At 35.5% G+C, this 140,246-nt stretch overlaps 6 protein-coding genes and 1 long non-coding RNA gene across 15 annotated transcripts in view; 5 read left to right on the forward strand and 2 right to left on the reverse strand.

The window, feature by feature from the left end:
* Positions 1 to 13,827, forward strand: part of LOC126819632 (thyroxine 5-deiodinase-like) — a 23,099-nt gene extending 9,272 nt beyond the window's left edge. Inside the window, exons 6-14 of one of the 3 annotated variants that reach the window (XM_050547767.2) lie at positions 1,092 to 1,233; positions 1,782 to 1,852; positions 2,614 to 2,688; positions 5,394 to 5,461; positions 6,159 to 6,288; positions 7,218 to 7,270; positions 8,368 to 8,465; positions 8,771 to 11,512; positions 12,283 to 13,827. In XM_050547767.2, coding sequence (XP_050403724.1) covers positions 12,297 to 13,031 — 735 coding nt within the window. In that variant the 5' untranslated portion in view covers positions 1,092 to 1,233; positions 1,782 to 1,852; positions 2,614 to 2,688; ... (4 more) ...; positions 8,771 to 11,512; positions 12,283 to 12,296 and the 3' untranslated portion in view covers positions 13,032 to 13,827. Of the gene's footprint in view, positions 1 to 1,091; positions 1,234 to 1,781; positions 1,853 to 2,613; positions 2,689 to 5,393; positions 5,462 to 6,158; positions 6,289 to 7,217; positions 7,271 to 8,367; positions 8,466 to 8,770 lie in introns of all 3 variants that reach the window. The other 2 variants (XM_056100615.1, XM_050547766.2) reach the window with 2 other exon arrangements.
* A 1,583-nt stretch (positions 13,828 to 15,410) lies between these two features.
* LOC126819636 (uncharacterized) lies at positions 15,411 to 56,786 on the forward strand. Of its 5 annotated transcripts, none has more exons than XR_008787848.1 (9): positions 15,411 to 15,641; positions 49,324 to 49,647; positions 50,285 to 50,374; positions 50,943 to 51,047; positions 53,958 to 54,050; positions 54,444 to 54,488; positions 55,227 to 55,289; positions 56,097 to 56,485; positions 56,638 to 56,786. It is a non-coding gene; the product is annotated as an uncharacterized LOC126819636 (long non-coding RNA). The 5 variants fall into 5 exon arrangements; XR_008787846.1 differs by lacking the exon at positions 15,411 to 15,641 and adding an exon at positions 47,414 to 47,996 and having other exon boundaries at positions 50,046 to 50,374; XR_008787845.1 differs by lacking the exon at positions 15,411 to 15,641 and adding an exon at positions 47,414 to 47,996.
* A 3,727-nt stretch (positions 56,787 to 60,513) lies between these two features.
* On the reverse strand, positions 60,514 to 64,396 carry LOC126819635 (uncharacterized). Its single transcript, XM_050547769.2, has 4 exons — positions 63,699 to 64,396; positions 62,855 to 63,103; positions 61,957 to 62,227; positions 60,514 to 61,601 (listed from the first exon to the last, which is right to left on the reverse strand). Exons 1-4 carry the CDS (start codon positions 64,325 to 64,327, stop codon positions 61,407 to 61,409), a joined length of 1,344 nt encoding a protein of 447 aa, XP_050403726.1. The 5' UTR covers positions 64,328 to 64,396; the 3' UTR covers positions 60,514 to 61,406.
* A 4,633-nt stretch (positions 64,397 to 69,029) lies between these two features.
* LOC126819634 (NXPE family member 2) lies at positions 69,030 to 72,216 on the forward strand. The gene is made up of 3 exons (XM_050547768.1): positions 69,030 to 69,942; positions 70,394 to 70,446; positions 71,292 to 72,216. The coding sequence occupies exons 1-3, from the start codon at positions 69,047 to 69,049 to the stop codon at positions 72,056 to 72,058; spliced, it is 1,716 nt and encodes a 571-aa protein (XP_050403725.1). The 5' UTR covers positions 69,030 to 69,046; the 3' UTR covers positions 72,059 to 72,216.
* Positions 72,217 to 75,006: 2,790 nt separating this feature from the next.
* Positions 75,007 to 121,537, reverse strand: LOC126818407 (arrestin domain-containing protein 3). Of its 3 annotated transcripts, none has more exons than XM_050545820.2 (9): positions 120,896 to 121,537; positions 120,031 to 120,091; positions 117,407 to 117,905; positions 89,391 to 89,537; positions 81,493 to 81,719; positions 80,196 to 80,378; positions 79,487 to 79,669; positions 78,368 to 78,548; positions 75,007 to 75,825 (listed from the first exon to the last, which is right to left on the reverse strand). In XM_050545820.2, the coding sequence occupies exons 3-9, from the start codon at positions 117,522 to 117,524 to the stop codon at positions 75,674 to 75,676; spliced, it is 1,191 nt and encodes a 396-aa protein (XP_050401777.1). In that variant the 5' UTR covers positions 117,525 to 117,905; positions 120,031 to 120,091; positions 120,896 to 121,537; the 3' UTR covers positions 75,007 to 75,673. The 3 variants fall into 3 exon arrangements, with proteins under 3 accessions (XP_050401777.1, XP_050401776.1, XP_050401778.1); XM_050545819.2 differs by having other exon boundaries at positions 120,002 to 120,091; XM_050545821.2 differs by lacking the exon at positions 120,031 to 120,091.
* A 3,372-nt stretch (positions 121,538 to 124,909) lies between these two features.
* LOC126818342 (stomatin-like protein stl-1) lies at positions 124,910 to 132,472 on the forward strand. The gene is made up of 12 exons (XM_050545703.2): positions 124,910 to 124,977; positions 125,503 to 125,681; positions 126,171 to 126,305; positions 126,955 to 127,054; positions 127,346 to 127,404; positions 127,607 to 127,739; positions 128,178 to 128,234; positions 129,211 to 129,303; positions 129,758 to 129,856; positions 130,319 to 130,398; positions 130,786 to 130,914; positions 131,401 to 132,472. Exons 2-12 carry the CDS (start codon positions 125,637 to 125,639, stop codon positions 131,575 to 131,577), a joined length of 1,107 nt encoding a protein of 368 aa, XP_050401660.1. The 5' UTR covers positions 124,910 to 124,977; positions 125,503 to 125,636; the 3' UTR covers positions 131,578 to 132,472.
* Positions 132,473 to 133,451: 979 nt separating this feature from the next.
* The window catches only part of LOC126818285 (cyclin-dependent kinase 7), an 11,521-nt gene continuing 4,726 nt past the window's right edge, over positions 133,452 to 140,246 (forward strand). The window contains exons 1-9 of the mRNA XM_050545610.2: positions 133,452 to 133,544; positions 136,183 to 136,242; positions 136,635 to 136,736; positions 137,325 to 137,393; positions 137,675 to 137,785; positions 138,252 to 138,370; positions 138,834 to 138,933; positions 139,626 to 139,712; positions 139,952 to 140,101. Of these exons, the coding sequence (XP_050401567.1) occupies positions 133,488 to 133,544; positions 136,183 to 136,242; positions 136,635 to 136,736; positions 137,325 to 137,393; positions 137,675 to 137,785; positions 138,252 to 138,370; positions 138,834 to 138,933; positions 139,626 to 139,712; positions 139,952 to 140,101 (855 nt within the window). The 5' untranslated portion in view covers positions 133,452 to 133,487. The remainder of the gene's footprint in view (positions 133,545 to 136,182; positions 136,243 to 136,634; positions 136,737 to 137,324; positions 137,394 to 137,674; positions 137,786 to 138,251; positions 138,371 to 138,833; positions 138,934 to 139,625; positions 139,713 to 139,951; positions 140,102 to 140,246) is intronic.

Genomic DNA, 140,246 nt, shown 5'->3' on the forward strand with positions numbered 1-140,246 from the left:
AGTGATCATCAAGAGTCTGAAGTTCCACCTGGTTCCCAACCGGCCTTTTTCAACCGCCAAGTTGACAGGCGTATCGTATCAATCCATTATTGCACAGAGATGTACCAAATGTAAAGGGTTGCCGTCCAGATAATCGGAGCACTTTCATGTCTCATATTATATGACTTAACGGAGCTAAATCACTAATTTTTGGGACATATAAAATGGATCCCAACGCATATAACAATGTAATATGAATGTATATAAACTGATTTACATTCAATCGTTTCTGTTTTTACTATAATTTCTAATCAGTTATGTCCGGCGAAATACACCAGTTGTCTCAATCGAATGGCAATCACCGTTTGACATGACTTTTGGAATATGTCTAGCATTGTCTTTCGAGTCACTTGTTACAAACGACGCTGAAACGCATTATGGTACACGATGCGTGTACCAATGGTAAAATGTGTATTTTGTCTTAAATATTGGATATTAAAAGCCCATCTTTTCCCGCCGGTAAGATCACAACATCAATGTTGATTTAAATTGACAAATAATTCTTGTTTTAAATGTCGAAGACTTTAGATGATATTGAGTTAGAGACTTAGCTACCATAACATGATGCACACCTGATCACGGCTGTTGCTTGCACTACGCTTTCCAGAACTATGATGGAACATGAACGTCATTGTTTGCACCATTTACAGTTTAATGACCCCTCGGCTTGTGATGCCTTATCATTTGAGAAATTCAAAAAGTGCTTATTCTACTTTTGTGTTTAAAATGTATGAAGCACCGTGCCCTTTTAAGCGTATTCTGTCTAGCTCATTTGGAGCCCAACAGACGTTATTTACAAAACACAGAGTACACTCAGATAACATTAATGGGCTTGAAATGGGCTTCTGTGTCACTCATCCGCAACTTGTTGAACCAGTAAACAATATTTATTTCACATTTTGATAAATTCTTCTGATCATTTGAAAGATCCTAGTCACTTTTTCGAAACGAAGTCAAAACTTCACCACCAACAGAACAGTTCTCCTCCCAAATTATGTTGAAAGCATAATATAATAACTGGTCTAAATTTCGACGATTCCTTTTATTTTCAGATGTTCAACGATGAAAAGCCGTTTTATGAAAAGAATTGTGGATATATCAGAACATTGATGCGCCATATTAAACACAAAATAACTCGTAGAATGTTCAACGAAGAACTGAAATGTCTTACCAGAATATTTTGGAATGTAACGGGTATCTAATTTCTTTGTTTATCTTAGCATTTAATCTTTTATATTCTGCTGTATTTCGGTTCGGATGCTATTGTTGACAAACAGGTCGAAAATGTAGCATCATTTGGTTTTTTTAAGTAATGTAACGGGTGTTGTGCACTTTTCCGGATTATATCCTGATACGGCTTGATTCGAAGAATTCACATAAGTAACATATTGTATTGTTACCAATGTAGGTTATTTAATGTGGTTCCTGGATAACCACGAAAAATTTGATTATCTCATGGAACAATATGTTGACCGTTTTAACCAGTGTCGAGAGATATTGTCTTTCTCCTGATTAAAATTTAATTCCTTATATCCGCAACCTACAGTCCCCAGCATTGCTCTATTCGTGTCGATGTATGTACACCATTATTCAAAACTTCAATATCGCCTCAAATGTTGGATTTATTTCGGAACACCAAAACAATTGAAACCTGGCGATCAATTAAACGATACACCGTCTTTCAATAAAATGGCCGTAAAACTATTTCGAAAACTACTCTAATTTCTTTTTTACGTCTTTAGATGAAGCTCCTGGAAACTGTAAAATTATTGTTCGTGAAAATGGTATGGAAGTATTGATGGATTTGTTACAGGTGAAATTATATTTTATACTCGTTCCACGTGTGTCAATCTGTGTATATTAAAGGAGAAAGGTGATATATGCACGAAACGACCATATACAATTTCTGGATCAATAGTTCATGCATTAGTGATTTTAATTTCACTAGTAATTTTCCACTGGGGTCAGTAAATACATGGATTTCACTAAGCACCAAGTGTAAATTGTGACTATTTAATTAAAAGCCAATTTCAATGGTTTGCGATTAAACCGGGTCGCTGAGAATATCGAAAGGTTTTTGCATAACGTTGCCATTACCCTATGAACCCCTTTATGGTTAGACTAGAGAGTCGAGGAGAACGTCGTAAATTTTTTTAGTTCGTGATCAGTTGTCCAAAGCTGACAAGATAAGTGTGTCTAATCGTTTGTACGTATAGCTGAGGTTCATCCGTGTATACGTTGGTGTACATGTAAAATAACAGCAGGAACAGGGAAAACATACCTCTTCCACCATATTGGAAGGAAACCATAGAAATAAACATCAGCATGTGTTATTCTTTAAAAACCCAAACTATTGTGTTGATGAGACCTCAAAACATGTATTATAAAATATTCACGTTTTCATTTTTCATTTTTTTTATTTACAAGGAGCCAAAACATCTAGTAACCGAGTGGTAGAAAACAGACACATTTGTAATAATTGTGGTCTCTAATCCTTTAGAACCTAAATAGATATTTGAAAAACTTTGTCATGCCTAATATATTTTAATATTCTCCATCTCTGATATCCAATAGGTACTTTCGGGACATCCTCCCTATGAACTGCACGAAATCCACAGTTCTATAATAAATGCGGCATTAGGAACACTTGTAAGTATATATGTGATTTTATTTACGGCAAAATATCCCATTATTTGATTGGCTAAAAAAACATAATAAATACAAACTATATGTATGTGCATTAAGAGTACAACTATACTATTCAAAAAAAGTAGGGGATATTTGATTTTTAAGTGTTATTAAAGTCACCTAATGAAACTGACGAAGAAACAAATGACAAAATGAAATGAAGTTCACATTCATCGATTTATTCCAAATGATCGTTAGACTAAGTAAGGCACAGACTGACCATTATAACGGTAAAATGATACCCGGGGTCAAACAGCAAAGTTACCACAGCATCACAACCAAGTCAGTAACGGGTAAATCCTCCTCTGTTTGCCAAACAAGCATTGATCCGACGTGGCATACTCCTAATGAGACGTCTAAGGTCATTTTGGTCCAGATTGTCCCATTCCTGTTGCAACGCAGCAGCAAGTTCTTGGACATTGGCAGGACGTTGTTGACGTTGACGTAACCTCTGTCCAAGCATGTCCCAGACATGCTCGATGGGGGAGAGGTCGGGACTCAGTGCTGGCCAAGGTAATGTGGTGATGTTCTGTTGTTGGAGGTAACCTGTAACGATCCTGGCCCTGTGACATCTTGCGTTGTCATCCTGGAAGATGAAACGGCGGCCATGACGTCGTGCGAACGGCACAACATGGACTGCCAAGATGTTGTCCCGGTAGTACTGGCCTGTAACACGCCCTGCAACAACATGTAAAGCCGTTCTTCCAGCAACAGTGATGCCTCCCCACACCATAACAGAACCACCCCCAAATCGATCATGTCTGATGACGTTAACGTCTTGGAAGCGCTCGTTTCGACGACGCCACACCCTCCTACGTCTGTCCAAAAAATCAACAGTGAACCTTGACTCATCTGAAAACATCACATTGCTCCAGCGTCGATTATCCCAGTGTTGACGATCCCTACACCAACGACGTCTTGCCTGAATGTGATGATCTCTCAAACAAGGGATCACGCGAGGACGTCGGGCGCGAAGGTGACCCCTATGCAGTCGATTCAGAATCGTCTGGCCACTCACTCTCACACCAGTGTCTGTTTGAAGACGAGCGCTGATCTGATTTGCTGTGATGACACGATTTCTCAAGGCCAAGGTACGGATAAATCGATCCTGGGCTTGAGTTGTCGCCCTTGGTCGACCTGAGCGTGGTCTGTCCTGTACAGATTGTGTATCACGGTATCTGGACCATAGCCTGCTTATGACAGACTGAGAAACATTCATCGTCCGCGCCACAACCGCCTGTGTTGTGCCGATCTGTAGCATGCCAAGGGCACGTAACCTTTCATTTTGGGTAAGCCGACGCATATCAAAATTTGTTTTCTGGTCACTAAAACAATTAAACTGATGTTTCCACCCTGGAATTCAATGCCACAATGACTGTAACATTCAAAGTCAGAGTCGTGCAAATCTTGGGTTGGACCCCCATGATGATCCCAAGCATCACCTGCATTCCATGCGGTAGCTATTGGTGCGTTTGGGCGTCACATGTAACTGGACATGTTTCTTCTGTTAGGTTCTATAGTGACTTTTTTCGTAGTCATTTGCATATTTTAGTATTATGCCCCCAAAATCAAATATCCCCTACTTTTTTTGAATAGTATATATAGTCCAAACAAAAGCCTATCCTAAAATATCACCAATATTGTCAGTGAAAATCACTAGGATATAACTATTTCGTATTTTGTGTGTGTGTGAGTTAGTTGTATTTTACGTCCGCTTCCACCGAGGTGATATCGCAGACAAATTTCTTATTTTGATAAAACAAAAACCGTGTGTATTATGCACCAGACGGGGCTTTGATGTATTAGTAATATTACTGCTGGACTGTCCAAAGCTCACTGACAGTTATGATTACTGTCCAGGTTTCATGATTCAAGTTTAGCCCGTTTAAATATATCTAGACTGTTCATTTGATCAAAAGAAAGAACCGAAGCTATCACAATTCAATTTCAATTGCATATTCAAATGTATTCTGTAGTGTTATTTTTCCGGTCATATTTTAACGTTAGTGAATGCGAAACGAGACTAAGTTCTCGATGGAACGTCTGAGTGTTTTTCAATTGTAAATGTAGCACAATACACAATTTGTGGATGATAAATTTCGAACGCCGTTTATATGTTCGATACAGGAAAAGACTCTCATGGGAGTTTTGAAAATATTTGTTGATTATAGCTCAAGAAGGAACCATAACAAAATTCACAAAATCAGTTGTATATTTTGGAATTATTATACTATACATCTTCAAATATTTCGATGGTATATATTGAAATTATTTCCGATTAGCGTTTAAATTAACTCTTGTGAACGTACTGTTGGACAAATTAGTGGATTTGTAAAAGTATGACTAGAATGTTCACTAGGCATAATAAAGAACTCTACCAAATTTCGAATGCATTCCGTGGTTTCTTTCGGTAGATATGTGTACTTTTAAAGTTTGTGTTAGAGTTTATAATTTACGGAATTTGTTGATATTGATTTTAGAGTTGGTGCTGTTTGATATGTCATCATTTTAACTATTATTGTGTAAATATACACATTTCTCCTACCGAAGTATTTTAGGTATATACAAACCACGATCCCGCATTCTGCAGTATTCTCATAGCCCTGAATTAGATATTGATAACATTTTATTGGAATAAATCACATTAGTCGTGTCTTGTCTTTCAGAATAATATCGCGGAGGTTAAAGAGTTAAGGAAGGAATTTATGAAAGACAATTTTATTGAACTGGTTACGTAAGTATATCAAAACATTTGTGGAGACCAGATCCGACAAACTGTCATACTATAATGCAAAAAGTAGTAGATATGCCAGACTCCGTACAGCTAAAAGCTTTAGCTAGAAAGTGGATAATGAGACTCGGGGACTTCGCGCGTCATTTATGGGGGTACCAAATGAATTTAAATCCACAGAAGCTAATGATCTTTTAGAGGAATTTAGTAACTGGATAGAGCAATAAACTATAACACATACTTGTGGAAGAACAATTACTGATTTATTTAGGTGACGTTTCGAAGAGTATTCTCACAACGTTTTCAAGCAAGTACAGTAACAAATTTGTAGGGCAATCATTTATAGACAAGTAATAACAAAAAATCAGAAACCATGCCTTTGATCATGTTGTTTTCATGCCTTTGATCTTGTTGTTGTCATGCATGGTTTCTGATTTGTTGTTATTACTTGTCTATAAATGATTGCCCTACAAATTTGTTACTGTACTTGTTTGAAAACGTTGAGAGAATACTCTTCGAAAAGTCGCCTAAATAAATCAGTAATTATTCTTCCATAAGTATGTGCTATACTTTATTCCACAGAAGCTAGTGTTTGAATTAAATATTTTACACGTCATGCATTTTGATTTTTCTTTATGCCAAATGATGTGCTCTGAAATGTATTATTTTATTAATTGATTTATTTGCATGCTTTGTGTAGACATCTACTGGATTCAGACCAACCACTGACCGGTTATTCCTCGGCTGGCATTTTAGCAAATTTAATAAGCGGTGGTGATGAACTTTGGACAACAAACGAAACTCTACAAAAAAGTTGTTCAGATAAACTTGTAAGTTGTTTATTTTGTATAATCTTCATATATTTTTTAATATTTGGCGAATGTTTGAAGATCATGTCGTGTTTTACACTACACCCGAAATGGTGTAGGAAATACCGCTGCTTCTTAAAACTAATGTATTATTCCTTGAAAGGAAGGAAAGACAAATTCTTAGGCTGAGAACTATCTCATAGGTCGCGTTCAGAAGCTTAAAGCGAGAATTTCATATTTTTAAGTTATATTTTTACAATTTATTAAAATAAAGCCTTAAAATAGATGGTATCTATAAACAGTACTACTTTGTTAAAGAATAATCCTATTAATCCTATAATTCAATATTGCCAGTTGAGAAATTGGCAAAAATATCATTTTCAACTTCAAATTCAAACGTTTGAAGATAGCTATTCCATGGGGGCGGGGGATAGAAAAACAAGGGAGGTAATTGTGTTATTATTTCAGGTGTGAATGATTTTATAAGTGTGATAATGATACCTATGATCGTATAATAGTGACTTGACAACCTATTGAGCAAAAGACATAGAAATAAATTATGTTTTGACTTTCTTAGAAAATATGAAATTCTCGCTTTAATATATCCAAATATATTCCCAGAAGACAACTTTGACATGTGTTTGAAGGACGGAAAACTTGGGGTCCAGGGTTCGATACCGGTATTGACCGAGACAAATCCCATGTATTTTTTTTTTAAAGAATCCAAATCTGATTGATGTCATCACATTATTTCTGAAGGCCCTCCTCTGTAGCGCTTCTGTGTTTTTTGGGGGGACTATAAAAATGGGTCTGTCTGCCTTGTATAGAGTTTTGAAATCTAAGTTTGGCAGATCAGCATAATTTTTATATCCAAAGACGCAAGGGATTATCTGTGATTTGTTAAAATGTATTGCTTGGTGCCCTGATTTTCCATTATTCCATGTTTTCAGATGACCACAGTTTTGAACTGGGAAAAGCACAGAGGTGGATTGGTGAAATATGAGTAAGGTTTTATTCGTACATGTGTTCATTTTTCTACATGGTTATATCCAACACCCCTTTTTAGAATTCGGAAACCTGAGCAAAGGCCTAGTTGTTAGGATTGCTTCACATGCGAATTTCATCCCTATTTTCCAACTCATTTAATGTCCTGAAACACAGACGCAGGTACCGATTATGGCTTTGCTTAAAAGAGCTATAATTAGTGACTATCAAAATTTTCGGAACTGAAGACCTGAACATCTGCAGTCCACAATTTCCTCGAAATCTCTCAAAGATTCTGATTTTTCGGAATTTGTATGTCATGAAACAAGAATTTGTTGTAGATAGTGGTATATAGCCATTTAGCTGTTTGAAAATATTCTATTTGCCTGATAGTTTCCAATCCAGTTTCAGTAAAAATTCCAGTTTATAAAAAAATAATCCAGTTTATAAAAATAATCCAGTTTATAAAAAATAAACCTCAATAAATTCCGGTAATTTCCAGTGTATTTGAAATTATTCTAGAACAATGCTAGGGCGATGGTTAATCCAGGAGAGGTTATTTCCCTTAAGATTTAACACCTCTGTAGTCGTCGCGTGGCGAGGCCTACTCCTGTGCATATAGCTAAATACCCCCATTCTCCATCATCCCGGTTGGTGTAGAAAAGTAGGACTTTAAACCCTAGCCATTTCATTTCATTTCTAAATACCCTATATGACTAATATGGGGGTAGAATAATTCAACTAAATGTCGTTTGTATTATTTGAAGATTTGCTTGACGCAAGTTACAAATGGACCACCTATTGAATGAAAACGAAATCTAAATGAATTTATGGATCAAAGCTTTAATATTAATAACTCATTTATATAGACCGGTAGCCAGTCATGTTGATTAAATATGGTCTTTATATTTATTGTGCAGCGTTATAAATGCTACAGTTACCGACCACTCCTTTTAAATGTATATCATAATAGAAACCCCTATGTCTTTGTTATTTACTTTTCCGTTGGCTACGGTCGTGTAAATATTTATCTCTTTAGTCCTAGTATTATCTTTACACCCATGCCTGTGGCTACATTTTAAAGTTCATGGGTTTTTTTTTAATGTTATATTTCAGATCATTTTGTCCCCTCTTTCAATTATTAAAATGTTACCATATTCCTGCTGTACAATTGTGGGCTGCATGGGCCATTGAACATGTTTGTGGTTACTATGGTTAGTTAATTAATAACATTCATTAAGTTTAATATATTCAGAATAATCTGCTAAAAATGTTTCGTAATTTATGTACGCCCACAAACATCGCCATTTGAATTGGCTTTAGGGTAGAAACGAGATGGAAGTACCTTAGCTAAGATTCTTTACTTTTTCTAATTATAATTTGAAGTAAATATTTTAGCTGTAGTGAAATTTAAAATGGGTAAGCCCAGAAAAACTTGTCTTGTGAAGGGTACCGTGGATCTCCTGGAACCCCGCCTTCTTTTTACCAACTTTTGATCTGTTCTCTCTTTTTTTCACAGCAAATAGGTACTGTCCTTTGTTGGTAAAAGAGGGCGGAAAAGAAATACTGGAACGGACGTTGAAGAACAGTACCTCAATAGAAGTAAAAAAACTAGTATTGGATATTCGACAACACCTGAACAATTTTGTTTTGTAATAAACATACATGAGACAATCAATGTACAATACTGTTGGTATGCAAATAATTAAAGTCGGAGTCAAAGTTTTACAAGACCTGCAAATCAAACGTTTTAAACTATTAGACAGTTTGCTGTCCCAATAGAATTGAACAAAAATAGGTTGTTTTGATGACCATTTTGGAATTCTAGATGTCATCCACCAGGGCCCGTCATTTTGTGGAGCCATATTTTTATGATCATTATATATCATAGTACTATTGTGCAAAGTTGCATGCATTACCCAAGAAGTCAATGATACTTGTGGAAATCAGGCCTTAGCCACTCAAATCATTAGGATATGTAGCAGTCAACCTGTTTTGTCGAATGAGTGTGAACATTTCATACAACTCTATATATAAATATAAAAAGCGGCCTTCGGGTAATGAATGAAAGAAAGAATACCAGAGGAGAAAACCGTCAAACCCTTTTTGTAAATGGAAGCGGAAGTCGCTTGAGCCCCTGCCAGTCTCCCATGCTGGAGTTAATCGATCAGAATGGGGTGCGATCGCCCGGGCCTTCCTCGTACTGCCGTGCTGTATCGTTGTGATCAACAGTAGCTGATCTATCACACGTACAAATTTCATTGCTGTATCTCAATTCGGTAAAGAGATATACAGTGTCGACTTTGGCAGTAAATGTAAATTGCCCTGGTATAACCAAGGAGGAGAGCAGTAAATGTAGATACTATCGTTCTCCTTGATACATCTATGATAACCCAAAGCGAGATTTTGGCAGTAAATATAAATTGCCGAGGATAAAAGCAGTAGGTGAAGAGACTGTCGTTCTCCTTGGTACTTGTCTGACAACCTAAGACAAAATGAAATGAAATGGGGTTTAACGTCTTACTGTTCTGTCCCGATCTTGGCTAATGAAGACGGGCATACTCCATACAGTGTGCTATGAGGGAAATTTTGCCGGACAGCGGCACTACGGCCTACTCTTACATCGAATTCCAACTGTCAAGAGATCTTGACGCCAATGTGTACACGGGACCTCGGTTTTTCGTCCAATCCGAATGACTAGACAGCTGTACGTGTCAGGCCCTGCATCACTGACAAGGGGGAATCACGCCGGAAAATCTGGATGAACTTTTTCGGCCAATGCAGGGATCGCACACCCGACCTCCAGGCTAGCAAGCCAGCGTCTGATCCACTTAGCCACCGTGACCCCCAGCTTAAGACGAGGTGTTGGCATTAAATGTAAATTCCCCTGGTATAACGATGGAGAAAAACAGTAACTATGCTTAGAAGAATATTTATGCTTAAATATGCAGTTTGTAAACCGTCCGTTCATCATAGAAACAATTAGAGAACATATATTGCTTTTCGCCTGGGTTATACTATGGGCACCAGCAATGGCCCAGAGTCCTAAAATGGGCAGTATCTGCATTATCTCAGTCCCACAGAGAAATATATGAAAATCGGGCATCATTTTGTTTAAAAACTATTAGTGCGGGAAAGTGACAAACTTTAAAGTCTATTTTCTCAAAATGGCTATTTTGCAGATATATACTGCCTTTCTCTTTTGTAGGGCAGCATAGTGTACAGTAGGTTACATTACAACCGAGTGACTTCCGTGATTTCTGAGACAACAAAGTAAATAAGTAGCCATGTTAAGTTTAAAAAGGTCATCAAGGTCTTCATTGGAAGGACAGTGTTCTTAATTAGTTGTATGGATTACCATATCTGCCAGAAGTGTAATATTCTTATACAAATATATAAGTTTATTAGTCTCTCAGACCAATTTATTGTCACGGAGAGTTGAACATACTGAGAAACATTCCGATCCAGTTTCATCAACTTTCAACGTATTTAAAGTAATCTTTTTTAACGATGACTGTACGTTTGAAATCAATTCACGAAGGTCTCGATCAACATTAAAAAATCCACCGATTCTCGAATAATTTCAACAAACAATATTTAAATAATGTACTTGTGAAATATCCAGGCTATCAGAAGCACATCCGAGGAGTTTTTAGAATTTTAAACCACTCCAATCTCTTAATTATTGATGTCTTGCGATATCATTATTATTTCTAGAGAGAGGATTTGTAAGGGGTTCATTTTCACCTTTGATGCACGCATTGCCACAAAAGACCCATTGGAAGTTGGAATTCGATATAAGAGTGGGCCATAGCGCCGCTGTCCGGGAAAAATTTCCTTCATTGCACACTGTATGGTGTATACCCGTCTTAGCCATTTAATTTCCAATTTTGAACATGAAATTAATTAATTTTGACGGGCGTGGACATAAATCAAATTTTGATGTTACCAATCTGGGCATGGGACTTGAGAAATCGTGATTTAAAATATACGGTACGATAAGCAGTTAAATATATTGTCCGTGACACCAACATTGTCCTACTTTTTCGAGTATTAATAAATAAGTGTGTTTTATCTATAATAAAGCTATCTACTTTGGCTATTATCCCATTTTATCTGTAACATAATATTTATATGACTGGGATTATTTACACACGACCGTTAGTAGGTCAAAAAATCTAGTACTTCACTGATAGCATTCAGTAGCCTCATTATTGATTTAAGCGTTAATAAAGCAGGATATCGTCGTAGGTGAATACAGGTATAGCTTTCTCATTATAATCTGATTTTATAGATAAAAATATTACATTAAGCTGAAAATTGAACAGGTATGAATGGACATAAAGGCTAGAAGGGCAATAATAAAATGTCTTTAATATTCACAGCAAAAAATAAAGATTACAATGTGGTTCTTTAGTCATAGAGTAAACATGAATTTATTTATTTTATGAATCACTTCCGTTTAGACGGTTATGCACAAATGGGTGTAATGGGGCTGTCACACATTGGCGTATAGCCGACGTATGAGAAATTTAGCAAACACGCTGGTGTGGAAATGGAATGGGGTTTAACGTCCAACTGTTCTGCTCCGAGCTGGAGTGCGTTGAATACGTTATGGGTACGTTTTTAACAAGTTACGAGCACGCTGAAATACCATGGTATAAGTTGTTGTACGCCGAACGCGGCCGACGTAATGCTAACACGTTAGGCGTAGGTTAGAGGTACGCGACAGCGTGTTAGATATTTCATACGTCGGAATAAGTTCTCTATAAAACGCTATAGTGTGACAGGCCCATAACATGTTTAGTATGTTTCAAGTGAATGGGTATGGACATGGCTTGTAAAACATTCTATCTCCTGGTATTTGTCATCCTGTATCTAAGGGGCTATACATTATAATTATTCACGTGGTCCTGCATCGGGGTGTCGATTTCAAACGTGACCGTAAAGAAACTAAATTGAAGATATTGCATGATCAGATAACATGATGCCAATTATTGAAAACAGTCCAACATTTCCTTTCGCTTTCAGAATAGATGTAAATAATGGCGTTGAGACAATACTGGAATATTTTACTATTGATGTATGAGCTATTACGTCACAGCTTTATGTTGTTCTTGTCATTGTTATTTCCTTCAATTAAACGGAATATGATCAGTCATGTTGGAAGTGTAATGGACGATACGGGTTTTAAAGAAGAAGACTGGACAGGAAGTTTATACACATGGGCTTGCATTAAACAGATGTTTCGATCTCGCTATTTGGACATATGGAAAATAGCCGATCCAGGAGGGAAGGCGCCAAATCCTAAGGTATTCTCAGCAGACGGGTCTCAAACACACTTATTGCTAGATTTCATGAAAAAGGGCAGACCACTCGTCTTAAATTTTGGAAGCTGTACCTGACCACCGTTTATGGCAAAGTTACGGAAATTTAACGAAATAGTACGAGACTTTGCTAATGAATGTGACTTTTTAACGGTTTATATAGAAGAAGCTCATCCCGCCGATGGATGGTGTTTCAGTAATAATTATGATGTATCACAACATGTAAAACTAGCTGACCGAATTAAAGCGGCTAGTTATCTACTGAAAGCTGGGATCGACTGTCCCGTGGTATTGGATAACATGCAAAATGATGCATGCGCTTGGTATGGTGGTTTATATGAACGACTCTATATCGTTCTAGATGGCGCTATTGTGTACCAAGGAGAGCGGGGGCCGATGGGATACCACGTTGAAGAAGTTGAAAGCTGGTTGATTAAATATTTTGCTAAATAATATGTATGCCCAATAACGCTACTTAAATTTCATTGCATATTAAAGATGCATTATGTAAGAGCTAAATCTATCTTTTGCAGATCTTTCTTTTAGTCTCACATGTTATATAAATTATTAATTATACATTTATTCACCTGACAAGCCATAATGAAATCTCTAGAATATCAGGTGGTTGTGATTTTGAACGGATTGAAACACGATCGGCATTTAATAATTTAAAAATGGACAATCGAGACTTTGTTTATTATCGTAACAACGGTAGTAATGCAAATCGAGACTACACTGTTTTTTAAACTTCACTCAGAATAAAGTAATTCGACTGAAATTTTCAATATATTCCTTTTCGCCATCTATTTTTAAACTATTATACTGGGAACTTTCAGCTCTTTATGTAAAGTAGACGAACTATATATCGAAATTAGATCGTTGAAAGGGTTCTATTTTATGTAATTTGCTTGTGATAGATTTTACTACCCACAATAAAGGTTCGAGTATATACCCTATTTGTAACATTTTGATGATAATTTTAACAAATTCGACATATTAATTATGTTAGTAAGTGCTGATTATAACAATTAACTCTTACTCTAAAGGACAAATACTCTAAAACAGCATTAAATTTTATGAGTAGAGTTTCGTTTCATCTTATGAAAATGACGTTTTATGATAACATATTAACAAAGAAGTGAAATTAATATGTCTGATGGCATCACGCCATATTACTGAGATATTACGAAACAACTCCTTTAAATTTGTATTATAAATAAAAATTGTAAAATAAATCTTCATGCTAATATTGCATGTACACTATACCTGGGAGTTTTTGTTATAAATTGTCGTAAAACAATAGCTGCCTTCCTTTTATCAATCTGAATAAGATCAAATGAAAATCGTGTCAGCAGACAGTGGACGAATTGTCACAATTTTCACTAGTTAATTAAAGTAAGACACTTTTAACGGTAATCCCATATTTTACAGGGGGTGCTATAATCTAAGCCTTTATATACATGATATCACGACACACATAGTCTAAACCTAAATGTAAATATTATCATGGCACACAGTCTAAACCTATATGTAAATATTATCACGGCACACAGTCTAAACCTAAATGTAAATATTATCACGACACACATAGTCTTAACCTATATGTAAATCATGACACAGGGGGTGTTATAATCTAAGCCTTTATATACATAATATCACGGCACACATAGTCTAAACCTAAATGTAAATATTATCATGGCACACAGTCTAAACCTATAAACATTATCATGTCACACACTCTAAACCTGTATGTAAATATTATCATGTCACACAGTCTAAACTGTATGTAAATAATATCATGACACACACTCTAAACCTGTATGTAAATATTATCATGGCACACAGTCTAAACCTGTATGTAAATATTATCATGGCACACAGTCTAAATTAGAATGTACAGTATTGTTACTACATTTAGCTGTAAACCTCTAGTAAAGTTATGATTTCTTTAATTGGCTGTGGTACAGGGTGGGGGTGGAAAGGGCAGCGCCCAAACTTTCGGATGGGACGTAAAAATAGTTGAAACGATATTTGATTCAACATACTAAATCGGATTGAATAACCAACAAGGGGCTGTATAAGTTCTCCCGTTACAGCATTTCTACTAGTATCTGTAAACCTTTAGTTCAAATAAGTTTTGAGGCTAAATTCCTAACAAATATTTGAACTGAAACAAATCATCGATAAATATGTAATTTTCTAACTAAAATAGACATATTATGGCAAACACTAAATAATTCTGTAAGGGAGTGGCAAGAGAAAAAAATCAAGCGGAGTTTAATGTCTCTTACTGTTCAGTATCAACCGAGATAATGAAGATGTGCATTATGATGTATTAAATGTTTATAGAAATTATTATTTGTCATTGATTTCAGACAAATTGCACTTATATTTCGCTACAAAAGCAACAAGTTCACATTTTCCCCTATCAGTATTACGCCACTTTGTCAAATTGAAGCTAGGTAACTACAACTATAGGCCTAGGTACGTTTCACGTTTTTATAGATTCAGAATTTTAATTTTAATGTACATGTACCCTGTTATTCTGTTATACAACCAGCGGCTGCCAGGCAAGGTAAGGTTTTCGTCGTTTACTCGCGTCACTCGAGTCGACTCCATTGCCGAGTTTACCCGGGTGAAACATCCCGAACGGTCCGAGTAGTCACATGACATCAAAACAGCTACGACGTCAGTATGTAATCGAGAGACAGGCCTTTTTGCGTATAGGACGCCATTTTGTCACGTGACAAACCCTTTAACTCTCCGCTCAACGGGAGTAAACGGGTTAGTCACGTGATGCGACTCGAGTCAGTCATGTGACCAACTCGATTCAAAACGCGAACGGTCTGGTGTCGACTCGAGAGGCAGTGTCAATTGTTTATTAGGACCAATATATATAGTTTACTGACTAGGTTAAGTTCAATGGGAAAATAGTAGGATTTCACAGGCTCGTTTATAAAAGAATTTCCTGAATAGACTATACAGCTTTTCGTCTTAAAACACTCGTGACTACGGTTCAGCTTATGACATTAACACAGTTGAGACCCGGAACAAGATGTACAGGTAGATAATGTTTTATTTAGTGTAAAACACACGGGCTAACATAGGACATCCAATAATTGTATTTTAGTTTGTTACTTTCAAAGTTTCCACCTCGGTGAAAACTGAACTACTGTCTTTAGCCATCTTAAAAGAAAAGGACTTGGCCGTAAGAACAAACTACTTACTTATGGTTATTAAGAACTTACCGTTGTGTTTGAAATCACCCCCAATTAAGCACAATTGTAAAATTAAATATTCCAACGAATAAGTTGGACCTTCCACATAAACATCTATCTGCATAACAAGTTTATGAAAATACGCATTTAAAGATACATTGTGAGATTAGATAAAGAGCTGACAGTTCTCTATATAATAGTTAAAAACTAGATAATGTAAAGGGAATTTGCTGAAAATTTCAGTCAAATTGATCCACTCTGGACCGAGATTTTAGCGATGAATTTTTGGCCTAGCCTCGATCATCATTACTAAAGTCGGTACGATAAAAAAAAACATAGTCTCGATTGGCCATTTTTAAATTAAATTTACGTCATTTTTGATGAATAGGTAAGATTGACACACAATAAATTTGTTCATAAGCTAGAAATATACTCAGGATATACGCTAGAAAGCGCCATTTACAGTCCTAACCATGATCTATTACGGAACAAGGCTATATGCGGGAAAGTGTGACAGAGAGCCGCGAAACTGCCTTACCGGTACTCTTATTATGAAGTAAAACTATGAAATACTATAGTATTCCATAGATTTTTTTTTATTGCACTTTCTGTAGGAAATTCTACACTTGCATGTATGTATAGGAAAGAATACTGTAGTATTCTGTAGTTTGGAAATTGGGTCAGTACAGTTTTCTGTAGGAATGTGTACACTGAAAATAAACTTGTGTTGGATCTCAACACAAGAACTTGTGTGAAAATTATTCTACACAAGTTATGTGTTGTTTTGCATTGCATTAACACAAACTTGTGTTCTTTTTAATGCATTAACACAAATCTTGTGTTTTTTCCATATAATTAACACAAGTAATGTGTACCGTCAACAAATATTTTTTTTTTTAAATTTGAACTCCATACAAAGTCTTAATCCGGGGGTCCACAAGTAAGAGAAAGGTATTTTTTACTCAGACAATATAGCCAGACAGACTTGAATGCTAATTGGCGTTAAGATGTCTGTAGTTAAAATAAAGTTGGGCCCACTAAACTGGTAGATCAAAGGCCTGTTGAGCGCTCATGCCCGGTGTGATTTTAACAATTGACTCCAAATGCGTTGACAAGAGTAGTAGTAGTTTGTTGTATTTTACGTCCGCTTCCACCGAGGTGATATCGCAGACAATCGTTGACAAGAAAATAAGTAAAACTGTTATTGAATGTGATTGGTTGATAAAATCAACGTACTATAGGCTACATTTTGTCTGCGATATCATCTCGGTGGAAGCGGACATTAAATGAAGTGATTTCACACAATTAATTTAACATTTAACAACGTGCTGAAATGATTTTGGAGCAGTGATATGTTTGACAAATGTAAGCTAATGGTCACATAGAATACAAGACCGCAGGTTTGTGAATATTTATATAAAAAAAATAATACCATGTATGTAATTTAGCATCGATATTGTTTCTCTGTATAATATTAGTATTTCGTTTCCTTAAAAAAAACTCCAACAATTTAAACCGGAAGTTCATGTTTATAATATGGCGCGGTCAGGAAAAAAATTTCGGCATGTTATTATCAAATCTGTTCAATTTTTCTGAAATCATGCTTAATTAACATTAGTTGTTCGGCGCTACGATGTTGTTCAAATACTTACATTACAGAATCAGAAACGGTTCGACTTGAACCAGCAGGTAAGAATCTGTTTTGAAATTATATCTTGGGAGGTTGGATTGGCGTTGGAGACCCGATTGGCGGCCATTTTGATTCTTGTTTCATGATTTTTTTTATATTATAACGATTTTGCCAAGAGTAGACATAAACGCGGGCACAGACTAGAAAAAAATCTTTTTACACTTTTGTGTTAGTTGAATTGTAATCTAATTTATGTTTAAAAAAACAACCTTAAATCTAATAAGCAGACGGAAGATATGGACGAACAACAAGAAGTTATGGAGGTCCCAACAACTGAACCTATGGAAGTAAAGGAATCGTTTACAGCCGAAACCCGATACGATGTGCCAGTTCCGGTTATGGAGTCCTCCATCTCAGACGATGCCGACGTTATTGTCTTCTGCGACGAAGAACCCGTAGTGGTGTATCACTATAAACCTCAGAATGCCTCGTTCGGCATTTCTGTCCAAACGAGGCAAAAACGTGTCAAAATTTTTGCCCCGATTTTGCCTCGTTATAACGAGGTAAAAAAAAATACCTCGTTTCTCTGGAGTTCCAAAACGTGTTTTTTTTTAAAATTGCCCTGTTTTTGGAACGAGGTATTTTGTTCAGAACGAGGCTGGGTAAAATTGCCTCGTTTACTAAACGAGGTATTTTATCCAAGATAATTATTAGCGGTATTTGCTGTCAACAAATAGAGCCATACAAATAATGTTCGGACCATCATGTGACCAATTGCAGATCTACAAATTAGATTATTTATTTGGGACATGATATTGTTCATAGTTATGGCTTACTACACTGGAGTTCTATTATGTATAATAAACGCTTCCCGAGCGAAACAAAACATAACAATGTCACGTGACAATATTACATATGGCGGATACAAGCGTTCTTTGATTACATGCTGTTTGGTTTGATTATTAAATAATACGGCAATCTGTATATATGGGAAAAGGAGAATGAATTTCCCCAAATCCAAAACTAGATGACTGGAATATTTATTGAATGGAAAGTAAATATTTTATAAACAAAAATATTCGGATTTGCAGTATCCTAGCTTGGATGGATTTGTGATTTGAATCTCGAACTCAGTGTTTTATACATTTTATTATAAAATTGTAATAAATGTTTTACATGAATGAATAAAATCTACAATTTAAAACAGTACAATAACATTGTGATTTGACGCTCTACAAATCACTAAGAGTATAACAATTGCTTGTTGAAAAAGCGTTAATAATATGTTTTTTTCCATTTATTAATTTTTTAAAAATATATTCAAAAAGAATGCGTCTTTTACAGATTTCAATATAACCACAAATGGTTGATTGTTTTAATGCTAAGATAAGTATTAATGGTTTGTATTTGAAAATCAAATTATATAAGCGAAAAATAGTAAGATACATTATGTATATCTTAAAACACGCCCTTCTCAGTTACTACTTCGGCGAATATCATTTGATAATTTAGATGATCAGAATTAAACACCGTGGGAACTATGCCGGAAAATCCAGTTGAAATTTCTCGGCTAACACCTTATACTCACTGAACCACTGTGGCTTATGACTTGTGATTGTATATAAATTTTTTGAACATATGATATTTTTTTATTTCAATCCTGTAATCTTGATGCTTTGCTTCTTTTATTTACAAAATATTCATTTTGTTTGGGGTTTTTTTTAATGAGGAAAAGGTTTTACATCATTTTATTACTCCTGCAAAATAGTGCATTTTTCTTTTGTTAGTTTTCTGTGTATATTAGTTATTTCTATATGTCTCACAAATCACTTGTAGTGTGATTTTGTAGCACTTTTCAGTTTTTGAAATTGTTTCAATTTAGTGCATAATTTATCTTAGTGCTTGGTTTGGATGTTATTAAATTTAGATATTATTTGAATTATATATTTTGGAGTATGGGGTAGGGATACTGTGTACATATCTTTATATTCTCAGTTCTTGTTTTGGGGTAAAGAACAATTTATATAGCTATTTTATATTTTGTGATAGGTAAAGTGTGTGGGGTTAAGAACAATTTAAATAGCTATGTTATATTTTGTGATGGGGTAAAGAACAATTTATATAGCTATTTTATATTTTGTGATAGGTAAAGTGTGTGGGGTTAAGAACAATTTAAATAGCTATGTTATATTTTGTGATGGGTAAAGTGGGGTGTGTGTGTGGGGGGGGGGGGACATTATATATAACACAATATAATTAGTATTAGAATTCTCTGTTTTTCTGTTAACATTTCAAATATCTATTTAGTTTTGATGTATTAATTTACTTTTTCCTATGATTTTATGAATAAATAATAATCTTACAAAAACAAAAACAAATTTTGTTTCCTTCTTTTATCAAACTTTACAGGTCTATCAGAGCAAAGAGATGGGTCCTGCATAAAAAGGTTGCTATACTGTATATAAATTGGGGAAAAACACAACACAAGTTTTTGTGGATGGTTATACACAAGTTCGTATGAAACCACACAAGTTTCAGAAATTTCAACACAAGTTTCAGAAATTTTAACACAAGTTTCAGAAATTTCAACACAAGTTTCAAAAATTTCAACACAAGTATTGTGTAGATTTTCACACAAGTTTCAACACATGTTTGTGTTGTTTGATAAATTTTAACACAAGTTTTGTGTTGTTTCAACATTTAACACAAGTTTGTGTTGTTAAATAGAGACACCTTACTTGTGTTGAAAACAAGTTTGTGTTGTTTCAACACAAGTTTTTTTTCAGTGTAGTATAGAAATTCCATAGATTTTTTTTATTAATTCTTATTCTGGGAATATAGTTGGCTCATTTCAATTCTGTTGATTTACTAGTCTTGACCATGACAAGTTTTCTTCTTGGTATAACTGAAATATAGGGAAAGGATAGTTAAATAAAGTGAAGTAAGTAACGAAATCACATAAATCTTATCTAATTTAATATTATTGTTGAGAAAGTAATAAAGTTTACCTATTATTCTGACTTTAATCGAATCTGTGAAAAAAAACCCATTCTCTTTAGTTTCTTGTTTTAACACTAACATATTAAGTTGTTATACACTGAATTTTAGTATTTAAAATTCAGCCAATGACAAAACTGATTTCAAGAGAGTAAATTGACCGTTAATTATAGTTTGTCCACAGATATGCAGGGTTGACCTGCTGGCTTCAACAAATTATGTAATTTGAGTGCAGAATCTGCTCTAGTCAATAATATCTAACTAACAGGATCACCCAAGAGCCAGACTGTGTTCAAATAAAATTTGTCTTTATTGCATTGATTTATGTTAAAAATAATTTGTTATCTGTTATTTTGGCTGTGAAGATGTACATTTACTGGCATTCTTAGAGTGTCGACATGTATCACTATTCTATTCATAGTATATACACTATATTAAAAAAATATCATTTTACGACTTTTTTAGTTTTTTCGTGGTAAGCCTTTTTTTAGTTTGTCATCACAGTAAATTAAGGAAAACTGCATCCAGCGAAGTTCTGTTGGAAACTTTTACATAATTCACACAAGTGCATCACTAAATTCTATAGTCTATAGTATGAATAAAAGACATCGCCAAATTATGAAATCTGTAGAATAGAACATTGTTATCACATTATTATGTAGAAAACTATAGAATGTGTTAAAATGGTTTAAGTACCATATAAATTCAACAGAAAACTATAGAAGACTAATCTGTTATATTTTTCTCCAAAAAATCTATAAAATATTTTTTTCCATAGTTTTCTATAAAATGTCATTGAAAACTAGGATTACACAACTGACTTGAGACTATACGTTAGTTCTATAGATAACTATAGTTTTTACCCCCAAATCTATTGGGACCACAACTGACTTGAGAACACAAGTTAGTTCTATAGTAAACTATAGTTTTTCCCACATAGGCTATATAAAACTATAGGATTTATCAACTGACTCGAGGATACAAGTTAGTTCTATAAAACTGTAGTTTTTACCACCAATTCTATAGCAGCGCCAATGAATCTATAGGTTTATTTTTTTTTAATACTTTCTTACAGTATTCTATAGGAAATTACACTTGGATAAAACTCATCTACCGATCCTACACAAACTTTTAGTAAATGTTTTTGAATATATAGTCAAGTGAAAAAAATTACAGAATGACTTCGTTTTCCTGTAGCATTCTATATCATTCTATAGAATCCCACAAACTGCTATAGGAACTTATACTTTTTTCTATAGGAACCTATAATTTTTTTCTATAGGACTTTTTCATAACGGGCTTTGTTATCGATTATTGAGACTAGTTACCTATACTATCGGAATCTTATGTTTATGTCCCCGCCTTTCCGAGGCAGCGGGGGTGAATAATAAAATGGGTTCGCGCGTCATTTTTTAGGACACAAAAACTCTGCTTCTAATTGAACTAGAGTGTCTGAATGTGATTGGGGAACAGGCTTAGCCTATGTAAAACCCTGTAAAACCCCTCTCCCTAGATAATATATTCATATTAATACGAAAGAACAAATGGGTGTATATACAAAGTTGAAATGGCAAACACTATAATATACATAAATTATGCATAAATAAATAAAGAGTGCGTCCAGGGCCCGATTCCTAGAAAATTCTTAAGCACGTTCTTGTGTTTAGATTTTAAGTAGACTTTGCATTTAAGTAAACTTACCTTATTTTGTGTTCCCAGAAAATTGTGCTTAGATTTTAAGTAGACTTCAGGTTAAGCACAAGCACGTTATTATGTGTTCCAAGGAAACACTTAAGCACAACTTCCTTCTTAAACATTGTCAATCTAAGCACAAGTCCCAAGCAAGGTATAGGGCTTGCTTACCTACCTTAAGCCTGTTTCTGCTTCAAACAAGATGGCTGGCCGTAGAGTTATTCGACAGCATTTCCTACAGACAACTGAAAGAGAGGGATAAAATGGGGTTTAACGCCCACTCGACACAAACTAGGTCATTTCGGGACTAACATATGGTTTTTAATTTTATTTCCATAATTCGCTTGCACGTAGGGGTCTTTAGCAGTGGGAGGAAACCAGAGGACCCGGAGAAAATGGGGTTTAACGTCCACTCGACACAAACTAGGTCATTTCGGGACTAACATATGGTTTTTAATTTTATTTCCATAATTCGCTTGCACGTAGGGGTCTTTAGCAGTGGGAGGAAACCGGAGGACCCAGAGAAAGCCCACGAGGATGGACAGGCGACCCTACTCCTTGTCACGTACAACCGGGGATTCGAAATCACGCAAGTTGACTCAATAACAGGCCTTATGATACAGCGCGCACGTGCTTGTAAGAACGGTCTTGAGAATTTGTGCTTACTTCTATGAATTTTCTAGGAACCGGGCCCTGGTAAAAAATAAATCACCACTTTACTTCATTCTGACATACATTAAATCATACAAGCTATATAGCTGTCTGACCTCTAGGCCTCTTCATAGATTAATAATGTATAATAAAATGGATGAAAGGCACAGTATATATTATTTTGGTAACAATTATACATACGCTAAAATGGATATGCAAAGTTTTACATACTATTGAAAATACTAAATGATCTAGATTAAAATCTGTTGGCATATCAATAAACTTATGGACTTGGTTAAAATATTATTGTTTACATCTGGACCGGGGGTTGTTTTTAGAATCATATTGTAGTTTGTCTAGGGTTTCCTTTTGTGCATTTGCATGTAAAGAGCATTGCAGGAGCGATCGCGATCTTCAAATATATGACCGTAGAGGCATGCGTATGGTGTTCTATTTCGGCCATTCGCGCGTCACCCTTGAAAAAAGGCGACGCACGCGCGACGCAAAATCCGCGTCGCACGTCGTGCGTCGCCCTTTTTCAATGTTAAGCTTTAGAGAAAAAAAAAGCGACGCCGGCTTTTTAACAAAACGTCGCCATTTAAAAAGCGACGCGTCGCGTCGCACTTCCCGTCGCGTTGCGCGTCGCCTTTTCTGAACAGATATTGTTTACATTTTTGGTGATGAAATGCGCATGTACCAGGAGAATTCATTTGCAGTTTATTTGCCGTTTGGTATTTTATCTTCAATACATTGATTTATGCTGGACACAAGGAACCGCCAATAATATCCCCTATATAACAAGGGAGCCACGGTGGCTGGTTGGTTAAGACGCTGGCTCGCTAGCCTGGAGGTCGGGTGTTCGATCCCTGCATTGGCCGAGAAAGTTCATCAAGATTTTCCGACGTGGTTTCCCCTTGTCAGTGGTGTAGAACGGAGGGCCTGACAAGGACAGCTGTCTAGTCCTTCGGATGAGACTAAAAACCGAGGTCCCGTGTATATATTGGAATGCACGTAAAAGATCCCCTGGTAGTTGGAATTCGATATAAGAGTAGGCGATAGTGCCGCTGTCCGGGCCAAATTTCCCTCATAGCACACTGTATGGCGTATGCCCGTCTTCATTAGCCCAGTATAGGAGCAGAACAGTAGGGTGTTAAACCCCATTTCATTTCATTTCATTTCTTATATAATATATAGAGATTAATATATATAGACTATAATATAGAGATTATATTTTAAATCTCTGTTCTAAATTTAAAATTTTAAACACTTATGTGAAAGAGTGACCTAGTGCTCTCTATAGGTACGGTAATATACTATAGTTATATGAAAGCGTACTGATTAACGATGTGGGTGTGGTTTCTGTTATTTTAGTCAGTTGTTGTATAGGTTCTCAAGATAGAATTAATACGAGAATATTTTTATTGTGGATACCCTACGACGAATATATTAGAAACCCTAAAGAAATCAGATTAAGATCGATGTTGAAAGAATCCAAGATTAGGTTCACTTCTGCACTAGTTAACCTAGTCACACAGTCTATAATCATTGAAAGAGATATGGGAACGAAAGGCAGCTACTAGCAGTGCCCTCACAGCCTATGTGGCGCCCCCCCCCCCCCGCAATTGCATACTGCAATTGCTTTGTTCAGTGTCTTCGCTAAGTTGAATTTTGATGATCAAATAAATTTTACAATATCATCTTTTATACTTTTAACACCTTGTTTAAATAACTATTTATTAAATTTATTAAAATTTTTATATTTATTTCCCCATCAACTCTCCGTTTGATCGAAAAACCCTATGATATATCTTGGAAAAATCATAATTCTACCCCTCAATTTACTGAAATATGTCCTGGTTTACACATGCTTAGGAGAAGCAAAAGCCGGTGATTTGTTATCTCAGCTTCCAAGGTAATAGCTTTACTTAACCCCCCTCCTCCATCCCCAAGAAGAGCCGTCCCCGGGCGTATGCCCCACTCAGTACCCCACCCAACCCACCCCATCCCTGGCTAAGACATTCGTCTTCGTATATAAAAAATATATTCTCGTAGTAATTCTGTGTGTAAAAATGTCAAGGAATGTGTCATACTATAAGTAATACAACACTTGAAAACCTATAAAACAACTGAAACCATACCCACAACGTTATCAGTTCCCTGTCATCGTGTGTTTAACTATAAATGACTGTATCTGCGGAGAGCGCGAGGTCACTCATTCACACCAGAGTTTACGATTTTAAGTTTAGAATAGAGATTTAAAACATAACACATAATCTGGGTATTATAGGAATGTATTGTTATATAAAGGATATTAATGACATTTCCTTGTGTCAAATATGTATTGAACATTACATACCAAACGGCAAATAAACAGCAAATGAATTCTCCTGGTACATGCGCATTTCATCACCAAAACTGTTAACAATATCCGTTTAGAAAAGGCGACGCGACGCAAAGGGCGACGTTTTGTTAAAAAGCCGGCGTCGCTATTTTTTCTCTATAGCTTAACATTAAAAAAGGGCGACGCACGACGCGGGAAGTGGCCGAAATAGAACACCATACATGCGGGACTGTCGGCAACATGCCTTTGGTATTTGCGACCCTGCAATCTGACCCACTCCTTTTGCAGTGCCACGGCCAATTCTTGCAGTGTTGTCGGTTAACGTTGACATCGACGAACACGTCTCCCGATCACGTCCCAGAGATGCTCTATAGGGGAAAGGTCAGAATTCATGGCTTGCCAAGGCATATGGTCAATATGGTGATGCTGGAGGTAGTCATTCACGACACGAGCGCGGTGGGCACGGGCATTATCATTTAGGAAGATGAAACGTCGACTTGCACGTTGAGCAAAGAGAAGAACTATAGGTGATTCCTCCCCACACCATAACAGACCCACGCCCGAATCTGCCATGCTGTCTGACGTTAACGTTAGCACGAGGCCGCTTTACACGCATCCAAACGCGAGCACGCCTATCATTCACGACACGAGCGCGGTGGGCACGGGCATTATCATTTAGGAAGATGAAACGTCGACTTGCACGTTGAGCAAAGAGAAGAACTATAGGTGATTCCTCCCCACACCATAACAGACCCACGCCCGAATCTGCCATGCTGTCTGACGTTAACGTTAGCACGAGGCCGCTTTACACGCATCCAAACGAGAGCACGCCTATCGGCGAAATCCAGAGTAAATCTGGACTCATCTGAGAACATTATACACGCGTCCATCGACGATTACCCCAATTTCTACGCTGCCTACACCATTGACGCCTGTTTGCCATGTGTTGGCGAGTTAATGGAGGCACATCACGCGGTCGTCGCGCATGAAAATGGGCTGCATATAGCCGATTTCTAATCGTTTGGGGTGTAACTCGAATTCCTGTAACTTGGTACAAGTTTACAGAAAACTGATTGGCCGTTTGTCCTCGATTTCGCAGGACCCGTGTACGAATGTGTCAATCCTGGGCTTGTGTAGTGGCTCTAGGACGACCTGAACGAGGTCTATCATCAACATTGTGTGTTTGTTGGTACCGGCTCCACAGTCTGCTGATCAAAGACTGTGACACATTAAGCATGTTGGCTACTGCTCGCTGCGCAGAACCCATTTGAAGCATGCCGATAGCACGTAGACGTTCATCATGTTGAAGAAGTCTCATTGCAAATAAAACGTAAAACACTAAAGCAAAGATACGCTAAACAGTAAATATTATGCACGAACCGATAGGAAAGCAAACATTGGACAATGAACCCCCACCCACCCCCACGTGTATGGCGCTATTGTGTGTCGCACGTGCAGCTCAGTGGTGCTGTTGGAGCGATAAATTCTTCATCTGTAAAATGAAATGAAATGGGGTTTAACATCCTACTGTTTTGCTCCTAAACTGGGCTAAATGAGGGAAATTTTGCCCGGGCTGCGTCACTATGGCCTACTCTTATATCGAATTCCATCTGCCAAGGGATCTTTTACGTGCACGCCAATGTGTACACGGGACCTCGTTTTTTCGTCCCATCCGAACGACTAGACAGCTGTCCTTGTCAGGCCCTCCATCCTGCATCACTGACAAGGGGAAAACCACGCCGAAAAATCTGAATGAACTTTCTCTGCCAATGCAGGGATCGAACACCCGACCTCCAGGCTAGCGAGCCAGCGTCTTAGCCACGTGATCCCCTCTTCATCTGTGAACATACTCTCAAAGCATGTCAAGTGTCCATGACTATTTATCATATCACAACCTGCATAGGTATTTGCATTTCAATATCCCCTCCTTTTTTGAAGAGCATATATGCTAATTCAATTTAAAAGTCTTGTAACCATTGTATAAAGAGTAGTATTAGTTGAAACATTTAACCTTTTTATTGCCATTCATTGTATTTATATTATATACTATTATAATAAACATAGAAATCTACTACACTATTTTTACCACAGTGGTCTCTTAAGTGTTATACTGTCTTCGTTATAGGTAAAACAAAGTTGTCATTCTTTCTAAATCAACTAACACACTATTTATGGATAACAATTACTATGGTTTATTTCACTGCGACGTTTCAACAAGATTTCACAAGTCGTTATCAAGCATATAACACATGCTTGATATGCTTGATAACGACTTGTGAAATCTTGTTGAAACGTCGCATTGAAATAGACCATAGTAATTGTTATCCATAAATAGTGTGTTAGTTGATTATGTTCCAATTACTAAATGCCACTTAAAGAATATTCTTTCTAAATATTTGAATAAAAACACTCACAGAATGTGTTTTAAAATATTTAAGCTGATACTTTACTAAGGATTTAAGTATGTTTTCAGCATTTATGATATTTCCAGAGTCTAGAAGGACATGTCTCCTTTCGTATATAGATAATTTTGCCAAGGATAGAATATCATTCATAAAATGTATACATTTGATTCTAATTGAAAGTTATTGATGAAATTTGGTCGAGACTTTGGTTGGAAAACGATAACTTTGAGTGAGCCGGTTGTACGTGCCAACCTTGTGGGTCTTCTCCGGGTCCTCCCACTGCTAAAGACCCCTATTGAAAATTATATAAACCATAGTTTGTGTTGAGTAGACGTTACCCCCCCCCCTCCTCTCTCTAGTGATAACAGCGCATGTTTTAAGGTGCCTTGATTTATCTAGGTTATTTAAGGTGTTACCTTCTGTGACAACAAAAAGTGCCCCTCACTGCCATGTTCTTGAATATCAAGGCCTCATAAATTAATTCTCCTACCCCAACCTTTTAATATTCTAATATTAAATGTAAATAGAATATTGTTATCATATATTGTTAATAATGTTATTTACTGTTTTGATTTGATAATAAAAGAAAAAAACATTCAACTGATGTTGTTCTCTCATTTAAGGTTGGTTTAAACATATTTTATTAACACAAAGTAAATGGATCGGGCAAAAGTTACACAAACTTACAAAAAAATCCTTTCCTTCATAAGTACATGAAATTATTCAAGATAACAAAATAAAGAAGAGAATTAAGACGGTGCTGGGGAATAAGTCCCAAGATTGACGAAGATGATCATAAGCAAACTATCTGAGAATTATTCCAGTGAGTGCAAGGATCTTAAAATTTCAACCCCATTTGCAATTATCTTACTGAAGATAATATCGAAAGGTTGCAAGAGCTGTTGGTCCGAGTTTATTTCAAGCTTAAAGGTGTATTTCCAAATAGTAACTTAGGATAAGGACCATTCTTAAACCATAGTCCTGTATCTGCCTATGGTTGTGTAGGAGAATTTGAGTAGGGAGAATTTCTTTGAAGAAATGTTTAGTAGGTAGCTTAATATAGTCAGTATTTTGAACTTGGGTGGACACTCACCACCTAATAGGTTATTCCACAATGACGTCATCAAAATGGCCGCCGAAGTTATTTCAATTTTATCCTACCTGCTATAGTTTTCTTTCAATATCTATGAAATAAAGATCAGAATGTAGCTGGCTGTGTGAACTAAAGTGAAAAATATATTTATTAAACTTATATTAATTTTTCATGAAAACTCAATACCCAATTTTTAAGTGACAACACGAAAAAAGCTCTAAAATGTAAAAGAAAATAACACTTCAAAATTAATTACAATGGTATAACAATAAAAAATTCGCTGACAGCATTCAAAGGGGATTTTTACAAGTTCCATCCGTCTTTGACAATCATACATTTACAAAATGAACAGCAGGATATACTCATTGGCTCTGCAAATACAGAACGACTTTGCATATATTAGCCTACACAGACACACGCACCAATAAAGTCATTGGGATACTTTTGAACATTGAATTGCGGAGCCAGACCATTTTTGTATATTTCAAAGCCAAATTGACATGGTTCTAAATGAATTATTACATTATCAAGAAAATGATGTACATGTAGATAGTTAGTATAAAAATATGATCTTAACAACCGAGCAGTATCTCTCACCCATATTCCAGCACCCGGATTCGAAATGAAGTTAGCAAACATATTCCTAGCGGCAATAAAAACCTATCTACATGTATTATATTTATCTGATAATAATTGTTACCTTTATATTAGAATATAACATTTTAAGACACATTAAAGATACCTTCGACGATACAAACTTGGTGATCTGATGATATATTTGGACTAAAAGCACAACCAAACTAAATTTTTCTTCAAATCCTTCCCAAAACATTGTATTCGCGAGGAAATACCCACGCAATAAAAAAAATGTATTAAAAGAAGTCATGTTTGTCAGTTTGTGTCACGTGACTTAGCTGACGCGGCACCATCGCGTGCAACCTATGACGTCGCGTATGCGTAGAATGGGGGGGGGGGGATAGCTTTTTACCCCAAAACGAATTGCTAAAGAAACCAATAAAGTTTGGTTCAATGATACATATATCAGACAACACCATACTCAAATTCGGTCATGGCAAAATGACGCAATTAACATAATTCAATATGGCGGTCTTCAACAAGGTTCAGTGTGTTTTAGTGGTGGGAGAATAACTCTTTTTTTAAATTCTTCAAACACAAATGGTGATAAGAGGCGAAATGTGCTGAAATAACGAATTGGACCAAAAGAAGCCCCCTCAAAAAATGTATTTTCATGATAGCTATTTCGTAAGATGGCTTTTAACTATAAGGTTTTCGATGTCTCTGAATTTAAAGATAAATTTTGTCCCATTGGATATGTCATTTATATGGTTTTCGGTGTCGCTGGGTTCAATTCTGATCTCAAAAATAAAATTCAAAAATCCATGATGGCAGAAATGAAATCCCAAACGTCGGAATTTTAATCAATCGTCATTAAATATTTTACTTCCGTTAGATATGACATGTACACTATGTCTTATAGCCTATAGGCTAAGGGTTTTAAGGGTGCAGAGTTCAATTTCTATCCACAAAACTAATTATAAATAGCCCAGATGAGTTAAATTTAAAACTATGAAAATTGAATCTAATATGGCGATTTTTGTTCTTTTGGATATCCCTTGAAAAATAAAGTTGTCAAAGTTATTGGGTTCAATACGGGGTTCAAAAATTAATTCCCGATGAGATTGTCAGACATAAAATTTGTGCATAGGCTGAAAACATCACGACATATCATAGAAAGCATCATTTTCATTCAGTTTTTCAAACGAAATTTTGCGCCTGTGAGAAGAGAATCCCATCTAGACCAATAGTAACCACAGGTTCATTTATGTCTGTTATTCATTTCACAAGTTCTTGTGATTGCCATAACCATACTGGAAGCTAGACAAAAAAACCCATGATGAACCTGTAGTTAATGTCGGTCCTAATGATACCCCTGGGGATGGGGGTCCGGTGGTGTTCTCTTCGAATAGTCGCAAATTTTTTTTAGAAAAACTCACTGTAAATTGTGCTTTATAGAGTATATCCTGGTGTTTCTAGCTTCTGCACATCTAACTTGCGGCAACCTTAGCAATTCATCAAAAACGACATAAATTCATGATTAAAAGGCCACACCAAATTACGCAAGAACATTAACTAGTTTTGAGACCCCTGAAACTACCATACTCCTGTTCAGCAAATCCCTAAAAAGGAAGGGGAAAATGTGATGTTAAAACGTGTTGCAAATTTCTGAAGTACTTGATTACTTCAATCATCAGTAGAAATACGCTATACATTTTCACGTGGACGTATATTGTCCACAATTTTTATCCGATTTTGACGAAACTTGAAATATGGGTCTATCTCCCAAAGATATTGGCATGTATCGGACCATAACTGTCGGACAAAATGGCCGCCCCTTGTACGCAAATAGTGTAAACATCTGGTATATCGAGGTTGTGGACCCCCTAGAGGTCATAATTTTGATCCGATTTTGATGAAACTTCTAATCCATGTTTATAACCAAAAGATCTTGGCTCCTTTTAATATTCGCGCATATCGGATCGTTAACTCCTGAATTATGGCCCTTGATTGTACGACAAATCGCGTTTTGAGCTTGTGGTCCCTATAGAGGTCACAATTTTTATCCGATTTATATCACAGTTTCGTGAAAATCGGACCAAAACTGAAGGACATAATGGCCGCCCCCTGCACGCAAATAGTGTAAAAATATGGCATATCAAGGTTGTAGACCTCTAGAGGCCACAGTTTTTAGCCGATTTGGAAGAAACTTTAAATATTTGCTTTTATCATAAAGATCTTGGTTCCTTTTCATAACCACACATATCCGAACTTAACTTCCTGGCTTATGGCCGCAGATTGGTCGAAAAATCGAATTTTTACCTTGTGGATTCTCTAGCGGTCACAATTTTTTTTCCGATTTTAAAAACCGTTTAGATATATCACCATTCAAAGATAATGAAGGTTGAAATGGAGTTTCGGGAAATCGAAATGAAAGTGCCCGGCAAAATGGCCGCTCTTTGTACGCAAATTGTGTATAAGTATGTAATACAAAGGTTATTGACCCTCTAGAGGTCACAATTTTTCACCGATTTTGATGAAACTTAAAAACATATCTTTATATTCCAAAAATCTCAGTGCCTTTTGATATTTGCGCATTTCAGACCATAACCTTCTGGATTATGACCCCTGATTGTAGAAAAAAATCGTTTTTGTTTTTAGCTTGTTCTCTATCCATCTCTCGCAAAATATGATCGTATCCTGCCTGGCAGCCGCTGATTCTAGTTTGGCGCAGTCGGAGTCATTACACTCATCCCAAACTTGGCAAGAGTATTTCAGGTTAGGTCTTATTTTATAGATTATGTTCAGTGAGTTTTTATTTAATGAATATTTCAGTTTTCGTAGAATACCATGTTGGTTGGATACCGAAGAACATATAGTATCAATGTGTTTTGACCACCTGAAGTCACTTGATAGTTACGTACCACCGAGGTGTTTATGTGTGGGGACTAACTAACTTATGTGTCTGAACTAATGTTTTTGGGGTCAGTATTTTATTTGAAGATATGCTCAGTGGTGTTAATTGGCCCCTTATACCATTTTCGGGGTACTTTATCGCGTACTGGCATATTTGGTATGTACATGTTTTGAGTGGTTACCCATGCCCCCATAAAATGCTGGAAAATAGGTAAAGCAAGACAAGCAAAAAGGTACGTAAGGAATCATTTACCAATTTGCTCTACAAAGAATGAAGAGCGCTGTCATCTAAATGATTTCTAATAAACATGGAGTTGTTTTTCATTAAATGTGCAACGTTTGCTAAAATACGCCATAATATCCGATTGCTGGGCTATACAACATTATAGTTCGCATCGGATAAACTGTTATACATCCGCAGAAACTATATGAAAGGCGAAAGTTCAATACATGTGGCTGCTGCTTTATGTGATGAATTTAAGTTAAGAGGGGGTTGAAATGTTGTACAGGCGTCTGTAGATGTTTATGTTGACGTGATAAAGGTAGCTATTGAAGTTGTAGATTTGCAGTCCATGAAATTGATTGGGGAGGAGGCATATCTTCTGATACTGCAGGAGCAAATACTAACATCCATGCAAAAAGATTATATTTTCGTTCAGATAAAAAGAGCGAAAAATCTGTCTATGGTATAGTCTGTCTCAAGAAACTTCTCACATCAAGAGTATGTTTCCAAGCCCTGTTTTTTCCATGCAGGATCCATGGCATTGGCCAAAAATTGTTGTTCCAAAGTAACAATAACAGAATGTGCAATATAGACCGTTTATTTCGCACTATTACGTCAAGTAATTCTGTGGTCGCCATCTTATAGATGGAAGTGATAATGCTGCGCTACAAGCACCTTCCTTTCGTCCCCAAAGAAACTGTGTTCATGAACTATCATGATAATATTTCCAGGACAGTTTACAATAGCTATAAGATGACAACCACAGAAATACATGGCATAACAGTACACCATAAACTGTCCATGTTGCGTCATTGTAATGCCAGGTGTAATTTTTATGGTCTAAAGACACTTCGGTGTCATGTTCTGGTAACCTCTATATAGATTTATAGGGAATAAAACCAAAAGTTTAAATGTTTTAGTACGTAGATGTGCCGGTCGTCATAGTATGTCATTATATGGCTATATGACGTCATATTACTTTTACTGGAGTCATTTGACATTTTGATATCATATTCCTATATGTTCATTATACATATAGGGTCTTAAACGTAGGATTTTCTGGAACATTGAGTAGTCGAATGTCGGCCATCTTGGATTTTACCAATTTTTACCCCTTTCCGGTGCGCAAAATTTGTTAAACTTTTGGGATGTTATAAAGTAGCTCTAAATAAACGCAAAAATGCATTAAAACCTTTTCTTGCAATTGTTTTGGGGTAAAATCATAAATTGACTGGACTATAGATCTTATTCTAGTCTCGAGGGATATCAGTGTTGTTTTTACCGAAACTTTTGATTTTGAGTCATATATCTCAGATCATAAAGGAATAGACTGTGAAATAGATATTAAAATCCAACAATACAAAGTCTTCAAGAGAGAAATATTTTCTTACAAGCATGGTAATTTTAATGAGCGCAATAGACTTATACAAAACGTTGACTGGAAAGTCGAACTTGAATATTTAAGCATTGAAGATGCGTGCACATTATTTTATGGCAAAATAAGTGAATTTATCGGCACCAATTGGGTAGTTATCAAAAGGGCAAACAACCGTGGTTTAATTCAGATATCCGAATCCGTGAAAGATTACGGAAAAAAGCCAAACAATCCCAGCATCCAAATGACATTGAAAAATATAAAAAAACATTTAAGGTTAATTTAATGTATCCAGAAAGTTAGGTATAAAGAAGCCATCACAATATGAATAAATGAAACTGATCCTACTGGATTTATTGGTCAATTCTGCGTCCATTTTATAACATGTGTACAGTGCTCATGTGGAAATCTGTTTAACCGTTTCATTGGTACGAGAAGTGACGTTTATTCAAGGGTAAAGTGACAATTTTTGTAACTTTTAATCGGTTATGTTCGGTGAAATACCTAAACAGTCTAGTGATGGTCCGATATGGCACCTGTCGGTTTTACTGATATCAGATATTGACTGCGAAATATATCGGCCGATACAGATACAATTACCGATATTGGTGGATATAAAACTATTACACATTAAAATGCCTTGAATGGCATGATAGATATATGTCATTGTTTGTCGGGAAACGCATGGTACTATTTTACCTTGGGAATCAAAACGAACGCTGTGTTTTTGAAGTAATAAAATTGAGTCACCCTTCCTACACAATCACAAATACTGTCCATCTATTACGAAGCTAATTATTTGCTGTATCATTAATGAATAAAGTTGATTACGATATAATTCCCTAGAGTTATCGGCACCTGTATGTGAATAAAAGATGTCAGAATTGTTCATGCGGTAATGAATGAAACATCAAAGCGATAGTTACCTGACCTGTCTGTCAACAGTGGCAATCAAGTGACATTCTCCCGCCATTTCTAGAACTATAGTTAAAAATAAAACCATCTAATGGAAACTCATTTGTTGGTAGTGTGATCTATATTAAAAGTTATTATTTATTGATACAAATTATGTCTAATAATTTTTAAAGTAGCCCAGCATAACAATACAAATCACTAAATTATTTCTAAATTTTTATCGGAATCCACTCTAGAAGTCGGAATGTCGGGACATCAAAGGGATATACCCCGCCTTTTCCAAAACTTTTACTCATTATGATAGTGTCCAGACAATACCAGTAGTGAACTAGATAAAACGCAAGAAAAAAATGCATGCCAGAAGTAGTAAGATTTGGAACTATTTCACAATAACCGGTATAACAGCACAAGACGCTTCATACCACCCCTGTATCCAATCTTCTTTGGTTTTATTATCGAGAATCGTGATAGACAAATAACTATTGTGAGGTCCATTGTTATACGTCCACATGTAAATATTGTCGTCGTCCCTGTCCGTCCGTCCACAGTTTGTTTGTGGACACTCTACAAGTGACAATTCTTATCCGATTTTGACGAAACTTGAAATATAGGTTTATCTCCAAACGATCTCGGTTGCTTTCGATATTGGCATGTATCGGATCGAAACTCCATGGATTATGGTGCCTGTTTGTACGAAAAATCACGTTTTTAGCTTTTGGACCCTACAGAGGTCACAATTTTTATCCGATTTTATTGAAACTTGAAATGTAAGTTTATAACCCAAAGATCACGGTTCCTTTCGATATTCGCGCATATCGGACCGTCACTTCCTGAATTATGGCTCTTGATTGTACGAAAAATCGCGTTTTTTGGCTTGTGGACCCTATAGAGGTCATAATTTTTATCCGATTTAAAAAAACGTATTATTATATCACCGTTACACCTAAGGACGGCTGAGTTCGAATTTCGTGAAAATCGGCCCAAAACTGACAGACAAAATGTTAATATTATCAGGACCACAGGCTTTTATGCTTTTCAAAGATGCGAGATGATCAATTTGGGTTGAGGTAGTACTTAAATTTTGAATTAGCGTGTCCCAAAAGGGTATTTCTGGTAGATATGAGGAATTATTACTAGATGAACATTGAGAAACAAAAAAAAAATGTTCAAGGCGTCTGCCTTTTCCCTTTTCCTGGTTCTCACAATGAATTTTGTCGTCAAACAATAAGGGGGAGGGGGGGCGGGTATTATTTAAGAAGAGTTCCCACGTTTCATGGAAATGTTGGGTTTTTTTATTAAAGACCACCATTCAGTAGATTCACTGAAAGTATTTGAGTTCACCTCAAGGTCAATTTTATCAAGGTATTCCTTTTTGCATTTTCTAATTTCGGTTGTTACTATGTTTCTGTATTTCCTAAATACTTGCCAATGGTTCGGGTGTTTGTTCGTTTTGCCCTTTTATGAATTCTATTTTTGTGTCGCAATAATGTGGCCATTTATCCATTTTGGTTGACTTGGACGGATTGTTACAGTTTTATGAGGAACAAATTTGTTTATACCTTCAATAATAATGTTTGAAAAATCATTTGCAATTGATTGGGGATCAGTGTAAGCATTAAATAAAAAATATCGAAAGAATAAAATGAAATATATGTGTTTATGCCATCTACATCCAAATCTTGATATTTCCAGGTGGTCCTTTGGTACGAATTTAATTTAGGCTTCGATGTATTGAAAAAGAGAACAATAGGACTGTGGTCGCTAATACTACAATCAAGAATATTAACATCTTTAATAAAATCGGGACAACTGACAATCGCTAAACCAATGAGACTTTTGGAATCCGGTTTAATTCTAGTTGGGTCTTTAATTAATTGTCTGTAATCTAATGAGGTTATAAGATCGTGAAGCCGAGATTTTCTATATTTCAAAAAAACAATGTTAAAATCACCCAATATAACAATATTAAAATCAGTAAAGTCCGTAGTGGAATTAAAACTTTCTTCAACAAGCCAACAGTGAGGCTGATGTCCCCCGCCGAAATAGGAAAATAATTAGAGGACACATATAAAAATCAAATTGCGTATCGCTCTGCTTACCCTGAGCAGAAAATGCTCATTATCAAACTTAGTCAAGGTATTACTGTAATGAAACTATACACCAAGTTTCATCAATCTCACTTAATTAGAACTAAAGTTATCGTGTCCCAAAGCATCAACCAATCAAATTGCTTATCTTCGAACTCCATCAAGGCATTGACCTAATCAACACATTCACCAAGTTTGAACATTCTAGCTCAATTAGGAAGAGAGTTATCGTGCCCCAAAGTATCAACCAATCAAATTGCTTATCTCTGCTTACCCTAAGCGGAAAATGCTCATCTTCGAACTCCATCAAGGCATTGACCTAATAAACACATACACCAAGTTTGAATATTCTAGCTCAATTAGGAAGATAGTTATTGTGTCCCAAAAAGTGTGACGGACAGACAGACAGACGGACAGACAGACAGACAGACGGACGAACCCATTTTAATAGTCCCCTGCTTTCTTCGAAAGGCGGGGGACAATTAAGTCCCAGTAGGAGGCGTTTGCAGAAGGTTGACGATAAAAAGTACCAATCAAAAACAAATCTTTTCTATATCTAACTTCAATCCAAATAGCTTCTAAGTTTTCAATTGTCAGATCATGTCTTGGTTTGAAGAAAATGTTATTTTTAACATACACAGCTACACCACCATCTCTACCATCTTCGCGGTTAAGGGTAATCGGACTATGATATCCATGAAGATATATACTATTCAAAAAAAGTAGGGGATATTTGATTTTGGGGGCATAATACTAAAATATGCAAATGACTACGAAAAACGTCACTATAGAACCTAACAGAAGAAACATTTCCAGTTACATGTGACGCCCAAACGCACCAATAGCTACCGCATGGAATGCAGGTGATGCTTGGGATCATCATGGGGGTCCAACCCAAGATTTGCACGACTCTGACTTTGAATGTTACAGTCATTGTGGCATTGAATTCCAGGGTGGAAACATCAGTTTAATTGTTTAAGTGACCAGAAAACAAATTTTGATATGCGTCGGCTTACCCAAAATGAAAGGTTACGTGCCCTTGGCATGCTACAGATCGGCACAACACAGGCGGTTGTGGCGCGGACGATGTCATAAGCAGGCTATGGTCCAGATACCGTGATACACAATCTGTACAGGACAGACCACGCTCAGGTCGACCAAGGGCGACAACTCAAGCCCAGGATCGATTTATCCGTACCTTGGCCTTGAGAAATCGTGTCATCACAGCAAATCAGATCAGCGCTCGTCTTCAAACAGACACTGGTGTGAGAGTAAGTGGCCAGACGATTCGGAATCGACTGCATAGGGGTCACCTTCGCGCCCGACGTCCTCGCGTGATCCCTTGTTTGAGAGATCATCACATTCAGGTAAGACGTCGTTGGTGTAGGGATCGTCAACACTGGGATAATCGACGCTGGAGCAATGTGATGTTTTCAGATGAGTCAAGGTTCACTGTTGATTTATTTTTTGGACAGACGTAGGAGGGTGTGGCGTCGTCGAAACGAGCGCTTCCAAGACGTTAACGTCATCAGACATGATCGATTTGGGGGTGGTTCTGTTATGGTGTGGGGAGGCATCACTGTTGCTGGAAGAACGGCTTTACATGTTGTTGCAGGGCGTGTTACAGGCCAGTACTACCGGGACAACGCAAGATGTCACAGGGCCAGGATCGTTACAGGTTACCTCCAACAACAGAACATCACCACATTACCTTGGCCAGCACTGAGTCCCGACCTCTACCCCAACATGCTTGGACAGAGGTTACGTCAACGTCAACAACGTCCTGCCAATGTCCAAGAACTTGCTGCTGCGTTGCAACAGGAATGGGACAATCTGGACCAAAATGACCTTAGACGTCTCATTAGGAGTATGCCACGTCGGATCCATGCTTGTTTGGCAAACAGAGGAGGATTTACCCGTTATTGACTTGGTTGTGATGCTGTGGTAACTTTGCTGTTTGACCCCGGGTATCATTTTACACTTATAATGGTCAGTCTGTGCCTTACTTAGTCTAACGATCATTTGGAATAAATCGATGAATGTGAACTTCATTTCATTTTGTCATTTGTTTCTTCGTCAGTTTCATTAGGTGACTTTAATAACACTTAAAAATCAAATATCCCCTACTTTTTTTGAATAGTATATATCGTTAAACCATGTTTCAGAAAAAGTTAGAATATCATATTTACTTAGCTCAAGTGAGACTTCGTCAAGCGTTAAAGTGTAAAATTGAGAGGTTTGATGGCCCAGGATTTGGATGAACCTAATAATAATCTTGAATAATGGATAAAAACAGAAATGAGGATTAGAATCACTGGTTGAACGTTTCTATGGTATGATCCTACAAAACCTAGGGAACACTTTAGCGGTGCAACATTTGGGTGTGGTGACTGAGTCATGAAGAGCATTGGACTAAAAAAACAAATATGGACGTTGCACTGCAGCAATTTCGAGATGGACTGCCAAGTATCATAATTAATAATGTGTTCAATAAGGTAAGATCCACGGTGTTGATGACTGACTGACGATTTAAAGGAGCATTGGTAACATGAATAAGAACATTCATACACACTGAAAAAAAAACTTGTGTTGAAACAACACAAACTTGTGTTATTTTCAACACAAGTTAGGTGTCTCTATTTAACAACACAATCTTGTGTTAAATGTTGAAACAACACAAAACTTGTGTTAAATGTTGAAACAACACAAAACTTGTGTGAAAATCTACACATTATTTGTGTTGAAATTTCTGAAACTTGTTTGTGTTGAAATTTCTGAAACTTGTGTTGTTTCGTACAAACTTGTGTATAACAAAAACTTGTGTTGTATTTTACCAATTTATATCCAGTATAGCAACCTTTCGAATGCAACCCCTTCCATTCGTTCTGTTTAAACTGTAATTATTGATAAATGACATAATAATTTTGTTTGTTAAATTATTATTTATTCAATAAATGATATGAAAAAATAAATTAATGCCTAATTAATACCAATACAGACATCTCGAAGGTTAATAAACAAAGTTAATTCCAATACTAATAAAATTGTGTTATACAATGAAAAAATACCCCCACCCCCCATTCCCAATTATTAAATAAAAAGTAGCTATTTAAATTGAAAAATAAAGCACCGAGACTTTTGGAATATTAATCAACAAAGTTAATTTCAATACTAATAAAATTGTGTTCAATAGTAACAATATCCCCCCCACCCCTCAAAAAAAGCTATTTAATTTTTTTTTTACAATTAACCTTAAAAAGAACTGAGAATATAATATATATGTTCACAATATCCCTACCCCATGGTCCCAAAACATACATTTTAAATATATCTAAATTTAATATCAACCAAACCAAGCAATAAAGACATTAATAATGCACTAAATTAAAATACTTTTAAGAAAAAATAGTCCCTTTAACAGATTAGGAATTCAAAATTTTCTACAGTATATAAATGGGAACTAATAGATAAAGCACAGGCAAATAATTATATATAGATAAAATAAATATAGCATAAAAATCAAACAAAATGGAGAAAATTAAAAATTTGTAAAACAAAAATTGATTAATTAATAAAACCATTTTATATAAAAGAGGCATTAACATCCGAAATGTTCACTAAATGTTTAAAAATAAAGGTTGATTTCATCCTACAATTATTGATGATCCCTCTATATTATTTCAAGTTTTCAGGCCAAATCTTTAGTGTTTAGGATTACACTGCATTCTATATAATGAAACAATATTAGACATGGTTTGGTATTTGACATTAAAAACAAAAATGTGATTAAAAAGGCAATATAACTTTTGGGTTTCCACAATAAGATCTGTAAAAGAATTTGATGACTTTATATTCAGAATTTAGAGTTGTTTTCTTTCTTTGGTATTAATATTCACTAAATAGATATAATTCTCCAAGGATGTTCAAGTGATTATTATAAATACACTTATCGACAAATGGGGTTTTGATGTGGATTTAACTTGGTACACCAGTCATGGGTATAGAGTTATTTAGATGGCAGAATAAAAGTAAAATAATTCATTGAGCAGGGGGCGGCGGCGGGGGCGGGGGAGTTGAAAAGAGCATAATTTAACAATATATTATATTATTTTGAGACTCATATGTATGACTACATGCGAATGCAAAAGGCGGGGGGGGGGGGGGTATTTAGTCAGGTAGCATTATTGCTTACTCATGTACACCAAAAACACGGCATCTCGCCCAAACAGATGTTTTACGCCAAAACGCTTCAACTTGATTGATTGCCATGTTTTTGGTGTATATTTATATCTTTTCTTGGGCGCCGAATAGAACTACGGCTTTTAAAATGTTCAAAAATCGACGTAAATTGATTTTTTCAACGTTACTTGGTATACAACGATGAGCACATGAGTGAGTAGACTGTGGGAAAGTTACGACAACTCATTTCCAGGCGCCATTTTGGGTCCCAATTATGACGCCATAAAAGCTATGACGTCATGGCTTCATACAGGTTTACATACCAAAATTTGTTTTTTTCTTGCAGTATTAGACGTTGAGGGATAATATAACGTTTTACCCTAAAAAAAAATGCAAAAGAAACCAATGCAGTTTGGTTCAGTGATAAATATATCAAACAAAATCATACCCAAAATCGGGGAATTTTCTGAGAGCGATATCTCGTAATCAGTGTGTTTTACTATTTACTCGTTGGATTGTAAATGATTTCTTTTTAAATTCCTCATACACAGAGTGGTTATGAAAGCGAAATGTGCCGAAAAATCGAATTTGACAAACGTCAAATTAAAAAAAAGAAGTATTTGTTATATGGTGCCGGGCGTTTCTTTCATAATGGCCGCCAAATTTGGTAATATTATTATTATTATTATTATTACAGCATATTTATAGCGCGCCCTTTCATAAAACATGTTCAGGGGCACTTTACAAAGTGACAATGTAATCATAAATAAACAACAAGATTATGGACATGTTAACAATTGTATACAGAGTCAGTTAAAAGCCTCATTAAATAAATGTGATTTAAGTTGTTTTTTAAAAGAATATAGAGATGTACAACATCTTAAACTAAATGGTAGATTATCCCATAAAACAGGTGCTTGATAACTAAAAGAGACTAGTTGAACAGTTTTGGGCTTTAAAAATAGTTTATCTGATGTACGTAATGTTCGACCATTATATCGTGGTTATGTACGCGAAATGTGCGGAAATCGAATTTGACAAACATCAATTAAAGAAATGTATTTTCCATGTGGTGCCGGGCATTTCTTTTAAAAGGGCTACCGAATTTGGTAATACATGTATAAGGCAATTTAACAAAAAAAAACATAAATTTGGTAGACTAAAAGGGCATCTCTTAAGATACGTAAGATATGACTTTTGCAATGTCCTTTATATGGTTTTCGATGTCTCTGAATTTGAAGATAAATTTTGAAAATACAAAATAGCAGCAACACCAATTGGCGGATATTAAATTAATCGTCATTTTTCCTGTTGGATATTAGATAGTGTCTCTTAAGCATGATGTACACTGTAGTTCGATGTACCCTGTACTTCAGATACAGTCTCCAAACCGTGTTTACACTGACTGTAGTTTGGGTGTAGTTCGTCAAATGAAGATGAATTTTACGATACAAAAAAATGAATATATTGTAAACGTGCTTTAAATATCTGGATGCGATAGACTTCGTGATAAAAAATTCAAGGTACATTATATCATTGGCAATAATAAGATCCAATTTTAGTTTTTAGTTACACACTGTTAACCACCAATAGATGTTTTAATGACAATAAATCCTAAAATGTATTCAGCTCGACGTAAGACATAAATAGATACAGTTGGTTTAACTTGAATAGAAGTTTTAATTATCTATGCTGCATATATGCATATATCACCTTGATGTTCATATCGTCTTACGTATTTGTCAACATCAAGGTTAGTGCGACCATTTGTGACAATTTCTAGTTCCCAAATATTAGCGATTTAGCTCCTTTAAAAGCGAATGCAAGTTAAATATGTTTAATCAGAGGCGGATTCAATGGGGACGCGAGGGGCGCCCCCCCCCCCTAATTTTCAACAGTGCCCTTTTTTACGGCTGAAAGGGCCGTTTCTCAGACTCAAATATGTCCGTTCCCAACCCGTTGTAGGGATCACAAATGACTCGAACCATCGACTCAAACACACCAGTCTGGGAAATAGCTCTTGGAATGGCTACAGATGCAAGGAAATGACGGATAATTTTCTTGGGGACCCCCCCCCCCCCCCTCAGCGGCAAGCCCCGTCTCCGCGGTCAATGCCTTCATTTTGCAGCGCCCCCCCTTTTCAAAATTCCTAGATCCGCCCCTGGTTTAATAGTACTTTTATCTAGTGTATCTTTTATTTTGATTTTTCTTATAGAATAAGGCTATATAACAATAATGTGCGCTTCTTGTTGTATAATACTAATAATAGTATGTTCAGCTATACTTTTCGTTTAAAAAATGTATGTTTTATGTCCTATATACACTTATTCGCTGAAATCTATGACATCCAACAATATAATAGGTCATATAAATAGATAATAAGTTTGCATGACGTCATATGAAATTCCTGGCTTCACAGTTGTCGCAACTTTATCTATACACGGCGTTGCGTCGACCAACCATGCAATGTGAAGTAGATGTCAATATGGTTATGTGCATAGGCGTACGAGCTGGGGGGGGGGGCTGGGAACCAAATGCTGGGAAAATTTGGGCACACAATTGTACTTTGTAAAAGTTGTATAAAAAAATATTGTGTTCTTGAATGTGTCCAATTCAACAGCGAATTTATTATTATTATGTAACATACTAAGAACCTAACTACATTTTTGGGGCACCAACCACCACCGCCCCCCAGTCAAAAATTTCCCCGTACGCCTATGGTTATGTGTAAGAATATTCAGTTCAATATATTCACGGTGTATGATTTTATTCATACTTCAATTTTAGTGAGTTACTTCTGCAACGTTTTTAGAAAAAATTGCTATTAATTTGGCCAGTACTGTAATAGCAAGTGTATAAATATTTTCTGTTCAGTCTGTACACAGTAACATATCTGAGAACCATATTATCATTTCTGCCCAAGGCTCCCTGTGATTTATAGTTAGCAGTGATACAAGGCAATTACCAATTTTCCATGCTCTTGGCCTGAAGAAATAAAATAATAAAAGTCAAGTTTTTATTATTATGCAAGTGGAAAAATACAATTCTTCATGGTTATGGTATGATTTGAATAAATACAACTGATTTGAAGTTGGAATTATTATTTGTCTAAGATGACTGGGCATTTACAAATTGAAATAGCTACTCTTCATCAAGAAAATACATGAATATTTTTCCCAATTCACCTGGATTTTATTGTAGGTCTTTGTACGTGAAATAGCTTTATTTAACGTCCGCTTCCACCGAAGTGGTATTGCAGAAAATTAACAAATTCGGATTCCCTTTTAAAGGAATTAGACTACACTATCGCTGGATTGTATTATATTCAAAATGGCGCCCAGAACACAAAACAAACATTGCAATTCAGGGCGGACTGGTGTCGAGGTTGTATCCTAAGAATGATTTTTTGAATATTTAATCAAACAGAAACACAATTATGCACATGCAGTTATGATATAATATTAAATTAGCTTACCTCAAATACCTCGAAATATACTGTTTGGTCAGTTTGTCCGCCCGCCATATTTCTATTAGTCACACATCCTTCGGCCAATTAAAATGGAGGTATATTTTGTTTTAACCGAAACGAAAGATTTGCGTTATAAATACATTGTATTAAAAAATACCAAAATCACAAACCTTATATTCTTATTTTCTGAACAAACTTTTTTCACAACAATATCACTTTTTTCGATACTAATGCTTAATAATACAGTTAACATTTGCAGTACCAAAGGGTTTAATACCGCAAAATTACTTCAATAAATATTTCTTTCTTTGTTTTAAGAGTAATTCATTTTAATTGGTCATTTACAGGTAAGAATAAATTTCCAATTTCGATTAATGAACCAATTAAATTAAATAAAAAGATTAACTCGACTATTTCCACGCCCATTCAAACATTTTTTTAAAACGTAGATATAACACAATTGTTATTGTCTTTGATGTGTCAAGTTTATTGGGGCGATATCAATCAGACACTGCCAAATGCAGACATTGTAATAACCTGTCTCTGTATATTGTCTGAGACAAGATGTGAAAATATACAAAGAGTAGAATCAGAATAATCTTTTATTATATCTAATTAAATAAATAGTTTATATTTAGATAATAATTGACTAAAACTTTGATCTCTTATATCAGTATACTGTTATAAAATACGTTGTTTTAAAAGAGTTATTAAATGCATCGCACGATACATACATTGCGATTTCTACTTAATGTTTGTAATAATTAATATATCCTTTTAGATAATTAGAAATATTAAAAAATAAATCAAGTGAATTACTCGACATTCAAATTCAGGAAGAGTGGTTTTACATATAGGCTAGTGATAAAGGAACATAATAAGATTCCCAAAGACAACTCATCCCAGACAACTCATCCCAATAAAAGACAACTCATCCCACTTTTAAAGACAACTCATCCCAAGTCAAAAGACAACTCATCCCAAGTCAAAAGACAATTCATCCCAACTTTTAAAACACCCGACTCATTCCAAGTTACAAATAAATACCACAAATAATCACTAATATATGAATTTATTACATCAACAATTTATTAAATTATACATTTATGTATGAATTTATTACATCGACAATTTATTAAATTATACATTTATGTATGAATTTATCACATCAACAATTTATTAAATAATACATTTATGTATGAATTTATTACATAAACAATTTATTAAATAATACATTTTATTATAACCTCAACAATATCATCAACTAATACATTTTATTAGGCCAGTCATTTAGTAATTTAGTCTGTCAGTTTGTCGTTCAGTCAGTCATTTATTACGTAAGTCTGTCCTTCAGTTCGGTCCATATATCCCCCACATCTTTTTAGTAGCTGGTTGGTGCTTATTTCCTGACTGGTATATAAATTCCAAAGTTGAAATAACTTGCTTTGTGTAGTTCGTGATTGTTTTTTCTGGTGTCTTCTTAATTTTCCTTCTGAGACCATTTTCATTTGTGTCGGTAGCTGCGCTGCTTCTTTATACAACAAAGATATCAGTAGATAAAACTGTAAATTCCCTTTTCTGGCCTTTTGGTTGATTCGATTATGCCATCCCTCGACATCATTATTGGTTCGGATTGTCCTGCCAAACACGCTCCATGTTGGGATGGTCCATATATTACTGGTCAGCCAATTATCCATTATGTATTTCATAACCACTTTAATTTGATCGGTTGTGGCCTTTTCTTCTAATTTATTGAATGTTGGCAATATATGTTCAGCGGGTAGGAATGGCAAGGCAAGGACTTTTCTAAAAAAACTTATATACAGCATCTTTCTGGCTGTAAGCAGTCTACAAAAATATAAAAAACTAATTGTGAATAAAACATGTGATAAATCGTCGCCTATGGACTCATCCGTCAATGAACTGTTCATAATAAAAATACAATAAAAACTGAATGTTAACAATATAAAAAAACTTGTATAGATTATGATATAGGATAAGGATAATACTAAAACTTGTTCTGGATGTGATAAACTATGCTTGTACTTACTTTTCCTGGATATTTTCTGGCATATCGACATCAGGGCAAACGGATAAATGGAATGTAGTCTGATCAACAGGTAAAGACAGTCTTGTACTCTCCGCCCTCGGTGAAGTAAAACTCGTGGTTTCATCAGGTGCTGAACATTCAATACATTTGAAGGCCACCATTGTCAATTCTTTAACCATCCTGCGGTACTGAGCTCTAGATATATCTGAAAGATACAATATTTTTAGTACAATAGTGTTGAGTTTTGAATTGAGTATACAATAGTGTTGAGTTTTTAATTTAGTACAATAGTGTTGAATTTAATACAATAGCTTTGAATTTAAAAAACAACATTAAAGTCTTACCAGTATTACATGTCCTATGCTGCCATCGTTCACACCCGACGTAATTAATTATATGGAAAAAAAACACATAAGATTTTATAAATGTACACAAGTTTGTGTTAAGACATTGAAAAAAACACAAACTTGTGTCATTGCAATGCAATACAACACAAACATGTGTTAAATATTTTTAACACAAGTTCTTGTGTTGAGATCCAACACAAGGGTTTTTTCAGTGCATATATATAAGTAAATAAGAATATATATGAAAGAAAATGACATAACTAAGGACAATATTATCCTCGCATGAAGATATAACAGTGTCACCACATGGGTCACGTCCATCGTGATAGTCAATGAAGACTAATAATACTCGAACAGGATAATTAAGATCATATTAACTTGCCATATGGCTGACGGATTAGGAAATCTTGCCATAAAGTGAACAATAATTGATGTAGTTTAAGCAGTCAGTTTACAGAGTAAGTCGTTTATGTATAAGCTAACTGATAACCATATCTTCAATTAAAATGAGCATTTAATATAAGTAGTACAGTATGGCGGTATATTAGTGCCAAAATTCTAACATGCTATCGTCTAACTTCTAACGTGCTATCGTCTAACTTCTAACGTCTATTCGTGTAACTTCTTATCTAAGACAATGTATATTCTAATTTCTTCAGTTGTTCCTCGTAAATGGGGCCTTCTAATCTTGCAATTTTTATTCTATTTCATGTTATTTCTATTATTGTAAGGACAAATTTTCATTTCAACAACGCTTAACATGTTTAGAATGAACATTGAACAAATTAAGAATTTGATACGTCCACCTAGCAACCGTCATTATGACATCGTTTGGTGTCGCCACTGTATGCGCAGCTATCCACGCAATTACTGCTCACGGCCGGAAGTTTATACTGTTTTACGACAACAATTACGAATAACGGCATTGGCACAACCGGCTAAAAGATGTCAGATTCAATTGCCAAATCGAAAGCTCTGAATCTTTTAAAGCAGGCCGCACAGGCACTTACCGAAGTATCAGAATCCCAACAAACAGATAATATTAAGAATAATAAACCCGAAATACATGTACCAACCTCACATGCTCCACCCATGGCATCAGAAATCAAGAAGCTTTTTTCCCCGTACAGTAGTTACAGCAGGCCTGGCACTAGGCCTAGTACTAAGAAACATTTCCCTGCCACTGTCACTTCAGTCAGTGGGCCTGTGAGTTTTTGGACGCACAGGTTCTCTGTAATAATTGACAAAGACCAGGTAGGTACTGACGCTTAGGCCTAGTTAAAGCGATAATTTCAATTTTCATATTTTCAAAGAACCGGAAATTCAAAACATAGATATAAATAATTATTTCTATGTCTTTTGCTCAATAATAAATAGGCGGTCAACTCACTATTATACGACCATAGTCATTATTCTCCACACTTTAAAATCATTGACACAGGAAATAATAACACAATTACCTCCCTTGTTTTTACATTCCCCGAATGGTATAGCTATCTTCAAACGTTTGAATTTAAAGTTGAAAATGATATATTTGCCAATTTCTCAACTGGCAATGGTGAATTATTGGATAAATAGGATTATTCTTTAACTAGGTAGGACTGTTTATAGGTACAATCTTTAAGGCTTTACTTTAATACATTTTAAAAATATAACTTAAAAATATGAAATTGCAACTTTGAGGTGCGAAATTTATATGTATTAATACTTGGTAGCATTTTACAATATTTTACATTTTACTTTGTTTTACGTTTAACACTAAAAGTAACGTTAACAACAGTATACAGAGTCTTCGACATCATGATATACACACAAATTATTGGTATGGTCCATTCTCGTCAATAGTGATGGTATCTTAGTACTGTGAAAATATGAGCCCTTGAATCACATAAACATAAGACAGTCAGTCACAGTGAATAATTTTAGAGAATGAGTTGTTGGTTGTATATGGCTAGCGATTGTGAGAACAGAGGAGGAAGACTTGGAGATACTGCAGACTGTGTGATGTAGCATGATTTACCCATATCCACCATTAAATTTCAACTCATAACTTATATATCGATATTTGAAATTGCATACACACCACGTTCTTTATTCCAAACCTGATCTACCATTATTTTGACTAATATCACAATAATCTATATCAATATTTGATAATATTCATTTCCTAAAGTTGAATTTTTATTTTCATTAAAATTCATAAAATTTTTAAGTTAAAATTCCCTCCTCAAAATGCGATCTCTAAGCAAGTATGGAATTTGTAACTAAGGGACATAACCCATGTATTGCTTCAAATCACTTGCTTAGAAATCACATTTTGAGAAACGTTTTTTTTAACAAAAACAATTGCCAATTTCAATTTAAAATACCAATTTTGACACAAAAACAGTGAATATATTAATTATCAAATATAGATATAAATTATTATTACCGTATATGAGTTGGAATAATGGTGGATCATGTAAATCGGGCTACTGAACTCTGAGATTAGACAGTGGAAAAAGAAGCAAGCAAAGGATAATCCTTTTACTGATTAGATTCCTGTTTAGTAATTTAATTGAATTTTGACTTTTTTTTTCAGAATTTTGTACCTACTAGAGAACAAAAGAAAGAATCATTTGAAAATGGACTGGGTGAGAAAAAAGTAACATTTGAAAAAAATGACAACCCTCTGTACTTTAAAGAAAAATTGGAAAGTGTATTTCCGGCACTCAAGCCCTGCGGTGGATATGAACTTCTGCGAACAGAATTTGGCAGCAGATGGTCTTTGGAACTAATGATTCAGCCATCTACGGGCTTCCACACAAACTATTTAGCAAATGAGAGCTGTTTGGGCCAAGCAATGTGCTATGCAAGGCCAATCCAAAGGAATTTGGCCTTTGCCAGTGTATCTGTAGAAGGTGATGTAAGTTTTTTCTTTCATATTAAATTTAGTACATAATTTTTTGGAGAAGGAATTGTGTCCTTACTGTGTTTAATATATTCATTCCTACATTGTACTATATATTGACCCTATCAATTGCATCCCCTGTTTTGGATTTTGCATTATGGTTTGCCCCATTTCTACAAATTAATAAGATCTTAATCATTTTTTTTTTTTTAATGTACTGACATTGATATATTTTATAACAGACAATCATGATGTAAGGTGTTTTGGGTTCGCAAATGAACCCATAAAAGTTTGAATTTAGTGGAGAGTAGGTAGGCAGATATGCAAATTTTCCCTCACAATATTATGTTTGATTTTATGTATTTGATACAGAAAAGTAGGACGTTAAAACCAATTTCATTTATCGTTTTCAGGATTTTAGCTGCCTCTCTTCTTGTTGTATTTCGTTATGATTGACGTCTGTATCTCTGCTGCTTTGGGAATATGGGCTGCAGTTGCAATGGATGCTTAAGGACAGACTTGGGAACATTCACTTGATTGCAATGTTTTGTGTGTACTGATGTGTCTTATGTATTGGTTTGTCTTTTTGGACTTTATTCAGCTATGTGTGGTGTTGTTCTTCTGTACTTTAAATTACCCATTGTAATTCTAGGACTTGTCTCAGGGACCAACTGAAGTATGTATAATATGCAATGATGAAATACCCTTAAAGAATTTGAGGAGGCATGTAGAGGATTGTGATGTAAGTATTTAACATTCAATTTTAATTAAGTTGACATTTTCGCCTGTTGTGTTGTTCTTCAGGGATTATTTTAAACAATGACTCTTGTTATGATTACAGTGAAACTTACCTTACTACAAATTTACCTACATCAATACCATAACTAAGCTTGTTCCCTAGTGTGATAACGAAGACAAGTTGTCTTATTATTAATTTTTTTTTCAGTATATTGAGTGTATGCGCAATACTCTTTCCCGGGAGGGAAAGGTGCCTCTATCCCTAAGCCACATGTGCTCGCACCAGGAATCAAAACCATGATTGCAAGCCACTACCAGCTGGAGCTCAATGCGAGACACACTAGGCCATCCCAACCCCCAAATCAGTAATATGTGTCATCTTTTTATTTTGAGATTTAATGCGCAGGCATCAGCCTCACTATTGGCATGTTACATTTTATAATAGAGCAACTAGTATTATAATGACCAATTCATCTTTAATCTTGCAAGACCTTTCATTTTTCTTTACTTTATGTATTTTACTTGCGTTCTTATATTTAATGTAAGTTGAAATGTCTTTCATTTACTTTCAGAAAAATTGTAACAATGATGATAATGACCTAGATATTTTACCAGAGATCAATTTTAAGCCAATGAAGAAGTCGCAACAACCAATATGCAAGTATACTTGTGTACCGGTATGTATTTCACTTATAAACTATTTATGACACTTGTAAAAAAAAAGATTGTTTTCATACTAAAATGCAAAAGGATATCTTTGATTGGTGCATTATTATTTAAACAATCTGGGCCGGTTCAGAAAAATAGGATGTTAATCCCCATTTCAATTCACCGTTATCCCAATCTAAATCCAGGGAAATGTTTGATGCAACTAATAAGGGTGTTAATTTAATTTATTTTTCATGACTAGAGAATTGCAATGAATTTAAACAGACTTAATACTTTGGTAAATTTTGATCAACTTTCATAAAATCTACCCAGTTGTATATTTTACTAAAATGGTTGTCACAGTTGAGGTTTATGATATAAGCTTCAAATTGCTGTACAAAAATAACTCTTCATGTCTGATTATGGTGGAAGTGTTTACTGAACTTGTTATTTCAGGCAGTGAAATGTACAGAAAATTTAGATGAAACTCCGGCAAAGTAATTTGAATGTGTTATTAATAGTCTGGTATAGGGTGCCCCACCATCAAAAAATATCTCCAAACATATTGATAATAATGCCAAAATATTCATATATTAATTTGAAAGATGTATATATTTACACTACCATACTGCTGATTATCTCTGTTGTGTAATCACTTGAGAGCTCATCATTTGAGGGTAAACAGCAGTTATTAGAGCAAATTTTCGCTGCGTGGGGCACCTTATCTATGTTTTATTTTACGCATTGTTGAGATTCACTATTCCCATTCATACTGGCACTTGTTATGTTTAATATCACGATATGTTCACATTTTATTGTCCCCCGCCTTTCGAATAAAGTTGGGACTATTAAAATGGGTTCGTCCGTCTGTCTGTCTGTCCTTCACACTTTTTGGGACACAATAACTCTCTTCCTAATTGAGCTAGAATGTTCAAACTTGGTGTATGTGTTTATTAGGTCAATGCCTTGATGGATTTCGAAGATGAGCATTCTCCGCTTAGGGTAAGCCGAGATAAGCAATTTGATTGGTTGATGCTTTGGGACAAGATAACTTTAGTTCTAATTAAGTGAGAGTGATGAAACTTAGTGTATAGTTTCGTTACAGTAATACCTTGACTAAATTCGATAATGAGCATTTTCTGCTCAGGGTAAGCAGAGCGATACGCAATTTGATTGGTTGAGACTTTGGAACACAATAAATCTCCTTCTAATTGAGTTGGGGGTTGGGATGGCCTAGTGGTCTAAAGTGCCACGCTTTGACCTCTAGCTGGCCGTCACCTCTGGCTTGCGGCTGTGGTTTCGAGCCCTGGTGTGAGCGTATGTGGCATGGAGATAGGGGCGCCTTCTTAACCTCGTGGGTTTCCTCCAGGCACTCCGGTTTCCTCCCACTGCTAAAGATTCCTACGCGCAAGCGGATTGTTGAAATAAAATTAAACCATATGTTAGTCCTGAAATGACCTAGTTGTGTTGAGTGGATGTTAAACCCCATTTCTCTCTCTCGCTCTCTAATTGAGTTAAAATGTTCAAACTTGGTGTATATGCTTATTAGGTCAATGCCTTGATGGAGTTCGAAGATGAGCATTTTCCGCTTAGGGTAAGCAGAGATAAGCAATTTGATTGGTTGATGCTTTGGGACACGATAACTTTAGTTCTAATTAAGTGAGAGTGATGAAACTTGGTGTATAGTTTCATTACAGTAATGCCTTGACTAAGATCGATAATGAGCATTTTCTGCTCAGGGTAAGCAGAGCGATAAGCAATTTGATTTGCCGAGACTTTGGAACACAATAACTCTCCTTCTAATTGAGTTAAAATGTTCAAAATTGGTGTGTATGCTTATTAGGTCAATGCCTTGATGGAGTTTGAAGATGAGCATTTTCTGCTTAGGGTAGGCAGAGATAAGCAATTTGATTGGTTGATACTTTGGGATAAGATAACTTGGGTTCATCTTGATTGATGATTTTTATGCCAATACAATGACTGCATTCTCATTCAGTAATGGATTCGACAGTAACAGTGTATAGAAACGAATGATTCGGACACGAGGGCCCTTTCCCTTGGATAGAGGGGCGCCTTTGTCTGCCTTTAGGGTCCCCCTAACTAGGGTACATTTTCATTTTTCTCGTCGGTTTTAGCATTTTTCTTTATAAAACACTTTTGGATGACACTTCATGTACAGTTTGATTGCTCTATACGTTTGAAAAAAATAAATGGGCGAATAATTAATATGTTTCATCTATTTATTTTGGGATTTCGGCGGGGGACATCAGCCTCACTGTTGGCTTGTTTATTCTTAATATTGTTTTTAATGACATTAACTAGAAGATAGTTGAGAAAAAGTACAAAGAATAACTCTTCTTCCAATTGAGGTAGAATTAATGTTCATACTTGGTGTGGATGTCCTTACTAAGTTTGATGATGTGAATTTTAGCCTAAGGAACATAATAACTCGGTTTTAAGATGTTGATCAGTTAAATGCCTTGACAGAGTTTGATGATTATAATTTTCCGCAAGGACTGAGCAGAGATATGCAATTGGGTTGGTTGATGCTCTGGGACATGATTACTTTGATTCTAACTGAGAGAGTGATGAAACTTGGTGTATAGTTTCCCTAAATCAAAACCAAGACAAGTCTGGGTCATCTTTTCATTTGGGAATAAAACAGCCATAGTGTTAGATTGTTGAGAAAGAGTAATGAAACTTATGTATGTTCTTTTGTGAATATTTTCTGCTCTGGTTTAACAGAGTGATAACTAATTTGATTGCTCGATACTTTATTACGAGACGAATGTGCAACTTATTAATGTTTATTTTGGGATTAAGATGGGAAGATCAGCCTCTCTATTGGTTTGTTTTATTTTCAGATGTTCGTTTTGTATATTATATGTTGGTATTTATAAGTTATATCTTTATTGGATTATGATTTAAATATTTTTCAGAATCAACTATGTTCAGTGTCCGCTGTGTCAAGACAGTTTTAATAAAGATGTCATAGAAATTCATTCTTCAACCTGCAATGGTCTGAGTGAAAGGTATATCTGACCTCAATCTGTTGAACATTTGCATTAATAGTATTATATGATGCCTTGTATTTAACTGTGAAATTGAACTGAGAAGATCTATGGGTCTGTACCGAAAACTTTATTCTTATTTGTATTGTTTATTTTTGCATTTTCTTTTCTGAGAAACTTGTGTTTTCTCTATGTTTTCCCCATCGCAAACCCCTAAGCGTAAGCAAATTACTGAAATATTATTATACCACAGGTAAGCCGGATAAGCCTAGAAATTACCAGGTTTTTCTTGAGTAGACTTTAAACCTTCTGTCTCCTCTCCAAGAAAGTCAACTAAATCAAAGTATTAAATTGAAGCCTTGAATGAAAGTTTTGCAAGTAAGAGTTGAAATAAATTTTCTATTTTTTTTTTAGTGCTGGGGAGAATGACAAACAATCAGAAGTTGTGACTGCCTTAAGGTAAATGACTGGAAAATTTTAGTGTAACATATTTAAAGATGCAATATTTAAGTGCTAAATCTGTATGCATTATTTAAGTGCCAAATCTGTCTATTGCAGATGTTTTGTCTGGCTTCAAATTAACTATAAATTATTATTTAGACATTTATTCACATGACTTCATAGATTGTTGTAGCATTGGCACTTGATTATCAAGACGATTTAGGCTAAATCTTGTCAAACTTCATACATTCGTAACTTCATTTGGCTGTGCTAATGAAGATGGTTATACTACATACAGTGTGTGCTATGAGGGAAATTTAGCCTGAGCAGGCACTATGGCCTTTTCTTATATTGAATTCCAACTGTCAATGGATCTTTTACATGCACACTGAGATATACAGGTGATGTCAGATTTTTGTCCCATCCCAAAAACTAGACAGTTGCCTCTGACAAGCCCTCCATCTTGCACAATTGACAAGGGGAAACCATGCTGGGAAATCCCAATGAACTTTCTCAGGCAATGCAGGGATCGAACAAGTTAAGAAAAAAAGTAATTATGATTAAATTTTTAAACTATTAACGTTGAAACGTCCGGGTCTTCAGCTAAATCTTACATAAAGTAACAGAAAAGCGATAAAACTGTTAGTTTAGCTTGATACAGAAAAAAAATGGAGGACAAATTTGAAACATTGATAGCATATTGCTATATATTCAAGCTGGGTCACACTAATTTCTAAATTATTTTTGTATTTGTAGTATAAGAAGCGAAGATGAAAATGTACATCGTGAACGGTGCCTAAAAGAAACACTATTGGAAATGTAGGTATTAAAATAGAAATACTTTATCCCATAGTTTATTCTTGAGGTTTTATATGCAAGAATTTCAAGAAAGTAGGTCTTATTGATTGCCTGCTGTTTAAATTATTAATTATTGTATAGCCTTTTTCACATGGTTGTAATATTTTGGTCAAACTTGCATTGATTGAAATTTCCCATTACTGTATTCATACCAAATGCTTATCTTTGTCTTTCATTCAAATTTCATTCCGGTAATATTCAGTGTGTATTTTGATATGGGTTGTGTATCTCAATGAAATGAAGAAGCCTGTAGATTTTCAACACTTATCGATAATTGTCGATCCCTGAAATTTATATTAGTTGTCTATCATCGTAGGAGGAAATAATATAACTTTCAGTGTTGTTTGCCTTTGCTACAAAATATTGTTAGATCCTAAAATGCTTGAAAACAATTTTTTTGCTTTTGAGCTCTCATTTAATTATGATCTGCTCTTTTTATCCTGCACCAGACGAAGATAGGGATGGATATTGAAAAGGGCACCTCTGTCCCGATTTTGTTTCCGGAGCATATATATATAAATTGTTCCAGATATTTTTTTAAACTGTGTGTGTACACACTTCAACCTATTATAGTAGTTGTGCCTTTTCCTACTTAGGAATTTTTTTGGATTTATATTTTTTTGTTTCCATGGAATGTTGATGACCTAAGTCATCTTGTTGAAATTTTTTATGCGTTGTTTAACCCATATCTGTTTGGACGACTAGGGCAGTGGTGGGTGTATTTTTGTTGCCAACAGTCATTGTTTGAAACTTTTGTTTACCTCACAGGTGTGATATAAAAAGTCCGGATCTCATTATAAGTACATATAGCAAGAAATTTATTAGAGGGAAGAAAATGGATGTACTTGAAGAAGATTATGACAGCAAGGAGAATACAGCTTTTGAAATATTCATATCACGTGATGATATTTTTAATGACATGTTATCAGAGTTTTCCAGAAATGTAGATATATCCTATTTGCTAGACGTCACTTTCATTGGTGAAGAGGCATCTGACATGGGAGGACCCAGACGAGAATTTCTTACATTAGCTCTGCAAGCCATTAAAGAAAGATTGATAAAAGATGGCTATTTAGTATCTGAGAAGGATATTGGACATGAAGCATACTTGACATTGCTTCACAAAAAGGCTTTTGAAATTGCTGGAATTGTTGTTGGTAGGTATATAAGCAAAATTATGACTTAAAAATATATTATGGTTAGATCATTTTATTCTCATAGCATTAATTGGCCTTTAGTTTTTAGTAACTTCCATAACTTTGCATATTCGCTAAAAACTTAAAATTGGACTTTCCATCTTTACTTTCAGGATTGTCTTTATTAGAAGGTGGACCAGTGCCTTATTTGTTAAATGATCCAAGGGGAGTTCTTCTGACCCCAGACACACAAGAAATGAAACAATTTAGTATTGGATTGAAAAGAATTGGCATTTTGCAGGTATTAAAGTTTAATGTGTTATAACAGTGTTTAAATTATAATTATTACAAAATTGACATAGCGCAAAGATGTATTCAAGGGCACTTTACAGTGCAACAAAATAATAGTTGTTATAAGCCTTTAAAAATAAGAAAGTTTAAATGTCTCTGGATTACGATCAATTCACATTGTGTACATATGTGTACAGCACTACCCTGTGTTACACTATTCCAGTGTGACACTGTCAAGTGTTTCATGGCAGCCAACAGGAACTAATCAAGGAAGACTGAACCCCGTCCACCAGGATGGCAGGGCACTCTTACTAGATTGGTCACTTTGCAAACACAGTTTACTAATATGGATACTGCTTGCCCCAATTTCTCAAAATTAGCTGTGAGGGGTGGGCACCAAAGGCTATGACTAAATCCTCCTACATGATGGTTGATGTTGCTGACCTAGTTTATTTCCATGAGACCTAATTTACCCAAAATATCATCCGCAATCCAGATAGACCACCCATTTTAAGCAATTACAAGGTTAACAAATAACCTAAATACACCTAGCAGAATAGTGTATTTTTATATCTGATAACCAGATAAAATATGTATTACCAATATATATATTGTTCAAAAAAAGTAGGGGATATTTGATTTGTAAGTGTTATTAAAGTCACCTAATGAAACTGACGAAGAAACAAATGACAAATTGAAATGAAGTTCACATTCATCGATTTATTCCAAATGATCGTTAGACTAAGTAAGGCACAGACTGACCATTATAAGGGTAAAATGATACCCGGGGTCAAACAGCAAAGTTACCACAGCATCACAACCAAGTCAGTAACGGGTAAATCCTCCTCTGTTTGCCAAACAAGCATTGATCCGACGTGGCATACTTCTAATGAGACGTCTAAGGTCATTTTGGTCCAGATTGTCCCATTCCTGTTACAACGCAGCAGCAAGTTCTTGGACATTGGCAGGACGTTGTTGACGTTGACGTAACCTCTGTCCAAGCATGTCCCAGACATGCTCGATGGGGGAGAGGTCGGGACTCAGTGCTGGCCAAGGTAATGTGGTGATGTTCTGTTGTTGGAGGTAACCTGTAACGATCCTGGCCCTGTGACATCTTGCGTTGTCATCCTGGAAGATGAAACGGCGGCCATGACGTCGTGCGAACGGAAAACCATGGACTGCCAAGATGTTGTCCCGGTAGTACTGGCCTGTAACACGCCCTGCAACAACATGTAAAGCCGTTCTTCCAGCAACAGTGATGCCTCCCCACACCATAACAGAACCACCCCCAAATCGATCATGTCTGATGACGTTAACGTCTTGGAAGCGCTCGTTTCGACGACGCCACACCCTCCTACGTCTGTCCAAAAAATCAACAGTGAACCTTGACTCATCTGAAAACATCACATTGCTCCAGCGTCGATTATCCCAGTGTTGACGATCCCTACACCAACGACGTCTTGCCTGAATGTGATGATCTCTCAAACAAGGGATCACGCGAGGACGTCGGGCGCGAAGGTGACACCTATGCAGTCGATTCCGAATCGTCTGGCCACTCACTCTCACACCAGTGTCTGTTTGAAGACGAGCGCTGATCTGAATTGCTGTGATGACACGATTTCTCAAGGCCAAGGTACGGATAAATCGATCCTGGGCTTGAGTTGTCGCCCTTGGTCGACCTGAGCGTGGTCTGTCCTGTACAGATTGTGTATTACGGTATCTGGACCATAGCCTGCTTATGACAGACTGAGAAACATTCATCGTCCGCGCCACAACCGCCTGTGTTGTGCCGATCTGTAGCATGCCAAGGGCACGTAACCTTTCATTTTGGGTAAGCCGACGCATATCAAAATTTGTTTTCTGGTCACTAAAACAATTAAACTGATGTTTCCACCCTGGAATTCAATGCCACAATGACTGTAACATTCAAAGTCAGAGTCGTGCAAATCTTGAGTTGGACCCCCATGATGATCCCAAGCATCACCTGCATTCCATGCGGTAGCTATTGGTGCGTTTGGGCGTCACATGTAACTAGAAATGTTTCTTCTGTTAGGTTCTATAGTGACTTTTTTCGTAGTCATTTGCATATTTTAGTATTATGCCCCCAAAATCAAATATCCCCTACTTTTTTTGAATAGTATATTTCAGTTGTGCCAAATTAAGAAAGATCTAATGTCTTTGTTCGACATGAATAATGGGAAAACTTTGCTGCTGACCTACCCAACATTAGTTAAGTTGTTAAAAGTAAAATTTTCTGAGGAAGGTTCGAATGGGTATATCCAAGAAAAGAGTATGTACAGATTCTTCCTCGACTACATGAAGGAGGTGGCAGGTATATTTATTTCTTGTATTTTAAATAGTTGTTTCAAATCTGAATGGATACTAGTATGGACCCCTTGTCAGTGATCAGATCATTGGGAGGAAACCCCAGAACCCTGAGAAAACCCCAAGAGGTTGGACAGGCGACCCAACAACAGGTAATTGGAACCACACCAGTCGTCGCAAAGACAGATCTTATTATACAATGTGCATGCGCTAACCATTCAGCCATCCAACCCCCAGGCTGAAAAGGAAAAGAGTGACTAGTCCCTCAAATGATACAATGAACCCTGGTTCTGTCATATCTAAATATTAAGGCCACCTCCAGATTTTGTCTAGGGCTAGGGCTTGTCCTGTTTACATCTTGTGACCATGATGAAATATGGAGGTAGCCATGATATTTAGATCTAACCCCAAAGTCCTGCTTACAAATTGACAGCACAATTTAAACATCTGGGGGCAACATTTCCCACATTGCTCATCTAACCATGGAAAGAACATATGCAATGTGTTGGACCTTTTATTACCCAGGCATTGATTGAACAATAAACCTTAGTTCATTTCTTTGCACAGTAAGACTGTTTGAATGAATAGATCGTGTTACTTTCAAGAATATTTTTCTTTTTCAGCACACAGACGAGGAAGTATACAACTATCAGACATACTTAAATTTATTACAGGTATAGATCAAGTACCAATTCTGGGCTTTACAAACACTCCGACAATTGAATTTACCGCCAGTGATACTCTATTGCCAACAAGCAGTACATGCACGTGTACTCTTAATCTATCTAGGAAGTGCGATGTTACAAAAGACATAGTGTTTAATATGTTTGATTATGCATTTGCTAATAGTTATTTTGGTCTAGTTTAATCAGTGTACTGGAAAACAAAATGACTGTCTGATTATGTGTACATTTGGTTTATTTTAAGTTTTACTATTTTAAATTCTTCCCATAATTTGGCTTATTATTGAATTTGAAAAGTACCAATGTTTTGATTTTTTGTGCCTATATGTCGCGTATTGTTATCACCCTGTTTTTATGGTCATGAGTAACGAAGCCTTTTAATTTTCACAAGTATCTTATACAAGTAAATTTTTTGGAAAATTACTTCATGGGGTTGTTACTCTTGATCAGTTTTTAATGTTTGTAAATCATCCATGGGAATATTTTTCGTTACTTGCCAACCTGCACATATCTTTATTAATTTTTGTACATTTGTCTTGTGGTGTTTGTCATTCATTTCATCAATCTATTGAAATTCATTTAATCAATCTATTGAAATTCATTTAATCAATCTATTGAAATTCTCATATTATTCTTTAGAAACATTTCTGAGTGTCCTGACAGCATGAAAATAAATGGTTTTTAGTCAATTTTACTGTTATTGCAAATATTAAATTTTGCTACTTTAAAAATAAAATATGTAACAAAAAGTTTGTTTTAAAGTTTTTAATTGTGCTTTAAACATACACTATGCAAGAGCTAAATCTGATTATTGCAAGTCTTTATTTAGGTTTCAGATGTCATACATGTAGAAATTATAAATTAGATCTTTATTTACACAAGCACAAAATCATCTCTGTAGACCCACGATTGGCTTGGATTCGTTGTCTACTTTAATTTTTAAATGGCGTGGTGGGCAGGGTTTAACCGTTGACATCATACTCCCGGGTCGAGGCTAAATGATAGAGTGTATGAGGCCGCTGTTTAGCGAGGCCTCAACAAATGACATCTAAACTATTTAAAGTGCAATAAACTAAACACAGATAATGACAAATAATACAATTCCTGGAGACCATGTGATGACTAATACAGACGAACAGGTCTTCTATCTTAATGATATCAATAAAAAAAAAATTATTTCCCCAACAGGCACGACGCCCCTGGTGTCTACCTATAGATTTATCATAATTGTATTATAATATTATGTCCTATATTCACTTGATTTAACGCATGCCCAAATTACAGGTAAGAATGGAAATTTACTATCTCATTCATTTTATCCAATAGTTATAAAAATCCAAAAAGGTAAAACACAAACTCGGATATGATGACACTGACAAAAGACAACAAGATTATGTAGGTGGAGTTAACACATGTCAATCAAATGATCGGCCATGCTAAAAATCGGTGAAGATGGAATTCAATCCCATTTCTAGTCAAACATGACACTGGTAGTAACTATGTTCAGAATAGAGTAATTTGACTGAAATTTTCAATATATTCTTTCATCATCTATTTTTGAACTGTTATAGCAAGAATAGTTAACTCCTTATAAAAAATCTCCCATAATGTATCTTTAAGTACATAAACATACATATTATGTTCTACACATTATTGGCAATTAAAATATCTCTGCATCTGATGAAAATGTCTATACCATGCGATTCGGATTCAGCTAACGGGTTTACCATCATCAACTGTTCAGTTGGAAATTCTGTTGAAGGAACCTCCACTGGATCAAAAGTATGGCCTGACATTGAAACACCTTCTTGACTCCTCCCATAATCTTGCAATTCATTCTGTTGAAAAATAAAGTTTGTCTTATACTTCCCAATATTCAAAGGAACTATCATCAGCATGAGTAATTATAATTTGTATGCTCTAGTTACGACTCTACATTTTAAATTAGCAATAGATGGAAATAAGCCCAAATTTACTGTAATGAGGATCCTTCATATCTTTGAGAAATAAAGGGAAGGGAGGAACAAAAGGTTGCGAAATGCTAAATATTGATGTCGTTCGTCCTCTCATGACCCCTATGATTCTCATCAAAATTAACAAAAATCAGGTTGTTGGGTGGCAACATTATATGCCCATACTGAGATGTGGGTGTAAAAAAAAATAACAGATGTTTAAGGTAGCAATAAGGTGTACCTCTTGTAAATCTATAGTTGAGTGGATAATCTGCCCTGCAATAAACAGTTGAAGAGGAGATTTATTATGTTCTGTCCTCAATGGTCTTCTCTTGAAAGCTTCACAAAATTGGTCAAGACTACGTTGAATTCTGGGTAAAAATACATAGTGCAAGACTTGAAGATGAAGTTCGTCTGTAGGTACAAGAATGTTGTTGGTTTCCATATAGCAGAATAGATTGTAAAATACATTAACACAACCACACCACAGATCCCTCCAAAATCTCTCAATTCTACAATAAAAACAATTCGCATTATTTTTCTGGGGATCAACGAATCACAATCTCTGTTTCAATGAAATAATACACTTGTATATTCAGACATTGAGACCAAGAGTCAATCTGGTTCTCTTCCTCCCCTGGTTCATATTAAAAACCAGATATACACATATAGAGAGAAACTATTTCCCCATCTAAGTCGGTTCCCTCAACTGCAGGAAAATATCCACTGTCTAGCAACACCTGAATCAAACATCAACACACATGTGAATTCAAACTGGACAGGGATATGCTACCCATAGTAAACACACTGCATCCTTTTTTTGTAAAAACTTTCGTTTACAAAATTCTTCAAGTCACTCTCTTAATTAATGAAAATTGTTAAAGACATACACTATTACTGATATGTGAAGAGACAGTGGGGTAATATACTACCACATTTCAAGTTGGTGTATAAAAATAGGTCCCAGCTCAGACCTCAGTTTCAAATACCATTGAATGAAACATGGGTCATGCATGAAGTAGCTGAAATTTGTGAATCCTTTATAGAGACGGTAATTTAAAACTACAGGCTTTGGACAAATGTTGTAGGCTGTGTTCTCCCATTTCAAATAATACATGTTTTTAGAAAATATACCATACCTCTGATTATGAACACTCCTTCCTGTTATATGACTACCTCTTCCACATCCTTGAGCTCTCAGCATATACTCTGCAATACCAATATTTTCCCCACCTTTATCCGATCTCACCCTTTTGGGAACTCCATATTCATGGACAGCATGTTTAAAACAATCAAGGACGGTTTGAGACCTATTGTTATTATTAACTTTAAGATACACCGGAAGCCTAGAATATCCATCAATACCGCCATGAATAACAAAGCGCCAACTGAAACATAGAGCAAAACATATCTAACTTGTACTGTGAACATGTATGAATTTGCAATTAAAAATATTAAAATGCCTTTAAAATATAGACTTTCTGGACTACAAATAATTGTCTAATATCATTTTATATAATTATTAAGAAATCTGATTAATCAATCTTGTACATAGTAATGTGGTGGGGGAGCCACAGTGGCTAAGTGAGTAAAATCTTTGGCTTGCTAACCTGGAAATGAAATGAAGTAGGGTTTAACGTCCTACTCTTCTGCACCTAACCTAGGCTAATGGAAGACGGGCATATGCCATACAATGTGCTATGAGGGAAATTTTCCGGCTTCGGCCTACTCTTATATCGAATTCCAACTCCCAAGGGATCTTTTACGTGCACGCCCTTTTGTTAACAGGACCTCAGTTTTTTGTCCCATCCAAACGACTAGGCAGCTGTCCTTATCAAGCCCTCTGTTCTGCATCACTGACAAGCAGAAACCATTGCTAACCTGGAAGTCCCCGAGTTCAATCCCTGCATCAATGGCTGAGAAAGCTCATCTGGATTTTTCTGGACCTGTTCCAACATTAACTTCTAGTATTAATATACCTACCTGATCAATTTGTGATATCCATCTACATGCCACAAATAGTTTGGCCCAGGTACAGAATAAATTCTTCTTTGAATTGGACTTGAAGTCAGTTTTCGGAATACCACTCCATCTAGGTCAACTCTGCGAGAACTGTCACGCACTTTACTGACTGGAACTCTTAACCCAGAGGCTCTTAAATGGCTGCAGATGCTGCGATACCCAATATTTGGATATTGATGTAAAACTTTAATTACTTGTGTGTCAATTTCCTCATCTGTTATATCACTGTATAAGTTTCTAACAGATAAATCATATTCTGACATCCTTCTAAAAATAGTTCTCTTGCTCAATGAAAGTAAGTGCGCTATTTGTGGGACTGAAAAGTCGTTATCCAAAAGGTATTCCAATGTCTCTACTGGAATGCAAAATTTTGGTCTACCTCGTTGGCCAGTACTTGTCCCCACAATAGGGTGTCGTGTCTGTGTTACTACTTGATCCGTATTTAATCGATCCAGCTGATCCACTGCGCCACATAAAAAGTGCAAACACTGTAAAATTGCATGTGGCATCTCCTCGTCAAGATCATTGGAATTCGATGGACTGTTTATAACATCAGCAAATGTACCCATCAATATTTCCAAATTGTTCATAATGTCTGCTAACGAGTTATAGCTGTTACTTTCAAGTATATAAATAATACGTTGAAGTCGGCCACTTAAAAAGTTAATACATTCATGGTGTTCCATCTTGAAGTTGATATCTTGTCATTTGTACATGCATGGACCGTATATCTATACGGACAATGCAAAAAGATGTTTACTTTTCTCTCACGAACTGCCGTAAAACGGTCTTAACTTCCGGCCGTGAGCAGTAATTGCGTGGATAGTTGCGCATACAGTGGCGACACCAAACGACGTCATAATGACGGTTGCTAGGTAGACGTATCAAATTCTAAATTTGTTCAATGTTCATTCTAAATTTGTTCAATGGTCATTCTAAACATGTTAAGCGTTGTCGAAATGAAAATTTGTCCTTACAATAATAGAAATAACATGAAATAGAATAAAAATTGCAAGATTAGAAGGCCCCATTTACGAGGAACAAATGAAGAAATTAGAATATACATTGTCTTAGATAAGAAGTTACACGAATAGACGTTAGAAGTTAGACGATAGCACGTTAGAAGTTAGACGATAGCATGTTAGAATTTTGGCACTAATATACCGCCATACTTAATTTCCTAATTAACTGGTTATCTAATTCTGGAACTAACTCCACTCTACAAACTTTTTGTGTCCTTGTACTTTAACCTTTCTATTTGAGAACCGTGATGATTTTACGAGTGGGTGTTTTTGAAGTTTATCTAAGAGTCTAATGTTCTCCACTGTCATATCTTCGACGAAAGAAATACCTGATTTGGTCAATTTTCGTCTGTTTGAAACAACTAATTGCCTCTCGTCCCTTCTCAAAAATCGGACGATAATTCCCCTGGGTTTTTCAGTTTTTGGAGTAGTGTCATCATTTGAAACATGGGGAAAAGGACCAAGACGATGAGCCGCCTCAATAGAGATTGGTTTATCAATTTTCAGCTTATCTTTGATTAACATGGAGACAATTTTGACACAATCTTCATTTGGTGTTTCTTTTATCCCAAATACTCGCAGATGGGCTTTTCGTGTATATTGTTCTAAGTTGTTTAATCTGTTTGCTAATAATTTACACTCGCTTTCTTGCTTCAAGAAGCAATTTTCCACAAGCAATTGTGGAAGCCGGACGGACGAATGGGAACGACGGCAATATACGACCACATTACAATATGGGCGTATAAAAATTGTTTGCGTTAATTTGGGGGTAATCAGCCCGGGTCAGTAGTGTCGGGTATGTCGCCCAGGTATAGGCGCTATGCCCCGACCAGTAGTGGGCTATTTGCCCCACTTCCACCACTCGCGCAAGTTTTAAAATGGCCGATATTAAATACTGGTGTTATTATCGATATAAATTTGATTTCTGTATCTTTCATAGCTACTCCACATTACCCTATACTCCATCTTGTGCTAACTATATATTGTGACTATCTTGTGGTAACTATGCTTGTCATCATAAATTAGTATGCACAGATAGTTCTTTATATAAAAAGACCAAACTTCTTTTTTGAGGGTTATTAAAGAATTTCTTATTGTTATAGCATTGTAAATGTGTAAAACATTTTTATATTTTTGAACTTTTTCTATGTTTTTACTTCAAAATGTGGTATAATGTGTTTTCTTGAAAATAAATAAAAATTTACCAAAAAATATGTTCTTCAAATAAGTTCACATAAACAGCTTCGTTCTGGCCTTTATTTCTGGCGACGTTTCGACGAGGGTTCTCCCGTCTTTATCAAGCAAAGATACGTCGCCAGAAATATTTAAGTTCACACATATTGGTTTTAGATAGGTGTGAATTTTAATCCCCTTTTTCAGAAGTAGAATTTCGATGTCAGTAAAACTATTTAACTAAATATAAAGTTTTGTAGGACGAGGACAATGACAGATGACACATTATTGTCGCTGATAAATCATGGCTTGTAACAACTTATAACATTGTCGTCTGTCTGTATATATCTTTTAGTCAGTATAACACCAAGTTGCACGAGAGACAAGGTGGTTTGGTGATTACTTTATTTATTGCTATATTCTACATGGAAGACTGTTGATTCTGTAACCCAGTCATTCGAGATGAATAGGTGTTAACAGGTTCATATTGTGTAGGATTTGAGTTCGCATTCAAAAGAGCAAAACTTTGAAATCATGTCAAAATGACAAACGATTAAAGGCTCAATACCACTCTTGTTGTAACTGAATAATATGTCCCAATCTTTATTCTGGTCAACAAATTGTACTATTTTACAATATTCCAATTAATTAGTGATACAAATTTCATCTTAACATACCTAATTTAAAAGCCTATAACCTAAACCTTTTCAAATGTGACTTGGATTTAAAAATATTTTCGAACCCTCTGGACAAGTAAAGTAGGATGTAACGGATAATTTACACAACAGGTAGGACACTTAAACATCTAGTACTTAGAATAAGGCTATTATTTATTTTCTGGAGCTGTCAAGCCAGCAAGAGTGTTATTCTCCCTTTAAGTAGGTCATTTGGTGCTTTTTTAAAATTTGTATTAAAATTGGTTTGTAATCAAAGTTTCTGTGCAACTTTTAAAATGGCTAAATTTTGCCCAGTTGAAATGATTACTATTACTATAATTAGTTAATAATTTTTTTTTCTTTAAGATTCTTGACAAAATCGGTAACATCTAAAGGGAAGTGATGCCTGGTTGTGACGTTTCTTTTTTCTTTTTTTTGAAGTGATGTCATATATTTTTTTTTTTAAGTGCAAAACTTTGAAATCGGGTCAAATGTTGATGGCAAAAGACTAAGTAGGTCATTTGGAGCTTATTGTGGAGAATGAGAATTGCTATAATAACTATTAGAAGTGAAATATTAATAATAATTTTGATATAACAATTTTCTGCTGTCTGCATCATTGAAGACACATGAAATCATTCACCCCTCTAGAAACAAAAACCATATATTAGATTTTGTTATGTAACAGTCTTATGCAATGTACGGTCATTTTTCTGACGTATATAAAACAGACATTCACTACGGTGAGCCATGTGGGAAATAGTAATTTGATTGTATCTTTTTCCCTTGTTTATTATGTTCCTTTAAAGATTTCAACTTTTTTCTGTATTTAAATTTTTAATGTAATTCACTTGTTTTTAAATAGCGTTACAAATGTTTTCGTTTCAGTTATGATTAAATTTTCATTTTATGGAATTCCACGTGGCCACTCGCGTACTTTATGTTATGTTCATACTAACTATAGATTTATTAGTACTTTCTCTGTTCAAACCTCCGTACGTATATCAGTATAGAAACTATTCTGAGATGTAACAATATTACGGCCTTTCCAATTATTGGTTCCAAATTCATCAACAAGAAATATAGCACGTAATGTGTGGTATTTTGATACATTAAATGGTATATAGACATGGCGACCCAAAACCTTGCCATAAATGAAAGGGTAATAAACAGTGTGGTCAGTTAGCTTTTTGATTGTTATAAACATCATTTGGCCGCTTGTTTTTGAAACCCCACCGACAGTGATGGAATATATTTTGTTGGCCAAATTAGGTAATAGTCCCTGCCGGTATGCAAGGTAGGGTGCATGTCTATTAAATATTTAGAATTTAGGGTTTTAGTCCATGAGGACTGTTGGCACCTATAAAAGAGAGAGCGGGGAACTCACGCAGACTGTCTTGACATCTATAAAAAAAGCATATTATTTTTGAGAACGGAGGGGGGGGGGGTTGTGACGATCAATTGCCCCACATTTTCAAAAATAAAACTTAGTCTGCAGTTTTGGTCACGAAAGGAAAAACACAGCGTTGAAGACAGTGAACCAGTTGTACTACACAGATCTTTCTTATATATTAGAGGTGTTAATACACAGATTAAATTATCATTTCTTTTACAGATATATTAAGATGAGGCGCTTTAAAATATTCGGTTATTTAGTCTGTGGATTGTTTTCACTTTTCCTGACAATTAAATGGCGGTAGGTTCATTCTTCATTAATTGAAACACAATAATCAGATCGATCTATATTTTAGGACTTCCGAAACAAATGTGGTGTATGACACAAACAATATGTAATTTCGGAGCTAACACATGATGAAGGATTGAAACCACGTCATTTGACTCAATGAAAGACCTTATGATCTAAAGCCCACACGTTAGACCACTGGATCCCACCCTTTCCCCAATCATCAGACATATATAGGCGAAGTATTTCGAAATGTAGTTATTTATCAACTAAAGAAATGCTACTCCTTCATTAAGAATCATTAAACATACATTCTGTAAAATTTACATAAAGAGCTGACCATTCTGGCTATAATATAGCTTAAAAAATAGATAATTTAAAATGAAGATATTGAAAATTTCTTTCAAATTACTCCATTCTGAGCCAAGTTATCACTGTTTGTAGTTTTGACAAGATGTGTGCATTGTCTTAACCAGGGCACTGGTATATTAGAGACTTAGTCTCGCTTTCCTATTTTTAAATTAAAAGGTGAACCGTTCTAATCTAGTTAAAATCTCGAGTATCCGATGCCATCGAGAGTTGATTATAGTCTCGTTTTGTTAATAAATGTCTAATTTATAATTTATATAACTTTTCAGTCCTAAAGAGATACCTGCAATAGGCAGATTTAGCTCTTGCATAATATATGTTTAGCTATTGTGAATTTTATTTTACAGAAACACAATTGGTGTGTCGCCTGGTTTGGATTTTTCAAACGATAGGTTCATAATAAATATGAATCACTTTAAAATGAATTATCCACAATATGTAGACAGATACAAGCAACTTATAAATACGTCTTTGGATCTGTCCGATTTTATTTATCAACTACCTAAAGATATAAAGGTATCCAGTCTAAATCACGGGTGTAGGAAATGTTCAGATGCGTGTATAAATGTTACTTTAACGCCTTCACCTAAGTGCCGAGGGTCGCAGTGTATGTGTTACTCTCAGAATCAAATTTATAACCATTTACTTATCTCGGATAACCAATTTCTGTTTACAAAACAGATGATAACGGCAGAAAAAATGACGATACGTGACAAGAGAATTACAAATGAAACGCAAGTGCCCGATCTTTCAAAATCTGTAATCATAGTCTTAACCGGTCGTTTAGCTCTTAAAACTAAACACGAATTGCAGATACAGTTAATCCTAAAAGACAAACACGGAAACATTTTAAAACGGGGCGGAGACGATGTCCGTGCCTGGATAACGAGGTCTAAGAACAAAAGGGCGATGTCGGGTCGGGTGTTTGATTTCAATAACGGGACGTATTTAGTGAGATTTCCTACACTTTGGAATGGTACTAACACTGTTTCGATTGTTATACCCTATTACAGAGAAGAAAGTGCCACATTATTCAGATGGTACAGAACACTGAATTCTATGTATTATCACATTGGTTTGTTTATCAAAGGCACATTGAATCAAAACACTCTATGTTTACCATTGCCTAAAATAATTGGATATCAGGAAATCTGCAATTTCACCACACTCAATGATGGACGTCCTTGGTATTGTGGCCGTCCGCCATCAGCTACTCTAACTTGTGACGATTTTTCGGGGCTCAGAGACTACAGATTTTCCGATGTTGGAGCTACGCATGCCGAAAGTAAACTGCTATCAAGGTATTTCTTATATACATGTATTTTGGTTGACTCCAGGCACTGTTGGATTATACCCTAATGCATGTAACGATAACATGTAAGAATAAAGGTAACTCAGTGAATAAGACACTGGCTCTCTAATAGTAGGCCCGGGGTTCGATCCCGGCGTCGGATGTTAGGAAAAACCCAGGTCCCATGTATATTTTTGTGCTACTAAAAGAACCCTTGACAACTGGAATTGGATATAAGAGTAGGGTGTAGTACCACCGCATGCCTTTCTTCATTTGCCTAGTCGGTACGTAAATGTAAGAACGTTAAACTATTTCACCTTCATATAATAGGAAAGTTGACATGGTAAGTGTTTATTGAAAAAAAAAAACGGAAATATTTTATTTACAAACTCGATTTTCAGTCTTAATTTTGTTTTATTTATTATATACACGTATAAAACTGTCATTAACATTATTAACAGGGCACCATGCAGTCACACAGATCGAAACCTTTCAGTAATAGTAAACATTGAAGGTAAGTAAGTGGGATGTATTTTACACATTAAAGTGCTTTGGGTTCCCCCCCTCCCAATGTTCCCCGGTTACCCCCGACCCCATCCCACCCCCCCACTCTGCTAAAGACCCCTACGTGCAAGCGAATTATTGAAATAAAATTATTTGATATGTTAGTAACAAAATGACCATTTTTGTGTCGAGTGGACTTTTACCAAATTGGCAAACTAACCATGTGGTCGGGGTTCGAAACCGGTGTTGCCCGAGATAGTTTCCCAGAATTTTCAAGCATGGTATGCCCTTGTAGTGGTGCAGTCTGTAGATCCTGGCAAGAAAATGCGTCTAGCCGTTGAGATATGACGAAAATCGAGGCCCTGTATGCACGTAAAAGAACCCCTGGCGGTTGGAATTCAATTGATGTCGTATACCCGAGGGAGCCACGGTGGCTGGGTGGTTAAGACGCTGGCTCGCTAGCCTGGAGGTCGGGTGTTCGACCCCTGCATTGGCCGAGAAAGTTCATCTGGATTTTCCGATGTGGTTTCCCCTTGTCAGTAGTGCAGAACGGAGGGCCTGACAAGGACAGCTGTCTAGTCCTTCGGATGAGACGAAAAACCGAGGTCCCGTGTATACATTGGAATGCACGTAAAAGATCCCTTGGCAGTTGGAATTCGATATAAGAGTAGGCGATAGTGCCGCTGCCCGGGCAAAATTTCCCTCATAGCACACTGTATGGCGTATGCCCGTCTTCATTAGCCCAGTATAGGAGCAGAATAGTAGGACATTAAACCCCATTTCGTATACCCGACTTTTTAGCTAATTTGCAGAAAAAATCAACGCTAATATCAATTTTATTTTATCTTTTATCAGGTAAAGATATTTCAAGGACCAATCTTCCACTGTGTTCAAATCTCCCTAAATGTGAAACGTGGGATCTCTCTACACCGACTGGATATTTTAACGGGTCATTTTATCAATCAACAAAATGTGACACTTCAGATAATCTTTCAACTAAAATATCCAAAGCTCTGAATAAAACAAAGTTAATAATGGTGGGAGATTCCACCATGCAACAATGGTTCGTTGCATTAACAAAGTCCATTAAATGCAAATTCGTGTCTAGAAGTGTGTGTCATCGCAAAGACTGGAAAGGTTCCGTGGAGTTTATACTACACGCTTATCCTAATCTGTACAGCGATATCAAAGGACCGGGCAGAGCAAAATACACAATAAAGTCTTATACATCTATATTTAATAGTATACCTAAAAGTGGACGATATGTGGTGGCAATGCACATGTATGGTCATTTTGCGAGAATGCGATATAATATTTTCAGAGATACAATCCAATCGTTTCTACCTGCTCTAAGAAATGCATTGAATAGAAACAGTGAACTTCAAGTATTAATAAAAGGGCCACATGTATTTTACTGTACTGGTTGGGTCCCTTGCATAAATGATTTTATGGGTCGCCATCTTGTATCTATTTTACACGAAGAAATGAAAGAGTTTCATTCTCGTGTTGTGTATTTAGACTATTGGGACATGTCAATAGCAGCTGTAAATGATGATATCCATCCACCTCCAAAATTTGTTTGGAATATGATAGAATATTTATTTGGTTTCATTCGAGAATGATGTATATTTATTACCCGGTATAGACGTTTATCCCTATGTATTATGTTAATGTTTTTTTTAGTTCAATTCCAATGTATCATCATATCCTGGGTTGAGCACGAGGTTGAATTTTGTATTGAAATTATCTTAAATATTCGATTCCTAATCTCATCATTGAATTCCGGTTTTATAAATACTGAAATATACTCAGTAACACTTTTATGTTTTTACACTAAATAAATACTTATTATATTTTTCTTTAAAGATGTTTTATGTTAGAGTTAAATCTGCCTATTGTAGGTCTTTGTTATATAAACTATTTTTTAGTCATTTATTCACATGAAAAGTCCATCATCCACTCTCTAGATTACCGTACCGGAGGGTTGTGATTCAAATGGATTAGAACATCCGTGAGATTTAAAAGTTTAACGATAAACGGTAATCGAGACTTCGACTCGATTGCCAAGTACCATTGCTGCTATAATGATCAATGTACGCAAGATCTTGCGAAACCTTCCAGTACACAGGATTGCTGAGATTCAAATGGATTAGAACATCCGTGAGATTTAAAAGTTTAACGATAAAATGGATAATCGAGACTTCGACTCGATTGCCAAGCACGCTGCGAAAATGAACAGTGTACGCTATAGATCTTGTCGAACCTTCCAACAGGGGTCGCGGAGCACTTTTTGTGGATTCTTTTGACGGACTACTATGAAACTTTTGAAAAAATGCTATGTTTTCACGAAAAGCATACAAATCTCTGATCTATACACCTCTTGCCACATTGCCAATCGTCTTTACTCTCTCACGCTCACGATTTGTTTCCCCAGTCTCTCATTACAACATTTTGATCTGTAAATAATGATGTTTATAGAAAAAGGCGACTTTGTTCTTCGACCAGATTATCATTTCTGGGGTCTCAAAACTCGCAACTAACAAAAGCTTGGGAACCTCTGTACTATAAATAATATAAAATAATATAATTCACTAGTCTCGGTTGCAAAATATCATTTTTTGTTGAAAGTAAAACGTTTGATTTTGAAAGTGTTACTTTAGCCATCGAAACTAATAGTGTCATTGATCAAAACAAGGTTTATAGATAATTTTGCATCGGTCGATCAGGCATCATTATCCTTATCTGTTTGACCTGGACAATTTTTATGTGAATGTTTTGTAAGTGAAAGAATGATTTCTTTGATTGTATAATAGTGATTTGACAACCTATTAAACATACATTATGCAAGAGCATAGGCCTGAAATGTTTTCTAAATTATTAATTAGACATTAATTAACTTGTCGAGGCCATAATCAACTCTCGATGGCATCGGATTTCTCCGATGTTAAATAGATTAGAGCCGTTCAGCTATATTTTGATTTAAGCTAAAAATGGAGAAGCGAGACTTAACTTCGAACAACCGGTGCGGTGGTTGAAATTATTGCACACGTTTTGTCAAACCTTCAAAGGGTAATATTATCGCACACGTCTTGTCAAACCTTCAAAGGCTAATCTCTTCGCTCAGAATGGGGTAATTTGAATGAAATTTTCAAATTATTCATTTTACATTATCTATTTTCGAACTATTATAGCAAGAATGGCTAGCTCGTTATCTAAATCTTACATAATGTATCTTTAAGCAACAGATATAGAAATAATTATGGTTTGAATTTTTTTTTGAAAAAAATATGATTTTCAGAAATCTGGCCAAACTTTCAAAAGCAAAAATTACGAACACCCATGTATTGGGTATAATTAAAATTAACACGATATGTGTGAATCATTGTATGATATTTCAGAAACTTCGATCTCGTAGATGGAATCATCTGAGTGTAGGTCTTCACAGAGCTGAGGCAACTACCACTCTCACTTCACAGGGACAAACCGCAGGTAATCTTCCTTTATTCTTTTCGTTGAATAAGCATATTGTTTTCCCTCTAGTAGATTGGGTGGAGCTTAATAGACCAGGAGCCCAGGGGGTCAACCTAGCTGAAAAGTGTACCAATTTTCTCCTATATGGTATTATTATTATTATTATTATTATTACAGCATATTTATAGTGCACCCTTTCATATAACATGTTCAGGGGCACTTTACAAAGTGACCATGTAAATCACACATAAACAACAAGATTATGGACATGTTAACGATTGTATACAGAGTCAGTTAAAAGCCTGATTAAATAAATGTGTTTTAAGTTGTTTTTTAAAAGAATATAGAGATGTACAACATCTTAAACTAAATGTATATCTGGTATCATGAGAATCTAAGTCTGCCGGGTTTCTGGTGGTGGGTGTGGTATTCCACGCCCAAAATGACATGCCCCTCAACTAGTGTACCGTACATTTTCATGTATTACAAAAACACCCTGACAGACATTTCTAATGGTTGGGAACCCCTGGCAGAGCTATGTAATTGTCAGACATTTTTAGTGGTGGCGTCTCTCTGACAAGAGTTATCTAATTTCCAGTCCATAGCAAGGCTAGATTAGCTGAAATCTGTACCACCTAAAACAGCTTTGGAGCTGTTTAGTACCACCACAGGAATCATTAATGGCCACTGCCAGACAGTTTGTGCGGTGGGTTACCCCTAACAGACACGCCCACAACTAGGCTAGATTAGCGGGAACTGTTCTCGTGTTTTAAAAAAATAAATTTTTAGCCAGGATGCGTAGAATACTAATATGTAAGAGGCGATAAACTCCGGTTGCACGAAATTAATTTTTGGGAAAAAAACGTTGTAATCATACCCCGACAATTTAAGAAATCTAAAAACTAAATTTTATTTCATATAAAAAAAGATAATCTAAATGATATATATGTCAACGATACAAGAACTAATGTGATAACATGTATAAAAATATTTAATGTACAATTGTTATAAAAAGAACAAAATATGGATCACATTTTTAATCGACACTGTCATTTGCTAAAGTAGGACGTACCCCCCCCCCCCCCCGCCCCAACCCCACCAAATTTCATTCACTCATTTATATACTACTACATTCAAATTCCTTTTACTTATCAAATAAACCTATCTAACCAAACTAATTTAGCAAAGTTAAGGATTAATCCGTCTCACACGAGTACGTCAATAGAATGTGTAACCCCTTGAGGCGACGGCATGTTGAAGATACTGATTGATAGAACATGTCGCATTTTTCATAATATTATATACATTTACTCGTTGGTTTATGGATACAAAGATGGATTGTCAGGCATTACACCCATAGCTATTAAGTCGTTTGAGCAGACCATAAAGGTTGTGGTGACATTTTGTTCTTCAAATGAAGTTTTTTTCTTCTAATGAACAGAAACACTGGGTATACACGAATGATAAAATTAAAGACCATCTAATGATAACTGTAGCATCCAGAGCGTGTAGATTTAGAAAAATGATTAAGGACGATAACTCGGAAATCATGAACAATCGAATGATCATGTTAATCTGCAAGTAATTAAATGATAACATTAGACTCTAGAACAATTGTGGACGATGAAAGGGTGGGCGTGACGACATTAAACATAAAAAAGGCACGTTAAATTTCCTCTGGGCTATAGTTGATGTAGATAAAATATATGTTTACATTATAAATCAATTTAATTTAGATTTCGACTAAATCTCCATATTCCCAGACTTTAAGGAGGGTGGTTGGAGTTATTTTGATCACTGTTCCACAAATAATAAACGTAGGCGGGGGTATAGTAGTTGTCTCCCTTGTCCCGATCTTCGTCGTCTTCTTCTGTAACCCGGGAGGTATAAAAGGGATATTTAGCAAAGCCAGGAGGGGCTAAAATATATAAATACAAGTAGAAAGTTATTAACAAATACAATTACAAAGTTATTAATATATATAATTACATCGATATTAATAAATAACAACACGACACAAAAAATATACAATTAACTTACTAATTATTTGCCGCTATATTATAAAACGTTATAAAATCTCAAAAGGTACAATCAACATGTCTTTTATTATATAAAATCGTAAACAAAGTATATTTGTATATATCAAGCATCAATAAATTATTTGGCTGCGCCCGTTCGGTGTTTGTTTTGTCTTTGCCGGGAATGATAGCTGTCTCCACATATAGAAAAGAAATCAACACTGTACGGTACCGATGATATTGCGCAAACATATGAAATGAAAATACGGATGTCACAAACTGTTTTAATGTAAAATGTAACAAACTGCACTCCTCCCCTTTACACAGGGCCGGATTTTGGCACATCTGACCAATTTCCTCAAATAAAGCCCCGCACTAACATTTCCAGGCAATCTGGCAGCAGGGCTATCAGGGGTCGCTATTTTCATATATGAATCAACTAATTGTGAAGTAAAGCATAGTTGGACTTAAATATGAATGAATATAGGCCTAGTTAAAGTTATTCATATCCTGGAATATATGCATATCCTGTAACTTCGGGCCTCTCAATTTGGGTTCCGCATTCTCTACAATATAAATTCTGTATGCGGCCCTGTTGACATACCAACCGTCTATAAATTTAAGACAGCGAGGATCGCTAAAGCCTGTAGATCGCCAACAATAATTATATTTTAAGATAGGTTGCCAGGCAAGGAAACATACGCCCACAGCGGCTAAATCGTCCGAGCGGTCAACAAGGGTTGTCGCATATTTATTCCTTTGTAGGTAATTGGGGGCCTTTACAAGACAGTTCCATACAGATCAGATTATAATTTGAGCATTCACAAAGTTCAATAAAGTGAAACAAGGGCCATAACTCTAGACGTAATAAACAGAAATTGCTGAAATTCAATAAGCTTCTTCGTTTCACTTATTTAAATAATGCATATAAATTTCAGAAAGATCGGATGATAAAGTTTGGTGTTAGAGCGTTCACAAGGTTCAATAAAGTGAAACAAGGGCCATAACTCTAGACGTCATAAACGGAAATTATTGAAATTAAATAGGCTTCTTCGTTTCACTAATTTAGATAATGCATAGAAATTTCAGAAAGATAGGATGATAACTTTTGGGGCTAGAGCGTTCACAAGGTTAAAAAAAAGTGAAACAAGGGCCATAGCTCTAGAAGTAATAAACGGAAATTGCTGAAATTCAATAGGCTTTTTCGTTTCCCTAATTTAAATATTGCATATAAATTTCACAAAGATCGGATGTTAACTTTTGGCGTTAGAGCGTTCACAAGAAATTGTGGACGACGGACGGACGTCCGTACGGACGGGGGCGACGGCAATATACGTCCACATTTCTATGTGGGCGTATAAAAATGATCTTCATCTAATCAACATAAATTGTCCATAAATTCCGACTCGGTCGTATTTTAGCAATGAAATGAAATGAAATGAATTGGGTTTAACGTCCTACTGTTCTGCTCCTATGCTGGGCTAATGAAGACGGGCATACGCCATACAGTGTGCTATGAGGGAAATCTTGCCCGGGCAGCGGCACTATCGCCTACTCTTATTTATATCGAATTCCAACTGCCAAGGGATCTTTTACGTGCATTCCAATGTATACACGGGACCTCGGTTTTTTGTCTCATCCGTCCTGCATCCCTGACAAGGGGGAACCACGCCGGAAAATCTAGATGAACTTTCTCAGCCAATGCAGGGATCGAACACCCGACCTCCAGGCTAGCGAGCCAGCGTCTTACCCATTTAGCCACGTGACCCCCCCCCCCCGTATTTTAGCAGCTAGCACGAACAGGGAATCTTTCAGGGTAATCAAGAGCAATAACGCACTAATTATCTGAAATCAGTAATTAGTTTCTTCGTCTTAAAGATACATTATGGGAGATTAGATAAAGAGTTGGCAGTTCCCACTATAATAGTTAAAAACTAGATAATGTAAAGGGAATTTGCTAAAAATTTCAGTCAAATTGAATTTTGGGGTTAGCCTCGATCATCATTACTAAAGTCGGTACGATAAAAACATAGTCCCGATTATCCAATTTTTGATTGAATTATCAATGAGCGTTGAGCAGCAGTTCGGATTCTAATCCAGTAAGTATCGCAGGGTAGCGATGACATCGAGAGTTGATTATGGTCTAATTAATAACTTATATAACATTTTAGGCCTAACGAAAGACCTGCAATTGGCAGATTTAGCTCTTGCATAATGTATGTTTAACCACGTAAACACTATGCCAATTCCATGTCAATATTATGGTTATAAGAGCAAGCGCCAAAGACGTGGGAGTGGATGTACGGGCTAACAGACAGTACTGACAACCATATGCGGCCGTGTTAAAATTGGGAGCATTATAACCATCAAGAAATACTATGATTAAACTATTTTCATATTTTGCTAATCATAAAAATACTAATTACAAATGTTTAAACTTACGTAAGTATGTATTAGGATGGTATAATTGTTCAGCTCCAGCGCCATGCGAGTGATGATATGATTGCCTCCCTTGACTAATTGCCAGGTGTCGCTGTATTGTTGAATGTAAAGGCACGGTTCCAATGAATATCTCTATTGGAATCGATAAATCGAAGGCTGGACCCACTGGTTCTACCCGTAACTATAATATATAACATTGAGAATATTAATTGACGGTTCCTTCATAGCTCGTGACGTCTCTGCATGATCTCCAAATCGGTGGATTGGGTCAGACTGTTAGGCCTAATGTATCAATATAGTTATAAGAACATATCCTTATATTTTAGTTCTTGAGGCCAATCAGCATTATTTTAAAACACTACAATATCCTAACAATCGTTGTTCACGTAGATTCCGTAAATGTGTCCCATTAAGATCCCAACACCGACTGAATTGGTAGAATGTATTCATCGCAGAAGCAACCTACATGTATATGCTAAATAAGGATGGCGTTTCAAATCAGCTAAATCTCTAAATACTAGCGGCTGTTTAAGAATGATTAGTGTTGTAGAAAAGTCCCTGTATCATGTTGAGGGGGGGGGGCGTATGGTTAGCGCGTCCGCGCTGTATCATAAGGTGTGCCATTGAGTCAACTGGCGTGATTTCGATTCCCCGGTTGTATGTGACAAGGAGTAGGTCGCCTGTCCAACCTCGTAGGTTTTCTCCGGTCCTCTGGTTTCCTCCCACTGCTAAAAAAGACCCTTACGCGCAAGCGAATTATTGAAATAAATATTGAACCATATGTTAGTCCCGAAATGACCTGGTTTATGTCGAGTGGACGTTAAACCCCCTCTCCTTTATCATGCGGCGCCACAGAAGGGAGGTCACATGTGTTTAAAATCAACTAAATTGTTGGGTCACACAACAACCCCTTCATGATATAGAGACAGGGCTAGAGATTCGGTGCGCCACACAAAAAGGAACTCAAATTTCTACTCTAAACCAGAGCTGTCGAGGACACAAAACAAAAAATACAACTCAACGACGTTTACAATTGCATTATGATCTGACAAGGAAGATTTTCTTTTTATCGTATAAAACAGCGTTCACAATCATAATTTCAATAATGTATGATCCTACCTCAAGAATGTATCTGACGTCAATTATATTACAACCAATAAGAAGGGATGGGGCTAAAGGAGGGATAACTATTGGTTCACTGTTCCAATTTTCTGATTCTCCAGTAGCCACCCTACCCCGTTTTCTTTTCATAATTTGTTGAGTGACTGATCGTGTTTTGGTTTTTGTAAAGAACGTTGTGGTCTGAAAATGAAAATTAAAATCATTAAGCGTTGCAGGGAAATAAGAGCGATAATAGAAACTCTTTACCAATTTTTTCTAATGCCATTATTGTCAAGAGATAATCAGTATGTTCACTGTAGATACTATACTATTAACCTGCTTGGTGGACGGATTCTAAAGCTTGCAGCCGCGAAAAGGATTATAACATATCATAACTCCAGGGAGGTGGGGGGGGGGGAGTCCAAACATTTCATGTTGAAGAGCTATAGTGACGAAGTGCCAAATATGCGAAAAGAAAGCTATAGTGACGAAGCGTCAAATGTGCGAAAACCACGCGGTGGGGTCTGGGGCCCCAGGCCAGACAATATGGAAGTAAGGGACGCTGCAGATATGCCATTTTCAACTATTCCTTCCGACATACTTTGGTCAATTCAAAATTATAGTTACTGTAAACATTTATGGTACCATGTATTACACGTATTACATGTTAAAGTCAACAACCAAACCAATTATGAGGCATTTACATAAATATTTCTGACATACATACCATTTTAAGCTCTATAGAAGTTGCACCCATTTTCCTTCTCGTTAAATTTGTGATTTCCGCATCAACATGAATAGTCTCCCCCGATACAAAGCCTCTTTGGTTTAAACTTAAAGTAGCGCTGACCGGACCAGTTCGACAGCAGAGACAGCACAATTTCTTTTGCTTTTGGGATCGGATTGGTGTCTGAAAGTGGTAAAACTAATTTAGAAAAACTTGCACACTGGTTGAATGGCGAAAAAAATAATAATTAGGTTTAGTGAACTGTATATATTCAGTCAATTGTCATTATGATTATATGTCATCGTTCAAAGAATTAACTCGGGGTTTTGCAAATACAAATATAATATAAAACAGTCCATGTGAACTTGAAACATTGATTAAATGCTAACATTTTAGTAATTGCATGCATGGGGTCGAAGTTCAGCCATCCCTATGTCACGCACCCGGGTAATGTTTTCTTAAATAGTTGCTGTTGCTGGTCTTGCAGGAGCGGGGTGGGCGTTAAGGCTCTTCCCGCCACACTTAAATCCGCTGCCCACGTCTTTATTGTTGAAAAGGAACGGACATCACCCCCTGGTAATTTCAATGGGTGGGTTCACAAGAGGCACTGGTACGAAGACAATAATACACTACAGTTCATATGTCTACGATTCATTCATTCGTTGCTGACAAAATGTTTTGTTTCAACCCAATTAATCTACCCTTTTCAGACTTAGAACATTTCATCCAGCCCTCGTAAGTAGACTTTTAGAGTTACCCATCGTGATTTAGATATTTTTTTTCAGATTTCAGACACAAACAATCCATTTTTTTTTTCGAGGGGAATAAATGCCATTACACTTCAAAGAATCCAACTGAAATGAAAGCAATTAAAAGGGGTTCAACGTCCTATTGTTCTGAAACCGTACCGGCTAATGGAGACGGTCTTCATACAGTGTGCAGTGAAGGACATTTTGCCCAAATAACTGCGGCGCTACGCCCTACTATACACACCACTGTGAACACGGCACCTCGGTTTTTCGCCCCACCAGAATTAATGACCAGACACTGTTCCTTGCCAAGCCCTCAGTTCCGTACCACTGACAGGGGGAACGCACGTCAGAAATTCCCGAGGAACGTCGTCGGCCAACACCGGGATCAAATCCGAGACCTCCAGATTTGCGAGCTAGAGTATTAGGCGCGAAACCATCGCAGCTCCGAATACAAATCAACAACATTCGTTGGTTACTAGAAAAAAAACCCAATAGTCTGTGGAGAATATATAGTATAGTAAAAGAAGTAAATAGTAAATACTCACAGCAGCTGCTGGATCTCTGTTTAAATCTAACGGACAGATCACAGTATATACTTTCTGGCACGTGTAATCACATCTCCATGGTTTCTCTATCATGACCTTGATGTAATACCGGATGTGACCATATTGACCTTCAAATGATGATGGGATATTGGATGGTAACTGAAACTGGAACGGGTAGGTGTATTGACCTGCTGGTATAACTCGCGTCTCTGACTTTGTCGCGGGGTCTGAAAAGAGACAATTACACATAACTAATGTGCTGATCAGAGGGCGAACGATAAGCAAGCTTATAAATACTGGCGATTTTAAACCACGACAGTCTTGTGTTCACAACCCGGCTTAAGTATTCTGGACTGTTTTATTGAAGTTTAGGCTAGGGGCAGCTGAATTTAAACCAATATTTTTTCCATATATATAGCAAATTGAAGTCATATCATCTTCTCGGATGAATTCCGATTCAACCTCAGTTTTCCTGATGGACGTCACCGTATCTACCGACGTCGACATGAACGCTTTGCTCGTAACCCGATCGAACACCTTTGGGATGAACTTGGACGACGGGTTCGAACTCAAGCCGTGCCACCACGAACTGTTGCAGAGTTGGCACAGGCACTCTAAAATCATTGGCAAACAATCCCACAGCGTGTAGTGAGACATCTGTGCCAGTCCTTGCCAAGGCTACTTCAGACAGGTGTAAGAGCTCAGGGTGGACATACTCGATATTGATTTCAGCTGACCCCTGCTTTGTTTCATGGTTCTCTGGCGTTTCGGTTTTGTGCATTTGTAGTGAATTCTTTCATGAAATTATCCACAGATGCTTGTAATCTCGATTTTGTCAATTGTTATGTAAATTTGTTGAAAGTTGTTGCAGTAAATAAACTTTGAATTTGGCATTGCGTTTTTTATGGCTTTGAGTGTAGATGGCCTTAAATAAGAAGTCCGCTGTCCTTCTTTCTGCTGCAATCGGGGGTTTACTATTTACTATTCCATTTTTTGTTCGATGTATGTTTTAGCCTTATGGTAATAAATATTACATTCTAGTGGTAATAAATAAAACATTCTACAGATCTTGAAACCTTTTATTTGGTGATAATAGCATTTCTAACATCGTGAGACCTGGAAAATCTGTCATTATCAAAAACTATGAATGTTGATGGATTTGTGGTTGATTGTTCCGTTCAATTTAAAATATATGTTTTTATGTTAGTTTTACGTTTATTTTGATTACTAAAACAGAGGTGTTCTATTTTTCTGATTCCTTTCTTTGTGTGTATATAATTACATGCAGTATACATTATCCGTGTAATCTATTCTTCTACAATGACTACGATAAACTCCTCATATTAAAGACCCACTTAATGGTCTACTGTGGCATAACAATACTATACCATCACGCCATACAGTGTTCTATGAGGGAAGTTTTGTCCGAACAGCGGCACTATGCTGGCCTACTCTTATTTCGAAATCATGTACCACTGACAAGGGAGACTCACGCCCGAAATTCGCGATGAACTGTTTCAATCAATAATATGAGCGACCACGAGCCACCGCGGTTCCCGGGGAGGGGAGGGGAGGGGGGGGGCAACAATAAGATGTTCCACAGAGACACTATAGTTTCAAAATAACCGTACATAATATCGTTTAAACATTAGAAACAATGTTTGCCTATAAATACAAATTTGACGTTGATGACATTTTGATGTGGGGACTTGAATAGAAACTTAACAAATAAGTTTATATAGTAACAAGGGTGTTAAAGAGTGTATTAATAGTTCTTTGGCGGATTTACCACATGATTATTGACACTAAAACAAACTGACATAATCCTTAATCATCTGCTGATAATAAAAAATGCTGTTTTAAAACATTAGCGGATTTCTGTCTACTTAATCAATTGAACGAATCGTTAGTTAAATTAGCCAAACAAATTAGGTACACGGAGCCCTCATTAAAATAGAAATAAGAAAACTATAATATATAGCTGTTGTACTATTGATTATTGGGGATGTTATTCTCATTATCTTCATATAGTTATTACTTAAATATATTATATAGGCTAATCGAATTGCCACAACCATGCTATACACGAGGTGCCAATGAAGTACATGTAAGTGCCAGAGTACCATCTCTATATTACCAAATACAATCGAAAGGAATTTACATTCTAGCCAGTATCTAAATTGTGATCAAAATACAGCTTTCAGATCAAAGACCAAACTAAATTCGAAAGAAACAAAGGTATAGAGTCGACGTTTCAGCTTGCAAAAACTGTCGACATAATATATGAGGAATATTTATACATTTTTCAGACTATTAAATCTATTAACAGAGAATTCCTTAGTGATATCAGAATACATAACTTTTTACGTGAAATTAAATTATTTCGTCTGGCTTTTTTAAAGTGTCAAGAGACCACAAATCCAGAAATACATTACTGTCTCCGCCAGATGGTCTAAAAATCGTCATTTTGCCCTTACTCGTAAAAGGGCAGATCATCATGATCAGGCGACCAAAAGACCCTAATCCCCCATCGCAGAGCTGAGAGCAGTTAACTGGTTAACGTATAAATGAGATCAACCTTTAATAGAACTGAGATGTCTCCGGTCTCACACTAGGAATCAAGGGTCAAGACCTAATTCACTAAATTCTATTTGGGTTTTTTTTAACATTTTCTTGTCAAAATGCCACCTAACGGCTGGATTTGGGGTCCAGAATAAAAGCAATGACCAAGAATAAGTTTTTTTACTCTCTGAAATAGGTTTGGTACGAAAATGACCATGTTTTAGAAGCTTCGATAATAATTTTTTTTTTAACGCGTTAACCAGTTAAAGGAAATATTAACTTGCTCTCAGTCCAGTCCCATCGGTTAAGAGTACAAGTGCAGTAAACGGTTACAAGAATAGATATGAAACAATTACTGTGTCCTTTTATAAATTATTTCATGTTATTAAATCATGATATAATTTTACCAAGGGTAATCTTACATTAACTGAACTGACAACAATTAGCTTTTGCGGTTAATTATTCACAAGTTTCTACAAAATGAACAAGGATGATAATTCTAGAAGTAATCAATTGAATTTGTTGAAATTCAATAAGATTAGATAGGATTCTGCGTTTCACTAATTTGAACAATGTATGACAATTTCAAGCAAATCGGACAATAACTGTTTACAAGATTTTACGAATTAAATAAAGTGCCATATTATCTCTAAAAGTAATTAATGGAAATTATTCAAAACAATAGGCTTCTTCTTCATTACAATAATTCTGAACGCATACACATTTTAAGCTGATCGGGCAATAACATTGGTAACTAGAAAGTTCACAAGAGTTTTCGAAGTGAACGAAGGCGATAACTCTAGTGGTCTAGTGGTAATTAACGAAAATTGTTGAAAATCAATAGAATTCATTTATTTAATCGAACATTGTTTATAAATTCCAATCATATTACATGATCAATTTTGTTGCTAAAATACTCACAAGATTTTACGAAGTGAATAAGTGCCATAATTCTGTCGAAATTCAACATGAATTTAATTTTAAAACACTAACAAAATTAGCACTTTCAATGTACAAAAACGAAATTAACGGAAGTGATTAGGAACGCCAATTTCCATTTATAGCGCGTATGGCTCTATTCTTTGGAATTTAAAATAAGACGTACATGGATCTAAAAGTACATATTAATGAAATACGAATGTATATATAGTGATTTATATATAATTTTTAAAAGTTTTATTGTAATTTCTAATCAATTATGTTCGGTGAAATACGCGATCTGCTATATTTATCTACCAATCGAGTGGCCGAAGGGAAGCAACTCGCATTTTATTGCAACTAAGATAGGACTTCTTTGACATTAAATTTCTTGCAACCCTTCTCATCATAATTGATCGTACCAACTGCTTTATTGTAGTGAATGTAAAACAAAGACGCTACGTCTCGGATGTAAACTGTTTTTGATTGTTTCGTAGAATCATCCTAAGCTCTAGGGTAGATAATTTGAATTCGCGAAAACCCCGTGAATTGACCCAGTAATTAGTGGAGTAGAAGGGAGCTTTGACACTGGGGATACTGGCGATCCTTGTAGGATATGTTATTCTTTGTTCATTGTACTCGTGTTCTGGTTTTAAAATGATCTTTGTGTCTTAAATATTGGATATTAGGATCTCATATGTTCACAGCAAGATAACAACATCAATATTGATTGAAATGGAACAATATCGAATTATAATCTGGGATTTTTAATTCGAATATTATGGAAAATATTTAGTTAGACGTTTAGCTCCCTGAAAGATGTTTCATTTCTTTAGAGCAAAAGTACATCGTGGTTGGCTTATTTCATCTAATTAGTAAAATAACATGTACATGATCAGACATAATAATTGTGTAGCAATAATATTTTTAGTTAACTGATAGTAGTGATAGTGAAAGAACCTCGATCAGTCAGGAGGTAATTGGTAGTTGACTGACTAAGCGGATGTGGACAGTTTGCTTGACACTGGATGTGGGCGTGGCCTGTCTTTTTTTTGTTACCCCTAAGCGATCGCCATGTTTCTTCTTCAAATTTAAACCAAGTATGGCGGTCGTTTAGGATGTTACCTTGTTTTATTTAATTATTTCTGTAGTTTTGTAATCGGAGTTCAGCTTTAAATGTTAACCAGTCTATCAGGAAAACTGTCTAATATTTATCAATGTGTCGACGATTAGATTCCAGAGGCAAGGTATTGGGCTTCTTTGTAAATGACATATCGAAAATCATGCCTGAAGCAGATAAAAAGTTTCAGTCTTGGATCTGATTGCCTTGCAGACGCTTTACAATCCAAGCACGCAACAACGTTGACCATTTGGTCTATCATAATTTGATCTAATCAAATAGACTTATGCTAATTTAGCGGTTTTACACAGCAATAGTTTTGATTAAAGAACGGAAAGCTAATATACCTTTTACAACAGATAATCACATAATTGAAAGGGTGCATAACAATAAATTTACTTAATTTGCATTTACTCAATTTATAACAATTCTCCATTTTCTCATGACACTTTCTGTTGACTTTTTAGTATAGAATTCGTAACAATTGCTAGAATTTACATCATTCATAATTTTGAGGAGCAATGGGTAAGAGAAAGCGGATAATAGGGAAATCCCCTCTGAAGTGGCGTCACAGCCTTTAAGTTACTTTTCACCTCACGTTGCAACAATTCGAAGTGGTCAACTCCTTCCAAGATATTTTTCAGAAATATTGCGATATGCTGGGTTCTTCCTTGTTATAAAGAATCAAGGTGATGGCAATGGATTAATGTGAACAGAGATATCAGTCTGAATTCACATTTCCGAGTTCTACATGGTCCTTAAACAGTGGTACTAATCACCGACTAGTGCATGTTGGAATATACATATATACAGGGGAAGAGTATTACAGACTTCCAATAAACAGTTGGTCTGTGTGACGTCATACGCCTTTGTGAAATTTAAAGTGTGTTAGGTTATGTTGTGTTTTTGCGGTAATATATCTCAATTAAGAGTGGATTTAGACGAAATTTAATGTTGGTATATCAACACATACGACATTTGAGCACGTATAAATGTTACGCGGTTTACCCTATGTGCCCTTTAAATGTATCCTGCTATGAAAATAGCCCAGACCGAGCCAAATAATAGTCAATTTATTTTCTGCTTAAATATAATCGTTCGGGGTTGAAAACTGGCACATCCCTATCACAGATAATGAAACAAGGTGGTCGAATCAACTAAATTAAATTCACTGTTAGCATATGCCAACAATTTGATTCCAAGCCATAAATCAATTTTCGGAAGCCTTTCTCTGTTTTCTCTCAGATAAGAAATTCAATCAAAACGTGTAAACGGTGCCAGTTACCTCGAGTTATTTTCATCGACAACACATCGATACCAATTTTACCGCAATTTTGGACTAGGGCGCCTGTGTAGTCCGTCTTGTCTGGGTTAGAAACGAAACTTTGGAAGGAAACGTCTAACCATATGAAAGTAAACACACAGCACGGAGATAGTTTAATTACCGCATTGATCTAGAATGGAAGCACGACACAAGACCAACCAAATACCAAGGGAACAGTCATAAGGTCGAGACAACACAACTTCAAGTCTGACATTCTCTGATCAAGTTAAAGTTTTATTAGTGGAAAACACTGACTGGAAATGAACAGACACTACTCGATATAAAATTGATTTCCTAATTTTGGGCACCCCACAATAATTTGAATTTTGACCGCTCTGACTAACCCGGTATTGTTTGCAGGATTAACCACCTTATGCGGTTCTGTTCAATCCGGAATAATGAATTTCAACTGCCAGTGGTTATTTTATGTGTACGTCAAGGTGTACACGGGACGTCGGTTTGTCGTCCTACCCCAACGACTAGACGCTGTTTATCGGTTAACCATGGAATCAAACCCGGTTGACCTGGCCACTCACTCGGTTATAGTATGACACTCATCTTGACGTCATAGAATAAATAATTAGCTTCCTCTACGTAGACCTACTGGTCGACTTTATTGGCTCTATACATCAATGGCCTACGTTTTACAGTGTACACAGTAGTAATTGTCTGTCAAAAATTATGAAAATCTAAAAATAACACCATACATTGTAAATAGAATGATGGCCGCTGTCTATTTCATACGCTACACATTAATTCCAGTCAGGAGTATTTTTGCCGCTATAGCTAATGTAATAAGTCTGGATAAAATTATCAATAATTTCCTCTTGATTATTGAATTAGTATAGACTATCTACCGCTTAATCTCATTATTACGATTAGACATAATAATAATTTACCGGTCTTCTGAGTGATTTAATTTAATAGCTCGTGGCAGTTACCACAACGTAAATGTGATGTACGATATATAAATTATGGATGCAATTTCTGAAGAGAAAGGACTTCAAATACATTTTATCACCCAATAATACATTCTACAGTAGATATCGCTTGTGTGATATATTTTATAATCTACTGCGATATCTCCTTAGGAGATATCGCTTTACATGAATTTGATTGGTCAGTTGAAAAGGAACTACTTTTTTTATTTTCAAAGAACAGTTCATTTCTTATTAAAAGTAACTTCTTTTTTGTATTAAAAATAAACTATTGTTATTCAATTGACCTTGATGGAAAAACTGGGTCAATATAAAGGACTTTGCAATGGTTGAATTGCTGTCAAAAAATGATGTATCACTACGCTGTAACGTTCAGTAAAAGAGAAATCTACAACAAAGAATTATATTTATCTATCTGTGCATGTAAGAAGGGATTGGGTGATAAATAAAATCTCCTACTCGTCTTTTTTGATATAAAAAAGACTGGTAGGAAATTCTCTATGTCTATATCAGCTCTGTTCAAATAATACGTTACATATATTTATACATGCATAAAACACGGTATTTCATTATTAAAGAAACTTTCCCTGGTATATTTAAGGAATAAACTCAGTCAATAACCATAAAAGATTATCCTAGTTTGAAAATGAAATGGGGTTCGGTTGTCCTAATTTTCTGCACCAACTAGACCAATGAAGACGGATTTGAATGATCAGTTTGTTTTAGACGAAGACAGCCGCAGTAGAGACTTGATAAACCATGTCTATAAACAATGTATTGGGATTGGTTAATTTGTTAGAACAGGCCAGTAAGCACAATGTCAAGTTGTGTGTGATGCCAATATTCATCAATATGTATTAATTATTACAAGAAACGTACATTAAACAAAATTAGATAAAGAGAAATGTAAACTTTGTCTGGGATTACATTACAAAGTAATTCATAAATGCATACTTGAATATTTATCTCCCAAACAATTGTTGTTGTGTATCTTTGAGATATCAATAATGAGAGACAGCTCAAAACGGAGACAAACCTTTTGATAGAAGTGTGTTCGAAACATCAAAATATTCTTCAGTGGCGGAATGGTGTCGTATTTCTCGGTACCGGCTTTCTCCCGGACCGCGCATATTCTGATCTGTCCAATGAACAAATGCCTTTCCTCGGAAAATAACTCGTATCCCTGAAAAAAAAAAAGATATATGAAAATAAAAGGATTAGCACTTGCTGTATTAAATCTAAAGTGTTTGTTTCTCGTTTACGTTTAGTGGGTTGATATTTGAAAGACCCCATGTAAACTTAAAGGAGCTAAATCGTTATTTTTTGGTACCTTGAATTGGACACAAATGGGTCGCAACGCATATAACAATGTAATATGAATGTATATAAACTGATTTACATTCAATCGTTTCTGTTTTTATTGTAATTTCTATTCAGTTATGTTCCGCGAAATACGCGAAGAGCCTAAATTGAATAGCGGTCTTTTGGCGTCTGGTTATTCCAGTCTACACCGATAGTATTCTCCCGTTTAGGATATGCTTAGCGTCGTTCAACATGTCGCTTCTTTACAAATCGCGCTCGAATACATTCTTTAAAATTTTCATTTTGTCTTAAATATTACGGTCAATTTAAACAATGTTGATTTAAATTGACCAACAAGTCGTGTTTGCAATGTCTAAGACTGTCGATGATACTGAGTTAGAGACTTGCCTCCTTTCATTGAAAATATCCTCAATCAATAGCTTCATCCAAAGCAAACTGCATACCTACGTTTTAATTTGAAAAATGAGGTATTCAATTTAATCTGACGGAAGAGGCAGAACGATATTTCAACTGGTTTTAAGTTATACATGTACACATCAGTATTCATGCGCCTTCGCCCATGCATATTTACAGAACGAATTTTTTACAAACTTCGGGTAGACATAAGATAAATGCTGTTAAATGAAACCAGGGACAGATCATAGCTAATATTGCCATCTCAGTTGGGTTCATGAATCAGTGTGTTTTTCACAAACTATGTAAGAGCATTCACAGAGTTCAAAGGATGATCTGATATGTACAAATCAAACGCCAAATTGTCAAGTCCAGTTATCATAATTATAGCCGTTTGGAAAATTGTAGTATTCAAAAGTATTACAGAGCTTTAAATGTATGTACATAGAATGAACGTTTCCAGAGTTTTATATGTCTGTACATGACTAGAATTAACGTTTCCAGAGCTTCAGATGTCTGAACATAAATTGCATGAACGTTTCCAGAGCTTCAGATGTCTGTACAATGAACGTTTTTAAAACATTTTCAGAACTTCAGGTGTCTGGTGATGATTAGAATGAATGTTTCGCGAGCTTCAGATGTCTTTACATAACATCAACGTTTTCAGAGCTTCAGATGTCTGGTGATGATTAGAATGAAAGGTTCCAGAGCTTCAGATGTATGTACATAGAATGGACGTTTTCAAATTTTCGGATGTCTGTACATAGAATGAACGTTTCAAGAGGTTCGGGTGTTTGTACATAGAATGAACGTTTCCAGAGCGCCAGACGTTAGATTGAACGTCTTCAGTTTTGCTGCATACAATTGAACTAATTTTATTCATTAAAATATATTTTCGAGACTGTTTCTTTAATTCTACCTCATCCACAACGAAACATACGCCTAAGACAACTAAGTCGTACCGATGTTAGTAATGATGATCGAGGCTAGGTTGAAAATTCAATCGCTAAAATCTCGGTTCAGAGTGGATCAATTTGATTGAAACTTTCAGCAAATTCCCTTTACATTATCTAGTTATTAACTATTATAATGGGAACTGCCAGCTTTTTTATCTAATCTCCCATAATATGTCTTTAACTTTAGCCTTTAGAGCATACACAAATTTTTTCCAAGTAATCAAGGACCATAACTCTGTCAGTCATTATCGGAAATCGCTGAAAATCAATTGGCTTCTTCGTCTCATGACACTGTGTATACATTTGAAGTCAATCGGATATTAACTTTAGCCTATAGAGCGTCCACCAGAAATTGTGGACGCTGGACGGACGGACGGACCTGCGGGCCGACCGCAAGACAATATACGACCACATTTCAATACGACATTAACAATTTTAGTATGAACTATACAAAATAGGCAAAATACAAGATATAGCATTAATTACATATGTTGAGCGCTCTGGAAAATGATCATTATTACTATACACAAATTTAGAAATCACGTTATTATATGAGAAAACAATTCATTGTTGATTATTATTCCAGACATTGGAGACTTTCAGACATTTAAATTAATAATAATTTCATTTAACAGACACGGGCAATCAATCACATAAACAATACTGGCAATAAATCTTTATTTAGATGATACATTTTATGTGTTTTTATGAATCATAGTAATATACAGCAAATATAGAACTATGGTGTCCAGACCAACTAACTTGATGGGGGTAAAGACGAAATTATCCATTCATCATGACATTTAGTCAACTGCTGTTTCACATAATATTAATATGACATATAGTCATCTCTAAAGGTAGATATAAATGATATATGCGTGCGTGCATTGACACGTTTGCGTCACTTCCGGCGATACTGCGAGACAGACAACACGGGTTTTTGTTTTATTGATAGTTAGTTTATTGAGATATTTATTGTTTAATTATATATTTTAATAACATTGGTTGTATATATGATGGTCTTTATTTATTGTAATGTTGTTATAATGATTAAAATTCATCTGTTCGGTAGTGTCGCCGATATCTCACAATTATGTGTTTGGTTATCTGTGGTGACTGAAATGGGTGTAATTTGAAAGAAAGAAGCGGGGTTAGAATGAGAATCGCCATCCTGTATAGATATCTTGTCATTTATGGAAGGGTATGGCTGCCAATATTAAATGCTCTACGAAAATGTCGTTTCCATTGATTATATGTAAAAAGTACAATGTACAAAATCCTAATACCGATAATGATGAAGTCAACATACCTCTAAGGCAAGAGTTAAATGTAAAACGTCAAATGTTAAGTTAAATGTAAAACGTCAAATGTTAAGTTAAATGTAAAACGTCAAATGTTAAGTCGGTGGCTAGGTGGTTAAGACGCTAGCTTGGAGGTCGGGTGCCCGATCCCTGCATTGGCCGAGAAAGTTCATCCTGATTTTCTGACGTGGTTTCCCCTTGTCAGTGGTGCAGAACGGAGGGGCTGACAAGAACAGTTGTCTAGTCCTTCGGATGAGACGAAAAACCGAGGTCCCGTGTATACATTAGAATGCACGTAAAAGATCCCTTGGCAGTTGGAATTCGATATAAGAGTAGGCGATAGTGCCGCTGCCCGGGCAAAATTTCCCTCATAGCACACTGTATGGCGTATGCCTGTCTTCATTAGCCCAGTATAGGAGCAGAACAGTAGGACGTTAAACCCCATTTCATTTCAAATGTTAAGTGTTAAATGACAAATGTTTTGCGGGAAAATGCTTTTTTGACGTGTCTACATTTTACATTTCCCTCATTACATTTTACATTTGCGCTCTGCCACATCCTATTTGTCCTTCACGCTTTCATAGCAACTTTCGCACACCATCAACTTTCATATGTAGGATATCACGTGACTTGTTATATGGAGACAATGTCGGTCTCGGTTAGAGTCACAAAAGCTTGGCGCTGTTAGTTTAGGTTTATTTATTTCCGATTCGCCAAGGAATCGGGTCATCTTTTAAGAGTCTCTATGCACGACTCCGACACAATAATCCAGAAATATTAATTTTGTGAAGTTAGGCGTTCATGTCATGGTAGCAGTCGAATTACTATATAGATACTAAAGATATTTATTACATAAAACATATACAGATTTTGACGATGAATGAATTTGTCTTCCCCTCCAAAAATGAAGATATGTAAGAACGGTATGCTTAAATGAAAGATGATGTGTAGGATAGTTGTTTCGAAGTCAAGTAGGGATTCGAATCTTCCGATACTTCGAAAGTCCCTAGAATTCTGACTGACCAACATCTGTCAACATATATCTTTAACGGAAAGGTTCATTGTCATGCCATGGATGTCTAAAACTTAACTGACTGCAAGGCAAAACTTGTGTTTCAGTAATTCGCAAAATATAAGTTATAGGACAGAAACTGGCCAACGTCTGCCAACATATATCTTTCACGGAAAGATTCAGTGACATGGAAGAGTCAGAATAATCGGACTAAAGAACAGCGCATGCAGTGCGTATGTGTCTAAATAAACTTGATTGACAGCATTACAAAACCCGTGTTTCAGTAATTCGCAAAAATATTAGTTGTAAGACAGAAATGTACTAGAAAGTAAGTGAAATAAATTATTTCATAATTACATGTTTAAACCTTTAATTGAAATTCCAGAAAAGAGAAAATAAATCTCCCAACAGTTTTAAATATCATGGCGAAATGACGGTGAAATTGATAGATGAGTTAGAAATAGTAAATGTTCTAAAAATGGCATCCTGCCTGACTAGTTTAATAGGTCTTGTATTATGGTTCCATCTTCATAAGCCCGGCTGGTGCAGATAAGTAGAACGTTAAACCCCCTTTTATTGTGTATCAGCAAAGCGTATTGCTTAATATAAAAGAAGGTGCGAGGTAGTGGTGATGTAGGTGTATTATGGTGTGTGTGTGACAGGGTGGGGTGCGGTTTAAATCATAAGATCTCACTCGGCAAACCTCTGCGGACTCCGGTGCCATATATCTAACCATTGCAAATTGTGGCGCCCATGAAGACGCCTGTGAAGAGTGTTTATCTCAAGAAACTGTATATTGTTTGTTATGTACTTTCAAGTTTATCAGATTTTCTTTAAACATACATTATGCAAGAGCTCAATTTGCCAATTACAGTTCTTTCTTTAGGCCTGAAATGTTATTTAAATTATTAATTAGACATTAATTAACTTATCCAGAACATAACCAACCCTCGATGGCATGGTATCGCTAGTCTGCAATATTTACTGGAATAAAACCCGGTCTACTGCTTCTGATTAAATCAAAAAATGGGTAATCGAGACTATGTTTTTATCGTACCGAGTTTAGTAATGATGATCGAGGCTAGGCCCAAAATTCAATCGCTTAATATTCAGTTCAGAGTGGATCAATTTGACTGAAATTTTTAGCAAATTCCCTTTAAATCATCTAGTTTTTAACTATTATAGGGAGAACTACCAGCTCTTTAGCTAATCTCCCATAATGTATTTTTAAACAAAGGACAACCTTGCAATGAAAACTCTACACACTCTTTCAACAACGCTATTTTGAGAACTGAACCGGTAGCCGCATCACAATTGTATGGGTGTTGCTACATATTACTTACCGTCATACAGCCGACACTAGATGTAGGGTAGCGAAGTTTGCCGAGTGCATAAGGTCTGTCCTTGAATCACATGGTGTCGTTTCGATGCCAAGTACAGTTACCTGCAAAACCTCATGGGATTTCTCCAGGCCCTCCCACTGCTAAAGGGTTCATTCCCATATCGCCGACTCGTCGAGTTTTAGGGGAAAAAATTTGGTCGACGTTATGGGAATGAGTGGCTAAGAACAATAGACCCAAGCTGAAGGATAAACTTCATTAAGCAGATAATTTTGGGAGCATTATTTTTCTTTTTAATTTATAACAATCTTTAACACCTAACATAACACAATTTTAAATTTTTTCACGCATAAAGTGTCCACCATAGTCCAAAAATTCTAATAAATTCAGTCTTCCTTGTTCATATCTATGCTTGGAATCTTCAATCTTCCTGTTGATATCGGTGTATTTTTTATTTTTGGGTGGTTGTCGCTGGCCACTGAATTTCAATGTTCTTTTGCTCTTCTTGCAAAAATGCCATCACTTCAAAAATATTAGGATGAGCTTTTCCAATTAATTTTATTAATTAGTGAGTGAGTCGACTTCTGATAAAAATCAATTTCCGTGAACTATATTAATAATGACTGGCCCCTGCCTCATTAACGCTTTTAATCCGTTTTAATCCCATCAAAGGGTGCCGCTTTCGACTTTCCAAAACTCGGTGAGTCGGCGATATGGGAAGACCCCTGCTAAAGAGTCCTACGCGTAAGCAAATTATTGAAATTAACATTGTACGTCCTTATTGGGTGTTCCCACTTAGCCGGCAGGCTTTGATGTCAAATTTTGCCGCTAATCCAGAGTTAATCCTAGAACAATGGTGTTATAAACCATAGTCCATATCTTTTTTAAGACTAAAACTGTATTGATTTTAACAAATTTAACTTTTATTAAATAACATTAAAAAGCAACAGTGGTAAGAACATCATTCTTGGTGTTTACAGTAGCTGGACAAGTTTTTGTTGAACATTTCCAATGGACGGCATTTGGTCTGCTTGACTTTATACTGAACTTGTAACCATTGTGTATTAAATATCGGCCACCTTGATTATTGGAGATAAAGCGAATATTAACCTGAACGTTTGCCATTTTAAAATAAATATAATTTCGACACAGATCGACCATCTATTTATATTAATATAGTGAATTGAATTCATGTTTGAATTCATAACGCCGGCATGAACTGTGTTCAAAATGTCATTAATTAGTTGGTTAATAAATTTTATTAAGAGGGATTAAGAGCTCATTAACGCTGAACACTAGTGAACAGTTCTTGAGTGACTACTTTTAAACAGACTATAGTTTTAAGATCAATCAAAGGATTAACAGTCTGCCGGCTAAGTGGGAACACACCGTCCTTATGTTGTTCCGGACTAAATTTTCAAGCTAATCTTGATCTTTTCAGTCCATAATCAACGCCTTCCCTTCGTGTTAGAAACTTTCGGCTTAAGTTACCGAGAGACTTCAATATTTTCTCGAATTAATTCCCCTTTTTAGTGATGTATGTTAAACAGAATGATTTCTGACATGTCTGCTCCTAAGAAACCGGAGATTTGATTAGAAATAGAAAACTAGAACAGGCAATTACAGGAGAAGAACAACTGTTACATAATTCTAATAATGATGTTTACTTTTATTCTAATTGTATACGTAGAAATGGATATAGACTGGTAGTGGTACAGACTATTAGACCGTATTAAAGGTATAGTAAAAACACGCTAAAGACAGTAAAGCAGACTAAAGCAGTAAAACGAACTTCAACCTACAAGGACAAGTAGCTGGTCAAAAACGATTTAAGGTATTCCTCGATATGATCATGGATAGACAATAATATTCAGTTATGCTTGTCGCATATAATGGTTAGTAGACTGTCAATTATTACTGAATCAGCTTGAGAATTCCAACGAAAATATTCAGTTTGAAAGTGTTCATATAGGACATTCATGGGTCATACATGTAAATTCAATTAATTGTGGAACAGTTACTAAACACGTCTGTTTAAAAGTCAATCAAACAATTTACCCCGCTCACTCTGCTCATATTTATATACAATTGATATAATATTTGTCAATGATTAATCGCTTTACCATAGAATAGTGCTAGAAGGCACAGATAATATAAATACTAATTCCCATTATTATACTGGAACACGAGTAATAAAATAATCGAAATCCAGATTGCCAGACAAGGAAATATGCCATCAGCATCATATAAGTCAGAAGATAATAATCGGAAATCATTGAAAACTGCAGTCCTAATTGTCTCATGAATATAATTACTGTTTAAATTTCAATTTAATTGGATTACACCTGCTGTCCCTAGATTACCCCCCCACTATGCCAGTTCCTTTGTTAAGGGATTAATTAACAATTAACGATGCAATAATGGAGATTAGTTAGGATTAATTAAGGATCTACAAGAGGATTAAAACAGTTCACCGAAAGACAATTCAATTCAATACTTTATTCCATTTCACATCCACCTTTTTACACATTATTGTACATTTTATCATTTACTAAGTGGGAGACAACAACCCCGTACTGGATGACGGTGTAATGCCCTTCATGGATCTGGCGCCGCCTTTCAGTTACCAGTCTATCTTCCAACTCCCGGTACTTCCTTTTCCTGGGCTTCATAGAGGCACCAGCAGCAAGCTGTTTCAGGGTTACATCAAAGTTGTTGACAAATCACAGTGGTTCCATATATAGTATCCTCTGAAAAGAGCTCATTATCATGATAAATATGATAAACACAGTTCAAATGCCAAATGATAAATGATTAATCTGCTGAACGATTAAGGTGTTAATTATAATCCGATAATCAGGGATTAAAAACTGGCATAGTGGGGTGACCCCGTCTCTAGAACGTCCACAAGTGAACACGTGCAATTACTCCAAAAGTAATTATCAAAAGGCAATAATCGTATTCATTTTATGAACATAAACCAATGTGTATAAATGTCCAAGTCAAGCGGATGATAGTCTTTGGGGAGTCCACACTTTGCTCAAGAGAAATCAAGAAAAACAATATGTGGACAGATAGGAATGGCAATAATATAGAAGGGGTGTATTCCCACGAAGGCGCAGTTACAGAGCGTGACCAAAATTATGTGTAGGTTGAACTGACAAGACGTCTATCGGTGGAGCGCTCCACGCTTCAGTGAACACTATCAGAAGTTGAGATTTTAGGAGATTTTAGGAGATTGTCTACTATACCAGGAGTTTTAGAAAGACATATCAGATTTACTTGTCCGTTTGGGTGTTTTCTTCTAGTTGCGGATACACGGTGACTTTAAATGGATTTAACAGTAAGTGGTTTATTGAGTAAGACATCGTCGGAAGAATACGTTAACGAAGTGATGGCATCTAAAAACAGCACAGTGGCTACACCAGCCCAGATACATTGTGATTCAATCGAAAAGCAGAAATCGGAGCCATTTAGGGTCAGAACTCATAGCTTTAAACGTGGAATAAACGGAGATGTAGATGAAGATATAGACGTGGATGAACAGCAGGTAAAAAGGCCAAAACGACAAAAAATGACGATCCGAGGTTCGATCAGATAATTGAAATGATAGGTAATTTAACGGGACATATGAGTGATACGCACAGTGAAATGACTAAGATTAATAATAATATAACAAAAATGGAACAGAAAATTGAAGAAGTGATAGATAGGAAATTAAAAACTGAATTTGCTAATATGGAATTGAAAATCAGTGATAACCTCTCACTAAAGCTCAAGGGTGAAATAAAAGAAGAAATGACTAAGATCGAGTTAAATATCGAAAGCAGAATACAAAGTATAGACTGTGGTGATCGCGAATGTGGTGCGTTAAAAGAAGCTTAGACTATCAGAGAGGGAATTACTAGGGACATAAAACATATAGAAAAGGATTTGGAAGATTTAAAAGTGGCTAGAAATTCGGGTGATAATGACGTAATAAATGAACGTAAACTGAATGTGGTGATTAAGAATCTGTTGCCCTGTCAAGGTGAAGAGAGCGATGAAGACTTAGTAGTGAACACTGTTGATCGCCTGTTTGTTGAAGCCCTGAGATTAACTGACATTAAAGTAACCAAAGCATCACGAATACCAACCCAGATGAACAGCGACCGAATCAGCCCTATAATAGCTACAATAGAGACAACAGATCAGAAGGTGAGAATTATGAAGGCAAAATCGGGACTGAAAGATACTAAGAATTTCTATAGGGTGTATATTGAACATGACTTACCAAATGCTGTGAGAACAAATAACTCTAATTTAATGAACATTTTGAAGATAGTCGGTGGTGATCGGGATTATAAAATTGTGAGAGGCAGAATAACAAGAAATGTGAAAGGTGTTAACGTAAGAAGATAGGACAACGTCAGACTCGGTACATGGAACGTGAATGGGTGGTCACGTGACGATCGTTCTGACAACTACAGTATTCGCACTTCAATCCTCAACTTTTTAAACTTTGACATTTTATGTTTGTGTGAGACATTTTTAAAGGGAAACGATAAACTCAATGTTCCAGGTTACGAGTGGTATGGGCGAAATAGAAATGCGTTGCATAAAAATGCTAAAAGAGGCTCGGGGGTGTAGGTGTATTGGTAAAATTGGAATTATTCGAAGTTTATGATGTGAACGTTTTAGACGACTCTAAAGAAGATATCCTATGGCTAAAATTTCGTCATAAATTTCTTAGCGAATGTGACATTTGTATTTGTTCGTGTTATCTCCCACCGGAAATTAGGAATCGTAACGCTGATGAATTTTTTGATAACCTCTTACAACAGACATATTGTTTCCAAAATGAAGGATTATTATATATTGTGGGCGACTTCAATTCTAGATGTGGTGAAGAACAAGACTTCATTGCAGGAATGGATGGTATACCACCGAGGGATATCTTAGACCACACAAGTAAGGGATATGGCGAAAAACTGATTGACTTTTTGACAAGTTGCAATATGTGTATGTTAAATGGACGAGTTTATGGTGAAATTGGTTCAAATAACTTTTCATGTGTATCAAAACGGGGCAAGTCGGTGGTTGACTATGCACTAACAGCAAACGAACAGTTATCTAGGTGTAAATCTTGCAACATATTTCTCATGTCAGACCTTATAAACCGGAGCGGGATACAATTTGAAAAATCAGTGCCAGACCATGGGCCCATCATGTGGACAATAGATATACAAATTCTGGATTCGGAGACATGTACCAATAAAACAGCCAGTAATAATAATTGGTATGACACGAGAAAGATACCTAGTGATTTTCTTAAAACGGCAGAAGCTTTGTCCGAACGGATTAATGATCTTGAAACAGACCTGAATGAAACTCAAAACATAAACACTGCATATGCTAAGTTTATAGAGATTATAGAAACAGAGTTACAAAATCGTGCCGTGCCATTTCGTAAGATACCGTCCGGAACAGCTACAACAAAAAGACGGAAGTGTTTATCTAAGCCGTATTGGATTTGGAACGAGGAACTATCCACTCTGTGGGACATTGTATGTAAAAAAGAGAAGGCATGGTTAAACTGCACTGAGCATGGTTCACGGAGGAAATTTCGAACAGAATTCTGTGTGAAAAGAAAAACTTTTGATAAGACTAATCGTAGATATAAACGTCAATACCAAGCACAACAACAGGACGCTTATCTCAACGTATGGTAACCCAAATAAGAGAGACTTTTGGAAACAGTTTGGAAAAATCGGAATCGTTAACGATAGGAGAAATGGAATTCCATTAAAAATAGAAACTGAAAACGGATTTATTTTAGATCATGGAGCTGTTCTAGATAGGTGGAAAGCCGACTACAACAATTTGCTGAATGTACCATTAAGCGACGATTTTGATGCTGCACACTTGGAGGATATAAAAAACGGTAGGCACATATTTTTGGAACAAGACTGTAAATCTTTAAACGGGAGAATAGGCGAGCACGAGGTCCGAAAATCCGTATATCATATGAAATTAGGAAAATCGGCAGGAATAGACCATATAGTCAGTGAATGCATCCGCAACGAGACCTCTATAGTTTTATTACACAATATTATAAATAAGTGCTTTGAAACTGGTAAAGTTCCGGAATTGTGGCTTAAAGGCATAATCAATCCGATCCCTAAGAACGATAGTGGAAAGAAATGGGACCCAATGGCATATAGGGGAATCACTTTATTATCTATCCCAAGCAAAGTATACACACACATCCTGAATACAAGACTGTCACAGTGGTTAGAGGATAATGACGTCCTGGCGGAGGAACAAAACGGTTTTCGTAAAGAAAGAAATTGTGTCGACCACATTTATGTGTTGAACAGTATTATAAACAATAGAAAATCAGGCAAACAGCAAACATTTGCTTGCTTTGTTGACTGCAAAAAAGCTTTCGATGGTTTGAATAGATCCTGTTTGTTGTTTAAATTAAAAACTCTAGGTATTCATGGTAAATTTCTGGATAGTATAGTATCACTTTATGAGAATGTGTCTTGTTCCGTTAAAGTGAACTCTTCATTAACTGAATGGTTTCAAGTAACTCAAGGTGTCAAACAGGGTTGTGTTTTATCACCAACATTATTTTCTATATATGTAAATGATTTAGTTATGGAACTGAATGCTATTGAATGTGGTATAGATATCGATGGTAAAATGATCTCTGCATTATTATATGCAGATGATATAGTTCTTTTAGCACCAGATGAAAACAAACTACAACGACTGTTAGATGTATTAAGCAATTGGTGTCGTAAGTGGAGGTTAGTCATAAATGAAGATAAAACTAAAATTGTCCATTTCCGTAATCCTAGTGTCAACAGGTGCACTGTTAAATTTAATTGTGATAACTTAAATATCGTATACACCAGTGAATATAAATACTTAGGTATATGGCTCAATGAATTCTGTGACTACTCATTTAGTGCTAAAGAACTCTCAAAATCAGCAAATAGGGCATTAGCTGTGATAAAAACAAAGTTCACTCAATTTGGTGGCTTTAATTTGAATGTATATAATAAGTTATATGAAGCCCTTGTATTACCTATCCTTACATATGCATCTGGAATATGGGGAATCAATACCCATAGATGTATTAATGTGCTTAACAATAATGCCTGTAAATTTTATTTGGGTTTAACTAAACGGAGCAGCAACATAGCTTCTCGGGGGGATTTGGGCTGGTTACAGGGGGATACCATTCTGAAAATAGAACTATTTCGCTACTGGAATAGAATTAAACTAAAGGGAAGTAACTTATGTAAAGATGTGCATAAGTGGAGCATTAGGCGTAAAACATCATGGGATTATCGGGTTTTGAAGTTAGGTGAGGAGCTAGATGTTTTAGTCAATCAAAATGATATTGTGTGCCTCAATAATGTTAAAACAAAGTTATCCGAAAAGGATATAGATCATTGGTCACAGAGCTTATGGGATGGTAAGACTTGTCTAAATGGCAATAAACTGAGATCATATCGTAAATATAAAACATTGTTTGGTACGGAACCGTTTGTTCAAGTAGTTAAGAATAGGTCACACAGACGAGTTTTGTCAAAATTAAGAGCTGGATCACTTCCCCTCAGAATTGAAACTGGACGTTTTTCAAAACCACCCGAGCCCGTGTATGAAAGAATATGTATATTTTGTAATGATAGACAAGTTGAGGATGAAGAACATTTTGTTTTTAATTGTGATTTTTATAACGATATAAGACAATCAATATGTACCAGAGCCTGCCAAATTGAACCAACTTTTAACCTGTATGATAATGTAAATAAAATGTACTTCTTAATGAATACTACTGATATTTTACCTCATTTTGCATCTTGTATATATAGAATGTTTGAACAGAGGAAAAATGCTCTTTTAACCTAAACGTTTACGTAGTTATTTGTATTGTATGTGTCTCACTTTTATTGCTATTTATCATTTTTTAACCTATACTGTTGAATGTTTTAATTGTTTTGCATATGTATAGTGTCTCATAAGTCGTTATCGGCTGGCATCTTAATAATTTTGTTTCTATGTATTTGTGCAATGTATTTTTGTAAAGATGGTGACACTGATTAAAATAAAATTATTATTATTATTAATTATTATTATTATTATTATTATTATTATTATTATTAATCCTTCCCACGAAGGCGCAGATATCTACTTGTCGGCTCTGTTTGAAGAGAGGCATGTTGCTATTAGGACCCAATTAAAGCTGTTAAAGATTTTATGAATTTATGTTCACTCTGAACCAAGAACACTCTGGAAGGATGGCATGCAAGAATCAAGAAGCTAGTTGGAAAATCACATCCGAATGTTTTTGAAATGATCACATTTTTACAACAAGAACAAAATATTAACCACCAAGGAAGAGATATAAATATGCTCCAGGAATTAAAAGGAAACCACGAGGAAGAGGAATTGACTTTAGTCGAGTATTTAGACAGGATGTCTTATTTGACGAAATTAAATTAATGTTTGTTATAGTGTTGTTTTGTTTCTTTTCTTATGCCAAAAATGATGCTAAAATGTTGGTTAATTAGTTACTTTGGGGATTATGAAAGTGTAAATTCTTATCATAACAATCTATAACACCACTCTTACGATTTTAATCCATTTTAATCCCTAGGAGCTGGATTCCCACGAAGTCGTCGAAAACAACCTCGTTTAATCCGTTACGGTCAATAACTGCGCCTTCGTGGGGATAAACCATAGAAGGACCCCATTCGTTTATAAATATGGGCGTATGATAATTGAATGATAAGTAGTATGTAGATTGTTAAGACTAATTTATACTCGTACTTTGCAATATCACACTCCGAATGCCCTGAATGGCCTGGGTTTAAACAGTGATACTCCCATAATTATATCAGATAATTACCAATAACATTAAAGCCTCATTACGTCACTTTATGAATTCCTTGCAAATTACAATATTCTGAAAGGGAATATAAAATAAAAATTGGTTCAATACAGTACGTATTTACATAGACATGTTGAAGTGAAATTTCATCGAGCAATGCTACTCGCTATGCAATAAGCTCGCCGCCTTGTTCTTGTCAGCGAATGATTATTGATGGGCCCATTTTAGATCCGATTCGTAATTTGATTTTTTTTCTTAATTAAACGTTAAATAGTCAATCTGAGTACATATTAGCGTTGGGTATTTTATGGCAAAATGTATGTGGAGCGTGGTTACTTTAATATGAATGCTAACTAATAGTGTATTATTCCTGAGCTGAGACATGTACAGTAATTTACTTCGAGGTGTGTTATTATCGAGTCTCTCCATAGGTTGATGTTACAGAAACTATTAGATTAAAAACAGCGTAAACTGCATTCTAAATTGTATTAGGATCCACAACATTCTAACTGGTTCTAATCGTTATTAGAAATTGATCCAGGGTAGTCCGTTTACCCGCACTAAATACTATTCTCAAAGACATTATTGCTACCGAGAGAGATGTGGAATCGAATTGTATGCCCGTGGCGATAATATTAAATAGCAGTTTAGGGTGACAGTATTCTGGTATTATCAGTTGACATCTGAACTTAACGGGCCAATCCCGATAATATTTTAGAGAATAAAACTGCTTAAATTTGTGTTAAAGTAGCTAAGTCTCTAACTCAATATCATCCAAAATATTCGACATTGAAAACACGATTTATTTGGCGGTTTAAATCAACATTGATGTTGTGATCTTACCGGGAAAAGATGGCCTTCTGATATCCAATATTTAAGACAAAATAAACATTTTACAATTGGTACACGAATCGTGTACCATAATGCGTTTCAGCGCTATGTGTAATAAGGGACTCGAAAAACGAGGCTAGGCATATTCCACAAGTCATGTCAAACGGTGACGCTATATTCTTATCTGGAGAGCATGCCAAATAAATACTATCGGCGTAGACTGGAATAACCAGAAGCTAGAGATAGAAATTCGATTGAGAATACTGGCGTATGTCGCCGAACCTAACTGATTAGAAATTACAGTAAATCAATTTATATACATTCATATTACATTATTGTATGCGTTCCGACCCATTTGTGTCAATTTCTAGGTCTCAGATATTAGCGACTTAGCTCCTTTAAAATCCCTTAAAATCTTCTACCTTAGGGCCGAGCAACTAACGCAACACTTGTGATACGTTTTCAAAAAACTTAACCCACAGTCATCATCTGGAAATGGAGACCGGTGTCCCAAGCTGTATTAGGCGGTGTCTGGATAAAACCAGACTTTTATTTTATAAAAACAATGTGTAGGTGAAATTTACCTTTCGTTATCAAGTACAGCACCTGGGTCATTCATTGTATAGACCTCTAAAGAGACGGGAATCGATTATCACGTCACCCAACGAAAAAATTGACTCGAAATCTTGAAAGAGCTACGTGTCCGGAAAAGCAGTTTTGACGTTCACGTCCAAACGACTCAATATTTTGAGCTGAAATTTTGAGACAAGTGATTACATCATTCCTCTAGATTTTGGCCCTTAAATTTCATACGTAGTCAGACTTTGTTTTTGAGACCCTGTTCAAATCGGGATAGTCCCTTTAATAATTATCCTAAAATACAATGACTACTTGCATAGCATTATTTTGAATATTAGTAAAGAAAGATAGAGTGTACTAACAATTTATGTACGTTCTAAAGCACGCATCGTGGATATAAGTACATAAATGAGTAGCGAAAGAGAATACATTTAACCTTTAAATTACAAAATAAAGCGGGTTATCATTTATAATTATTTATTTTATGTATTAACCCGTATTTGTACGATGTCGTTTGTTCCTGTTATTTTATCTTTTCAAAAGCAGACACCGATTGATGCTACATTATCAAGTTATTTTTGGTTTAATTCAATATCCTCGATACGTAATATTTCAATTCCAACTATATCTATAGTTATCAGTAAGATTTTTGGAACACAAATCCAGTTAAAGTTTCTGTACCAAACAGGTATGCTTCACGGATCTGTAATTTTCGACAAGAAGGTTAATGGCATTGACCTCGAAAAGGTCAAGTTAATGGGACCACTTATATTGTCTTATATTATCTTTTCACATCATTAAAGATAGGCTGCCAGGCAACGAAACATACGCCCACAGCAGCTAAATCGTCCGGGCAGTCAACAAGAGGTGTCGCCTATTTTTACTTTTGTCGGTAATGAAACATTTATAATACACTAAAATCTGATTTTAGAGTAACAACTCATTAAGTATGGTCATGATAACTATGATCATAAAGCATCCACAAGATTTTTCAAAGTGATCAAGGGCCATAAATCTGGCAGTAATAATCGGAAATCGCTGAAAATCAGAGGGAGATTCTTCGTCTGATGACCTTAAACACTGTGTATAAATTTCAAGTCAATCGGATCTTAACTGTAGCTTCTAGAGCGTCCACAATTTTGTTCAAAGTGATTAAGGGCATAACTCGGGCAGTAATTAAGTGATAAAGAGCCATAACTCTGGCAGTAATTATCGGAAATCGCTGAAAATCAATAGACTTCTTCGTCTCATGACCTTAAACACTGTGTATAAATCTAAAGTCAATCGGATATTATCTTTAGCCTCTAGAGCAATTGTGGACACCGGACGGAAAGACGGACAGACCGACGGGCGGACGGGGGCGACGACAATATACGACCACATTTCAATGTCGGCGTATAAAAACAAATGCTTTTGGTTAACATGTCGACTAGCAGTGTCTGACAGTGAAATGCGCTTGTAGCCTCCTACAGTTAATATAGTATAATACCCAACGCAGCGTAGTTAGGACGGTTTTTTGTACGTTTCATTAACCTACACCAACAATCCTGAATTGTGGACATGTAGGGTAAGGGGCAGAAAATTGCTGTAGTAAGTTCCTAAATTAGATGGGGGTGATAATGTGAGCAGTAAACTAGAAACTAACATCCGCCGTGGTAATGCAAGTGGGAACCGCGGTGGCTGAGTGAGTAAAACGCTGGCTCACTAACCTGGAGTTCTTAGGTTGGCCGAGAAAGTTCTTGGGATTTTACGGCGCGGTTTTCCCTTTGTCTGTAGTGCAGGACGATCGGGGCTGGGACGGAGAGTGTCTAGTCGTTTGGATGGGACAAAAAAATACGCGGTGCAGTGTTCAAGTTGGCCTGAACGTAATAGAACCCTAAAGCTTGACAGTTGGAAATCGAATCAGAGCAGGGCATTTCCCACTGTATGGGATAAGACAGTCGTTTTTAATAACCCGGTAGGTGCAGAAAAGTAGCACCTGAAATCCCTTTACATTTCATTTGGTGGGGGTGTAGAACGGCTAAGAACCCATGAAAGGCATTGCACACTGCATGGCGTATACCCGTCTTCATTAGCCGGTCAGTCGGTGCAGTACAGTAGGACGTTATACCCATTTTCATTTCCCAGAAGATATTCTATTGTTTAGATGAATATAAAACATAAGATATTTACAAAGAATGTCTGGTAGACTGACGTGTAGTATTTTTATATTAACAGTAATCTGTTGAAATATAGGGGATCACGTGGCTAAGTGGGTAAGACGCTGGCTCGCTAGCCTGGAGGTCGGGTGTTCGATCCCTGCATTGGTCGAGAAAGTTCATCCAGATTTTCCGGCGTGGTTTCCCCTTGTCAGTGATGCAGGACGGAGGGTCTGACAAGGACAGTTGTCTAGTCGTTCGGATGGGACGAAAACCGGAGGTCCCGTGTACATATTGGCGTGCACGTAAAAGATCCATTGGCAGTTGGAATTCGATATAAGAGTAGGCCGTAGCGCCGCTGCCCGGGCAAAATTTCCCTCATAGCACACTGTATGGCGTAAGCCTGTCTTCATTAGCCCAGTTTAGGAGCAGAACAGTAGGACGTTAAACCCCATTTCATTTCATTTCTGTTGATATATGTTCAAATTATAAGATTATGTTTACATAAAATCATAACATGTTGAAATAATCGTCACAGCTTACATACAAACATAAACATGTTAACTATGTGCATGGATTTTATAAAAGAAAATACACACAAAAAAAACTGTCGATCGGGTGGTACAAAAAAAACAAGGCCCGCCCGCATAAACATTGGTGTGCATGTAAAACGATACTTGACAGTAAGAATTCGAAGAAGAGTAAACAAAAACCATATGTTACATTAACAAGTAATTTGTGGATGAGATGTTAAAATCCATCCCTTCCCATAACAAACAAATGAGAAGCGGTAAAATATTCTTGTCTAGAAAAAGGGAACATGTCGAGAATCGTACACGACACCCGTCACTATGATCGTTAATAAATGGAGATATAATTTGGACTCGGAGTTTAGAAGCCAGCATGCATGAAATTAAAAGATAGTACATGTATATCGTAATTACGAGATAATTTCGGCGTAATTACGAGATAATTTCGGCGTAATTACGAGATAACTTCGGCGTAATTACGAGATAATTGTGTCGTAATTTTACGATGTATTTTTTTTTTCATTTGATTGAAATTAGGTCTTCTGTACTTTGAAGATCATTACCTTATTGATCGATAAATCTTCTATTTTAATTTTTATGTTTGAAAGTGTCAAGAGTTATCTATGACGGAGGGTCGGGGGGATGAGGACCATTATGCAAGTGTGGATTTATTGCAGATTCGATGATGAAATCCAATTTTCACAGAAATAAAATCATTACTAAAAGGAATTCAAATGACGCGAACTTATCTCCCAATTGAGACCATGTTACTATTAAGAAATGCAGTTGGTTATGCAGCCAAATTAAATTGAACGCTGTAGTTAGCTGATGTTCTATCGATTTCCAACCATGTACTTGATACCATGGTAATTTTAATTACGATCGGTATCGGTTGATCTCATACCCCTTCTCACTTGATTATTGATGATCGTTGCCAGTCAGAGAAAAGCCCACTGAAAAAAAACCCACATCGCTTTGACTTTGCTATCCTCCACGAATTTATTAGCTTTTCAAACTAATTTGACAAGACAGGTCAAGTAATTTTATAAAATATATGGTGATTCAGATTCGTATATTTATCAAGCATTGCCATTATCAACATTTGTGTAGAAATTAAAATAATTACCAATAAAATAAAGATAGGTTATCACTATCAGGCAACGAAAGATACGCACACAGCAGCTAAGTCAACTGGCCAGTCAACAAGGTTTGTCGCATATTTTTTCTTTTGTCAATAATGAAAGCATTTACAACACACTAAAATGTGACTACGAGTAACAACCCATTAAGTAATTATCAGAAATCATTAAAATTTGTTTGGCTTCTAGTTCTGCTCAAAACATTTAATATCAAGGACAATAACTTTGGAAGTAATTATCGTTGAAAATCAAAAGGAATCTTCGTCTCATCACTTTAAACACTGTGTATAAATTTAAAGTCAATCGAATATTAACTTTAGCCTCTAGAGCGACCACAAGATTTTTCAAAGTGATCAAGTTCCATAACTCTGGCAGTTATTTTCAATGAAAATCAATAGGCTTCCGCGTCTCATGATTTTAGACCCTGAGTATAAATTTAAAGTCAATCGGATATTAACTTCAACCTCTATATTGTCCACAAGATTTTTCAAAGTGATCAAGGACCATAACTCTGACAGTAATTGTTGGAAATGTTAGAAAATCATTAGGATTCTTCGTCTCGTGATCTTAAACACTGTGTACAAATTCAAAATCAATCGGATATTCACTTTATCCGCTAGACTGTCCCAAAAAACTTTCCAAGTGATCAAGGACCCTAACTCTGGCAGTAATTATCGGAAATGTTTGAAAATCAATAGGGTTCTTCGTCTTAAGACCTTTAAATACTATGTACAAATTCAAAGTCAGTCGGATATTAATTTTAGCATCTAGAGCGTCCACAAGAAATCTTGGACGCTGGACCGACTGACGGACGGGAGCGATGACAATATACGACCACATTTCAATGTGGGCACATAAAAATAAATAACTTTTAGAGACACAAAACCAGATGGTGCAGTCACTGCAGACCATTCGCTATATTGGCATAGCCTTCTGATCAAAGGGCATACATAGTGTATATATCAAAGATGTTCATCCTCGAGATAAGGCTTCTCATATCCAGTTTCTTTTTGTTGTTCTGTTCACAATAAACAGTTAAACGATCCGACCAAAGAAGAAGGCCTGATATACTTTAAGAGATGCAACGTATAGATACAGAAGTAAATACGGGCGTAGTACGTTTAATACAAATCCCTATTGTTCTGGGAACAAGCACAGAGGTCAATTTGTCTTAACCTGTTTCCGCGATCACGATATTTAGCATGGTAATGTAAATATAATAGCATGTATCCTGCATCGTTTTATATTTTTTTTATATAAATATTTATCGGCAATGTGCCATTTCTATTAAGTTAACATAAAATGCTTGACTTCAGCAAAAATAAATTGAGTAAAGTGAAATTATAGCTGCTACACTGTAAAAAATATCCATTTTTTATGTGGCCGAATTCCGTAATTTAACACCTTTTTTCTGTTAATCGATGGATTTTTTGGAGAAATTGTGTTAATTGTCTGAATTATTTCTTCAAATTACGTGTTTTATGTATTTCTGTGGAATATTCAGTATTAAACAGGAAATTTCCGTGAAATTTAGGGATAAAATGTTTTATTCCCTTCTATAACGGACTTAATTATGTTATTTTACGGAATAAACGGTGGAATGACAAGGAAGTTCCGTGAAATTTAGGGATAAAATGTTTTATTCCGTTCTGTAATGGACTTAATTCTGTTGTTTTACGGGATAAACGGTGCAACGATAAGTAATCGTATACATATATAATCATTCCTAATAATCATCATGTTATAGTATTCATTTCAATTTATTAACCATAATATGAAGAATCATATTTTGTAACGTTTGGTATATTAATTGACATGTATATCTAATTTCCATTATTTATAAGATCTATAAAGTGTATTGTTATTCATCACACGGTAATCAGATTGTAAGTATTTTCATAAATATGTAAAAGTATGTTTTAATGCTGCGGGTGTTAAGGTTGTAATATCTGGTAATCAAGCACGCTAAAGTCCGGATAGTACAACCGGTTGGCCAGTGTAAGTCGGTTTGTCTCTATGGCAGAGTCTGCATACCTGCGAATTGATAATACCGCAAACATACATCTGAAAGCCTCCAACCACTGACGAGTAGCGGTGTGTGATACCTTGCTCTCGATTCTTATAATAGCGAAAAGAGGTTACGTTTAAAAATTATTTGCGATATCAGTGTACACTGTAACAAAAATTTCCGTGAAAAAACGTAAAATGAATACTACAACATGATGATTATTAGGAATGATTATATATGTATACGATTACTTATCGTTGCACCGTTTATCCCGTAAAAGAACAGAATTAAGTCCATTACAGAACGGAATAAAACATTTTATCCCTAAATTTCACGGAACTTCCTTGTCATTCCACCGTTTATTCCGTAAAATAACAGAATTAAGTCCGTTATAGAAGGGAATAAAACATTTTATCCCTAAATTTCACGGAAATTTCCTGTTTAATACTGAATATTCCACAGAAATACATAAAACACGTAATTTGAAGAAATAATTCAGACAATTAACACAATTTCTCCAAAAAATCCATCGATTAACAGAAAAAAGGTGTTAAATTACGGAATTCGGCCACATAAAAAATGGATATTTTTTACAGTGTACCCTTCACAGTATCTTTTCGACAATAATTTTAAATTGTACCCTTTGCCAAACAACATAATTGTCGGTTTTATTATAACTTTTATCTATATCACTGACTGAACTAACAATAAATTGTAGCTCTTCTCATGTCAAATCATTAAACTTATGAATACCTAGCTATATATCGGGTCAGTTGGTTAATATTTAATTTGTATTCACAGCAGAGAGAAATGATTCCCGTATCGGTACTCCTCGTGAGGTTAATGAGTCGCCAGTACTGATACCATAAGTCTGATTAATACTTAAGTAGACACAGTTGGGCACTAACGTCGACAATTCACACGGCTGTAAGTAGGAAGTTGATTACCAAACCACAATTGTCATTTGGGGACAACAGTTCCTAAATAACCGCTATAATGGTAGTTGCACGATGAATTATTTTCTTTTATTTGAAGTTAGAAAATGGAGATAAAATGTCCAATAATAAACAGTGTCCGCTCTTCATTAATTTTTGATCAGGACATGTACTGTGTCCATGAAAAGTACCGAAATCATAAGCATCATCAACACCATGAATCAGGTCAAATCAGATGTCAGTTACGTTTAATTTGATTGTTTATGTTCTATTAGACATTGTTTTTGCAATGTTTTGAAATAATAGGTAATCAGACAACGAAACATACGCCCCCATCAGCTAAGTCGTCCGTACAGTCCATAAATCTTGTATATATATATATATTTATATATATATATATATATTTATTTCAAGGCAAGTGGACAATAAATCATCCTCCAGAGCATCAACAAGACATATACAATGTAACGCGTTGTTTAGAAACCCTTTTCTGTTCTTATTAACATAAACACTGCGTATAAATATAAAGTCGAGATCTTTAGCCTCTGTAGCATCAAAATAATGTCTTCGTGAACAATTGACATACCGTAACTCAGTTATGGTACTTATTCACTTAAAAATTAAAAAAGAAAATATAAAAATTACATGCCTTACTCTCATGAAAAGATATAGCCTCTAGGGTGTCAAAAGATTGTTCAAAATAGTTAGGGGCGTTAATTTTGACATTAATTATCGGGAAATGTTGAAAGACAAAATGGTTCTTTGTCGCAGAAACACTGTGTAGGAATTTCATGTCAATGGGATTCTTAAGCCTCTAGACTCTCTAGCACGTCCACAAGTCATTATGTGGGTGAATATAAAATAAACTACATGTAAATAAAATTTTAATCTAAGCTTAAAAAGACTACGACACGTACGCTTTAATTTGCTGAATGTTTTTAGTTCCGAAATTACTTATACCCTATGCGTAGTCATTATTCTATAATCAGCAGAAAATCATTTAGGAGTCTTAGATTCACGCCTATTTCATTATGCAACTGACCTAAATATGATTAAGTGCAACAGGTTAACGTCAAGGAAAAATCATTTACAAATTGGGTTAGTAATATCCATTGGCCTAGAAAATTTAATTATAGATTTACATCTACACGGTTAATTAATTTTATCCAGTGTGTAGTCATATGGAACAATTTATATAGGAAAACTCTGCGCAGAACAACATTCTTTCTGGCATCGAAATCAGGTTTATGACAGCTCTTAGGATAGAAAAGTGTCTGACTTTGAAATGGAACTAGAGATCCTTTATGACAATCTTAAAGCTATCTTTGTCGTTTAGTGCCTGACGTATCATTAAGTTTGCTAAGGTAGAGAGAATTAAGTCAGGGAAACAACAGCTCATTTAACTTTTGACAAACTATACAGTTTCTAGAAATTGCTTTACCGTTCCACACGATATTAACACCTAGCTTCCAGACTATTCTACAAACATAAGTTATTCTCGGCAAATTAGTAACGACAAGTTGAAACGTGAATTTGTAAAGCCCTTTACGCTTATAGATTGTTGTCGTTCATTGTTACTGGATCTATAACGTACCGTATTTCTATTCTATGAAAAAACATATTTAATCATGGTTATTACGTCCGCTACCCTATGACAGGCCATTTATTAGGGAATCTGGGACATTGGTGCTTTAGGGGGCCCGCCTTTTGTTACAAGTGTTGTGTCTACTTACAATGGTACTTTGAAGTAGTACCAAAAGCACGTGATTTGCACCAGAAAACATCATTGTCATTTTTCCTACTGCTTCTGTATTTCGTTTACAAAGCAGCAGGACAAACACCAACTATACATACCATTCACTTAAATAGTAGGCTGCCCTGCCCCCTGATAGGATGAAGCTAGCATCGTATTCCGAAATAACTATAGACACATACCAAGGGGGATACCTAACATGGTAGTGGATACACGGAGGGCTGTGGTGGGTTATTAGGAGAACGGTTGTTACTTAAAGAGCCACCACCGCTCTAAGGGGCATTAACTCTTTTAATTAAAGAAGGTTATATTCAAGATAGTCATAGATTCGTCCAGATATCGAAATTCAAAGCTCCGATCTACGAGTAAGACAGTTTTGACGACAGTATGCGTCTATAACTCGCTTGAAAACATTTGAAAATGTATATATATATATATATATATTTGAACTTGTCCGATATAAATGTATAAACAAATTTTTACCAACCCCACAGCTGAAATGTCATAATTATATTAAGCAAATTCTATATAAACAAAAAATATTTTGTCAGCCTATTTTTATCAGGAATAAATGAAATGAAATGGGGTTTAGCGTCCTACTGTTCTGCTCCTAAACTGGGCTAATGAAGACGGGCATACGCCATACAGTGTGCTATGAGGGAAATTTTGCCCGGGCAGCGGCACTACGGCCTACTCTTATATCGAATTCCAACTACCAAGGGATATTTTACGTGCACGCAAATGTGTACATGAGACTTCGGTTTTCCGCCCCATCCGAACGGCTAGACAGCTGTCCTTGTCAGGCCCTCCGTCCTGCATCACGGACAAGGGGAAACCACGCTGGAAAATCTGGATGAACTTTCTCGGCCAGTGCAGGGATCGAACACCCGACCTCCAGGCTAGCGAGCCAGCGTCTTACCCACTTAGCCACGTGATCCCCATCAGAAATAAAACGACTGTACGTAAATCAACAGACCAATATATTATTTAAGATGCATTATGTGAGAACTGAATCTGCCAATGGTTTTATTCTGGCTTCAAATGCTATATAAATTACTATTCCGACATTTATTCACATGACAAGCCTATAATCAACTCTCTAGACCATGCTCAGATATAAACAGATTAAAATACGATCACCATTTAATGATTCAATTTAAAAATGGAAAAGCGAAGCCGAGTCTTGATTAACATTAAAGTTGCTGCGATAATAAACAATCTATATATTTCAAAACTTCACACAGTGATAAGGTGGCTCAGAATAAGGTGATTTGAATGAAATTTCCATCATATTAAATATTGAATGATCTATTTTGGAACTATTATAGAATGAACGGCCAGCTCTGTATCTAAATCTTACATAATGCATCTTTAATACGTTTCGTTTAGTTATTAATAAAATATGAACATTTTAATTCCTATATAGCCTAGACATATGACATTTATTAGTTGCTATAATATGTTTCCTCAAAGCAATACATAAGATAATACATGTATACTATAAACTGTATTACCAAGAATTTTTACGAACGGCGCCAGCGGTGAACGGCGCCCAGAAAATTACTTCAGTGCAAAAACCAGACAAAACTTTTGCATGCACTAAGATGTTACCTTTACTTGTTCGTTAGTAACCGAATGAAAATTACCAGAAATGGTCTATTGATGAATGGATATTGGTTACATTATATGATTTGGTTTCAATGGACAATAGACATACAATATTACTGAGTGAAAGACCTCTATTCGCTGTAAATACTAAGCATATCCGCACTACTGCAAGAAAATGCTCACTACTGTAAATAATCGGAGGGGGATGGACCCCAGAAGCTAAGGTCGACGCGAGATCCATTATTAGGAATACGTATCTCCGTGTGTTAAACTTTATCATGAATAATTTTAATACTTGATACTGGAGTCTAATTAAATGTCATTTCTTCTTTATGGTTTTGATTTTCCAACAGTACATTCAATCATACCACTGCCATTGCCCTTTCATTGGCTGTTTACAGTACACAACTAAGAACACTTACCGATAATAGATCTTAAGAACAATGCGGTAAAATATAAAATACGGAATAAAAAAAACCGACAAAAACGAATAAATCACTTTCATTGTTGTTTTTAGAAAAAAAATGGACAGTTTTTTTGTTTTTTTTTAAAAAAAGAAAAATGAACAGCTTTCTTTGAATGGTGAAAGTGTTGTATAAATAAGAACAAATATTTCCTGATCGACAATTCTGATTATAACCTACAAATGGTGAATAGTAACAAGAGGTTGCCTTAGTGAACCTTGACTCCCCCGTGTAAATGTTTCTGACCTTGTATACAAAGAATGATAAAGCTGATTAAAGAAATTCTTCGTGGGTTACATTCCCAACAGGTGGCATTGTAGAACACATGTATTAGAAACTTCTGTTTTAGCATTATCGCGCTACAAAAATAGAGGATTCGTATTAAATAGTTATTATTTAACACCTAAAATGTATTTTCAAAGAATTTCTAATGTGTTATTACGTTTTTAGAACACGTTATTATACGTTCCGAGTGCAATTAATATATCAACGTGTTTTTCTTAGTTTGCTAGATTGTTCTGTCTGTAACGTTTATCTTTTCAAAGCTTATTCATCAATCAGTTTGGGGCTTTCTTTTATTGTTTTGACGGTTTATTGCTTTGTCGAAATATTGTTTGTTTTACCTGTAGGTTGTAAATTGAATGAGATGAAATGTGGGCCTATATCTGGAAAGACTGGTATGTTTTATCGGCCACGGATATGATCAAGCCATCATCTACAACATCATTTTAAGTTAAATTCTGGGTTTTCAAATGCGATTGCATGCTAAGTTAATATCCGTTTTAAGATTCCGTTCGCATTATATACCCTCTACCGTAGTGGTTTTCAAAATGTCAGCGGACTCTAGTGAACAATGCTTAGATATATGTAGGTCAGTTTTTGGTTTTTCGGTAATTAGTTTAAATAAGTATGTGAATAGGCCTACATTTCAAAATAATGTCACGCTCTTCGTCATAGTATATAAATGTAGTTAAAACCAGTAGATAGTATTAACATGCAGCCATTACGTAATTATTATATCGTTATTCAGATTGGACGAATGGAGTAAATGTTCTAAAAACCGGCAGTTTTAGTGAGATGAAGGCAGATATATTTATTTAGGTAAAATAATGATATCAGGAAACATGAGTATATTTATAATCATAGCAACACATTTATAACATCTGCCTAAATGGATTGTAGTAAGTTCACCACGTAGGGACATTCTTACTAAAACCGTTCTATACATTGAATGAATTCCTATTGGTTTAAGGTCACATTAACATCTGGGGGATTCATTGGCACTATCTGAAAAACATAATTTTTGCCTGTTGTCAAGGACAATGTTGGTGTCAACCATTATTATATATGCGATAGAACCGGTTAAACACACTCCAAATATAATTTTAACACATAGATAATTGCTATGGTAGATGAGTAACGAAGAGTGACGCAAAAAAATGAAAACACGGATTGTCCTTATATATAACTGACTGACGTAACGAGTGAAAAGAGATACAAGGTCGATTTTCAGCTCACTGATAATTCCTTTGAAGACGAAAAGTTGTTATATGAGACTGTGAGAGGATCTTACAATCCAGTTTGCGTCACTTCCCGTTTCTTCAAACCTTCATAGCAATGATCTTTGTGTTAAAATTATTTTTGGTATGTGTTAAACCAGTTCTATCACATATGTAATAATGGCTGACACCAACATTGTCCTTTAACATTCGGCAGCGGCTTAACCGCTGACTGGAATGTATATGATAGTATAACTTACCAAATTGGACATATACACTACGTGTATTCTTATAACGATAATAAAATTTACTAAATGGAACGTATTAATTATTCTTATAATGATAGTAAAACTTACCTTTTAACTTCATAGCTTCATTCAGTTCTATATTAACGTGGCCTTGTAAAATATCGCCCGCGAAATAAACACTGTGTGGACTGTTCAATACAATCTCAAAAGTTTTAAATTTGCCCATACTTGCTGTAAAACGGGAAACTATTTCTACGATTTTTTAAACTTTTAAGTTGAATCCAGAGAACTGAGATATTTAATTCTATAGTCCTCGACGAGTTGTCGACATTCCAAGTTTCTTAATCGATCAGGAAGTATGTCTAAGTTTCACAATGGACATATATATATATTCACTTTCCTTTATACAGAAGGCGTCGACACCAGACGTTTGGAAATAAGTAGTTTCAAATGTTTTCAAGGTTCTGTACTTTGAAGCAATTACATCGATCTGAAGATAAATATAGTTCCTGTTCAATCTGAATTGTTCGTTAAATGAATAATTATTCCGTTTGGTAATGATCTATAATGGCAGTTATCATTAATAGTCAGGACATTTATCATTGATCTGTAAAATATAATAGCATTTTATTAATAGTTCGTCACACGCTGCATTGGATTAATATACATATATATGTCAAAGATAAACGATACCTGTGTCTCAAAGGGACGTACGTATAACTTTATCTGACACAAGATAATTCCATAGCGGTTGACAAGGGTTGTCGTATATTTATTCTTTTGTAGGTAACTGGGAGCATTTACAAGACAATTTCATACAAATCAGATTATAATTTGTGTCGTTTAAGAGTTCACAGCGTTCTACAATCTGAAACAAGGGGCTTAAACCTGGAAGTAATTTACAGAAAATTGTTCGCTTTACTAATTTGAATAATGCATACAAATTTCATACAGATCGGATAATTACTTGTGTCACTCGAACGTTCACAAGGTTCAAAAAGTAAAACATGTGCCATAACTCTAGAAATAATTGACCGAAATTGCTGAATTAAATGTCGCATATAAATTTCATACAGATCGGCAGATAACGTTACATGTTACAGCGTCACAAGGCGCAACAAAGTGAAACAGGAGCTATAACTCTATAAGTAATTATGGGAAATTGCTGAAATGCAATACGATTCCTCGTTTCACTAATTTAAATAATGCATATAAATTTCACACAGTTTGGATGATAAATTTTGACGTTAGAGCGTTCACAAGGTTCAATAAAGTGAAACAAGGTCCATAACTCTAGATGTAATGAACGGAAATTGCTAAAATTTTCTAGGCTTCTTTGTTTCCCTAATTTCAATAATAAATTTCACAAAGATCATATGATAACTTTTGGCGTTAGCGCGTTCACAAGGTTCAACAAAGAGAAACAAGGTCCATAATTCTAGACGTAATAAACGGAAATTATTGAAATTAAATAGGATTCTTCATCGCACTAATGTAAACCACCCGATTAGATTTTATTACATACTTCGAGAAGGTATTTGTTGAGTAATAAAACCTTCTAGTAGTTTATCGAGGGCTGGCCGTCCTTACCGCACGGTACAAATAAAACCTTCTAGTAGTTTATCGAGGTTCGGGTGCTTCCGGAGTCCAAAATGGCCGCTTTATATAAATGAGAATTTTGGGGATAACTAACCCGAACCCTAACCCTTTTTAAAAGACTGAACTTGGGTCTAATTTAGTTTTTACTTCTCTTAAAAGGGTTAGGGTTTAGGTTAGTTTTCCCCTAAATACTCATTTGTATAAAGCGGCCATTTTGGTATGAGTTCTGGCTTGTTCTGGAATTTGTTGCTTCTAGTGGTGATAATATTTGTACCGTGCGGTAAGGACGGCCAGCTCTCGATAAACTACTAGAAGGTTTTATTACTCAACAAATACCTTCTCGAAGTATGTAATAAAATATAATCGGGTGTGTAAACAACATGTATTAATTTAAAAAATTTAAAACAATCGGATAACTTTTGGCGTTAGAGCGTTCACAGGAAATTGTGGATGACGGACGGACGGCAATATACGTCCACATTAAATTCATGTGGGCGTATAAAAATGTACCATGTTAGTGCATCATACTTGTATATATCTCCTATTCAAATTGTTAAAACATGAATGCTCATTAAATTTAGTAATATATGCTGACGGAACACTACGACTAGTTTTCCTTAAACATTTTTCTTTTTTTTTTAATTACGTTAATAGTGATGTTATGAAGTCAACCAGTTCCATACACGGTCTATGTTATTAATTATACAAAGAGACTGTACATAATATATCTGTCTTTCACACTGTTATTTCTCGAATGGAACTAATACATTAATTTATTGTGTAGTTACGCTAGTGAACACCGTCCATAAGCCGTATGATATTGCTAAACAAAGAGAAAGGGATTCTTTATCGATTAAGCTACTAATATAATATACCAAATAAATATGTTTGTTTTAAGGGCAATTAACATACGTTTCTAAATGATAGCATTTTGTTAAGCATTTCCAGATGATAAAGATCTCGACTTATCTGTTATCATGATCGCCTCTGTAAAAAATGCAATGCAAACAAAACTGAATCTGAATAACAGTTTCTTATGGAATGTCAAATATATGAAGATTTAAGAAAACAATATATATCCAATCCTTGAAATACTGGTCTAACCTTTTCATTTGAAAATCTATTCAACCCACCGAGTATTATAGCCAGAAGTGTCACAGCCTTTGTCTACTTCTCTTTTTTTTGCAGAGACAACTGAAATGTTAAATATGCGTGATATTTTATTATCTTTTATGTGCACGCGTTTTGTTTTGTATTTTCATATGTTATGTACCCTGTATGTAGGGTTACGTGATTTTATACTTTGTACGTTTTGTGTTGAGGTTGTTGTTCTTCGGGTGATATCGCAGAAAAGTTGTCTTATTTTCATTTTCTTAGCGCACGCGCAGGGGTCTTTGCTGTGGGAGGAAACCGGAGTACCCGGAGTAAACCTACGAAGGCTGAAAGGGGGGCCTTTCTTCAAGCCACATACGCTCACACCAGGTATCGAAACCACGACCGCAAGTCAGAGGTGACCGGCCAGCGGGAGCTCGAAGCGCGACACTCTAGACCACTATAGAGGCCATCCCTGTATATATATAATATATGTACTATGTATGCAGGTTTACTGTCTATTTATATAATGAGAGCTCTGAATTTATGCCCGTCATTGTACTCTCCAAATTTTTTGTACTTGCATTTAATACTTTGTATATTGTATTCTGTCCTCAAAGAACGTTTCGGTGCAATAAAATTTCTACTCTGTTCTAATTCTATTCTATTCTATTCTATTGCTACTCTACCATATATTATTATATACACCCTGGGGCTATGCCTCCGGAAGGAATTTGCTACTGAGAGGTTATACTGCCAGCAGTTTAAATAATTAGTGATTATAGACGGGTCAATTACGTTAATGGAGATCTTACAATTCTAATTTGGGATACAATTATCATATAACATAAGGAAGTATACACAGTAGTGGACGGGTGCTTTAATGTAAATAAAACATTGACTTACTTTGAGTTAATTCCCGATCACTTCAAGTAAGCTCCTACAGAATACAAAGCACGTAGCAAAACTTACAAGCTGTACTGCAATCCCAGACAACGTCTTATTAATGCACACATGCAGAACGTTAACATAAATGTTTGTTTACATTAAAATTCACACATCCGTTAACCATTCCACAAGTTATGTAATTTTAACAACCACTATAATACACTTGTTACGCGTCAACTAACATTTGGTTTGTAGGTCCCAGATATCTGAGTTGTTTTGTTTATATGTAGGCCAAAGCTGAATATTAATGTGGTGCTGATCGTGGAAGCAGAACTGGAAAGATAAACACAACACCGCGCGTTTGAGAATTGGTATCAATAAAACCATTTATATATTACACTTCTGCTATTGGTATTTAAATCAGAGTACCGTCGTCTGCTAACCTCTTCAAAATATAGCGCGAAAATATATGTGAGCTATAACGATGTTAATAGTTTAGTCAGGTACAGAGACTATCAAGTTGGTCTCTAAATTAGAGACAGGCTGAGTTCAATATTAGAAGAGATGAATCGCGGGTAGAATATTATCAGAGATTGGATCTACTAGAGACTGACCATGCCCCGCTACAAACAAGCAGATAATCTGATAAACAAAGAAAAGCGCCATCAATTCCAGGGTCAAAAGTCTGCAGGTCATACTCGAGAATTTAATATCGCTTTCACATGTTTTTGCTTCGAGCCAATCAAATTTTACGCCAATAGAAAACCTTTGTTCTCATTGGTTGCCAAGAGCTGTTGAAATTTGACGCTTGCTAACGGGAACTAGGACCGTAAATTTTGTTAACAGTGAGAAATGTGTTCTTAATGTTTCCCACAGGCTTGATCTATGCAATCCAAAGATGTTTTTTTTACCAAGTATCGTTAAAAGAATTCGTTTAAAGAATTGAAGAAGGGCAAATTAAACGGGCACAAATATCCTACATATGCTCTTTGCAATGTAATTTGTAATAAATCGACAGACAAAAATGATTAATGAACGAATAAAAAAAAATGTTTTACAGACAGAGAAAGCTATTTATTGTGCTTCATGTTAATATTAATGCAAAACCACATCAACATTAATAGAAAACATGAGAGATATTTCGTTGAACAATAAAACACAGATTTGTACCGTAACTATATACATAAAAGAAAACCATTTGAACATAAAAAAAATGTAATAACGTGTTCACCAAATCTCTTTTATACGCGAAAATAAAATATGTTTTCATCTAAAGTATTTATGGTCCACGCACACTCTATTACCGTGCCAATCCTGAACATCGCCCTGAAATGTGTCACGATATAACAGGTAGCTATTTTTTTGGCTTAATTATTTTCCCATTTACATTAATATTTGGATTTAAAATTTCAATCTGTTTCATAGAGCTATTGTGAAGGCCTTCTTACAAGGACGTGGATTTGTCATAACTTTTTTTTTTGGGGGGGGGGGGACGAACCCTGGAACCTTTCATTACTAAGCCAAAATAATAATTACGAACAGTTTACCAGTGTTATTTCGATGAAAGCTGTAACTAGGGGTAATATGATGACGATATAGTAAAATTGACTAAATACAATTAAGGAGGAAGATATCGTGAAGATCAGTAACTGTGGCGAGACCCAAGGCAGTGGTTAGATAGCCTTCAGTACGGGACATTCATGTGGATATAAACCTGAAAATCTGTCCTGGCGATCAAAATCATGGGGGGGGGGGGCAGAGACCTATTCGCCCCCCCCCTTCCGATTCTAAGGGGGGGGGGACCGCCCCCTCCCCCTGTCCCCCCTAAATCCACGCCCATGCCTTCTTATAAAACTGTGTTCGTTCGTTCCTGGAGTTATACGTCCACTTCAACCAAGGGTGATATCGTAGGCAAATAACACTGTGTAAGATGAGTGACCTTTATAATTGCATTCTACCTGTGACGTCACATCATATGGCATCGATCATTGGCTCGATAGCTCGTGTAATGTTTACACAACGTGAACTGTACCGGGCAGAATATTGCCTAATAATCATACTGATTTACACTAAATAGGAAATATTTTTTTAATTTTTTTATGAAGATATACTTCAAACACTTTTATCTATTTTTCTATAACTTCAAAAATAAAAGGAAAAAAAAAAAGAAAATATTCTAGAATTTCAATTGCAGAAGGCAAAAGGTTAATATTGGGAGCATATCATACATCTCAGTGATAGTAGAGGCCTAACGAATATTCACTGTTGATCAGTTATGTTGAAATTTATGTATCTTTTATACTGTTGAATTTGTATTTCGTAATTGAAGATACACTTTGATAATTTTAACTGAAAATTTGACAGAATTGTAATATTATGTGTAATTTTGTTTTCTATTTACACGGCAATTCTTGATGAGGGACGGATAACCATCAAGCGGCCTTTTCTAAATTCAATACCATGAAAATAGGTCGATGGTGGTTTCCTGTGATTCTGAACTGGACAAATATATGCATAATTATACCAAGGTTGTGGACATTCTAAGGTCACAAATCCGATGTTGATGTTTATAACCCAAAGGTCTCGGTTCCTGGATTATGGCCCTGATTGTACGAAAAATCACATTATGCGCTTGTGGGCCATCCAGAGGTCACAATTTGTATTTAATTGTAAAAACTGACCCACAAAATGGTCGCCCCCTTTTAGGCAAATGGTGTAAAAAGATGTAATACCCAGGCTGTGGACCATCTAGGGGTCAGAATTTCTAAAAATATTCAGTAAAAGCTATTTGACCGATTGTTTTATATCCACGGGCCACTTGCTCTAAAAACATTCTTCAATGCTTATATAGCTTCTATTTCCTGTTGGCAATTATTGAAAAGCTTCATAAGGACAAAATATATATCCTTCTGTGGTAAATAAATCCAAAAGAATTTCGGAGCCTTCGGCGCACCTGATAACAAGAATCCTTGTACTGACAGCATTTTACGCTTCCAAGATTCCCAACTGGTTTACTCGCGACCTTCGTGTGGCAGCAATACTAAACCACTACACTTGGGCACCGCTACAAACTATCACCCGCTTGCTGTGATTGTCCCATCTCGTTACTGCCTATATTGGAGAATCATCACACTAGATCCATACTCGTGTGAGAACATGGTGAACATGTAGTATTTCCATACAGGTACTAATTAAAAGTTTAAAGATACATTAATCAAGAGTTTTATAAAGAGTTGACCATTCTTGCTATAATAATTTTAAAATAGATGATAAAAAATGATGAAAATTTCAGTCAAATTACTTTGTTCTGAACGGAATTATCACTGTTGGAAGTTTGGACTAGAAATAGGCATCAATTGTGTCTGCACCGTCTATGAGAATTGGCGATCGTTTGATTGACAGACGATAACCCCACCCACATATTCTCGATTATCAAGTAACATGCTCAATGGCTATGGTAGCCTCGCTTGACATCACCAGTTTCCGGTAATGACATCAGCGACTAACGGTAAACGTTAGCTTGGTCCGCCATTTATTGATTTAATTTTAAAAAAAGGACTGTTGTCCGAGAAGAACAAGTGGTGGTTCTGGCGTGTGGTACAACGATTCCTGATATGGTAGATGTTTTGGTCTAGAATGGACAGAGATGGTTTGAATTAACATTTTATGACAGGTGTTGGTAAATATTCATGATTTAGAGGCGGAAAGATAACAGAGTTATCAGGTTGGTTACGGTGCTATGTACGGTGAATAGTCACATGCTTTTAGTATGCTTCTTCCAATATGTATCTCAAAATTTTGGTGGTCAACCTAATACAAATTTTGTTGCAAAGACATGACCATTTGTTTCTCTGTATGAAGTGAAAAGCATTCAGCATAACGAAAATTTGGGGAAAAGTTGGAGCCGGGCAAAGAGGACAGAATTAACATTGCAGTCAATAGGAAAATTAATGGTGGTCTGCATCTGAGTTGTCTCCCATTATTCCAACCAACATATTTTTCGAATATATTTCCCGCCCAAGATCAAGGGCGCGCCGTGTCGACTGCTGATACCCTTAAGAGGTCATATAATCGGGGTAGATGGCGTGGGGCGTGGGGAGGTGGTAATTTGATGCGCATTATCTGAGTCTTGATAGCCCTGAGTGTTTTACACTGGTTGTGATTTCTTTTTTTTTTCATTTGAAAAGGGGCTATTTCACACTATGTATTTCGGGGCTAACATGACTGACTCATTTATTTCCGTGGTATGTTTTTAGAAGTGTAAAGGAAACCGAAGCACCCAGAGAAAACCAACGACTTAATCTATGAGGAAAGGTCACACAGAGGGAAACATGGTTTTAACATATATTGCAGGATTACAGAATACAATACAATCTATAATGGTAATCCTAAAGCTGCGCATGACTGTCAAAATGAATTAAACCCAAAACATTTGGTGATTAACCTCATACAAATTTTGGTGCAAAGACATATGACCATTTAACAGTTTTTTCTAATATTCCATTTGAGACCTTTAGAGTCTTAAACTAGAGTGGTTTCCTTTACACAAACTGTTCGTAAAATATCAACTTAAATGAAACGCATTATACACGGTATAAAAAATATTTATTTAATTTGCGCTTCAGATCAATACAATGACTGCTCCCTTCAATTTTGTCGAAGGACAGATAACTCTCAATTCATTGTGATATCACCGGTGTGTGTAGGTCTAGCAGAACACATTTTGTGTTATTTATGATAATATTTATATCGTGAAAAGATGATTAGAAGCATTATTAAACCAAGCAATGGTCGTATTCTTCAGGTCTGTATATTGTTAATTAATTTTTATTCAAGAAAACGGCACATCATCAAACCCATGCCATGGGCCATATATCTCGGGGGTTTTCTCGTTTTTTCTTGGATCATCATGGATTGATGCAATTATTTTGCTTGTTACATAAGATACATTGGCATTATAAGGATGCGTAAACACGGCGTTACTTCAATTTTAATCTTAAAATTGTTATGGCATTCGCTTTATTATTAGACCTACATTTGAAATGTCAATAAAATACACGACACGTGGGCTACCTTATTATTAATATACATGTGTGGTACCTATTAGGCCTATAAAGGCGTAGCATTCTTGTTTGCAGCTTAGGTTGAACTTAACATTGAACTTGATATAACCCCCTTGTTTATTTCTCTATATTTTAACTAGAGGAACTATTGGAAGATGTTGACCTACATGGTGTAGAAAATATGGTATATTTTCATTTAGATCTAAATAAATTGTATTTGATTTTTGCAGAGATTACTTACCCAAGGTCAACAGCAAGTAAGATTTCGATCACGACTACCATTTAACACAGTTATATTATTTGTACCTCAACAAGAAGCCTGGGTCATAGAAAGGTTTGGTAAATGGCATAGAGTTTTAGACCCAGTAAGTTTTTTGGGAAAATTTTTTTTGAAACATTCCAGAGTACTAAAAGTGTTTAACCCGTTAAGTGCGTAGGTCGTTATATAATGTCCTGGACAACTGCCACTCACTGTGTGTAGGGCGGAATATAATGCCTTGGAGGTATTTTCCCCAACCTATTCTTAGAACATAGTTCGTCACTTGGGGGGGAATGCCTTGGGAACATGCGCTCATACTGGCAAATACACAAACTCGGTCGCGACAATGAAGCATGCCCGCATTTTGGATATATATAGATTGTGAGTACTAGCACTCATAAATATCCTAAATTCTCTGATCATTATTTTAGTGATTTTTTTTATCCTTGGTACACAACAATGTTGTAAGTTGGAAATGCAGAAAGGAATATGTGTGCCCAAAAATGGTTCAGATATCTTCAATATTTACAAGATATGATGAATCGAAAATATGTCAACATTATGCATACTCTGCAGACAATAAAACCGGGATATGGTGAAAGACATTGCAAATGACAATCAGCTCCTTTTAAGATGTTGTTGGCCCTACCCCTCTTATTTTGACTATGGAAATACACAATGGGCTAATCCTGTATAGTCATACCAATGAAAATCTGTTTCAAAATCGTAATTTGTTTCTTGCTTTTTATTTGCAGGGTTTAAATTTTCTTCTTCCCGTTGTTGATTCCATTAAATATGTTCAGACATTGAAAGAAATAGCAATAGATGTTCCACATCAGGCAGCTATTACCATTGGTAAGTCTCGGTTATTGTTAAAAGGCCCAGGCTTTACATCATCAGGTTGATTTAGCAATCTGATTAAAATACAGATCTACTGTATATTTTCATGTGGACCCCTACGCGTAAGCAAATTATTGAAATAAAATTAAACCATACATGTATGTTAGTCCCAAAATGAACTAATTTGTGTCAAGTGAACATTAAACCCCAACTCTCTCTCTCTCTCTCTGTATTAGCCTACATGTACATCTTGTCATATTTTAAATTAAGAAGTTTCGACAAGTAACTAGTTTTATATTTTTATAGATAATGTAACATTAACTATGGATGCTGTGCTATATTTACGTGTAATCGATCCATATAAGGTAAAGATTATTTATCACATTGTTTTGCATTTAATGCTTACCATATATAAATCTATATTAAAATCAGAAATGATGTTCTTCAATTTTGGTTAAAAAAGATAGAAAACCCAGGACAAGTGTTTTATTCAGTTATTATCTCCATTTCATATTTAATTGTCATGCAGTTCTGTATACTGGTACAAAAATATTTCTTAAATTTCAGGCTTCTTATGGAGTAGAAGATCCAGAATATGCTATAACTCAACTAGCTCAAACTACAATGAGATCTGAGATTGGTAAAATTACACTTGATGGAGTATTTAGAGAAAGAGAATCACTTAATACAGCCATTGTTCGTAAGTTAGATTTTATTTAGAAATTGTTGAGATTTGACGAAATTTGAAAGAAAACTAATCATTAATCATTTATTGTTGTGAAAAATGTACATGTAACAGTTTATGTTACTGGTTAATGCTATCTGTGCACCCTATGGAAGCTTAGTCAGTATTGAAACCTATGATTGATGGGATAATGTGTATGCCTTTCACACTAGAGACCCTGGATATGAATCCCAAAAGTAGCTACTTGTCATATGTACAGAGCGTGTGAAAATATCACACTATCAGCCAAAATATTATATTTGCCACATGGAATTGTGTAGCATGTGTTTGACAAAGAGGAGTCACGGTAGCTCATCAGTGAGTAATTCTTTATTGTGCCCAACAAAAATGCTGCAGACTATCTTCTTGTTCAGATAAAATAATCTTTTAATTATTTTTTTTTATTTTATTCAGATGCTATAAATAAAGCTGCTGAAGCGTGGGGTATTAGTTGTATGAGATATGAAATACGTAAGTTTAATTCATCTGTGTAGTATTGTCTCGGGTCATGGGTACACTCATCTACAACAGGATGTTTATAGTATGGGTTCATACAACTGTCAGGGTTTATTCACTTCACAATAATATTTATTATACAATAATAAGGTTTTTTGTTATATGAAACTTGTGTGTTCATGCGTGCTGTATCATAAGGCCTGTCATTGAGTCAACTGGTGTGGTTTTGAATCCCAGGTTGTACGTGAGAAGGAGTAGGGTCGCCTGTCCAACCTCGTGGGTTTTCTCCGGGTCCTCCGGTTTCCTCCCACTGCTAAAGACCCCTACGCGCAAGCAAATTATTGAAATAAAATTAAACCATATGTTAGTCCCGAAATGATCTAGTTTGTGTCGAGTGGACGTTAAACCCCATTTCTCTCTCTCTCTCTCCAAATGTAGTCACACTGCTGATTCACTATTGCATAATATAGTTCTATATAGGGGTGACGATTACCTGTTTCACAAAATTGGAAATTGTGTTTTTTCAGTTTTAGGAAATAATCAAGAAACTAAATTAGATGTTTTGTGGAGGATTTAGAAAAATAAAATGTCAGCAATGAGTGTGTTTTTTTTTTATCACATTTATATATTTTTGAAAAATAGGTCTTTTCCACAATATTCCGTTTTAGATTGTAAATGTCATATTCCAGAAAATCATCACCCTTACCATGTGCATAATCAGCCAAATATCGGCAGACAATTTATTCCATAGAGATTTGGTTAAATGATATCAGGATGAGATAACAGAGTAGAGAAACATGCTTTGTTAACAGATATAATTTATTTTTATATTATATCTAGTTTGATTATATAATGTATTTAAGGGCGGATGAACATGCAAGGATCTGCAGTGGATCAGCCGATTATGCACAAAATGTTATGTATGTAGAAAGAGTATGGCTTTACTATATTACATTATAATTACATAACGACTTTATGTTCTTGTCTATAGGTGATGTAAAATTGCCAGCTAAAGTTCAAGAAGCCATGCAGATGCAAGTGGAAGCAGAAAGAAAAAAGAGAGCAGCTGTTTTAGAATCTGAAGGTAAAAAAAGTCTTATTTTCATGTGTTTAAGTTTCCAAAAAGTTACAAACACGCTCAAATTTATATGTGAAATAACAATTCCCAGTTTCTGAATATGCAACGTTTCGACAATGTTAACTCTCGTTTTTATCAAGCAGATGTTAAAACAAGAGTACCATCATTGAAACATTACATATTTATAAACCGATAATTGTTATTCTATATATAAATTTGTGTGTGTTACTAAAGGCCACTCGACGAAAGTCTATTCAGGGACATCAACATTGTTTAAAACTATTATGAAATGTGATGAAATAGGTCTATCATTTGACTTATTTTAAAACATTGACCATTTTTTTGTAATCTATTTTTGTAATGCTCTGCTTTATTGTTTATTTCTATTTGATTCTTATTCCTGTTTCATAGAAAATAACTGCATTGCATATCTAAATAATGTAGCTTTATTTTGTTATAGGTATTAGAGAAGCTGAAATCAATGTAGCTGAGGGTAAAAAGAAATCAAGAATTTTAAATTCTGAAGCTTTTAAAGCAGAACAAGTAAATCAGGCCACTGGTGAGAAAATGAATTATTAGCAAATACTGTTTCAATCTTTGTCAAAATTATTTAAAATGTCATGGTGTTTATAAATATCTTGAAAACTTTGTATAATTTAATATTTAATTAACCTTGCATATAATTAGAAATGTTTGAATGCATTTATTACCTGATGTTTTGACGTTTTATATAAGATAGTTTACTATATACCAGACACCATTTTACATAACATGTGACTAGTTTTATTACTGTGTTGTATTCTTAATTATATAGCCAATGAAAATGCTGCTGTTCCTGTCACTACAAGACACTGTCTAAATGATCTATTTATAAGCTTACTAAAGTTTTGTGCATAATGTTTGCTTTTCGAACAGTAGTCGCTCTGAGTATATGTTAGATCTCAGTGTAGTAAAATCAGAACCATAAAGACAAATCGAAATAAAGATATAATTTAATTACATTGATTCCATCATTTTACAGGTGAAGCGGAAGCGTTGATAGCAAAAGCTAATGCCAAGGCCAAATCCATTGATATAGTTTCTTCTGCACTCTCACAAAGGGTAAATTTAATAAATGTGTTATTAAAGCATTACACTTTTACTATTTTAGCCGGTAATTTTGTGTGATTAACATGTAAACTCCATGTGTTGCAGTTGTTTCAACTGCACACAACCAGAAATGTAGAATGTAGCATGCCAGATGTTATATTGTATAACATGTTCTGACTTGATTTACATGTCAGTCTTGCTTGACTGGCCAAACTGACTAATAATATATCTGTCAGGAAATTAATGCAACAATTATATTTGTAGTTACCATGGATACAGTAATTTTGAATGTACAACGTTTCTACCATTGACATTTTGGTCAGTTACCTCCTATTAACACTAATTAAGCTCTGTGACCAAAAACTTAAGTCCACCGTAATTTCTTGTATTTATTTTCAGAATGGTATAAATGCTGTGTCCTTTAATGTTGCTGAACAATATGTAGGAGCATTTAGTAATTTAGCTAAGAAAGGAAATACTCTTATTTTGCCAACAAATACGGGAGATGTTTCTAGCATGGTCGGGCAGGTTAGTATGAATTTGTTTGTGCTTTTTATTTTTTGATATTCTTGAGAATAAATGATCTGTGTTTCAATAGGTAGACATATTGGCATGATGTCCTGCATTGTTCACAAAATGAACCATAGTGGCTCAGTGATTAAAGTGCTGTCTCACTAAGCAGAGATCCCATTTAGATAGGGCGACAAACTTAAGTTCAGTGAAGGCAATGACGTGCCCGTAAAATAACCATTGACAGTTGAGATTCGAAATAAGATTAGGTTATAGTTCCACTGTTTGGGCAAAACTTTCCTCATAGCACACTGCATGGCATATGCACTTCTTCATTTGCCCGGGCGGGGTAGAAAACTCCATTTCAAACAATGTACTATTTAACATGTGTTAATAGTAGACTAAATATACTTTTAAATTTGTGTGAGGACTTTGTCTGCTACAAAGCAAAAAAAAAATGAGTGAACAAAATTAATTATTTGAATTTATCATCTTTTTTTTCAGGCCATGGCAATATATAAAAATATAGCAAATCAATCAATAGATCATGATGAATATGATGACACTCCATTAAGTCCTTCTGATTCTTCAAGTTATCTACATGACAAATCTAATTTTGAATCAGCTGAAACAGGAAAAGATAACCCTGAAAATAGATCACCAGATGATAAATTATCTTGATCCTGCCGTTTAAATTATAAACTATTTTATGTAGAAATGTATAATATACATAATGTGGAGACATTATTGCAGTTAATAAAGTCTGGTAAAAGGGGACTATTATGTACCATGTGAATTTTTTTTCTCATGATTATTATAGCAGACCAGTATTTACATGTGCAAGTGGAAATTTACATGAAATATGATTATGTAGATGTGTGACAGAAATATAAACAAAAGTAAAGAATGTAATTTTTTTGTCAAAATTAGATTTATGTATCAAAGATTTGGATTTATGATCAGGGGTCTATTTTATTGATTTAAATATATACCAGTCACTCTATGATGATAATTTTTTATTTACATGTGTCTTGTTAAAAATAAATTAATTAAAAGTAAAACCAATATCAAATATATGTGCATTGTTATATGGTGCTAAAATGCTATACATGGTTTAGTTCACTGTTTAAATTTTCTCCCTCTTGATTAAAAAGACATGGTATTGGTGCCTTGGAGATCTTGTACGGTCAATAAAATGAAAATTTACTAATGGATTTGACAAAACAGTTAAATCTGAAGTATTCAATATATATGATTTTATGCAAAATTTGAGAGAGATATATAGATCATTAAGATTTATTACAAGTTGTACACATTATAGCCTATGGTAGTTTTCAAGGAGTTATAGCAGACACTCTTAAACATGTTTCTGACAATAAGTGAGTGATTGGATTTTTGATAGCTAGTCTAGCCATATTTTGAAAATAATGTCTAAACTTAATTACATTTATTTCCTTTTTGAAAGTGATAATGCCTTTATAATAATCAGCATTGACTATATAAACATAATTGTTTGTGTATGTGATGAAAGAATGTATAGTGCTATGACCTATTAAAATAAAGATTATTAACACTGTGTTTTTTACAAAATGAAATTGAATTGTATGAATCATAACCATTTGATTTATTGCCATTTTATCCCCCCCCCCCAAAAAAAAATAAATAAAGGCTTGATTATTCAGGGGTTTTTTACTATCCTAATTGTTAGTAGTTACTTTAGTAACGGTGTCTGATCGGACTATGTCCTTTCGATCAGACACCGTTTCTAAAGTAACTACATTTTTAGCAGCTTCAATTTATCAAGCTTAAAGGAGCTAAATCGCTAATATTTGGGACCTACAAATTGACACAAATGGGTCGCAACGTATATAATAATGTAATATGAATGTAAATAAACTGATTTACATTCAGTCGTTTCCGTTTTTACCCTAATTTCAAAGCAGTTATGTTCGGCGAAATACGCCAGAAGTCTCAGTCGAATGGCAATCTCTAGCGCCTGGTTATTCCACTCTACACTGATAGTATTTATTGCACATGCTCTCCAGATAAGAATATGGAGTCACCGTTTGACATGACTTGTGGAATATGCCTAATCTCGTTCTTCCGAGTCGGTAGTTACAAATTGCGCTGAAACGCATAATGGTACACGATTCGTGTACCAATCGTAAAATGTTTATTTTGTCATAAATATTGAGTATCAGAAGCCCATCTTTTCCCGGTAAGATCACAACACCAATGTTGATTAAAATTGACAAATAATTCATGTTTTCATTGTCGAAGGTTTTGGATGATATTGAGTTAGAGACTTAGCTACTTTAATTAGGGCATTTCAGCAAAACTGGTGTATGTCAAGCTAACATTGCAGCATGTTGCAAACTAGCTACATATTACATAATAACGATTGTGGTGTAAGTCAGGTATTCTACACGTTATTAATCTTCTTATTCACTAATTAATCTCATTCTGTAATTAACACTCAACCCGTCAAAAGAGCACCTGTCATGGTTTATGACAATGATTACTCCCGTTACATGTTCTCTAATGTTGAAGGAAGAATAGTGCTTAGCATCAGGGAAACGAAATATAGCACCATGTCCGAAGAAAGAGTCAATAGATATGAAAAAATTGACTTTCTTGGCGAAGGACAGGTAAATTATTATTCTTAAGACATTATGGAAGCCAATGTTATCAATGTGGATCCTTGGAAACAATTCAATATTGTTGAATTTACATGGAAACTTAAGTAAAAATGGCGACAAACCTGCTAGCACTTGCTTTTGACTTGTTGAGTGTTAATTGGGATTAAGATAGGTAAAACTATTTTAAGGCTTAATTATAATAGACATTTTAAAGCATTTCAATATTTATCTGAAGAACTCGACAATTACACCACAATATTTATATATATATACCAAGCCTCAAATCAGTTTCACACATTTATAGTCACTTAATATCATCCAAAATCTTCGACATTGAAAACACGAATTTTTTTGCAATTTAAATCAGTGTTGGTGTTGTGATCTTACCAGGAAAAGATGGGCTTCTGATATCCAATATTTAAGACAAAATAAACATTTGACCATTGGTACACGAATCGTGTACCATAATGCATATCAGCGCCATTTGTAACAAGGTGCTCAAAGAATGAGGCTAGACATATTCCATAAGTCATGTCAAACGGTGATATCATATTCTTATTTGGAGAGCATGTGCAATAAATACTATCAGTGTAGAGTGGAATAACCAGGCGCTAGAGATTGCCATTCGACTGAGACTTCTGGCGTATTTCGCCGAACATAACTGATGACGATTCACAGTAAAACGGACACGATTGAATGTAAAACAGTTTATATAAATTCATATTGCATTATTATATGTGTTGCGACCCATTTGTGCCAATTTCTAGGTCCAAAATATTAGCGATTTAGCTCCTTTAACTAGGGGGCCTGGAATAAGTTGGATGGTCGAATGGTTAGCAATTGCATGCTGTATCATAAAGTCTGTCATTGAGTCAACTGGCGTGGTTTTGATTCCTGGGTTGTACATGACAAGGATTAGAGTCGCCTGTCCAGTCTCATATGTTTTCTCCGGGTCCTCCGGTTTCCTCCCACTGCTAAAGACCTACACACAAGCGAATTATTGAAATAAAATTGAACCATGTATTAGTCCCAAAATGACCTACATGTAGTTGTATCGAGATGTTAAACTCTCTCACTCTCTTTCACTCTCTTACTTAATAAGCTATGACCATTTACCCATCGATAAATAATAAACTGAAAAATGGTTGCGAGTGTCGGCCATAACATCCGGGCAGTTTCGATTTAAAAATAGGTTACATGCCCTTGTTTTGTAATTAGTCTCGCTTAACCAGTCTACGGACCATTCTCCGTCTGATTGACAGGCGGAATAATCTAGACTACTTTTTTACGAAACATAACAGAAAGCTGGAACAAGAAATTGAATTTAGAAACACACACATTAGGCAACTCAACAATTGTTTTAAGAACCTTGTAAAAGTAAAATGAAACTACTCCTAGTATCTCATTATTTGTACTAAACCAAAAGATGCCGCTCCTAACGGTAAAGTTGATGATGAAGCCATTTAAAAAATAAAACGAACATAATTTCTAAAGCTGCTGAAATAACCAAAAACCTAAAGGTTTTTTTCGGCTGTAATAGTTGATAGATGTGATGACTATTTATAGACTCATAGACACTTGCGCTAATGTTATCGCACCGCGTGAGTAACCAGAAATCACTTCGAGACAAGCCACTGAAACGTGCACATTCGCCGTGTCGAGTTCAACTTTCTGTATGGAAAATTTTCGCTGCATGGGGCACCCTACACTTGCTAAATCCATCTAGTTATACATGTAAGGCACTAAAAAGTAAGGAGAGTTTAGCAAGGACAGTGTCTAGTCGTCGGATGGTCTGGAAACAGGTCCTCCTTTGTACACGTTAGCGTGCACGTAAAATATCCCTTGAAAGTTGGAACTTGATATAAGAGTAGGCTGTAGTGCCGCACTTACCGGGGAAAATTTCTCTCATAGCACAGTGTCAGTGGACAAAAGTAGAATGTTAAACCCCATTTCATTTAGAAAATAGGATGGTCCAGGGAGGCTTACTGCTTAGACTTCCCACTTATTCTGATAAAATACTAAATGTGATCGGATTTTCTTTATACCGGTAATGTACCAATGCAGCTCCCGTCTCCTCGAATGATGAGTGACGTGTGACCAAATTTCTTTAAATACGAAATATGTCTTAAGAAAATCAGCTAACAATTCTAAAATGACATCAATGTTTTCTCTAAAAAATAATTTTGAGTTGACCTATTTGGATAATTTGACTTTTTTTTATAAACAGAGCTATTTTGATGACTGCAAATAAATTCTACATATATTTCTGTAGATTTTTATGATTTTTCTCGTCATACATATACCATACAAAACGTAATTTATGTATAAGTTTGATTCAAAATAAATCACACATATAAAAACATAAATATTGTACAAAACCCCTCAAATTTCTCTTATTTATACAGGTATCCAATTAATAACTCTTTGTGCAATGAAATATGAAGCATTTACTTAACTTAGTTGATCTCTTGTTGGGTAGCCATTTTTGCTTTATAAGGCTTCAAAATGGGGCTAAATCTTTTGTATTTTTCATTCTGGTGAATTAACAACACAAAAGTTAGACTTACATGTACATGTAACTCAAGTTGAGAATAGATGTCTGAGGTCGGTATGTGATAGATAATATTATTTTATTATTATTTCACAGTTTGCTACAGTTTACAAGGCAAGGGATACTAAAACAGACAGGATTGTTGCTGTAAAAAAGGTAAGAGAGGTCCTAAGAAAATATTTCTCCTAAATGTGTATTTGATGAGACTTGCATTCACATGCTTGGTAGAATCATTATCCAGCATAATCATGCGGAATATTAAACTGACAATCAGTGTACAAAATATAAACTACAATCTCGTACATGTACATGTATCCCAAAAATTGACTAACAGTTGGGCTAACTTACTTTACCCAATTATTATCGTAATTCGCTTGGTTACCGATAGTGTATTTTTCTGTAGATTTTCTGCATAATTTATGCGTAAAATACAGTAGGAAAAATGCACTACATGTACATCAAGTCAGAATTTCAACGTTTTTAAGGGTCAAGTCTCTAATGTCTGAACCCTGAACCGTATAAAAAGTTAATGCTTTCTTGTTAAACAGATCAAAATAGGAACAAGAGCAGAAGCAGCAGATGGTATTAACAGAACAGCTTTACGAGAAATAAAATTACTTCAAGAACTAGAACATGCTAATATCATTGGGGTAGGTACACATAGGAGGTTGTCCAAGTACATGTATGCCATATACCTTATATCAAATCTTGGTTTCAAAGTTAATGCCATGGTATATATATAGACTACTGTACCTGACTACATCATCCACTGGCTCCCTGTGTTATACAGGATATGATACAAGATCCTCCAACTTGTGAGTGCATCAACAACCAGGCTCCTCAGTATCTCACTAACATCTTCACCAGAAATAAGCCAGCCCTAGCTCTCCGGTCACCTGAGTGCCGTCTCATGTATGTGTCACCATCCGGATCCCATATCACTGGAGACCACTCTTTCATAGTTGCTAGTCTTTACTTGTGGTTTCCAAGTTAATATCATGGCATGGCATGGCATATATCAAATCTCGATTTCAAAGATAATGTATATCAAATCTTGGTTTCAAATTTAATGAATTAATGTATGTCATAGCGTACACGTATATCAAATCTTGGTTTCAAGGTTAAATGGATGCATATGCAGAGGTTTTTTGTAACAATAGATTTACAAAACACTATTTCAGAGAAGCTAATTAAAATGAATCAAAATTATGTTTATTATGTATTTTTATTTATTACAGTTATTAGATGTTTTTGGTCAAAAATCTAATATTAGCTTAGTGTTTGATTTTATGGAAACAGACCTTGAGGTAATGTTAATTTACTTTTAAACTTTGGTAACTATACCTTGCAGTAGGTACATGTATCACCCATAACATTAAGAAGTTTGTTTAAACCAGAAGATGCACAATTGATTAAATAATGACAGATTAGTTGTTTATTTCCAATAATCATTTTGATTACCGGTACAAAAAATTTGAAATTTTGAATAATTGTTTCTGTTTCTATCTATTCTTCATTATTTATGGGAGAAAAATTACAATTTAACCTTAATATAATAATTTTATTTTTTCCTGGTTTTTATTTACAGATTATTATAAAAGATACAAATATAGTTTTAACTCCTCCACATATAAAATCCTATGTATTGCAAACATTACTAGGTTTAGAATATCTTCATGCTCATTGGATTTTACATAGGGTAAGTTTATTACAAATAACACCATTTAATTTTTTAGACTTAGAAATTAGATAGAGATGCCATCCATGACCATGGGTGAGGTCAGAACAAAAAGTTAGTGTTAGAGTTTGTGTCAGTAAAAGATTTAACTTGGACCCCTTAATTTGATGTTCAGATTAGAAAAAAAGTTACACTTTTGAAAATATTCTAAATCAAGTTGAAAACGTTGAGAGAATACTTTTCGAAACATTGCCTAAATAAATCAGTAATTGTTCTTCCATAAGTATGTGTTATAGTTTATTGCTCTATCCAGTTACTAAATGCCTCTAGAAAATTAATATTTTAATCACCAAGTAGCAGACTCGATATTTTTATACTGTTACATCCTTAGTCTGTATGGAAAAGTAGACACTGGAACTAACAAAATGGATAACTGAATTTATACTGTTAGTTGAATCTAGTTCTATTGTAAACCTTGTAATTACAGGATATGAAACCCAATAATTTATTAGTTAATGAGCAAGGGGTATTAAAGATTGGAGATTTTGGTTTAGCAAAATTCTTTGGTTCTCCTAGTCGGCCATATTCTCATCAAGTTGTCACAAGGTAAGATAAATCCTATTTTCACCAAAATTCATTCATAATGGTGCTCATCTAAGATTTTAGAGTCTTAGCTGCTCGGTGAGTGTGGCACTGGATCACTGACCAATGGGGTGTGGGTGGGCAGGGGGTTCAACTCCGGTTCATAGGTTCAACTCCGGTGTTGGGCTAGAAATATCCCCAAGATTTTTTAGTACAAGAGGGCCTGACAAAGAAAAGTATTGAGCTGTTCGGATGAGACAGAAAACGAAGTCCCATGCACATATAAAAAATCTTGGTTGTTGTTATTCGAAATAGAGTAGCCAGAAACAATGTTCTCTGGGCAATTTTTTTCTCTTGGCACACAGCATGATGTATTTACTGGTCTTCATTAGTCTGGTTGGCATAGAAAATGTCCCAGAAAACTATAATGTACAATTTCATTAATTTAACATTTAGATGATTGTATGTACGGTTGTTATTATTACAGATGGTATCGATGTCCTGAGTTATTATATGGTGCTAGATACTATGGTACTGGTGTAGATTTATGGGCAGTTGGTTGTATATTAGCAGAATTATTAATCAGGGTAGGTTATTATATAGAATTTTATTATAGTCTCTTGAACATCATTTGAGGGATTGTTAATTCATTACAAACTACAATATTATAAACGTTCTATCTGTAAACTGAATATCAGTCCAAAAATGGTTCAATTCTATTCAGTATTTACAAAGATATGATGAATTGTCAACATTTGACATCCAACACAAGCCATAACAACCTATTAGTTTTGATGAAATCATTTGATGAGTTGGTTTTTAACCTGATTGCATCCAAGCTTGGAAGATTGTCTAATGTTAATGGGGGTTGATGGCTGAATGTTTAGCGCTTGCGCGTGGTTTGCAATTCCCTGGTTGTACGTGACATGGAGTAGGTCGCCTGTCCAATCTCGTGGGTTTTCTCTGGGTCCTTCGATTTCCTCTTACTGTTAATCCTACACACAAGGGAATTATTGAAATACAAATGTTAATCCCAAAATGACCTAGTTTGTGTCGAGTGCACCTTAAACCCCATTTCTCTCTCTCTCTCTCTCTGTCTCTAATGTTGATATTTTAATTTTGTTTTCATATTTAATTATTGAATATTCAATTGGGAATATTTTAGCGTGGATAAAATTAATCAAGAACCTGATACACTGTCCATAAACTAATTATATAGTATGAAATAACGTTTCCTTGTACATAGCTACATATTTGTTTATGAATTAATATATTTTAGGTACCTTTATTTCCTGGCGATTCTGATTTAGATCAGTTGAGTAGAATATTTCAAGTGACCGGTACTCCAACCACTGAGGATTGGCCGGTATGTTTACATATATTTCTAAATAGTTATGTATTATTACTCCAGATAATATGCTTTTGAAAATATACCAAATAAGATTCCAAGTAGATTTGGTGCAGGGTGGAGGGCCTGACAAAAGTAGGACGTTTAACCCCATTTCATTTCCAAGTACATTTCAATTTTATTTAATGTAACTGCATTTATATCTATCTCAGGACTAGGTTTACCAGTGTTTTTATGTGTTTTGTAATATTTATCAGGAAATGAAAGCCTTACCAGATTATATACAGTTTAAAGAATATCCACGTCAACCATTAAAAGATATATTTATAGCAGCTAGTGAAGATTTATTAGAGGTTTTAGAAAGTATGTTGTGTTTAGATCCATTAAGAAGATGTACAGCTAAAGAGGTAAACAAGCAGGACAGTATTTCTTTTGCATTCTTGTCATTTTAAATTTCATTGAGTCTCTTATTTGCAAGAATTGGTCTGCCCAGGACTGATCCAGTTCTGGTATACACGTAGTTTGTTTAGGTTTCAAACGACACCAATCATG

This window comes from Patella vulgata, chromosome 4 (genome assembly GCF_932274485.2).
Source record: "Patella vulgata chromosome 4, xgPatVulg1.2, whole genome shotgun sequence".
In the NCBI taxonomy this organism is placed as follows: Eukaryota; Metazoa; Mollusca; class Gastropoda; family Patellidae; genus Patella; species Patella vulgata.

What these genes read in the sequence shown, in the direction of transcription:
- LOC126819635 (XM_050547769.2), bottom strand. Translation starts at nt 64,327, where the DNA reads ATGAACAATTTGGAAATATTGATGGGTACATTTGCTGATGTTATAAAC. An exon ending in GGATATCACAAATTGATCAG is followed by an intron (nt 63,104 to 63,698) that starts GTAGGTATATTA and finishes TCTATGTTTCAG; the next exon opens with TTGGCGCTTTGTTATTCATG. An exon ending in CAACTATAGATTTACAAGAG is followed by an intron (nt 61,602 to 61,956) that starts GTACACCTTATT and finishes ATTTTTCAACAG; the next exon opens with AATGAATTGCAAGATTATGG.
- LOC126818342 (XM_050545703.2), top strand. Translation starts at nt 125,637, where the DNA reads ATGATTAGAAGCATTATTAAACCAAGCAATGGTCGTATTCTTCAG. An exon ending in GTGTAATCGATCCATATAAG is followed by an intron (nt 127,405 to 127,606) that starts GTAAAGATTATT and finishes CTTAAATTTCAG; the next exon opens with GCTTCTTATGGAGTAGAAGA. An exon ending in AGCTGTTTTAGAATCTGAAG is followed by an intron (nt 129,304 to 129,757) that starts GTAAAAAAAGTC and finishes ATTTTGTTATAG; the next exon opens with GTATTAGAGAAGCTGAAATC.
- LOC126818407 (XM_050545821.2), bottom strand. Translation starts at nt 117,524, where the DNA reads ATGGGCAAATTTAAAACTTTTGAGATTGTATTGAACAGTCCACACAGT. An exon ending in GAACACACTTCTATCAAAAG is followed by an intron (nt 81,720 to 89,390) that starts GTTTGTCTCCGT and finishes GTCTCTTTTCAG; the next exon opens with ACCCCGCGACAAAGTCAGAG. An exon ending in ACAGAGATCCAGCAGCTGCT is followed by an intron (nt 80,379 to 81,492) that starts GTGAGTATTTAC and finishes TACCACTTTCAG; the next exon opens with ACACCAATCCGATCCCAAAA.
- LOC126819634 (XM_050547768.1), top strand. Translation starts at nt 69,047, where the DNA reads ATGAATCACTTTAAAATGAATTATCCACAATATGTAGACAGATACAAG. An exon ending in GAAAGTAAACTGCTATCAAG is followed by an intron (nt 69,943 to 70,393) that starts GTATTTCTTATA and finishes CATTATTAACAG; the next exon opens with GGCACCATGCAGTCACACAG. An exon ending in AGTAATAGTAAACATTGAAG is followed by an intron (nt 70,447 to 71,291) that starts GTAAGTAAGTGG and finishes ATCTTTTATCAG; the next exon opens with GTAAAGATATTTCAAGGACC.